The 144179-nt window shown below is 35.6% G+C and overlaps 3 protein-coding genes and 1 pseudogene across 20 annotated transcripts in view; 2 read left to right on the top strand and 2 right to left on the bottom strand.

Annotated features, from left to right (window-relative positions):
* AQP7 (aquaporin 7) overlaps positions 1-18894 on the top strand; it is a 24424-nt gene extending 5530 nt beyond the window's left edge. For 4 of the 12 annotated variants that reach the window (XM_074281612.1, XM_074281610.1, XM_074281611.1 and 1 more), the window contains exons 3-9: positions 2807-2863; positions 7193-7325; positions 11662-11788; positions 12346-12483; positions 13917-14035; positions 16983-17200; positions 18335-18894. In XM_074281612.1, the coding sequence (XP_074137713.1) occupies positions 2807-2863; positions 7193-7325; positions 11662-11788; positions 12346-12483; positions 13917-14035; positions 16983-17200; positions 18335-18686 (1144 nt within the window). In that variant the 3' untranslated portion in view covers positions 18687-18894. Of the gene's footprint in view, positions 1-2806; positions 2864-6966; positions 7023-7192; positions 7326-11661; positions 11789-12345; positions 12484-13916; positions 14036-16982; positions 17201-18334 lie in introns of those variants that run through there. The other 8 variants (XM_074281616.1, XM_074281614.1, XM_074281615.1 and 5 more) reach the window with 4 other exon arrangements.
* Positions 153-1575, top strand: LOC141552242 (large ribosomal subunit protein uL6 pseudogene; annotated as a pseudogene).
* Positions 10038-54560, bottom strand: LOC141550701 (tubulin polyglutamylase complex subunit 2-like). Of its 4 annotated transcripts, XM_074281625.1 has the most exons (8): positions 54243-54379; positions 48524-48644; positions 43678-43757; positions 39036-39123; positions 32236-32364; positions 30741-30854; positions 29981-30138; positions 26093-27012 (listed from the first exon to the last, which is right to left on the bottom strand). In XM_074281625.1, exons 3-8 carry the CDS (start codon positions 43696-43698, stop codon positions 26782-26784), a joined length of 741 nt encoding a protein of 246 aa, XP_074137726.1. In that variant the 5' UTR covers positions 43699-43757; positions 48524-48644; positions 54243-54379; the 3' UTR covers positions 26093-26781. The 4 variants fall into 4 exon arrangements, with proteins under 4 accessions (XP_074137727.1, XP_074137726.1, XP_074137723.1 ...); XM_074281626.1 differs by lacking the exons at positions 26093-27012; positions 48524-48644; positions 54243-54379 and adding exons at positions 10038-10189; positions 54434-54560; XM_074281622.1 differs by lacking the exons at positions 48524-48644; positions 54243-54379 and adding an exon at positions 54434-54553.
* A 6762-nt stretch (positions 54561-61322) lies between these two features.
* Positions 61323-141628, bottom strand: NFX1 (nuclear transcription factor, X-box binding 1). 4 transcript variants are annotated; one of them, XM_074281606.1, is made up of 24 exons: positions 141391-141620; positions 136204-137332; positions 134151-134312; positions 127920-127997; positions 123914-124019; positions 120025-120096; positions 115900-116039; positions 114704-114803; positions 114401-114618; positions 113172-113269; positions 109372-109402; positions 102819-102901; positions 97037-97145; positions 92124-92243; positions 90007-90086; positions 85592-85822; positions 82540-82613; positions 78239-78340; positions 76548-76589; positions 75344-75439; positions 68634-68700; positions 67938-68083; positions 65677-65781; positions 61323-61898 (listed from the first exon to the last, which is right to left on the bottom strand). In XM_074281606.1, the coding sequence occupies exons 1-24, from the start codon at positions 141601-141603 to the stop codon at positions 61826-61828; spliced, it is 3675 nt and encodes a 1224-aa protein (XP_074137707.1). In that variant the 5' UTR covers positions 141604-141620; the 3' UTR covers positions 61323-61825. The 4 variants fall into 4 exon arrangements, with proteins under 4 accessions (XP_074137707.1, XP_074137708.1, XP_074137709.1 ...); XM_074281607.1 differs by having other exon boundaries at positions 136204-137214; positions 141391-141483; XM_074281608.1 differs by lacking the exons at positions 61323-61898; positions 65677-65781; positions 67938-68083; ... (2 more) ...; positions 76548-76589; positions 78239-78340 and adding an exon at positions 79052-79210 and having other exon boundaries at positions 141391-141628.
* Positions 141629-144179: the final 2551 nt, after the last annotated feature.

Here is a 144179-nt window from a genome sequence, read left to right as displayed (position 1 = left end):
TTGGAGAAAGAAGTTTTGTTGGATGATGAAGTCAGAAGCTGACTTGTAAAAGCTTAAGAAGTGAGTGAGAGGATATGCATTAGCACAGTTCCAGGTAAGCAGGCATCCTTCAGCTGCCAGACCATTAAGTGTCTCAGTGTAGCTCTAGGGCAATGTGGAAATATCCCATTAAGTCCCTGCACACTCTAGTCACCAGTACTAGGACCCCAGCTCAGCGCCAAGTAAGCTGTGAGATCCCTACAACCTCTAACCATGGCCAACCCCACCCCATCCCTCTGCACAGGATCAGACATGAGGGCTCCCTGGGGCTTCAGGGTAACATCAGTATTAGATAAACAATCAGGATTGCATCCACTAGCACAAGAAGTCTGAGAACAGTACTCCTTCCACATTGAGAGCAGAGCTCAAATTTAAAAGAAAGAAAAAAGTCCCCCAACCCTACTTCAAAAATAAGAACAACAACAACAAAAAAATAGAATCTTTCCATAGAAAGTTATGGTGATAGGGAAGACAAAGACACAACTAGAAAAAGGGCAAGAATGTCAAAATGCCTATGGGCAAAACCTCAAAGAAAACTGGAAAGTGATTTCAAGACCAGAGAGAACTCATGTAAGAGTTCAAAAAGAAGCTTAAAATTATATAAGGGAGGTAGAAGAAAAATTGAGAGAGAGGACTGTGGGAACTGAATGTGGATCACAACCTATCATTCTCACTCTTTTTGCTGCTGTTCACTTGCATTTTGTTTTCTTATTTATTTTCTTTTCCTTTTTAATCTGATTTTTCTTGTGCAGCAAGATAATTGTATAAATATATATACATATGTTGGATATAAATATATATATATATATATATATATATATATATATATATATATACACATATATTTTAACATGTATAACATATATTGGATTGCTTGCCATCTAGGGGAGAAGATGGGGGGAAAAGGGGGAAAATTTGGAACACAAAGCTATGCAAAGGTCAATATTAAAAATTATTCATGCATATGTTTTGAAAATAAAACATTTTAATAAAAAAATAAATTAAATTTTAAAAAGAGAGAGAGAGAGAGAGGGAAGAGGATCAGAGGAATCCTCCAGAGGAATTTCAATTGTATCATTGTGGAACTCAGTCTTCTTGGGGAGAAGAAAAAGACTCCAGGTAGGTAGATAAGTAGCAGGGAAATCAAAAAGAACTTTCAGTCATGTGTACACTCTATAGTTATGTACAAAATATAACCAAAGGTGTTACCTTGGGTTTTCATTACAAGATATGAGATCTGTGAATGCTCATTTCCCCATTAAAGTCGTTATTCACAAGAATGGCTTGCTTTGTAGAAATCAGAAATCTTTTTGGTGAAAAATATAGTCAAAGTGAGTGCACATGAGACTAGGTGATACTTGTGCTATTTCCCAAGCCTAAAAAGATGAGTTAATTTTTGAAGGAAATGATTTTGAATTTGCATCAGATTTAGCTGTCATGATCCAACAGGCCACCACAGTCAAAAACAAGGATATCAGAAAATGTTGGATGGTATTTATATTTCTGAGAGACACAGTGCAACAAGCTGATGAATAAGTTGGAAAAGATGCCAAAGGCTGAGTCCTAAGGAGTCAACACTTATTCAGATGTCAAAATAAAAATCCTTTTTTGTCCAAAGAAAAAAGAAAAGGAAAAAAGAGACAACAGCTTGGGAAACTTCTTAAAAAGTAAAATTGGCCAAATAGAGAAGAAGATACAAAAAACTTCACTGAAGAAAATAACTGCTTAAAGAATACAATTGGCTAAATAGAAAAGAAAGTACAAAGGCTAATGGAAGAAAAACATCTTATAAGTTAGAATTGGACAAATAGAAACTAATGACTATGAAAAATCAAAAAGCAATCAAACAAGTTCAAGAGAATTTTAAAAAAGGAAGAAAATGTAAAGTACCTCCTCATAAAAAACTCACTTAGAAAATAAATTCAGGAGAAACAATATCAGAATCATTGAATTAGTTGAAAATCATAATAAGGAGGATTTAAATAGTATCTTTCAAGAAATTATCAAGGAAAACTGTTCTGATATCTTGGAATCAAAGGGCAAAATAGGAATTGAAAGAATCCATAGATAACCCCAGGAAAGAGATACAAAATAAAAACTCTTGAGGAACATTATAGCCAAATTCCAAAACTATCAGGTCAAGTAAAAAAATACTACAAGTGGATAGAAAATCAGGAAGTCACAATCAAGATTACACAGGAGTTGGCAACTGCAACATTAAAGGATTGAAGGTCATGGAACATGATATTCCAGAAAGCAAAGGAGCTAGAACTACAACCAAGAATAACTTAGTTGGCAAAATGCATAATAAGGGGCTGGGGAGGGAGGAAATGTCATTTAATGAAGTATAAGGATTTCAAATTTTCATGAGGAAAAAACCAGAACTTAAAAAAAAAAATGACCTCCAAAATCAAAACTCAAGAGAAGCATACACAGGTAAAAAGGAAAAAGAAAACATAAGGGATTCAATAGAGCTAAACTGTTTACATTCCTACACAAGAAGGTGATATTTGCTGGTGATTCAAAGCAATTCCAATAGACTTGGGTTAGAAAGAACCATCCACATTCAGAGAGAGAACTATGGAAACTGAATGTGGATCAAAGCATAGTATTTTCAACTTTGTTGTTGTTTGCTTCTTTTTTTTTTTTTCTTTTTCATGTTTTCTTCTCCTTTTGATCTGATTTTTCTTGTATAGCATGATGAATATGGAAATGTGTTTAGAAGAATTGCACAAATTTGACATATATTGAATTGCTTGTTGTCTAGGGAAAGGGAGAATGAGAAGAAAGGAAGAAAAAATCGGAGCACAAGTTTTTGGAAAAGGTGAATGTTGAAAACTGTCTTTGCATATATTCAGAAAAACAAAGAGCTATTATAAAAAAGATGACATTTGTAATTAAAAATTGTATCACTAATGGTACACTTAGAAGAAATATATATATAGTCAGGGGGCATGGGCATAAAGCGAATTTGAGGCAAAGATTTTTTTAAAATTAAGGAATGAGAAAGAAGGAATACTGTGGGTATAGAAAGAAGAGGTAGACTGGTGTAAATTATTGCACCTGAAGGAGGTGAGGAAGGCAAACCTATTGGAGTGGATGGGGAGATGGGATGGTAGGTGATGAATATCCCTTGAACTCTACTCTCATCTATATTAACTTAAAGGAGGAGTAATATACCCAATCAGTTGAATATAGAAATCTAAACTGATAGGGAAGATAGAAAGAAGGAGTGAGGAGATTAAGTAAAAGATGGCAAGAATGGAAGAGACTGGCAGAGGGGACGGTAGATCAAAGGACGTGGTTAGATAGGAAAAAAATATTGGTGAGAGGAGGGAAGAAGTGAAAGAAAAGAGAAGACAAACAGGAGGAAGCATAGGATGAAGGGAAATGCTTTAGTAATGAAAACTGTGAATGTGAATGGAATGAACTCTTCCATAAAACAGAACTGAATAACAGAGTTGATCAAAAACCAAAATCATACAAAATGTTGACAAGAAACAGACTTGAAGCAGATAGATACACACAGAGTAAAGGCAAGGGGATGAAGTAGTATGCATTATGCTTCAGCTGAAAGTAAAACAAAACAAAAAACAGGGGTAAAAATCCAAATCCACAGACAAAGTAATAGCAAAAATAGACCTAATTAAGAGATAAGGAAGGAAACTACATCTTCATAGACAATGAAGCAATGTCTGTATGTACCATATATGTACCAAGGTGGTGTAGCACCCAAATTATTCTTTCCCCCTTTTATGTTTAAAATTAAATTAAATTTTTTGAAAGATAATATTTATCATACTTTTAAAAAACAATTTGAATAGCTTTTCATTTTTCCAAATATATGCAAAGATAGTTTCCAATATTCATCTTTGCAGAACCTTATGTTTCAATTTTTTCTCTCTCCCTCCCACTCACCTTTGGACAGTAAGAAATCCAATATAAGTTAAACACATGCAATTCTTCTAAGCATATTTCTGTACTTATTCATTCTGTACAATCAAAGAGAAAAAAACTAAGCAAACAAACAAAAACTAACAACAATAAAGGGTGAAAATACTGCTTTGATCCATAGTCAATCTCCATAGTTCTCTCTCTCTCTGGATGCAGATGGATGTCTCCATCCTGAATCTATTGGAATTGCCTTGAAATACATTTCAACATTCAACTTTACAAACCTTATGATCCAAATTTTCTCTTTCTCTCCCTCCCCCCTCCTTTAGATAGCAAGCAATCCAATAGTTTAAACATGTGCGATTCTTCTATACATATTTCTACCTATCATCATACCATTCAAATTCTTTTTTTTTAAATAATAGCTTTCTATTTTCAAAATATATTCAAAAATAGTTTTCAACATTCATCCTTGTAAAACCTTGTGTCCAAATTTTTTCTCCCTTTCTTTCTCTCACCCCTTCCCCTAGAAGCAAATAATTTATTATATGTTAAATATGCAATTCTTCTATACCTATTTCCACAATTATCATGCTGCATAAGAAATATCAAATCAAAAAGGAAAAAAAAAATAAGAAAACAAAAAGCAAGCAAACAGAACCAAAAAAGGTGAAAGTAGCATGTTGTGATCCATGTTCAGTCCCCACAGTCTTATAGCATCCAAATTCCCTTTTTTTAAGCTTTTTATTTATTTTGCTGATGTAATTGGGGTTAAGTGACTTGCCCAGGGTCACAAAGCTAGGAAATGTTAAGTGTCTGAGGCCAGATTTGAATTCAGGTCCTCCTGAGTTCAGGGCTGGTGCTCTATCCACTGTGCCACCTAGCATGCCCCAAGCTTTTTATTTTCAAAACATATGCATGGATAATTTTTCAGCATTGACCTTTGCATAGCCCATTTCAGATTTTCCCCTCCTTCCCTCCATCCCCTCCCTAGATGGCAAGCAATCTAATATATGTTATACATGTTAAGTCCAATATATGTAAACACATTTATACAATTCTCTTGCTGCACAAGAAAAATCAGCTCCAAAAGGAAAGAAAATGAGTAAGAAAACAAAATGCAAGTGAAAATGCAACCATGATTAGAGGAAAAGAAAAAAGCTGGGAAATAATCTTTTTAGCAAATGTCTCTGATTAAGGCCTCATTTCTCAAATATATAGAGAACTGAGTCAAATTCATAAGTATACAAACTATTTTTCAAATTGATAAATGGTCAAAGGATATGAATAGGCAGTTTTCAGATGAAGAAATCTATAGGCATATAAAGAAGTGCTCTAAAACACTTTTGATTAGAGAAATGCAAATTCAACAACTCTGAGATATTACCTCATGCCTCATGGTCAATATGACAAAAAGGGAAACTGATAGGAGAGGATGTGGAAAAATTGGGACACCAATGCATTATTGGTGAAGTTGTGAATTGATCCAATCATTCTGAAGGGCAAAGGGCCACCCATACTGTGCTTTGAACTAGCAATGCCACTACTAAAGTCTGTATCTCAAAGAGATCATAAGGGTAGGACCTACATGTGCAAAATATTTATAACAGCTCTTTTTTTGATGACAAAATATTGGAAACCGAGGGGTTGCCCTTCAGTTGGGGAATGGCTGAACAAGCTGAGTTTTACATTATTATAATGGAATACTATTTTACAATAAGAAATTATGAAAAGGCAGATTTCAGAAAAACCTGGAAAGATTTGTATGAACTGACACAAAATGAAATGAATAGCACCAGGAAAACATTGTACACAATACCAGCAACATTGTGTGATGATCAACTATGACTGATTCAGTTCTCCTCAGCAAATATAATGAACCAAGACAAGTACAAAGGCATCTGAGTAATTTGAGAAAGGGGGAGAAGGAAAGAGCTTATAGTGAATGGCCTATTATTCTTTTTTTCTGTCAAATATGAAACAAAGTTCTCAACTGAGAGGGTGGGGTAAGAGAAACAATGAGAAAAGATGAAAAGGTTTAGAACAACCATAGTAGAAGGTGTCCTTAGAGAGGAATCAGGTTTCAATGATTGCTAGAAGATGAAAAGATTTAGAATGAAGGGAAATGTGTTGCTTATGGAACAGGCATTCCAGAGGGCATAGTATGGATGGAATGGATGGCATTTGGGTTGGGACTTTGAGGTGTGGTAGAGTTGATGTGAATATGAATAAAGAATTGTGTGGTGAGGAATGGGGAATGGAGTTTAGAGGATATTAGATTTGATCAGGGGTGAGAAAATTCATCATTGAGCAGAAATCAATACTCTTCAGAGAGGAGGCTGAAGAATCAGGCAAGATTATTTTTAAGGGTTTGCATAGTGTTGTGAAAAGTTTTTTTAATGTATTTACTTTTATTAAATATTACACAATATTTTTTTTATTAAACTATAGGGTAAAGCTATAGTTTATGTCATGCTAAGTACAGCATGACATGTAAGCCACTCAGTCAGGTGGTCAGACAATCAGATAGGAGACCCTATTTCACTACTTCTACCCACTACCTCTTCTTCCCTCTAGGTCTCCCACATATCTTTTGAGATTTTTCTTATTTTTCTTAGCTGACTCCAGACTTTCTGCCCAGTCTTATACTGTCTGACTCTGTGACCCCATTTGGGGTTTTCTAAGGATACTGGAGTGATTTGCCATTTCCTTTTCCAGCTCATTTTACAGATGAGGAAACTGAGACAAATGGGATTAGGTATGCCCAGAGTCACATAATTTAGAAAGTGCCTGAAGTTGGATTGAACTCAGAAGATAAGTCTTCCTAACTTTAGGCCTGGCACACTATCCACTGTACTACCTATCTACCCTCCATCTTATCCTTCCCCTCTGCCAAATGGTTGTGGCTAAAACTTTTCTTTATTCTAGCATCATACTATGTAAACAGGAGGGAGGTAAATCTAGACTAAGTCCCAGGAACTGTCTGTCCTTAACTTTTTTCTGTGAACTCTCTATTGTTCTTTCCAGAGACTGTGCTGGACACAGAGCTGGACATACTCTAGCTTGTCTGTTGCACAAGAGAGTCCCAGGCATACATGGGGGGGGGAGTGACTCTGGAAGTGGGTGTGGGTGGGGAAGGTTAAGCTTTAACTGGATGGGTGTAAAGCAGGAAAAAGAACTTAAAAGAGAGTCTGAGAGGGCAAAGAACATTAATACAGGGATTTGCACTTAATTCCTCTTTCTCTCTCTGCTTCTTCAGAATTCAACCCAGAAACCAACCCTTAAGAAGAGTACAAACATCTAGTGATATGATGCAGCGCATGCAAGATGCTTTGCGGGGAGACATGATGCGAGAATTTTTGGCTGAATTCATAAGTACATATGTCATGATGGTGAGAGACCAATGCTGAGGGAGGGAACCATTCTTCCTTCTTTCTTTCTGCCTGAGGGGGGGGAAGCCATCTTGGTCACAGGAAAGGGGGGGGGCAGTGGTAATATTTTGACTTTATAGGGAATAGCCATTCTCTTATCTCCAATGAAAGAGAGAGGGCTAAGAGCTGTGGGTACTATCCCTGTAGCTTCAGATGGGGAAAGCTACGGCAGGGGAGCAATGGTACCTTTGAAAACAGAGTTCACAATGCTGAGAAAAAGGAGACACAAGTTTGGTCTAATGAAGAGTGGAACAGGACATAACATAGTCCAAGGGAAGCTCACAGCCTGATAGGGAGACAAGACTCACTCATTTGAAATTTAGAGTACACCACAAGCTAATATGTGAACAAAGGCTAGAATGTGAATCCCTGCTTTAAGAGTTCTGATAATAGAAGGGTCAGTATGAGTTGGGTATAGTAATAGAGAGCTTCCCTGAGGAATTAACACTGAGCTTAGGCTTGAATGAATAGAATGTATAGCATTTATTTATTTTTTAAGGGTTTGCATAGAATGTTGAAAAGTTTATTTTATATATTTTTTTAATTAAATATTATGCAATATATTTTAAGTCATAGTGTAAATTTGTATAAATTGTCAAATCATAATCCAGTATATTTTTTAAAGCTTAGTTTCTGAACACTTAGCAAGATTCTTTTTTTTTCTGAAGCATTATTGATAATGCATATGAACAAACAGTATATTATTAATTCTAGTCCATTCCAACAAAGCAAAAATCATTCAATGTCAAATGAATAAAACCCCTCCAACAATTATTTCAACAAGTTATCCTAAGTGATAGTGCAGAATTGTACTTGAACCTGTAGTGTACACAAAATATATAGCATTTATATGAACAAATAGAGGAGGAGTGATCATGCCTCCAGAAGGGAAAAGTGAGGCGGGTAACTTTGCATAGCCCTCCATCATTAAATTCAATTTACTTGTATATCATGGCATCACCTCCTGAGGTGATCTTTAAGAAGGAAGGACAACAGTAACTATAGACTCATGAGGTGAATTGGAGTCCTTGTTCTTATACTCTGTGACTTAGGATAAGTCTCAGTTTCTTTAGCTATAAAATGCTTATACAAATGTAAGGCATTAATTATGTAGTGCTTTAATAGATCTCGTTACTCAATGGATAAATTCTATGACCCACTTTATATAAATCATATTTTTTTATAGTAAAGGATATGGGAAATTATTGGAATGGGAAGAGAGGAGGTAGGTAGGGATATTGGAGATGCATCACATCCAGTCCCTAGGTGAGCAGTGAAGGAATAGTAATTTCTTTAGTTTCTCAACAAGAGTAGAGGCAGTCAGAGAACAGAATGAAAAAAAAAATGAAGTGACTTGGGGCAGAGGTAGAAAGGAGTCTTGGGAAGAAGGGAGGGGGAAGGTAACGGTGGTAAGAGTGGGGCCTTATAATGAATTTGGAGTGGGGAGATTTTGCTTATTAGAAGACTATTTTCTTGGAGAGAAAGATTTTTCCCTTCTAGGAGTGTATCCCATTCTAGGAGAAAGATTTTTGAGTCCTCAAAAATAGTCAGCATCCATAGGGTAGGCAAAAAATTAAAAATAGTAAAAACTGACTTTTGGAGTGGAGATCTAGATTTAGAAATTTTCATGAATTGGAACACAAAATAGTTCACAATACCTGGCAGTGCTTCCAAGAAGCAATGCTTCCTTTCTGAACATGGTAGGCAAGGGAAGGAAAAAAGGGAAGAACAACAATAAACATATTTCTTCAAAAAGGTTTTCTCATCTCATCATCTCATCAGAGCTTCAATAATCCTGTAAAGTAGACAGGACATTTATTTCCTTTTAACAGAGGAGGAAACAGAGGCAGAGAGGAAAAAAAAATTGACATGACCCAGAACGCATAGGTAGGAAGTAACATTTCAAACCCACATCTTTGGACACCAAATCATTGTTCTTGCAAACCTTGTACACAGAATCAGTGAAGGGGGAAGAGGGAGGACCTACTGTCCCTAGACAATTCACAGATCTAATGGTCAGCAGGCATTGATTAAAATAATGGTAAGCAGCTGCTATATTTCCTTGAGATTTTTCCAAATAGGAGAAAATAATCCCTTTATTTCCTCTTCCTCTTTGTTGTTGTTGTTGTTGAGCTGTGTCCAACTCTTTGTGATGAGTCCACAGGATAGTAAGCATCTGCATTTGGATTTGAACTTCCTGAATTCAAACCTATGGCTCAATTCACTATATCACCTAGCTGCTCCCTCTTGTTATATTTAAGGCTAAGAAAAGAGAGGGGAGCTAGATTAGATAACCAGTCATCTCCACTCATTTTTTTTAATTAAATATTTTTATTTACAACACCACATGCATGGGTAATTTTTCAACATTGACCCTTGCAAAACCTTCTGTTCCAAATCATCCCCTCCTTCCCCTCACCCTCTCCCCTAGATGGCAGGTAGTCCAATACATGTTAAATATGTTAAAATATATGTTAAATCCAATATATATATATACAGATTTATACAGTTATCTTGCTGCACAAGAAAAATAGAATCAAAAAGGAAAAAAAAACTGTGAAAGAAAACAAAATGCAAGCAAACAACAACAGAAAGAGTGAGAATGCTATGTTGTGATCCACATTCAGTTCCCATAGTCCTCTCTTTGGGTGTAGATGGCTCTCTTCATCACTGAACATTTGGAGCTGGTTTGAATCATCTCATTGTTGAAGAAAGCCATGTTCATCAGAATTGATCGTTGTATAGTCTTGTTGTTGCTGTGTATGATGATCTCCTGGTTCTACTCATTTCACTTAGCATCAGTTCATGTAAGTCTCCACAAGCCTCTGTGAAATCATCCTGTTGGTCATTTCTTACAGAACAATAATATTCCATAATATTCATATACCACAATTTATTCAGCCATTCTCCAATTGATGAGCACTGGATCCAATCTTATCCCCACTTTCTCTCTCTCAGATTTAAATCCTCTCTACCATTTCCACATCAAGGGGGAGTTACTCATTGATACTAAAGAATTCCAGTCCCATGGGGGCTGTTAACCTTGGAACCTAAGGTACAGAATATGCCTTTCAGATCTGCCTTTTTCTATTGCTCTTTGGGAAAAAAAATAGTTCTTCTCCCTTCTGTTTTCTCATCTCAGCGTCATAAGAATTATATTAGATTCTGTGATTTTCTAACTACTTTAGCCTACTTTTTTTCCACTTAATTTGAAAACCTGCACGTTCATCAAATTTATAGCTGTTGTAAAATTGGGAAAGAGAATTATTACGTTGAAGGACTGAATTACAATCCCTCCAAAAAAAGTTCTTTATATGGGATTTGATGATGAGTTGAACCTAAGTAAATGAAATTAAATTAGGGATAAATGTCAATGGGAAAAAAGTCTACTCTTTGGCAAAGGCATATATATATTTCATGATAAGTGCATGTATACATATGCACAGTGAAGATGCAAATTCTCTTGTGAATTATTATACCTATTTGAGGCAAATTTTCAAACCCTATATAGATCACTTTCTCCCTTATTTCCTCCCAACTTGGTTTCATTGTGTCCATGCCTTGGTCAGAGGAGGTCTGATCTACTGTGTTTTGATTAAGTTTAGAAATGAATCTAAGGCCCATTCAGATGAAGGAGCTTTGGTTGGGTTAGTAAAATGGAAGCTATTGTCTTGTTTCTTTTTCCTCACCAACTAGTTTCTTTTATGTCTGATTTTTCATTAGAAAGACAATTCCCCTTAGACTTATGGGGATTCTGAGCAGAAGGTATAAAAGGATTCAGGCCTGATGGCTGTTTTCTATGGAAGCGAATGACCTTTTCCAGTTCCTAGCTTTTTTCCTCTTTTCAATAACAAATACATATTTATTCATCATCTCCTATGTGCTTTCCCTGAAAAGCTTTTCCCTATCTTGATACTTTGGTAGTGGGAAGAAGAGAGAAGGCATGGTGGCCTTAAAGGGGTCACCACTGGAAAAAAGGAATTGGATTTGAGGTGGGATTGTTGAGATCACAATCAAAATCTAAGTATTTAGACACTGCTAAGGGCATGGCAAGGTGCTGGCAGCGAAAACCCTTTTGAGAGATGTTGGAATATAGGTGGGATGAAGATGGATGAAGAGGGACATGAGTCCCATTCTCCTAAAGCTCTCTGGATTATCCTTTTTGGGCCACTCAATCTCGGAGCTCCTTAAGGGGGATAGGGGTGGAACCTGTAAATAGCATAATCTTGGGACTGGTGACTGCCTGACAATAGGATGAAGAGGCCTTAAGTTTTTCCTCTTCTCTTTTTTCAACCAGGTGTTTGGTTTGGGGTCTGTGGCCCAAAAAGTTCTTGGGGAGAATAATTACGGGACATACCTCAGCATCAACTTGGGATTTGGCTTTGGTGTTGTAATGGGGGTCCATGTGGCTGGGGGAATCTCTGGTAAGTATCTGGGACATCAGACTCTGCTCCTAAAACACCTCTCTCTCTCTCTCTCTCTCTCTCTCTCTCTCTCTCTCTCTCTCTCTCTCTCTCTCTCTCTCTCCCCCCCCTCTCAAACATACACACACACACACACACACACACACACACACACACACCACCCCTCGCCTTAGTTGTCTACATAAACTTCCCTTTTCTTTCCTTCAGGTCCAAAGTAAGAATTTTAAGGACCTCTCAGCCCACCCAAAAAACCTATATCTCCTCACTACTGCCAGTTATTCCAGGTAGCCCACCATCACCTTCCTTCCTAAATTCTCCTTCCCCTTTCCCCTCACCAATTTCTCTGAAGGTTTTACCCCTAGGTCTATTTCCTAAATTTCCTCCTCAGTTTTCTGCCCCTCCTTTTCCCCCTTCCCCCAGGCTGGGACCTGTATCACATGACCCTTTTGGAAAAGTGTTCCAACCCACTCATCAATCTGGATTGGTTGACATTAGGGAGGTATTTCAGACAAGCTCCCCTTTTCCTCAAGCCCTATTGCTTATTCTCTTTTCTCTAGGTGCCCATATGAACAGTGCTCTTACCTTCACAAGCTGTGTCCTGGGTCAGATGCCCTGGAAGAAGTTTCCTGTCTACACAGTGGCACAGTGCTTTGGATCCTTTTTAGCAGCAGCTACCATATATGGTCTTTTCTATCGTAAGTGACACACTAGTAAAATCTAGAAGTCCTATGGATGGAGCACTAGGGTCTTAGTCTGGTGTATATTTCTGTATGACTTTTTGCAGATGTGAGCCAGGCTAGAAGATTTGGGATCTATTGGGGGGGTTTGTGTGTTTTTTTTAGAAGTTTGGTGGGGGGTTTTAATTTAATTTGTTTAATATTTTCCCCAGTTATATTAAAAATTTTTTACATTTAAAAATTTGTTTTGAGTTCTAGGTTCTTTTATCCCCACCCACAATTAAGAAGCTACATGTGAAGTTATGCAAAACACTTTCATAAAAGTCATATTGTGAAAGAAGAATTCTAGAGAAAAATAAAGGGGGGGGAGAGAGGGGGAGAGAGAGAGAGAGAGAGAGAGAGAGAGAGAGAGAGAGAGAGAGAGAGAGAGAGAGAGAGAGAGAGAAAGAATGTATATGTGAGTGAGAAAGAAAGGGAGAGAGAGAGAATTCTTCAATCTATTCAGACACAATCAGTTCCTTCTCTGGTTATGGATAGGATTTTTCAACATAAGTCCTTCATAATAAGAGTAGTTGTGAATCATTGTATTGCTGAGAATAGCAAAGTCATTTATAGCTGGTCATACCAGAACGTTGCTATTATTTTGTATATGGAACATTTCATTTTGCTTGAGTTCATAGAGGACTTTCCAAATCCTTTTCTGAGAACTTATCATTTCCCATAGAACAATAATATTCCATCACAAACACATACCGTAATTTATTGATCCATTTCCCAATTGATGGGCATCCTCTCAATTTCCAATTTTTTTTGCCCTGAGAAGAGAAGTGCTATGAAGTCATATTGTGAAGGACTTTAAAAACCAGACAGAAAAGTTTGTGTTTTATTCCTAAAAGTAATAGGGAAGTGACTAAAGGTTTTTGAGCAATATGTACTTTAGGAATATCAATTTGGTTAACTAATGACTAGTACTTGAGCTAGATCAAGAAAATCATGGGCACGATCTGTGTAATAAGAGAAGGGTCGATCTATGTCCCACTCTCTAACTCTAAATTCTCTTCAACTTCTGATATTCAAGAATTCTAAATCAATTCTTTTCCCTTCACCTCTGTGTCTCCATCTTGAAATGGATTGTATCAGACTGTCCTGATTTAAAGAGAGAATTCACTTCCTAAAAGATTCTATTTGCTTCCTTCACTCCCAGATAGATGATTCTTATAAGATATTCTACATTTCTTAAATTGGATGCCCCCAATATTATGGGGGTAACATAGAAAAGAAAATGACTCAGGTTACCCACTGTCTTATTTCCTTCTGGCTCCTAAACCCTAGTTTCTTAGCTGACTTTGGGGGAAGGGGAAGGTGGTGTTGCTAGGGGAAAGGTCATGGGTCTTAGGGTTCTTAGTTGCTATGGGTCAATAACGGGTTTGATTTTTACTCTCCCTTCCCAGAGGCACTCATACGGTACACAGATGGGAATCTGACAGTAACCGGACCCCGGGCAACTGCAGGCATCTTTGCTACTTACCCTGCCTCCTATATGACTCTGTGGAGAGGATTCATAGATGAGGTCAGTGGTGAGTGAGGGGTTTGGAATCTAGTTGGGAGAAGTGACAGAATGGGGTGGGAATTAAGGAGCATGCCGGGAATCTTCAAGTGCGAATGGGAGAGGTTTAAGGTTTAATTTCACACATATAATAGTGGGGTCTTCTGGACACAAGAGCTTGGCTTGTTGTATTCTCTACTATGTTATGTGTCCAATGGTAATGAGGTTGGAGTCTGGGAAGAGGGGGGGGAGTATTTAAAGAAGTATTTAAAATAAAAATAAACAACTTCAATTCCCCTCAAAACCAAATCTGCCCATTTGAAAGTTCAACTCTAATCCTCTTCTGAACATGTGCACAGAGGGGCAACACTACTGTCCACTGAATAAAATTGTCTCTATGTAAAGGCAGAGAAGTATGTCATTCAGGAAGTCCCAAGAAGCCCTCTGACCCTGAAATATCTATTCATTTACTTGTTTATCACAGTAACTGAAATTCTTTCATTAATTTCATAAATTTTCACACGGCTCAGTCCTCTAAGATACAAATAAGTAAACTGAGCCCTTCCGGGTTTTGGGCAGATGAGAAGGAGCTTGGAGGTCATGTGGTCTTGATCCATATTTAGAGTATGGAAGGGGGAGACAGGATTTACATCCTCAGAACAAAGAGCACTGCATACTGGCATATCATTAAGAATCAGAGTTTGGGAGCTTGGAAGAAATTAGAGAAAGTGACAATGAGGAGGAGACTGTTTCTAGAGTAACTAAAGACTAGCACTGAGTTAGATCAAGAAAATTATGAGTAGTATCTGGGTAGTAAGAGAAGGGTCATCTATGTTCCACTGTAGTGTTCTCCAAGAGTCTGGCCCAGGAAGGAAAGAAAGAAGGATACAAATATTTATTAAACACGTACTATGTGCCAGGCACTGTGCTAAATGCTTTAAATATTATGTCATTTGATCCTAACAACCATACCTTGGGAAGTAGGTGCTGTTATTACCTCTATTTTACAATTTAGGAAACTGAGATTAAGTGATTTGCCAAGATCACACAGCTAATAGAAGTGTGTCTGATGTCTAATTAGCATCCCCTTAATTTCCAATTCTTTGCCATTAGAAGAGAATTGCTATAAATATTTTGTGTACATATGTTTCTTCCCCCTATCTCCCCTTTTAAAATCAATCTCTTATGGATACAAACCTAGTTGGGGCATTGCCGGTTAAAGGATATGCATGATTTTATAGTCCTTTGGGTATAGTTCTGAATTGCCCTACAGAATGGTTGAATCAGTTCACAACTCTACCAGCCATGTATTAATGTCTCACCAAATTGATATTCCTAAACACAAGTTGCTCAAAATCCTTTAGTCACTTCCCTATGACTTTTAGGAATAAAATACAAACTTTTCTGTCTGGTTTTTAAAGTCCTTCACAATCTGGCTTCAGCCTGTCTTTCTAAGTTTAATTCATATAGACAATCTCTAGTTCAAGCTTGCTGTCCTTTACTTTCCCCTAAACTTACTATTCCATCTCTTTTCTCTGTGCCCCATCCCTGGAATTAACTTTCTCCTCACTTGTGCTTCTGTATATCATGCATCACATTCTCCAGGAAGACTTCCCGATTCCCCTAGTAGTTAGTGTTCTCTCCTTCAAATAAATATTTACATAGTATATCTCAAGTAGAATGTAAATGCTGGGACTATTTAATTTGGTTTCTATATCCCTTGCCCCTAGTGCCATACCTTGTATATGGCAGGTACATGTATTAAATACCCACATAAATAGTGCTCTTATCTTGGAATGGGATCAGATTGGATCAGATTGGATTGATTTGGATTATTGTATTGATCAGAATAATAGCTAAGTCATTCACAGTTGATTATTGTACAGTATTGCTGTTTCTGTGTACAATGTTCTCTGGTTTTTGTTTACTTCATTTTGTATCAGTTCATACAGGTCTTTCCAGGTTTTTCTGAAACCATTTTCCTTTATTTTGAGATATGTCACCTCACAGAAGTCTTCCCTAATATCCTCACTGGGAAGGGATCCCTTCTTTCTTGAATCTTTCATCGCACACTGTGTGTGTGTGTGTGTGTGTGTGTGTGTGTGTGTGTGTGTGTGTGTGAGAATGTGTCCTGAAATTCCCCCTCCTAATGCAAATCTGTAAGTGTTCTACAACTTATCTTCTTAGACTGTTGTTTGAAGTCCATGTCAAAGGTGGAACCTGAATCCCAGGTCTTTATGTACCTGGGTTAATAATCATAACAATACATCTCTCTATATATTCTCTTGGTGAAGCTATTTCTCATAGTAATATAGTAATGTTAATAGCTGAAATTTACATAATGATTTATAATTTGCAAAGCACTTACACATACCTTATCTCATTCAATTCTTAGAAATATCTTATGGGCTGTCAGGGCAGATATTATTATCCCCATTTTACAAATTGGAAAACTGAGGTTCTGAGAAATAAAATAATATAATACAATTCAGGACTAGCAGCAGGGACTTCAAAGATCATTTTGCTCAATCCTCAAAGAGCCTGAATTTGAACACAGATCTTCTGACCCCAAATTTAGTGTTCTTTCTACTAAACCACAGCTTTCTTCTAGGAACTAATCATACTCAAATTTGAAAAATGTTTATATATACTGTGCCATCTCTTATACTAGATTATAAGCTCCTAGTGTCTCATTTATTTTCTTTATCCTTAGCATGGGCCTTCTATCTATACCTAGTAAGTGTTTAACAAATGTTTGCTGAATGAATGAACAAATAAAAAATGAAGAAATGAATGAATGAAATTTGTGCTGAGATTCCATTTGTGAGCTCTTAACCCATTACTAAATTCTCGTTCAGCACTACATGTGGAAATGGTAGTCCCAAGTTTGCTATGCTGCTTCTCTGAAGTCAGGTTCTTTTCCCAAAAGTACTCCCTGAAGTGAAGTTTTCTCTTTTTTTGTTTTCCATAGATATTCTTAACTGGGATACTCCAGGTATGCCTGTTGGCCATCAATGACAAGAAGAACTGCCCGGCTCTGCAAGGGACTCATCCTTTGGTCATAGGTGTCCTTGTGGTCACAATAGGATTGTCATTGGGCATGAACACTGGTTATGCCATCAATCCATCCAGAGACCTGCCACCAAGGATCTTTACAAGCATAGCAGGCTGGGGAAATGAAGTCTTTACGTAATTAAATTTCATTCAATTCAGTTCAATGTAATAAACATTTTCTGAGCAGCCTCCCCTACCCAGCCAATGCCTCAGCTGCAAAACTTGCCTAGGTTTCTGGGAGTTTAAATGATTTTCTCGTGGCTACATAGCTCACACGTGTCAGAAACAGGATCAATTCTTCCTTACTACAAGACTGGCTCTCTCTATTCATTTAGATATAGTCTTAGTTTCCCTCAGCCAGACTCTGTATCCCACAATGACTTGGTCCATGAAGCTCCTGTCACAAGGGACAGGGTAGAATATATTATATAACAGATCAAGGGCCAATCTTAAGGTCAGGAAAACCAAATGTCAACTTTCAGGTCCTGAGGACTGGGAGGCCAAGGGATGTCTGGCATTGTCTAGATATTCTGACATGGAAGGGAGAATTTCAGATGTTTGGAATTGTATTAACATGGAATATTGCTTAGAAGCAGACTGATGGAGGAGTTACTAGATTGTTCATTCTTGCAGACATGTGGCATTAGGAAGTTGCGTGTGAAGATACATGAGGAAGTATTTAATGTGCAGATTTTCTTAGATAAAGCATTATATGAAAACTAGCCTGAGAGGTATAAGAAATACAGCTCTTGGTTATCCACATTGAAATTATACAGCAACAAATAAATGTTTTCCTCCAGTGTGGTGGGGAACATTTTTCTCCTCCTCTGATTTCTGCATTTGTATGCTCAAGTAAGGCAGACTCCCCACATGTTCCCATCCTAGTGTAATGCACCTAAAAATTACTACTAAGTTAGACATTGGAGTAATTAACCATATAACAATAGGCAGGTGCTTTTTTGCTCTCTCTCATCCTCAATTCTCCTATCTGTTAAAAAAAAAAAAGAGAGAGAACACACAAGACTTAATTTCTAAGGTCCTTCCCAGCTGTGATAGATTTCTCTTTTCTTCTCACCCTATGGGATTATTCCATGTTTAGAGAATGGCCACTTATGTTGCATATAAAATTGAGGACTCTGACCTGCAATGTGTTAGGTGTGTGTGTGTGTGGGGGGGGGGGGGGGGGTTAAACGTGATCTGGATTTTGAGGACCCTGGGACCCTCTCACCTGTCTCAATCTCATTCTTGACTTTTCTGTCTCCTTTGCAGAGCAGCAGAGAGCTGGTGGTGGGTCCCTGTGGTTGCCCCACCATTAGGGGCCCTCATGGGAGCCATTGTCTACCTACTCCTTATTGGATCCAGTCATCAACATCACAGGGACCGAAATGCAGAGATTGAAACAACACCTAAGCCTCGAGTCCTGCAGTCCCTGCAGCCCCTGCAGCAGAAGGTGATTGTGCCCTCGTCTCATCATTCACCTATGTCTCCCCTGTCTTCTCACTCAGACATGGATGATCCCCCATCTCCTCGTGTTGGCCATATCCCTCCGGCTCCCTCTCTTACTGTTTTACATAAGAATATTTCTCACAAAGTCCAAGAGGAAGATGAGACATTTATGTGACAAGGAGACAAATAAAGTCATCCTATGGAAGCTTCTCTTCCTTGAGTGTTGTTGGACTAGAACACTCTTTCCCCAAAGAGCGATCCCTAAAACTGCTTTCTTTTTTCTGTATCCCTCAGACCCTTCAGTCTTCCACCTAGGAGTCCCAATCTTGCAACCTTTTGGCCTGGAGAAAAAGTGTCTAATAAAATTCATACATCTTGAGGTACTGGAGACTGAAGGTTGGTTTTTCTTCCAGGGAACTTTGCAGTTTAGAAGAGGATACTTAAGAAATCAAAGTCTCAAACCAAAGGACTTAATCATAGTTTTAGATTTCTTTTTAAAGGGATCACAGGAATCATCCCTGCAAAGGGTCAGCCAGGCTCTGTATAAATGCCTCCATTAACTCTCCAATGGTGGAATTTGGAGCACTGTGGGAATTCAATGGGAGATCAGGGGATTCTAGCATCACAGATATAGAGTTTGATTGTGTAAGGGTCACCTAGGTCAACCCTCTCATTTTTATAGATGAAACTAAGACTAAGACCCAGAGAGTTTAAATCACCTAGCCAGGGTGATTAAAGTGGAAAATGGTTGAACCCAAGTTGTCAATATCCAAATGATATTTTGTACATGACATGGGAGAACTTCCTGGCCCAACGTATTTAAAATAATATTTTATTTTTTACAAATAAATGAAAAGAATAATTTTTTCAACATTCACCGTTGTAAAACTTTGCATTCCAGATTTTTCTCCCTCCCCTTCCCCCCCTCCCCAAGACAGTGTGCAATCTGATATAGATTAAACATGTGCAATTCTTCTAAACACATTTCCATATTTGTCAAGCTATATAAGAAAAATCAGATCAAAAGGGAAAAAATGCAGGAGAGGAAACAACAAAAAAAGGTTGAAAATACTATATTTTGATCCACATTCAGTCTCCATAGTTCTCTCTCTGGATGCAGAAGGCATTTTCTATCTCAAGTTTTTTGGAATTGCCTTGAATCAATCTTTTGTTGAAAAGAGCCAGGTCTATCACAAAATGATCTTCTGGTTCTGCTCACTTCACTCAGCATCCATTCCTGTAAGTTTTTCCAAGTTTCCCTGAAATCAGCCTGCCTTCCTCACTTTTTTAAAGAACAGTAATATTCTCATTACATTCATATAGCATAACTTATTCAGCCATTCCCCAACGGGTGGGCATCCATAAAGTAGGTTAACAAAAACAAAAAAACCATTGTTAATGTGATGTATGAATGAGGTCACCTCTGGAATTCTGGGCTCACAGAAACTGGGTACGATCCTGGAGATAGATAGACCTTTCCCCCCCACTCCAACCCCTGTCCCCCCCCCCCCCCCCACCGGGGTCTGTCTTGCCCATCTGTCCACATGTAGTAATTCCAGGATAATCTCCAGAATAACGTTCATAGTTTTTACCTTTTGTTCAAGTTTTCCCCAAATGTAGGAAACCCCCTCTCCTCCTAAATGTAAAGCACAAATATTGTGTATGGGACAGCTTTTATTTAATTCCCCTGAAAATAAAATGATTTTGGCTTTCCAACCAGGGTACTATACAACTACTGTGCCCAAATTATTCTTTCACCACCAAAAAATGCTGTCTTTTCTTTCCGTCTTTTGTCTCTTTCCTCCTACTCTCCAAAGTCTCTCACTGTCTCTGTCTCTCTCTTCTCCCTCTTTATGTCTGTTTCTCTTTCTATTTCTCCTCCTCTTCTCCCTGATCCCACTACATCTCTTTGTCTCTGTCTCTCTCCTCTTCTCCTTCTTTGTCTCTCTTATTATCTTTCTACCACCCCCAAACTCCACTTGAAGGTCCTGACTTCCCAAACTTGGGATCTCAGGTTACTGAAGAGCTAACTCCCAGAAAAGCTCTCTTCCACAGATAAAAGGCTACATAGATACTACTTATCTATCACTTGACCACTAAACCAAATTACCTCTCCACTAACCTTTCCTGCTTCAATCCCTGCCCTCCTCCCCATTCCCCACTCCCACCACTATCAAATATTTTCTTTTCTCTGTTCCTTGTTCAAGACTCTCCTCTCCTGATTTAGGACATCTGGTACATATTTGCTAAGTTCTCCCTCCTTATCTCTGCCTTCTGGCTTCCCTGGCTTTCTTGGAAGTCTCAGCTAAAATTTCAACCTTTATAGAAAGCCTTTCCTGGTCCCCCTTAATGCTAATGCTTTGTTTCTGTGAGGATCCCTAATTCTGTATAATTGTGGTTTGCATACCACCTTCCTTGTTGGATTGTGAATTCCTTTGGGGGCAGGGACCATTTTTGTCTTTCTTTGTATCCCCACAGTTTAGTATAATTCTTGGTACGTTGTAGAAACTTAAATGACTATTGACAAAAAAAAAGCACAAAGCAAAAGGCAAAAATAGGAAATCTCCTAGTAAATTAAAGACTGGTTTCCCATTTTAGGTGTTACAGACAAGGGGATGCTGGGGACAATTATAAAATATGAAAGTTTTCAGAAAAGAAGGGATTTTAAGTAGGAAGATAAGGTAGATCCAGACTGCAACAAATAAGACTAGGCTCCCCAAATCAGAGAAGATTTTTGGATTATCCTAGTAATTCAAAGAACTTTCCACTTCAGATACTAGTGTGGGGAGGATAGGGAGGGAAAAGAAGGGTATAGTCAGGGAAGCATGGGACCATGGGTGCTGCTCCTTAGTTAATCTGTATAATAATAATGACATTAATGATTTGGATTTTTAAAGTATTATTTGTAAGCTAGGCAATTCAAGAATTATTCTTCTCATTTTACAGATGAAGAAACAAAAATTTGGGTTCAATTGACTTGCCCAAAATCACATGGCAAGTATATGTGTTGGGATTTGAGTCCAAGTTGCTTGATTTCAAATCAAAGGGTGTTAGGGATAGAGGGGTGAAGGTGGAGAAGAGGAGGGAGGGTTATTCCATAAATTTTTAAACACAATGCTTTAAGCTTCTTAATTTAAAAAGGACTTGGTAAACAGTCTTCCCTACCTTCTCCCCACACCTTTGCTCAAGAGGAAAAATTGAATAAATTTAAACTCATTGGTCAACAGAGCAAAAATCTCAAGGAAATCAGCTGATGCTTAGATTCCTGGCTTTGGGCCACAGGGGAGGGTTTAGGCTGAGACAATGCTTCTTTTTGTAGAAGGGATGAAGCTGAGTTAGTTGCTCAGCCAGCTGCTCTATTAATGAAAATGGAGGAAGGAAGCTAAGAGAGGAAGAAGGAGAATTCACACAATTGTCATTAAGTGATTAACCATTTTAACATGCTCTGTTTGGCGCCACATGAACTTTACTCCTCAATCTTGCAACTCACTTGGTCTTTCTCTGTGAAATTCCACGCCTTGGGGTAAAGGGGCCAATGCCTAGCTCTAGACAGCTAGAACTCTGGGTTCCAGTTCTGTGCTCTATAAAAAATTACACATTTACTTGTAGTGGATAAAGAGAAAACATTTCTTTAGAATCTGGTTTAAGAACCCTATAAAAAGAGCAGTGAGCTTGGATACCCAGTCTCCACAAGTCACTTCATTTTTCTGAACCTGTTTCCTTATATCTAAGATGGGAATAATATGAACTGGAGAAATGACAACCCAATCTAATATTTTTGCCAAGAAAATCCTAAATGGGGTCAGAAAGAGTCGGACATGACTGAACAATAGCTTTCTGTAAGAATAGGTATATGTGAGTGTGTATATACATATAGATATACCTGCATTTTGTCTCCCCCGTTGGTCTGTAAGTTCCCTGAAGGGACTGTCTGTCTTTTTTTGTGTGTGCTTAGTGTAGTGCTTTAGCAAAAATGCTATAATGGTTTCTTATTTCCTTCTTTAACTCATTTTACTAATGAGGAAACAGAGGCAAACAAGATTTCGTGACTTGCCCAAGGTCACAGTTTTAGTAGTTTTTTGAGGCCAGATCTGAATTCAGAAAGACGAATTTTCCTGTTTTCCTGGCCTAGCATTCTTTGTCCACTGTACCACCTATCTGCCCTAAGCAAGCTATATACAGTTTAAATAAAAAATAATTTAAAAAGGGAAAGCTAGTTGATATAGTGGATAGAACACCAACCCTGAAGTCAGGAGGACTGGAGTTCAAATCTGACCTCAGATACTTAGCACTTCCTAGCTATGTGACCCTGGGTAAGTCACTTATCCCCAAATACCTCAGCAAAAACAAAAAACAAAAACAAAAACAAAAACAAAAAAGGGAAAGCCCTAGAATTAAGAGGAAAGGCTTCCTGTAGAAAATGGGCTATTAGTTGGGACTTAAAGGAAGCTCTGCTTACGGTAAAAATTCCAGAAAGTGAAGAACCAAATTAAAATATAATTGGGGAAATGCTTAATAAAATACATAAAAATACAATAAAACATGTTAACTTGTGGTTTTTTAAATCAATATGTGGTCCTCCATTTCTTTTTAAGTTTGATCCTCACTGGCCCTAGAGATTAAGTCACCAGGTCAAGGTGATTCAGTCATAATGCATTAAAGGCAGAACTAGAATGCTAGTCTTCTTGGTTCCAAGACCAACTTGCTAGACATAATGCCAAGCAGTTTCTTATGTAAAAAAGGGATATCAACTCAACCTAATTCACAGAATTGTGAGGAAAATGCTTTGTAAACTTTTAATGTAAAGTTGGAATAAAATCAAATCTCAACATTTTGGAGTAGATTACACACTAACTAGTAATCTTCAGCCACTTTTTAACTCTAGGTGGGTTTTAAATGAAAACGTGTAAATGTGAAGGAATATTGTTGTGCCATAAGCAACGATGCTAAAGGGATAGGTTCAGAGAAATCTAAAAACACTTGTATGAACTGAGGCAGATAAAGTAAGTGAAACCAGGAGAACAATTTATACAGTCACTAAGTTATCATTGTGAAGAAAAACTTTTTTTTTTTTTTTGCTAGATACAAAAGATACTAGTGTTTTTCATTTTCCCTCTTTTTTTTTTTTTTTTTTTATCACTTTGAATTTCTCCTCCTTGCAAGGTGGAAATTCTTTGCAACATTCTCCATATCAGCCTTCCTCAACCAGGAGGAAAGGTCATAACCGCTGAAGGATGTGACTTGTTTTGGAAACTCTTCAGGTCTCTGGCAGACAACTTGCAAAACTGATTGGGGGAGGGGGAATCCTCTGTAGGGAGCCAGGTGATGGCTGATAATTAGAGATAACTGACGAGGTAGACTGATTCTAGCTTGTGGCCCATCCATGGTCAAGAAAAATAACCTTTGAAAGCCTTAAGAACTCTGATCAGAGTGGTTATTCATTCAGTTGTGTCCAACTGTATGTGATTTTCTTGGCAAAGACACTGGAGTGATTTGTCATTTCCTTTTCCAGTGGATTAAAGCAGAGATTAAGTGATATACCCAGTTTCACACAGCTAGTGAGCGTTTAGGGCAGAATTTGATCTCTGCATTGACCAACCATAACTCAAGAGGACTGAAATGAAGCAGGCTTACCTAATTCCTGACAAAATAATATGTGCATGACACACTTTTTGGGGAACTTTTTTTTTTTCTTGACTAAACTTGTTAAAAAGTTGCATTTTTTATTTCCTTTTAAATTGAGAGAAGATGAAAGGAAGAGAAAACAAATACTTATTTGTTGAAAAAAATTTTAAACTAAAATTTTAAGGGCTTTTTTTTTTAAAGCCTTTTCAAGTAGTGCTTTTTTTTTCTCCTACACACACCCTTATCCTCCTAATGAACACAGTAGGCTAGAAAACTAAAAAATGCTCTGAAAAATTGGCTGAGCCAAACAAGTAGGGAAATAGTTGTTACCCAAAATACCACCCAACTGCTGGAACTGTGTCTTCCCAGAAATCAGCTGGAGTCAGGATCAGTAAACGTGTTTATTCTTGATCTTTTACAATCAAGGTCAGAGGGTTAGGCCTAGCAACCTCACACACCCGTCCTCCTTCAAACACAGGAGAGACTGAGTCAGCTTCTGTGTCTCAATTCCTTTTCCTCCTACTCCTACTCCTCCCACACACATCACTTCCCCCCTCTTTGCCCACCAATCAAGTCAGCACAGAACAGCTGGGGAGGGTCAACCTTCAAACAAGTTAATAGGGAATTGTCCAATTGGTAATTGCGTGCTTCATTATCCAAGTGCATTGCTCAGTTCTAGCCCTTTACACCCAACCACATCCAAGATTGAGATAGGACAACCTGGAACAGGACTGGATTCGGACCTGAGAACCTAGATTAAAATCTTGGCTTTTCAGTTTGGAATTATGCCCAAAGGGCTATACAATTACATACTCTTTGACATAGCAATAACACTATTAGGTCTATATCCCAAAGAGAAAAAAAACAGTGTACAAAAATATTTCTAGCAGCTCTTTTTTTTTTTTTTTTTTTTTGGTGACAAAGAACTGGAAATTAAGGGGATGCCCATTAATTGGGGAATGGTTAAACAAACTGTGGCATATGATTATGATGGAACACTATTGTGCTATAAAAAATGACAAGCACGATGCTCTCAGAAAAACCTGGAAAGGCTTACATAAACTGATGCAAAGTGAAGTGAGCAGAACCAGGAGTAACAGCAATTTTGTATGATAAAACAATTGTGAATAATAGACAGCTATTGTCAGCAATGTAATGATCCAAGACAATTCTGAAAGACTCATGATGAAAGATGCTGTTCATATCCAGAGAAAGAACTGTTAAAGCCTAAATTCAGATTAAACATACTTTTTATTTTTTTTTTTTTTGGGGGGGAAGTTTCTGTGTTTTCTTTCACAGAATGACATACATGGAAATGCATTTTGCCTGTATTATCCATATTAAATTGCTTGATTTCTCAATGTGGAGGAGGGGAAAGGAAAGAGAGAGGAAGAGAATTTGGAACTCAAAATTAGAAAAAGAGAATATTAAAGTTGTTTTTACATGTAATGGGGGGAAATAAAGGATATGGGGGAAAATAATTAAATTTTAATAAAAGAAAAAGAATCCTGGCTCTTGTCATTTGATCCCCTCTCTGGGCTAAATGTAAAATGGGATGGCTTAGTAGATAGAGAGCTAGATTTATGGTCAATAAGATTTGAGTTCAAATAATGTCTTAGATATTTACTATTGTTTGACCTTGTCAGACTATTTACCTCATATGTAAAATGGGGATAGCACCTAACTAGCAATACTGTTGTGGGGATCAAATAAGATAAAATATATGTTTTGAAAACTTTTAACAGAGCATAAGTACTATATTACTATATTTTACTATCTGGGAGATGAGTCCATCCTACCTTCTGCCACAAAAACACCTATGATGGACTGTTCTCTAAACTCAGATGGCCATCCCTTATCCTGATATAAATCTGCTTCAGGTCCAGGGATTATTAACTCAGTGCAATAAAGAAGTTACAATCCAGAGAGTTCTCCCAAGCAATCAAAGAGAGGCAGTTAAAAATGGCCAGGAAAGTTAATTTTTATTCTGAAACAATTTTCTGGAGGTAAACATTTCATATTTAGCAATAAACCACAGAAAAATTAAATCCTTTGAGACACTAGAGGTAGAAACACCTCCAGACGAGGGAAGAATATACTTTCTTGGTTTGGCTCCATTGATAATGAAAAACAATCAGGGCATTAGATGCAGAGGTTTTTTCTTTTTTGGTTTTCCAATGATTCTGGCAATTCTAGAAGAAAAGATCTGGGGTTTTTCAGCAGTTGTCAAAGCTTTTACCCAGCAATACTTCAGTTAAGTTACATGTTATTTAATGGATGTTCCTCTGTGCTAGATCCACTTCCATGCAGGGAAAAAAGCAGAGATGGTAGAATGTAAATGAGTATAGTCTGCTATTGTGGAGGATGATAGATCATTATTAACACTTTAGCGTGATTTAGGATGGATTTTAATGAGTGCTGGAGGAAAAGGAACATGGGGGACTTCTCTGATCAGTGCCCTAAGTTTCATCAGACACTTTGCAAGGTTGGGGGAACAATGTAACGCCAGCACTAGCTAAGTTGCAGAGTTCTGGGTCTTCAGGAGGGACCCAGGCTCTTAGAATTGGGTCCCTGTAGAGAAGAGCAAGGCAAGAGCCTTTGAGCTCTCCCAATGCAGAGGGAAGAGCCCATTTGGCTGGGGCTGTTCACTTCCTGACAGGGTTTCCAGAGGCAGAGGAAGACTTGTTGGAAGAGGAACCTGACGATCCTTTCTGGGAGCCTGGAGGCTGCGGTGTCCCTCCTCTCTTGGTGGGGGCCAAGGTTTTGGTCTTATTCTTGAACACTTTGCTGGGATCTAGTTTGTTTATAAAGTAGTCAGTATCTTCTGTGAGTACTTGGGTATTGTAGGTGATGGGTTTATACATGTTGAACCATTGCTGCATGGAAGGAGGACAGAGAGAGACACACATCGATCAGAGTTTGAGAAACTGCCCTCTGCTGGCTCAACAAGGGAGAAGGAGGGGCTGGGGGCCCAGAGGCAGAGAGGGGAGGATGAAAACCAGCAGTGCAGGACCCATTCCTCTCTGTTCGAAGGCATAAGGACAAGCCCCATCTGTCCTCAGCATTGCCCGGCGCCTTGGCCGTGCCCCAGGGCACTGATGGAGACAAACAGGAGCTCTGCTCCTTGGCCCCTAGCACAGCTCTGTATCCTGAGATCTCCACCTCAGCACCCACTCCTTTGCCATTCACAAGGACTCTCTGCAGAAAGTTGCTCTGGGGAGCTGGGGGCTTAACTGCCTGCCTCTTCTTGAAGAGCACCTGTGACTCTTTAAAAAGCTTTCATTTCTTTTGCCCATTATCCACCAGGTAAGTCACTTATCTTCTCTGGGGCTCAGATTTCTCATCTGTAAAGATGAAGGATCCAGACCATCTCTCACTAGGACTATTGGAAGAGCCTCCTGATTGGCCACCCTACATCCCAAAGCTGCAAAGTGGCAGTTCTAAAGTACAGGCATGACGATGAATCCTTTTGCTCAAGAAGCATCAGTGGCTCCCGACTGCCTTTAGAATAAAGGACAAACTCCTCTATTTGGCTTTTAAAGACTGTTACAATCGATTTCCAGTCTAGACTGCCTGCCTCCTTGCCTTTGTCCAGTCTGGCCTACATTCCTGGAATGTTGTTCTTATTGACCTCTGCTTCTTGGAATCCTTTTTGTTGTTTAATCATTCAGTTGTGTCCAACTCTGTGACCTTGGTAGTGGTTTGCCATTTCTTTCTCTTAACTCATTTTACAGATGAGGAACTGAGACAAACACGCTTAAGTGACTTATCCAGGGTCACACAGCTAGTGCCTTGAAAGCTTAATCTTCCTGACTCCAGATTTGACACATTATCCACTATACCACCCTATTGCTCTTCTTGTTACTCTACTTCCTTTCAAAGCTTAGCTCAGATGTCACCTCCTCTAAGAGTCAGTTGTGCCCCTACCAACCACTGTGTATTTTTTATATATTCTTTATTACTCATCTGTGAACATACTGTATCCCCCTCTCTTGAAGGCAAGGACTCTCTCCTTTTTGCATTTATATCCCCAAGCTCTAGGATAGTGTATCTGGTATACAATAAATGCTTGTTGATTTTTTTTAAAAATGAAGGTTGATAATCATTTCTAAGGCCCCTCCTAGCTTGAGATTTCCTTGATTTTATTATTCAAATACCATTTCACAAAATCAGAGTTAGAAATGACCCTGAGAGCGTCTGTCTAGTCCAATTCCTACCCAATGTACTAATACTCTTCATTATATCACTGATACATGGTTGGTTCCTGCTGAACCTATTATGGAATTAGGGTACTTATAGAGCAGCTTTCAGATTTTACTGTTCTTACTTCCACATTTGCTGCCTTACTGTGATTCTATTTCAGTCCCTCTTTATTGTTCACCTAATCAGTTGTAACTATCTCCTAAATGGGCATTTCTGCTTTCAGTATTGCCCACTACATTATCCATATGGTTGCCAAAATAATATGACTAAGTCATTCTCTTCAAAAATCTCAATGGCTCCATATGATCTCTAAAATAAAACTCATAAAACTGGCTCCCAGACTTGTTTCATTTTAGAGCCACAATATACTATTAGCTTTCCCTGAAGTTGGCATTCAATCTCTTGCCTCTGTAAGTTTTCAAAAGACTCTTCCAAGATTAAAATTCCCTTTCTCTCCTCATCTCTGCCTCTCGAAATCCTTATCTTCCTTTAAGGCTTGGGAGGCAGATATCTCATCGATGAAGCCTTCTTTGATACCATCACTTGTTATTGCTCTCTATTTTTCTCAGATTATCTTATATTGTTATGCTTATTGATATACATATTATATTCACCCCAGAACATCTTCTCATTGAGGGCAAGGATTATTCATTTAAAAAATTTCTATCCCACTGCCAAGGACATTGTCTTATAGATAAAAGTCACTTAGTAAATATTTATTGAAATGAACTAAGGTTCTGAAGTACTGGAGATGTGAGTAGTCATGTATTATTTACATGTGTGCCTTTCACTACTGTTATCTAACTTTATGTCTGTACTGTAGTATTTCACCTTGCACTATTTCATCTTAGCAAATGTCTTTGCTAAAAACTATTTACTGTCAGTCTGTTAATAGGAAGTACACTGGTGGGGCTTGCTTATAAGCTAGACTGTCCTGCCTCACAAGGCACACTATTACCTGGGGTAGCAACCACCTTCTGGAGATCAAACCCATGAGTGTGAGAGCAAGTTAGAGGGGACCTACACAGAACTTGAATAATTCAATTTATTTTCTTTCTCTCTTGTGTCACATACTTTCATATGCCAACTTTTTGATCCTAGTTCCAATTTCTCTGTCACCTCTCAATATTTTATCTCTTGGATCATTTCTTCCATATTATTAAATAACTCTTTAATCCATCCTAACAAGCATGGTGCTAGAGAGACATTCCTTAAATCTAGATCACTTCTCTTAAATTAGAGATACTCATGTATATATAATTCTTTTTACCTTTGTAGGAAAACAAACACTATACAACTCCTAAAAGTCAATGGGATATATCAAATTAATAATTGGTAGCTACTTCCCCTGTAAATTCTCATAGCAGATTGCTTGACTGAATGGCTACTCACTGCCATAACTGGGATCCTCACAAGATGTGAACATAAGGATAGGAATAGCAGGAATTATTAATGGAGAGATGAGGAAAGTGAAACCTGGAGAAGTCAAGTGAATTGCTTAAAGTTTTTTCAGCAAGTAAGTATAGGGCAAAGTCAGAAATAATTTCTCCAAGTCTAGTACATTTCTTAGAAGACTAGAAATGGCTTAAGATAAGATAAGAACTAGAAAAGCCTGAGGCACTTTAAATCTTCTTCTCCTACCTTGGCCTGTGGGCTAATACCATAGCTGGTGAAGGCGTACTGCCACTGGGGAAGGCCCAAGTGGGTGATCAGCAGGCGGTAGTAGGCAGTGAAACTGTCTGTCAGAAAGTGCCAATATAAAGCTCTGTCCAGGAACCAGATCTTGCTTTCTTTGGCCACTGATAGAATAGGAAAAAAAAAACAGCTTCTAAGGAAAGTCCATTTTTTATACACTGATACATATATATCTACTCTAGCTATCTATCTGGAGAGTACACACACACACATACACACATACATATAAAAGATTTAAACTAAACGTACAAGAAATACACTTTGCCTTCTAAGAATAATCCTGTAGGAGCTCTTAACTCGAGGTATACAAACTTGTTTTTTAAAATATTTCAATCACTATATTTTAATATAGTGAACTGCAAGCTGCTGTTCTTCCACAGGGAGCCCAGACAATGCATCAAGTTTAACTTGTTCAAGTCAATGCCTTTGGGATTCCTATAGTGCCTGGAACATAATAGGCATTTAATAAATGTTTATTGAGCGTCTACTGTATGAAATCAGATATTTTTAGAGTCATGTTAATATTATTTTAGACAAAATCATAAATTGGTCTAAAGATTGTTCTTAGGGAAGGCCTACCAAGGGACTTAACAAATTCAGAGAAGGAAACAAAAGATACTGATGAAAGAGAGGTAGTGGAGAAGTAACATTTGTTAGGGGCTCCAGAATCTCAACCTCTACTGTATCCTTCTCCCTTGTATTTTACCTGGTGAAGTCCTTTTATAGACAAGACATACTTTGCCATTCCCACTGCAGGAATCCAGCTCAAATATTATACTACGAGAGTCAAAGTGAGGTTTTTCTGGCTGATCTTCATTACCTGCAAATCCAGAAATTAATAACATTGAAACATCAGCCAACATATGATTAAACTTAAGGACAGGGTCTGGATACTAACACATAACTTTAATGGGATGATGCCAGAGGAATGGAGTAGAGAATAGCATGCTTCCTAAGCAGCTTAGAAATATTTTGCCTCATCCTTCCTGACGCCTTTGCAGGATCTGTCACATTTTGATGTCTACTTCTTCCTTTCTGGGTTTCCCTCTGAGCTATCTGACTGCTCCTTCTCAGTCCTTCTGTGCTAGACCATCATTCATAGTCATGCTCTATAATGGGGAGCATGACCCTAAAATCTGTCCCAGGCTCTTCCTTTCTTTATGTACATTCCTTAATTTGGCGACTTCATCAGTTCCCATGGTTTTAATGACCACATTCATAAATTTCAAATTCTTTATATTCAGTCTTTGTTTCTCCTGAGGTCCAGACTTATCTCATTAAATACTTCTTAAATATTCACAACTTGAATCTCAAATTCAATTGGTTCAAAAAAGAACTCAATACTCCTCATTCAAAAAAAGCCCCAACAAAAAACAAAATTATCCCTCTAAAATAAATAAATCCACACATATCGAGTAAGCATTCTGAAAAAAAATTTTTACTGAACCGGATTAAAAAAAGTTTAGAGGTACAATTAGGACAACTATGTGGCACAATGGATAGAGCACAAGAGTCAGGAGTACTTGCATTCAAATCTGGCTTCAGATATTTACAAGTTGTGTGATCCTGGGCAAATCACTTAATCTCCCTAAAAAAAAAAAAAGTTTGGAGTCTATTGGTCTAAAACAGTTAAGTGCCGTGGGAATTTGGAGAAGGGTTTTGTGGAAGAAGTGAAACAAATTCGGTTTGGAAGGAATGTAAAGAAAGTGGTAATATTCCAATATGGGAGAGAGAAGGGTGAGAGTGGTAAATTTGCTGAAATGGCTTTGTTGGAGTGGGAGATGTGCACACTGTCTAGGCTGAAGAGAGGAAAATTATGGAGAACCTTGAAAGTTACCTTGAGGTGCTTATGTTTTCTTCTGGAGGCATGTAGAGGCCATTTGAGGCTCCAGAGTAGGAGTTACTTGATATCTGGGTAGTCTTACGAAAACCTGACCTGGGGGTTTTTATGTGATGGTTTGAAAGGGAAGACCAGTTGAAGGGAGCCAGTTGGATGTTGGAAGTGAGAGTGAAATGGGAAAAGTAAATGGTAAGGATATTTTTCCAAGGCTTAGAAGAAAAGAAAGGTGAAAAAGATCTCCAAGGTTCTACAGATGAATTAAAAGTGAAATGCTGCAAGAATACCCTGTGTTTTCGGTACTGTCTATAGGAAGGAACCAGTTTGTATTCAGACAACAAACCCCTGCGAGCACTCACAATACCTTCATCCTCCTCGTCATCTAGATCCTCTAGAGTTGGTGAATTGGGAAGTGTGTACACAGCCGACTGGGTGAGTTGAGTCAAGTTTGCGATGCTGTTAATCACCAGGCAGCCCAAAGGCACAGGCTGATCTGCAAGAGAATTGAGAGAAGGGGCAAGATGTTAGCAATCATCCTCAAAGGAGAAGGATGGATGCACTTTGGTGGGTAAAGCCACTTGCCTTCTGAGGACTGTCCTAGCAATTTCCTTTGAGCACCAGAATGCCATCGACAAACGGCAACTAGAGCCACTATCATTACCATTACTAATTTGCTTTAAGGCTCATCTGAACCTCAAAACAACTCTATGAGTCTTATTCACCAATGAAGATGTAAGCGTTCACAGTCAGAGGTGAAACTTGAACTCAGGTTTTTCCTGACTCCAATTATCACTCTCTTCCCATTACACCATAGAGTCCTAAGGAACTGTCTCTCGGTGACTGTCCCCATATATACATAGGATAGTGGCTCTATGCTACATTCCTCCAGCTGCCTTTTGTGTGATCTGGATAAAGAATGTCATAGTCAAAATGAATATGGGTTAAGAGGCAATGGATAAACAAGAGATGCCTCTGGTACTGACAGCAAAAACTGGAGGACTCTGGGTCCCAAACTGAATGGCAGATCAAAAGGAAAACAAGGCAAAGAACTATTAATGAAAAAAATTGTTTCTTTTAGGACTGAGAAACAAGTTATATCTACTTTGGAGACTAAGGGTACCTTGTTCAGAAATAACCTTGAGGTTAGGAAGAGATCAGATGATATACTGTTTTCTCAGGGGACAGAAAGGTCAGAGATAGGTCAGCCTGAATAGTGTAGAAGCAGGGAAGGGGAACAGACATAATAGAGACTTTTCAGGGACTTGGGAAAAGAGAAAGATATGGTCCAGAAAGGGATTGGATTCTGATAACTTAATTAAAATATTTAGAAAAGAGTTCTCACTAAGATTTGCTACCTAAGCAGGATAAAACTGAACTCCTTGTACATAGGAGCACTTTATGTGAAAAAGACCTATGGGCTTTGATATCACTTTAGTGAGCCAAGAGTGTGACAAGGCTACCAAAAAAAGTAACGTCATCTCAGGTTGCATTAACAGAAGTCAAATGCCCAGGACAAAGAAAGCACATCGTTTGTACAGGCTCAAAAGTTAAAATTTTAGTATGAGTATATTCACTTCTGAAACTTGCAAACCCTACAAATCACAGCTTGATCTATTATTTTGTTAATTTTCAAAAATTTGGAAAGTGACAAAGAAAATTTTAATAATGCAAATTAAACTTAAAAGTGTATGTACATATATGTCTCCTTCCTTACCCTCTCCAGTTGGAAACCTTGTTGTTAAACATTTATCAGCACACTTCTGACTCTACTCTATGCTGGTCAGACTAGATCTTCAGTATCATAGGTATCATATTTTCAAAAGGATGAACTTGATAAACCGAGGTGAATGCAAAGATAAACTGGGATGATGGGGGAAAAGCTGAAAACCAGTGAAAAGGATCATGGATTTATAGTTGAAGGATCTAAATCTTGGGTTAATCAGTTACTATCTCTGTGATTTTGGACAAATCCCCACCTTGGGCTTCTGAGGTCATCTGGATTATTAGGAGTTTGGACAAAATGGCCTCCAAGAACTTTTCCAAGCAGACAGTTCTATTATTCCTTGAGTTATTGTCTCCCAGGTAGCTTATTTTTGGTCCAAAAGTATGATTTTGACATTACTGAAAACTCTTAAGTGTAAAAATTCCCTTCACTGAAGTAGATCAGCAATTCATCTGTAATTTACAAATCATCTGTTGCCAAGGACCCCTTAGAAACAACTTAACCTAGTATATTCTAGGACCTGAATTTTCTTGACTCCCAAGCCAGCCATCTACAAAACAGGAAGCTGTCTTTTATCTGTAGATTGAGAAAAATCATCATGTCTGTAATAGAATGACTTGTTTCACTCAAGTTCATTAGGCTAAGAGTGTATTGCTATTGAGGATATATTATGAGTTGTGAAACAACATGTGAAAATGTTGGTAATGAAAAAGGGGAGTCTGATATGAGATCAGTCATATACTAGGGAAGGCTGGCAACTTGGTTAAATCTTAAAAATGTGACAATATCTTTTTAATTGCATTTCCTGGGAATTTTCTTCCCAGGCAAACAGAATTTTTCAGAGAGGCAAATTTGCTTGAAGGATTTAAAACTGTAACTGTAACATAATTTAATGTTTGTGTATGGGAAATTGCTTCAGACAAAATTATGGTTAATACACTTGTTGGATTCTTTTTGCAAAAGTCTCAGAGTTCAACTTTAATTGTGTCATTTCTATAATTACAGAAGGAGTAGGAAGATACTTTCATTAAATTTAGTTCACTAAAAATCCTATTTCCATGTTTCCCTAGTGTGTGGAAGTGACAGTGAATTCTACAGAGCCACACTAAGCCATTTCTGTGAAGCTGAAAATGTTCTAAGACAGGCTTAGTGATAGACTATTGGTATGCAAAGCCCAGCTTTGCTAAATTTGAAGAGGCCCATCAATTGAAGCTTATTCATTCTTTTGGCCATAGCAATGCATGGCATGGTCTACTGTATCATGGAAGGCTTATGATTGATCTGCATTAATAAAGAGTATTCATGTGGGTGAAATTTCAGATCTTTTAAGAATTTAAGTTACACTGGCTAAAGAATAATGAAGTAGAGAAAGGGACTGAGGGCTACCCAACTAGAATTAAAAAAGGAAGGCCCATTAGACACTAGCTTCCTGAGTCAGGACCCTTTGAAAATAAGATGGTTTGGCTTTGTTTCTTCTTATTTGGAGTAATAAAACTCAAACACTTACAAACACTATTTCTACCTGTAAAGAGTCAAAACAAAATGATTTAGAAGCCTTAGGAAACCAAGAGGAAATTTGGAGGAAGCACAGTCCCATAATAACTGACTATTCATAAGAAATATGGAAATATGTTTAGAAGAACTGTTTGCTGTCTTGGGAAGAGTGAAGGAAGGGAAAGAGGGAGAAAAATTTGGAACATAAGGTTCTGCAAAGGTTAATGTGAAAACTACCTTTGCATGTATTTAGAAAAATAGAATACTATTAAAAATAACTGGATGTCACTGAAAATGAGTCTTAACATCATCCTGAATAATTGGTTTTTTTATTTTAAATTTTCTGCAGGACTACAAGAGGGTGTTATAACAGCTTGGTGTTATAACAGCTTGTCATGCAGAGTCATCTTATGTTTCCAACTTAGAAACCCAAATGGATCTGAGATGTCACGAAGAGGGAAGTTTCCTCCAACAATGCTGATCACAACATTTGTGCCTGTTTGCCCAGTGATACTCCTATTCACATCTTTCTAGAAGTTCACCATAGAGAACTGACTTCACATGCAAGAGGTTTTCTTGATTTTATTTATGTCTTTCCTTTGACACTATGAGGATAGTTGTGATACACCATGAAACCATACAAGATGGCTCACCATCACTGACGCACCTCTCAGTTGGCTCCAGGCATCCAAACTTGGGACTTAACTAAGGGTAAATACTTAACAAATGAACACTTTTTCATCCATCCATTCATCTCTTATCATTTAAATATCTTTTTCTATCATACAATTCTTTACTGACTTCTTTTACTTTCATCCTCCTTAAAGTTCCTCATTGGTTATATGTGATAGACTGCTCATATTCACACAGATCTCTGTGCTATGTTACTTTTTAATTTTTCAGAGCCTGTTGTATTCCATGTTTCACTGTCATATAGCAATACTAGTAAAATGTTAATATCAAAAAGATGGACCTATATTTTCATGTAAAGCTTGAATTCATCAAAGGAACTTTAAAATTTCCTAAAAATAATGTAGCCTAATCTTCTCTTCCTATTCAACTCTAGGCTCAACTTGTCCATCTCAGATAAACATTATCAATGGAAAAGTTCTGTAAGTTTTCCATTCATAAGCCTACTGTAATTTGGACAATCTTCATCCACTAGTTTTTTGATAATGCCTAATTCCTTTGACTGATTAGAGACCTTTTCCAAAAGATTCTGCAATGTCTTTGGCTTTGATGTGATCACTACAAAGTCATCTCCAAGGAGCAGATGGAAGCAAGAGCATCTGGAATACCACACTAACTACATGTAATCCTTTTTCAACTTGAATTATGCTAGATCTTTCCCAGATTTCACAAGAGGCATATCTTAGGTTTACATATAGTTCCTATTTTATGCCTTACTTGATGTTCATCATCTGATATTATAGCTTTCAATAAATCTTCAGTGAATTTGCTGTATAGATGAGAGATATCTTGTCAAATAAGAGTCTAATAAATACTTATTGAGTGACTTTACCAAATCAAATACCTTTTCATACCCAAGCAACCAACAATACAGTGGGATTTTACATTCTTTAAATTTTTCAGTCAATTGTTCACTATTATTTGAAAAAGCCTTCTTTGTTCCCTGCTAAGGCCTTTGTTGAGAATGCTCTTGATTTGCATATAGATGACTTTCATTAAGATTTTGCATAGAAGGGAGAGTAAGCATATGGGTAGGCAGTCATAGTATAGTTTTTTAGTATAGTTTTAGATTCCCTTCCCTTCCCCCTCAGTCTTTGGTATCTTCTCTTTCTTTAGATAACTTGCATATTTGCTACCTCAAAGACTTCATAATAATTTTGTCTTTTGCATAGATCTCTTCTAGAGCACTTGGTACAATTTTGCTGGTTTTTTTTTTTTGGGGGGGGATCTTTCTTTTAAGGACCATTTCTTCTGCTCCTATATCCACATCCAGGACTGTGACATTACAGTCCAATTGTGCAAATTCCATTGTCCTTGATAGAAAAGTTTGTAATCATAATTTTTATAAATTTTATTTATAAATTTTATAAATATTGTCAATTTTCTTTTGTTTATATTCTCAAATGCTATTGGAATGATTGCTTAGTTGGATATCTGTTTGGTTTTTTTCCCCTCTGAGGCTGGGGTTAAGTGACTTGCTCAGGGTGACACAGCTAGGAAGCATTAAGTGTCTGAGATCAAATTTGAACTCTGGTCCTCCTGAATTCAGGGCTGGTGCTCTATCCACTGCGCCACCTAGCTGCCCCTTAGTTGGACATCTTACCAAACTTTTTAAAACTGATTTTTGCCTTTCAATTGTTTTTGTTTTATAAAACAATACTGCTAATAATTGTTCATCATCTTTTTTTGGTAAGATTTTATAAACAAGTTTATATTTTAATTTGGTGTTGCCTTTGGCAGTTATCTTTCTGTTTGGCAAGTAAATCAGATATTTGTGTATTAGGCTACTTTCTGGACTTTCTTGTTCTTTATTGTGCCATTTTTAATCATTATGATTATTTTTTCTTGCTTTTTTTCCCCCATAAACATTTCTGATCTTAATTCTGATAACCAGTCTGTAGACTGATTTTACAAAGACAGCTGATTTAGAGATTAGTAAAAAATGTTGTCCTTTTATAATACAATCCATTTCATTTTTGCAATGTTATTTGCTTCTCAGCATGTCTAGTGCAGACCAATTTGTTTCTCAAAGAAAATGATCTTGATACTTGATTTTGTGTGAGACCTTTAGCTTCTCTCAATCCTTCCTCCTGTACTCTGCTTCACCATGTTTTTCTCCAAACTAATCTTTTCCTCCTCTGTACTGAAGTCACCAAGTATCAAAATATATGTTGATTTAATTTGAAGGGTTTTATCAACTTCTTCAAAGAATTTCTATCTCTCATTATTAGCAAAAGATTTTAGTGTAGAAAATACAATTAGTTAATGGTAAGTTTTTTCCTGCAAATACTTATAATTAGTGTTATAATATGGGATAACCCAATATCCCGTAAAATTATATTTCTTGGGAAATTTACTTTTTCAAATGCTTTCTTTATCACTATAACAGCTATCCTTCCATTTGGATGCAATTTCTTTCTTCTGGTTTCATTTATAATAGGAATGTCAAGACTATAGGATTCAGCTGCTTCAACAATATGTCCCTTCAGCAATAATCTCATATTTGGAGTACTAATAGTCAAATTAAAATAGTATCATTCTTAGTAACTTCTGCCTTCGTCCTCACCACTGACACAGTTACTATAGAAGCAAAAAGGGGCCCACAAGACTGGGTGCCATTTTATATTTTTCTTTGTTTCATAGGCGGCCATGGACAAAAATTCATCACTAAATGACTAGCCTACTGGTGATAATTCCCTTCAAATTTAGGTAGGTTCATCCTCTGAAAACAGATTTGGTCTGTTGCCAGGTCTGCACTATATATTTGTCTAACATGGTAGAACCTATCCAGAGCTTACAGGCCTTTTAAAAAAACCTAAGTCACCTTCAACTTTTGGTGAGGTACTATAGTAAGACTTGGTGGGAAAATTTTGAAATTATGGATTATGATTGAAAAAAAGGGGGCAGCTAGGTGGCACAGTGGATAGAGCATCAACCTTGAATTCAGGAGGACCCAAGTTCAAATCTGGTCTCACACTTAACACTTCCTAGCTGTGTGACCCTGGGCAAGTCACTTAACCCCAGCCTCGGGGGGAGGGGGGAAATCTTTGGACTTTTCTGGGTAGTTCTATCTTGTGATTTACTCTGAATAAGGTCAGAAACCACTAAAATCAATGCTGCAATTTCTGTGCAGGCAGAGGGAGGCTCAAGTTAAACACTGATTAGTTTCAGGGAAAGTACATTTCTGCTATGAGATATTTCAGAGGGGGGGCACAGTGTAGTCAAGGCAAGTGACAATGGACAAAAGGCCAACTTACCATCAAGTTTCACACTCCACACCATGTGGAAACCATTTGTCATCAGGTAAAAATTCTTCAAATCCTCTGGCATTACACAGTCATTTTTCTGTATTCACAAAACAGGAAAGCATAAGGATGGGGTAGGTAAAGGATGAGTCTGTGTCTCAAACCAGAAGATGAGTGAGCAACAGAGATACTTCCTATCTCCTAAACCCAGGCACCAATTGGTCATTGCTCAAATTACTCCAAAGGGTATTTTTGAAGATAAACTCCCAACTATTATGGACTTGTAACTGGATAATTAAATTTGTGACTTCATCTAGACTAAGTTCTGGAAAACTCTTGGGCTGAACACCCAAGGATATTTAGAAAGCATTTTCTTCCCTAAAACATTTCTCCTACTGATTATAATCTCCTACTATGTCCTTCAAATTCTTATTGTGGAAAAATATTTGTGGCAGCTTTTTTCGTAGTGACTAGAAACTGGAAATTGAATGGATGCCCATCAATTGGAGAATGGTTGGGTAAATTGTGGTATATGAATATTATGGAATATTATTGTTCTGTAAGAAATGACCAGTAGGATGAATACCGAGGAGCTTGGAGCGACTTACATGAACTGATGCTGAGTGAAATGAGCAGAACCAGGAGATCATTATACACTTCAACAACAATACATGTATGAGACTGCCTGCCATCTAGGGGAGAGGGTGGAGGGAAGGAAGGGAAAAATTGGAACAGAAGTGATTGTAAGGGACAATGCTGAAAAATTACCCATGCATATGTTTTGTCAATAAAAAGTTATAATAAAAAAATTCTTATTGTGGAGTAAGGCAGTTAGAGCTAAAGTGCCACTTCCTATCTTAGTCTTGATAGAAGATATAATATGTTATGTCAGCAGCAAATCAGATATTGGTATATCTTTCTCAATTTCCTAGGCCTTGTTTTTTTAAATTCTTCCAATTCCTCTATATCATTCCAAATATGCAATTTCTACTCTGTAATTTTCCCATCTCTGGTCAGGGGTAGCTTTTCATCATTTGAACTCCTAATACTTCATACTTTTCTTAAGCATTTTTTGTATTCTAATCTAATTGTAATTCTAATCAGTAGTTAGTAGTGTGTTTTTCTCATTTCCTGTATTAGACTGTAAGTTCCTTGTGGATAGAGATGGCAATATATTCATCTTTGGACCAAAAATAAGCTACCTGGGAGACAATAACTCAAGGAATAATAGATGTTCTTCATATCTCACCCTTCCCCAATTAATCTTAGCACTTCACACAGCATCTCCTCACTTGTGCATAGGAGGCTCTTAATAAATATTTAAGGAATGGATGAATGGTAGATGGATGTGAAATAGTTTATAAAGGAGAGAGCAACAATGACATAGTTGAAAAAATGACTCTTCTCCCATGGAAAACTCCTTCTGCTATATAAACTCAGGCCTTTAGCACCAGCAGAGGGAATTAATCAGCTCTTCTCATGGTTTCATTCATATGGAGGGCATAGAGAAAAAAAAAACCTCAAAAAAGAATTAAATGGAAAAGAAACTAAACAGGACACGATGAAAAAGAAATAGATAAATGATAAAGAACAGGCTCTACATAAGGCCTGACATGTATGGTAAAAACAGATAATGCCAATAATTTCAGTTCCATGTTCATTCCAGGGAACCACACCACTAGAGAAATGATAAGATTTTTTTTTTTTTAAGAAATTTAGAATGCTAATAACGAAAGTGCTTAAACTATTTTAAACATATTAAGTCTGTACTGGAAGTGACTAGAAAGCACAAGGCAGGGAATTAACAGACATTTAACAAAGATAAAGAAATCCATAAATCCATAAAGGAAAGCAGATAAAAAAACATGGGATGCATCTGAAGTTAAGCCACATGTCTTAACCAATTCTTCCAACCAAACATTAAAGGATTTCAATCGCTGGTATGAACAGAGGAAGGAGTTCTTTGTTTGCCTTTCTTTTGAGGGCTACTATGATGGGGAGGACACTAAGAAATAAAAGTACCAGAATATAGATGAGCTCAAGATTAAACACCTCTTGCTGAATCTTCTAGATATGAGATAATGGTTGCTTCTTAAGTGCAAGTTTGTCAAAGGTCTGTCAGTCAACACTGAACCTGGACATTCCAATTCTAAAATTGAACTGAGACTGGCTTGATTCAGTTCTGGCTGATGGTAATAATCCAGGACCAAAGAAAGATAGTGAGAGACAGAAGCAGAATTAAGATATTTCTGGGATTGCATCAATCAAAGATCTTGTCTACTTGAAAATGGGCACAGGAGATGCTTCAAGCAACGGCTCCTCTGCTTTGCTTTATTAGTGGCTACTAAAAAAAGCATCTTTATATTGATGAAGATTGTTCTACTTTGTAAGTCAAGATAGGGAATAGCTCACATTTTATAATTCCTTAAAGTTTTAAATAAAATACTTACATGCAAATGTTATCTCACTGATTTACTCCTCACAATAGCCTGGAAAGGTGAATAGTGAAGGGGAGTATTTTAGAGATATATTTGCTTAGGTTACTTTTAATTAAATCAGGAAGATATGAGTCAAATCCAGCCTCAGACACTTATTAGCTATGTGACTGGGCAAATCATCAAACTTCTTTGAGCTTCAGTTGTCTCATCTTCAAAATGGAGATAATAATAATTCTTCCAATTCCAATTCTTTTTTTTTTTCCCCCAAGACAATTGAGGTTAAGTTATTTGCCCAGGGTCATGCAGCTATTAACTGTTAAGTGTCTGAGGAACAAGTTGAACTCAGGTTCTCTTGATTCCAGGGATGGTGTTCTATTCACCATACCATTTAGCTGCTCAGAATGATAATAATTCCTAATTCACAGGGTTATTGAATAGCACTCTGTAACACTGAAGGTATTCTGAGGCCCCAAGTAGACATTTCCACTGGCACCTTAAACTTCTTGGCTTTCTTGTTATCCTTCCCCTTAAACCAGCTCCTTTCTGTTTCTATTAATTTTCTAATACTGTCAGAGGCACCACTGGGCACCTTGTTTGAAACTCTGACATCACTTCTCCTTTTTCCTATTCAGTCATTAACCAAGCTACCATTTTTTTTTACACAGCCTCCTCTCTGTTCTTAATGCCCTACAATGGCCCTGGCCTATCACAGTAGCACCAAAGCTGCTGGTAATCTACTCTTTCAGATTTCTTACTTCTTTACAAACTCTGCTCCAGCCAAAGTGGACCATCTTCTAGGCCCCATTCTAGTCTCTATTCTTTTGTTTTGCACCATCCTTTTTATCTAAAATGTCCTTCCTCACCTTTTCACATAATGAATTAATATTTATTCTTTAAAGCCCAATTCTAGTTCCATTTTTCCTATGGTGTCTTTTTGCTAAGGATGTCACACCTCTCACACACATTTGCTTTGTTTGACTATATATGTGGTTTTATGAGGGTTTTTTCTTTCTTTCTTTCCTTATTATCTTTTCTTTTTCTTCCATTGAGGGGAGAGGGGGAAAAACAAAATGCTTATTAATTGAAAAAAAAAATTTAGATCAGTACATTTCTAATGTACTAATAGTGTATTACTAATTATTTTTGGTTGTGTTTTGTCACTTGCTCTAATATAAGTGCACAAGGGCAGTGATTGCTTCTTATTTATCTATTCAATAGAATGTAAACTTTTAGGGGCAAAAATTATTTTGTCCTTGTAGTCTCAGCCCCTACCTCTTCACTTCTCCCCCAACACCATGTCTTATAAATATAGATACTTGTTAATATTTTCTGCATTAGCTAAACTTCATACCTCTGCTAGAATGTAATGCAAAATTATTTAACAAGTATTTAGAGGTAAAATAACAGCTTATTTGGGCAGATCACGAAGAGTAGTGAGTCTAAGAGTTAGAACTTCAGAGTTCTAATCTAGTAGTTCTGGACCTTATTGTGTGTGATCTTTAACAAGTCATAAACAATTTAATTTTTCTGAGCTTCACTTTATAGCAAAATGAAGGGATTGACTGAACAATCTTTAAGGTCTCAGTTCTAATATTCTATGTTTCTATTGATATTTTGTATGGGTAGTTTGGCAAACAAGCATTCCTTAGGGGTAATAACTCCTTGATGGTGCTGGATGGTAGGAATGAGAGGGGGGAGGGAAATTAAAGAAAAATGATAGGAAGTAATGACTTGCCAGCTCAGATAAGGCATTCCTTCCCTTCCTACTCTTCTGTTTTCATGGGCCTGCCGGCATTTGTAAGAATATATTCTGTTTCTCCCAGTCACTGAAGATAAGATTCAACCCCTTTACAAGGCTAGTCTCAAACCAGTACTCCCCACAATATCCTCTCTGGGCCATAAAGGATCATGAGTGATCTAAATTTTTTTTTTTTCATCTCTACAATCTTTATCATAAATCCTGGATACTATACACAAGACTAATACAGCAATTCTCAAACTAGACCTGGATAGATCAGAAGGGAATTTCAAAGATAAGATACTTCCCTAGAAAACTCTGAAGTTTGAAAATTCCTATTACAGGGTGAGACTTAAGTCCCCTGTGAATTAATGGGGAGGGACAAGGGTGTATTCTGGATGACTGATTGCCTTTTTCTTGCTGAAGTTATTCTTTCTTTGGGACAGGGAGGTAATAATCTTGAAGATCAGATACCTACTAGTTCCCATGAAGCAATCATATGGCGCTCAGCAGGCTCCTTTTCAATGATCTTCACTTTTGTCACTCCTGGAGATGTTTCTGGAAAAGAAAGAGGGAATTTTGTTACAGTAATAAATAGTTGTCTCTGGGATTATATGGCTACTTATTGCTCAGGGACATTTCCAAATTAGAGATTACTCCTAAAAAAATAAATCTAATAAGTAATTCATTGATCCTTCCAAAAGAAGTGTGATGTAAGGGAAAGTACCCAGTTTTGGAGTTAAGAATCCAGGGATTTTTTTTCTCATTTGTAAAATGAGAGGATTAGGCTTATCAGTTCCCTATCTTGGATATTAAGTTTTATCAGATATATTTGATTAAACATTTTCCCCAGTTGATAGCTCTATTTATCCTAGCTGCATAGATTTTGTTTCTGCAAAAGATCTTACATTTTCCTTATGTATTCCCATTACATTTTCCAGCTTGGTAAAAAAAGGTCCTTTATCCCAGTGTCTTCTAGGTTTTTACATGATCTTTTATATTTAAGTTGCTATCTACCTAGAACATAGTTGTTATTGTTTCAGCCATGTCTGACTTTTTGTGACTACATTTAGGGTTTTCTTGGCAAAGATAATAGCATGGTTTGCCATTTTCTTCTCCAGCTCATTTATAGGGCTTGTCCAGTGAGTTGACACACAGCTAGTAAATGTCTGAGGCTGTTTTTGAGCCTGATCAGGAAGATAAATCTTCCTGAGACTAGGTCCAGTACTTTATTCTACTGTGTCACCTAGCTGGCCTCAGAAATATAGTCTGAGATTTGTTTTATATCCTCTTCATTTCTGCTTCCCCCCCTTTTCATTATTTTCCTGAAGATTCAAAACTTTCTGGTTTTCCCAAGTGAATCTTCTTGTTATTTAGTCTATACCCTGATTTAGGTAACAGACTCAAATAGATTTGTGATTTCTTCAGTGTAGGTGTTCCCTCTAATAATGCAGATGGCACCCCATCTATGTGTACTTATTTTGTCTGACTCTTTTCAATGTATTTTCATTAAGATGACACAGGGGCCACCCACTGAGCTGGGAGTGAAGGCTCATTTTTATATTTGTGAAGCCAAATCATTAATAAAAAATATCTCAACATTATTTAAATTTTTTCTAAAAAAAAGGTTTTATAGTTGAATTTTATGTCTTGAATATAAATAGGTTAATTAATTCCCAGTTATATTGATATATAATATATCAGTTATATTGAGTGAAATTTCTCTTTCTAGCATTTTTTTTTTTTTTTCTGACAACACGGAAATTTTCCCAGACTGCTCTACAGAAGTCATAGTATTCTGTAAATTTCAGTCCTTGCAATTAAATTATAAGGATAAAAGATTAGGGAGATGTTAAAGGCCATCTAATCATATGATCATAGATTTATTATTGGAAGGGACAGATGAGACCATCTAGTTATAAATATTGCATTTTGCAGATGAGGAACTGAGGCACAGTGAGGCTAAGTATGAGTGTCTAAAGTACACAGTGGCCTAAAGTACAGGTAATAAGTAGATGGGAATCAAATCCAGTCCTCTTTTTCTTGCCTCCATTAGTGTGGCAAAAGTCATTGGTCATGCACTAGCCTGCTGGGCTCAGTACTCAGTGACATTAACATGTCAGATGTACCACATTTTCTAGAAAAAGAAGTGAGAGCTATGTAGCTACTTAGTGGCTGGGACCACTGCCCAGTGTGCTACTGAATATTTTGCTACTTAAAAAAAAAATACTGCCTCCCAAGATTTCAGGAAAGAAAGTAATTTGCTTAACATATCTTCTATTTTTACTTTTCTTCCTAAATTTTATTTATATATTTTGTTTTGGACAATAGGCACATCTCAATAATTGCTTTGCTTCATAGATTGCCAGGGAAGAAACATCAAGTGGTAGCAATCTATTTTTAATGCGCATCTCTATATTTAACCATGCTGGTTCTCAAAAAGTCAACATGCTTTGTTGCCAGGACCATATTTGAAGTCTTGCCAGCAGGATATAACTTAGCAGAGTTCTTCTCTGCTGCCATAACATTTGAATACTGTGTCAGGGTCACCCCTGGACACTTTGGGGCATAAGAGTTGTACTTTGAGGAGTTTCTTCACGCCACTAGAATCTACATATATCATTCTGATTGAGGCAGCTAGATGGTGTGGTAGTTGTAGTACCAGGCCTCAGGAAGACTCATTAGTGAGTTCAAATTTGGTCTCAGACATTTATTAGCTAGTGATCATGGGAAGTCATTTAATCTCCATTTACCTTGCTGTTCATTCTTCACTTTGAAAAGGACCATTGCACATGACTTGGACATGACTTGCACGTGAATTGGACTTAAGTGAGGCAGAGTTGTACAAACGTTGTAAAGATCACTGTCTCTTCCAGAATCACTAAAGTCCAATAGCAAGACAAAAGTCAGGACAACTGGTGATAGCCTGGGATGCAGTGGATGACCTTAGCATCTTCAATGAGTGACTAAACCCAAAGTGCTCCACCTGTTTCAGCTGCTTTCATACCACAAATTGTTCTCATCTGCCCATGTCACCAGGGGAAGTCTTTACATGCTTGGGGTAGACATCCCCCCTTGTTGGTCACTCTAAACTTAGTTTAACTCTTCTGCCAAAACTATTTTACCAAGGTGTGGTCACTGTACATGGTATAGCTTTTTGAAGTCAGAGATGAGAGTTGGATGAAAGGTGAACGCCAAAGGGGAATGAGCAGTCCTAAAAAGGCCTCTGTGAGCTACCACACCACTAGATGCTAGTTCTTCCTGAATACCCTAAACACTTGTCAGTATTTGCCTTAATCCACTGGAGAAGGAAACAGCAAACCCCTCCAGTATTTTTGCCAAGAGAATACCATAGTGGAATCAGGAAGAATTGGACACAATTGAACCACAAAATGTTCCTATTTGCATCAATGTAACTATGGTGTCTATTTTCCTGATTCTGCTTACTTGCTTGCTTCAGTTTTTATGTTTTTTAGCTTGTCTGAATTTTTCATGTTCTTAGAGAGCAATGATATTCTTCTACACTCTTGTGCTACAATTTGTTTAACTACTCTCTAGTCAAAGACTCCAGTTCTTGGCTATCACAAAAAGTGCTACTATTGATACATATGTATCAATGTGTAGTAATCAATGTGGAACCTTTCTGTTTTTGACCTCCCTGGGGTATATTTCTAGTACCGAGATCTTGGAATCAAAGATATACTCTAGTTACTTTCTTAGCATAATGCCAAATTGTTTTCCAGAGTCCACCAATTTACAGCTCCAACAACATGCGTTGGAGCAATCATCTTTCCACAATCCCTCCAACACTGATAGATTCCTTCTTCAATCACATTTACTAATTTGCTGGGGGTAAGTGAAGTCCAGACTTTTAAAAGAATTTATATTTCTCTTAATAATGTTTTGGTTTGATTTTTCATTTAGTTGTTAATTCATAATTCTTTTGAAATTTATTTGTTCATATCCTTTGAATAGTCTTTGACTTTGCTGAAAAGCAAACATTTTTCTCTTTTTTGTATCAAAATTATTTGTTTTATCTTTTGTTATCTGCTCAGCCCCTAGTTTGATTAAGAATTATTTTCCTAGACATACTTGGAAAAGATACCTAAATTTGTTCTCTTATAATTTTCTTTTATTACAGAACCTTTTACATTTAGGTTGCATATCGATTTTGAATTTATTGAGGAACATATTGTCTACTTATATCTTTTTTTTTGTATCTTTTACATAAATGTATGTATATGTACATATAGATGTTCTAGATGTACATACATATATGTGTGTTTTCTCCACATTCAAATATAAGCTCCATGAGAGATTTTTTTTTTTTAATTCTTTGTAACTAGTACTTAAGACAGTGGTTGGAATATAGTAAGTACTTAGCAAATAAAATCTGTCAATTGATCTCCATGAAGAATATCTTTCACCATGATTGTGAAAGATAGTGCATGTCAATTTGTACTTGTGTTGTATTAATAAATAATTATTAACAAAAAGGTTGCATGTTCTAACTTTAATAGTATGGTAAAAATACTTGTTCATACTATGCCCAAAGGGCTATAAAACTGTACATATCATTTGATCCAGGAATACCACTGTAAGATCTGTGTCCCAAAGAGATCTTTTTTAAAAAAGGAAAAGGACCTACAACTATAAAAATATTTATGGCAGCTCTTTTTGTGGTGGCAAAGAATTGGAAATTGAGGAGGATGTCCATCAATCGGGAATGGCAGAATAAGTTGTGGTATATAACTGTAATGGAATACTACTGTACTATAAGAAATGACAAGCAGGATAATTTTAGAAAAATCTGGAAAGAATGACATGAACTGATGCAAAGTGAAATGAGGAGAATAAAGAGAACATTGTATATAGTAACAGCAATACTGTATGATGATCAACTGTGAAAATAACAGCTATTCTTAGCAATACAATGATCCAAGGTTGTGATGAAAAATGCTATCCACCTCTAGAAAAGAATTAATGGAATCTGAATGCAGGTTGATATATACTTTTTAAAACTTTATTTTTCTTGTTTTTTTTTAATAGTCTATTTTCTTTTGTAACATGGCTAACATGGAAATATTTTGCATGACTATACATGTATAATCTACAAAAGATGCCTTTTTAAAGAGGGGAGACAAAAGGGAAGGGGAGAATTTGGAACTCAAAATCTTAAGAAAATTAATATTAAGAACTCTTATTACATGTAATTGGGAAACAAAATATAAATTTTTTAAAAAAAGATCATCCAAAAAAACCCAAATCAAAACAAAACAGTCTATTATATTTGACCCCTATTTCTGTTGTCTCACAGTGCTGACCTTATATACACTGTTGTGGTCATTGTGCCTGTTGTTCTTTTGGATCTCCTCTCTTCATTCTGCATCACTCTACACAAATCTTTCTGCTTTCCTCTGAATTCTTCTTATTTGTCATTTTTTACTGCAAAGTAATATTCTATTACATTCATAGTTTATTCAGTCATTTTCCACTTAGTTTCTTTCATATTTCACCCCATTGTAAAGGTTGGAAAAGTGAATGTGTCAGCTTAGAAGCTAGAAGTGTCAGAAGCAGGATTTGAACTTATATCTCTGCTCACACTCCAAGCCCAGGCCTCTTTCTATTGCACCATGTTTTGTTTTTGTTTTTTTTCATTTCAGCCACGGATTTTCTTTTCTTTTTTTATTTTGAGACTGTGTCTTTCTCCCTATCTTACTTAGACAGGAAGTATAGTGGCCATTCACAGGCTCTATCTTCTTACTAATAACAAGGATGTTGTAATCTGCTTCTTTTTCAAATTGGACTAATTGGTTCCCTTTTGAGTGGCTTTTGGCACTTTTCTCCATACTGGACTTAGTATAGATACTCAATAAGTTCTGGACTTTTGGCAGCTCAAATCACCCTCAGCCTAAACTTTCCACCAGCCTCAGCCTTCCCAGTGTCAAACAGCACAGGCACATGTCACCATTCCCAGAACCATAAATGTTCCTAAATATGAGCTTCTACCTTCTAAGAACAGGAATTTAGAAACAGTATTGTTCCAAAAGTTTGTCTGTTTTACAAATGAATATACTTGAAATCAAAATAAAGAATCGTTCCTATATCCTAGAAGGCAGGAAAGATTCAGGAAATCATCCATTCCTACCCTCTATCTTTACTACCTCAAAGAAGGAATCATGATGTATATAATTTGTTATTGGGAGAGTGTTAAATGAAGTTATTAATTTCCCTTTAAATTTTCTTCTGGTTTACTCTCCTCATGACCTTAACTGCTGTCATATTGGTCTCCTGGCTCTTGCTCACATGATACCTCATGATCTATGTCTGTTATTTGTCTCCCATATCTGTAATGTTCTCCTTCCATTCCTTTGCTTCTCAGAATGCCTAAGACTCAGTTCAAATGCTCACTTCTATATAAAACATTCCCTGATATCACTAGCTCCTGGTGACCTCCTTCCCAAGTTACCGTTGTATATGTTTTCTATATGCTCAGATATATCCGTGCTATTCCGCTCCCCCCCCCCCTTAAATATTAGTTTCTCAAGGAACTAGTTTTTTCACTTTTCTTTGTATCCTCAGTGCTTAAAGCTTTGCCTAGTCTTTATTAGGTGATTTATAAATACTTTGGGATTGCTTAATAGTACTTCAGAAATTTAACACTCAAATAATTCCCCCCACCAGGTGGTGAATTTGGATTCACAGAACCTGACACTTCCCATATGCGTTGCTTTGGGCAGATACCTGGCTGTTTTTTGGAGATGTGATCCCACCTACTGAGTTTCCAAAATGTGTAGATTTTTCAATTCTTTTTTTTTTTTTTTTTTTCCTGAAGCAACTGGGGTTAAGTGACTTGCCCAGGATCACACAGCTAGGAAGTGTTAAGTGTCTGAGACCACATTTGAACTCAAGTCCTCCTGAATTCAAGGCTGGTGCTCTATCTACTGCGCCACCTAGCTGCCCCCGATTTTTAAAATTCTTAATAGAATCAAACTCCAGTGTCTAATCTTCTACTGGTCAGCTATCACTCAACCCAATCTAGTGTCCCTAAACTAGGGTAATCCAGGTGAAACTTTATTTAAATATCCAATCACCCAGCTGATTGGATACCAAGGACTAAAAAGTAGCAATATCTTGCCAAGTATTGTCACCTCCTGCCCCTTACCAACAAGACTGGTATATTCCAGAGAGCCTGCCCCTCAATTAGGGGAAGTGAATCCCCTCAACTCTGGGACTTATCCTGGGACACAGCTGCCCCTCTGTGGACTAAAGTGTATTAAAACCTCACCTGAGCCACTCTATGCCTAGAAGACCCCAAGATGATTGTTGCCTCATCTAGTCATCCCAAAAGGACACGAGCTAAGCTTGGCAACCAACGCTGGCATCTTATCTTGTCAAATGCCTTGAAGATGATTATTATTTTTCTTGTTATCAAGTCGACATCATCATTACACCTAGAAAACATGGCCCTATATTATCCGATGGCTCTCCACAGAATTCCCTGTTATTTTGGGTTAAAGACTAGACCAAAGCTGTTTCCTGGCCACTACTTCCTACCCTCATAAATACCTAAGCCAGCTTAATCCTCTCCAGGCTCCCATTTAATTCTACCCAGGCTGATTACATATTATTTCTAATCTCAAACTTTATACTACAGTCAAACTGGCCTCCACCTTGTGTTCCATACATGATATCCCACCTCCCACCACCAACCTGGAAAGGTTATTCCCATACCTGGAGTGTTCTCCCTCTTCACCTCCACCTAATGAACTCCTAGATCACTTCTAGGCTCAGTTTAGTGTCGCTTCCTTCAAAAGACTCTTTTTTCATTCTTTGGGGTTAGTCCCACTATCCATCAATGTGTGTTGTTTTTGGTGTATATATCCTTTAGTTAATTATTTGTGAACACTTCCCTAGTGTGGGATTTTTGTATGTGTCACTACCCCTTCAGCAGTTTGAGGAAGCCTATGGACCTTTTTCACAGTTTTTTTTTTTTTTTTTTTTTAAAGGAACAAAATATATAGGATTAAAAGAAAACCAATTATAAAAATATTTTTCAAATATAATTTTCAAAATATATTTTTTAAAGTTCATAAGCCTTACATTAGGAGAGTTAAACAGGGACTAGTTTGCTTGCATTTGTAAATCCAAGCTTAGTACACTTAGGCACTTAGCAAATGTTTTTCTCAGTGAAAACAGTAAACCTGGTTGATTGATGTGACTTCCCTAAAGCCCCAGTGTAGAATAGGAGGTAAAGAAGGACTACAAGTCATGTGCTCAGATAATTAATAACATTTTCTTATTTTATAGGCTATTATGAGCTTGAAGCAATTAGGACCATATTGTATAGTTGGGAGTTATTGTATGAGTTTATAGCACTGCTATAAGATTACAGAAGAACTTCATGTTGAGTTGCCTGTTTTAGATAATGATCAACAACATTTTGGCCAGGTAGCAGGGAGCAATTTCAAACAGTGGGACAATGGCATGCTTAGCCACTAGCATCATTCTGATTATTCCTACACTTTGTAAGAAAATGAAAAGCAATGATCTCTAACTGTTTGCAAAGGCCTATACTAAGTATTAGGAAAAGGGGGATGGGGAGGAAAGGAATAAAAAATAGAAGATATATCTGGCAACTTGGAGGCTCTTCTAGGGTAGATGGCTGTGGACTGAGGACACCTAGCTTTTATTGCATTAAATGATTCAATCTAATAAATATGGAAGCATGACTTATATTGAATAAAGTATCTTTTGCAATTTGGTTCTACCTAATAAACATATTTAAGTGCTTATTACATATAAGGCACTGTGCTACAGGTGGCTGGGCATGCATGTATTACTATATTTCAAATATAAGTAAATGTTATTGTAATTACATCATTTAATGAATTGAAAGCTTATTAATATTAATTTCTTAAACCTTACTGAATTAATATCATCAAGCATTTTCTCAATCAGTGATTGAGATCAGTTCACCCATTAGCATAGAAGGTGCATAAAGCTGAAAGACAGCACAATCTAGTCAACAAAATCAGTAATTAGGGAAAACCTGGATTGAATCCTCACGAAGACACTCAAGCTGTGTGACCCTGGATAAGTCACTTCACACCCCCTTGGACTGTTTCTTCATCTGTAAAACCAAGATAATATCTGTAGCACTTATCTCATTAGATTATTGTGAGGATCAAAATGGAATGGGCCACAGAAAAATCAGTCATTAAGAAAAACCTCATAATCTACAAGGTCAGAAGTTTTAAAGACATTCTTAGAACATTTAGAGCATAACAATAATTAAGTGTTATATAACATATAGAAGAGGCAGTATTGCTTAAGTGGATAGAGTGCCAGTTTCTTAATCAGGAAGACATTATGTTCAAGCTCAGGTTCTCATCTCTAACAACTACTGGCTGTGTGCCTGGTTAATTAACTGCTTCTCAGTGCCTCAGGAAACTAACTCAATAAGACTGTAAGTGGTAGAGAAGCTGCAGATATGATTGATAAGAGGGAGTTCCAGGGAGCTCCCTACAACCTGTAAAATGATAGTCTGGTCCAAAAATACATAGTCTGTATATATATATGTGTATGTGCACAGCACATACATGTATATGTATATATACATAATCATATATTTATGTATATATACAGCCATAGGCATACCTTATGTGGAATGTCTCCAGTCTTTGTGCAGTTTAAAGCTTTAATAATTTAAACTGCATGAAGACTTTTGATGTCTTGATGCAAATGTATATATATAATACAAGCATATTATCTATATCTATTTGTACCATGCCTATGACTTCATAGACTGTAGAAAGCTCCTCCAAGGAGGAGTTCCCATAGCTTAAAACTGCAAAAAGACTTTTGGGACACTATGAATAAATGTAATTGTCTATATATGTTAATGTATATGTTATATGCCAACACAGACACATACAACAATATATGCCAACAATATAGCCACACAAACAAGCAGTTAGATGTTGAAGCAGATAGAACACTGGGCCTGCTTTCAGGAATACTGAGTTCACATAATAGTTGTGTGACTTTGGGTAACACTTAAAAAACAACAAAAACCCCACTACAGGCCTTATTTTTCTCATCTGCAAAATGGAGATAATAAAAACACTTTAACTCCCAGGGTGTGGTGAGGATTAAATTAGATAATAATTGTGAAGTACCTGGCATACAATAAGTACTACATAAACGTCAACTATTATTAATAATAATAATTGTAAAGTGCTTAACACTGTCTGGCTCATAGTAAGCACTATAAAAATGTTAACTATTACTATATTGCTCATTGCAAGTTGCATAAAATGCTTAGAATGCTGCCATATTCTAAGTGCTACATGTTAGCTATTATTAGTCATTGTAAAACACTTAACAGTATCTGACACATAGAAAGCGCTCCATAAATGTTAGTCATTATTAGTAACTGTAAAGCGATTAGCAGTGTCTGACACCTAAGTGTTACATGAATGTCAGTTGCTACTATTAATTGTAAGAGATGAGTACAGTGCCCGGCACACCGCAAGCACTATGTAAATGTTAGTTACTAGTATTAGTAGCAATAGTAACATCAGTATCCCTGCCCCGAGAACTTTGCCTCTGCCCCCATCCCCCGCGTTGGTCACGCAGAGAATGGCCCTGGAACAGAGGGCGCAGGAAAGGAAGGACTTGGGATTCGTGCTCATTCTCGGAGTTCCCCTTTCACAGCTCTTAAACACAGGGCCGAGCGCGAGAGCTCCGGGTTCTCTTTCCCTCAGTCCCGGGACAAAGCCTCGGCTGGCTATCTCCCACGGCCGAGAAGGCCGCCTAAAACAAGGCTGGATTTTCCTTTAAGAGCCTGGAACCCCAATATTGCAGCAGCCGGAGATGGGAACCCTAAGGTCCAGGCCTTCTCGGTCACATGCAGGCACAGACACTACCACGTGACTGCTAAGTGCATCTTCCCCAAAGCTTCCGAACCTCCCTCCATCAAACCCATCTCCCCGCACCCCTCGCCCCGCCCGCCCCTCCTCCCTCCTGCTCCCTTCATACCCAAGATACGGGTGATCCCGAGGGTCAGTTTCTCTAGGTGCGGTTTGGTGTTGCCCAAAGAGGGCAGCACCTTCTCCTCCATGGCTCGTACCCACCCCCCACCCACCCCTGGCTCCGCGTCCCACCAGGGAGTTGTGGGGGGGAAGGTGCAGGAGGAACCTCCCCAAACGCCCCGAGCCCAGCCTACAAACCTCGGTGCCCGGTGGTCTGTCGGGAGTCGTAGTTCTTGCAGACTTGCTGACGCTGATTGGAAGAGAGGACTGGAAGTGAGGCGGCCGGTGGCGCATGGGAATTCGAGTTTCCAGTACCCTCCCGCATATGTAAGAGTAACAACAATTCCCAGAAGCCCCTTCTCCCGGGCTCTCAGACCAACCAACCAGGGGATACGGGACTGGGGGGGGGACAACACTTGTGGCCTCGGAGCCAATGAGAGGTGAGCCTGGCGATGGGCGCGTCTCGAGGCTTAGGAAATGGAAATTTGGGGGAGCCTTGAGACGATCTAGTTCCTAGAGCAGGGGTGTCAGCTAGCTCCCGGGCCAGGTAGAGGGCACGAAGGCCTCCTGCTCCGGGCAGAGACGTGGGTGTGCGGCGGCTGCGAAGAGGGTATACTGGGCTGCAAGCCACGGCTCTGCCTTGCAAGAACGGGGTTCTCGCTTGCGTCCTTCACACAAGGACTTCCTCCGAAACAAAAATTCCCGAGACGTTAGCAACCTTAGACTATTGCTGTGTAACTTTAAAAAATAATTGAAAAATTTTCAATTAAAATTTCAACATTTTCAATATACTTAGGTGCGATTTTCTTTTTAATATTTTGATTTTTAAAAAACATTGAGAATCCTTGAATTTGTTGTGTTGGTTTTTTTAACTTGTCCATTCGTTTCAGCCGCGTCCGACACTTTGTGACCCCATTTGGGGTTTTCTTGGCAAAGATAATTATTTGTCGTGGCTTTCTCCACCTCAGGGTCATACAACCATGGTCTAAGGTCGAATTAGAGCTGGTTTTCCTGACTAGGCTGGGCCTTAAACCACTGCACCACCTAGCGGTCCATTTAAAACTACTTCAATATAATTTGTTTCCTTTGTAATTCTTCGTGCTTTATAAAAACATTTGGGAGTGCTTGAACTTTTTGTTTGAAGGTATTTTTAAAGTACTTCAGTATAACTGGTTTCCTTTATAACTCCTTGAACTTTTAAACAAAATTTCAATATCTGATTTTTCCTGCATAGCATGTTAAATATAGAAATGTTTAGAACAACTGTACACTTTTAACCTATATTGGACTACTTACTCACTGTCTAGGAGAGGGGGAAGATGAGAGAGGAAGAAAAATTTGAAACACAAGGTTTTGCAAGGATGGATTTGAAAATATATTTTGAAAAACAAAAAGCTAACAAAATATTTAATAGCTTTGTTTCCTTTTATACTCCTACGCATTTTATATATTAAAAAACATTCTGGAACTCGTTGAATGTTTTAAAAAACATTTTGATAACTTTCAATATAATTTGTTTCCTTTATAATCCTATTGTATTTTATACACTTAAAAACATTTTTCTGAGAAGGGTTGTAGGCTTCACCAAAATAGCCCATGATGACAAAAACATTGAGAATTCCTGCTCAGTTTCTCCTTTAAAATCCTTCATATTCTGGCTCCTTTCCAGACATTTCATATGGCTGGCCTACTAGCTACTTCCTAGAACTTGGTATTCTAGGCCTGGCATAGGCTGCTCCCTATTTTGTGAACTTGCTTTTCCTGCTCCAGCCTCTAGCTTTCTCCATTGCTTTGAACTCAGATGCCAACTCTTTCAAGTCTTGAATCCTCCCCATATCACTCAGGCAAGTGTAAGCAAAGGGTCATTTACTGACCCAATACCAATCCTGATTACTAAGGAAGGTTTAATCTGTTCTCTTTTCTTACCTAGACCTATTTACCCTTCTTAGACAACTCTGGTGATCCTCCTCTCCCAGGAAACTCACCACATTGTTGCTAAGATTAGTGAGGATATTTGATTAGCTTTAACTCTCTTGCTGCTTACAATTCCCAAATCAGCCAACATATCTGATCCTTTAGAGATTTTCAAGCAAGGTGGTGACATGAGGCTAAAACCAAACTATATTAGGTAGTAGTGAAGATGAATGGAATGGGAAAAAGTGCAAGAAACAGAAGTTAGCTTTAGGTGACAAGTGTTTGGATGAAGTAACAGCAAGAATGAATGGTGAAGGGGTGGATGTGATATATTTCAGAGGAACAATTGATAGGACTTGGTGCCTAGATATATAAGATAGCAATTGGGAGAATCCTAGTATTTATTGATAGAAATAGGAAAATTAAGGTTCCAAGGGAAATGGCAATTTCTTTTTGAGGCATTTTAAAATTAAAGTGTTGGTAAAATATGAAGATTTACTGCAAAGGAAGGAAAAGACCAGAACTCTTGTCAGATGTACATCGTCTTTTGCAGAGGTAATGTTGGAAATTATAGAATCAGTTCACTAAGGGAATGCAGAAAAAAGAGAGGGCCAAGTATACCGAGTATTGGGGAATAACCAGATTTGAAGCAGTGAAAAGGCGGCAGAAGGCAGAACAAAAAGAGTGAAAATTTTAAGGGAGAAGGGTTTTAATAAGTGGATGATCAGTTAACATAAATTAACATGTTTACAGTAATAACTACACAGCTAAGGTATAACATCTCCCCCTGAAGCACTAATCAATCTCCAAATTAACAATGGGTCTAGGAACTCGAATCAAATAAGTCACTAAACCAAATCACAATCTACTTGAGAAGTGGTGGGATATGGTGGAAAGAGGACTAGCTTTGAAAGAATTGGGTTCAAATGTAGCCTCTGAGACACTTCCAAAATAAGTGATCTTGGGCAAGCAACTTAAACCTTAGTTAATCCTGACTATTCAGGAATGACTCTTAAGATTCAGAAATTATGGAATTATCTTTGGTGATTTCCCCCATAGACTTTTGAGTTTTCATTGTCCATTTATTTAGTCATATTTACTGCAAGCCAGTATTGGTATAATGATATTTTTACCATATCCTGATTAAGACTCCAAGACGCTGCAGAAGCAGTAACATCAACCACAAAACAAGACCTCCTTCCTTTTCCCCTAGAAACCAGAAAGGGTTTTCTTCATCCTCTTCTCTAATAATTGCTTTAGACTATTTCCTACTTTGCCCTCAAAATGTTGGCTCCTCTAAGGTTGGCCTATCTTAGGCCTCCACAGTCATGCTAGAATAATAATACTTGAGTCTAGTGGTATCTCTCCTGAGTCTGTATCCCAAATATCATAAAAAAGGGAAAAGGATCCACATGTGCAAAAATGTTTGTAGCAGCCCTTTTAATAATTGCAAGAAACTGGAAACTAAGTAAATGTCCATCAGTTGGGGAATGGATGAATAAGTTATGATATATGAATGTTATGGAATATTATTGTTTTATGAGAAATGATTAGCAGATTTCAGAGAGGTCTCTACATGAACTGATGCTAAATGAATGAGTAGAACCAAGAGAACATTGTACATGGCAACAAGAATATATAATAATCAACTGTAATGGACTTGGCTCTTTTCAACAATGAAGTGATTCAGGTCAATTCCAATATACTTTGTGTGATGGAGAGAGCCATTTGCACCCAGAGAGAAGACAATGGGGACTGAAAGTGGTTCACAACATAGTCTTTCCCTGTTTGTTGTTGTTTGCTTGTCTTTTTTCCCAGCTCTGTTTGATCTGATTTTTCTTGTGCAGTATGATAAATGGGGAAATGTTTAGAAGAATTGTATATATTTAATCTATATTGTATCACTTGCTGTCTTAGAGGAGGGAAAGAGAAAAATATGGAACATAAGGTTTTGTTGAAAATTGTCTTTGCATGTATTTTGAAAAATAAAAAGCTATTATTAAAAAAGGAAAAAGCTATTACTACCTCCCTCCAAAATAGGAAAAAAAAAAAAAAAAAGAATAATGCTTGGATCCCTCAGTGATCTTCCCAATTCCCCTTTCAATGGATTTTTTGCTAGCAGCTCTCATTGGGCAATTGACTTAGAATTGGAAGGGATTTTAGAAATTATACAGTTAAGCCCCACTCATCTGAAAAATGAGGAAACTGAGGCAGAGCTAAGATGGCATAGAGTAGACAGGACTTTGCTTTGGTTTTTTCTGACTTCCCTCAGAATCAACATTAAATCAAGCCTTTGAACAAATTTTGGAATGGCAGAACCCACAAATATTTGGAGTGTAACAAATTTCCGGCAGAAGATATTTTGGAAAGACTTCAGAAGTCTGTCTCAATTGGGCAGGGGGGAAGGGATGTTGCCCAGTGCAAGGAGAGCAGAGGCCCTGCATGGGAAAATATAGTAGGAGGCTCTTAGCCAAAATACAGGAGCATTGGCTGCTCTTTCCTTGTTCAGAAGACCAGTGGATCAGCAGACTAGCTGTGAGACCTCCAACATAATTACAGAAGGCAAAGAGCCCCCAAACCCCAGCATAACAGATAGGATTTGTCCAGGCCCACTCAGTGCAGTGGAAAAACCCACAGCACTGGCTACATGAAGCCCTTCTTGCCCTGTAGAGGAAATTCAGGACAATCTCCCCTGTGCCCTACGAGCAGACCTCAACCTTTAAAAGTAAGCAAAAAAGGATAAAGAGCTCTGCCCACAGATAGCCATTACGGAGACGGGGAAGAACAGAACTGAAATCCTGAGGAAACTTAAGGCAAAATGCCTCTAGATGAAATATCAAAGGGAATATGAACTGATCTCCATTTCAAAAGGCTCTCTTGAAAGAATTCAAAAAGGATCTTAGAAGAAAAATCAGGAAAACAAATAAGAATTCAAAAAGGATCTTAGAAGAAAAATCAGGAAAACAAATGAGAGATTTGCAGGAAAAGGAAACAGAAATTAACTGAAGAAAACAAAAATAGAATTAGTGAAATGGAAAAAAAAATTCAATGAACAAAATAACTCCTTTAAAAGTCCAACTGGCCAAATGCAAAAGGAGGTAAAAAAAAGTGAAGAAAATAATTCACAAAAAATTAGGACAAATGGAAATGACTCAATGAGACATCAACAATCAGTCAAATAAAACAAAACAAAAAAAGAAAGAAGATGTAAAATAACCTCATTGGAAAAACAACTGACCTGGAAAATAGAGCCAGGAGAAAAAATCTAAGAATTACTGGACTACCTGAAAACCACAATAAAAAAAGAGTATGAACAACATCTTTCAAGAAATCAAGGAAAACTGCCTTGATGTCCTAGAACCAGAGGATAAAATAGCCATTGAAAGAATCCACAGAGGGGCAGCTTAGGTGGCATAGTGGATAGAGCACCTATCTTGAAGTTAGGAGGACCTGAGTTCAAATCTGGCCTCAGACACTTAATGCTTCCTAGCTGTGTGACACTGGGCAAGTCACTTAACCCCAATCGCCTCAACCAAAAAAGAAAAAATCCACAGATCACCCCCTAAAAGAGACCCCAAAATGAAAACTCCAAGGAATATGTAGCTAAATTCCAGAATTATCAGGAGAAATTAGGAAACAAGGCTTAAAGAGAGGGAAGCTCGGTGGCACTTGAGTTTAAATCTGACCTCAGACACTCACTAGCTGTTTTTGGGCAAGTCCCTATTTTCATCATTTTCTTCATCTATAAAATGACTTGGAGAAGGGAATGGCAAACCATTCCAATATCTTTGCCAAGAAATCCTCAAATGGGGTTTTAACAGCAACAAAAGGTCATAGGGGACAGAACCAGAATTTGAATGCAAGTCTTCTGCCCCAAATCAAGTGCACAACTCAAAGTCATCATTCTACATTGCTGCCGATCACTCCACTATGGAAGGCTGAGGGTGGAAGAAAGTCCATCCCTGTGATTTCATTGTAGTACATACGGATTCACTGATGCAGATCAGCAACTCATCTGTAGAGAACTGTCTGAGACATTGAAGATTTAAACGATATCTCTATAGTCCTTCAGTTCATGTGTCACTTCTCCTATGAAACTTCAGTAATGAGTTATGAGGTCCCACAAGTTTCTGCCTCCACAATTCAAAATTTCTTTATATCCATTTTCTCTCTCTCAAGGTGCAGTCTTTCCTTCTATCATCATTCTCTTTCTTTTTCAATCTCTTTGCCTACATTGGTTCTTTGACTTCTTACTACTATAAAAATGCTTAGTATTTAAGTTTGGGCAAGGAAGGCAATGTAGTTTTTTTAAACAAGAATCTGAGTTCCAAACAGCAGTAAACCAGAAGTAAAAGGCCAGAACCAGAGAGAACCTGAAAGTGGTGAGGGCGAAAATATTGTCTATGTAGTTTAAGCCTAAAACTAAAGAAAAGAATCTTTTCCAAAGGCTCAATGCAGGATTCTGATTTCGGCAAGAAAGGTAGACTAAAGAAATCAAAATGATAATTATAAATAACTAAATAGTACTGCCTGATGCTAATCAATATTGTAAATAAGCTATACCCTTAAACTCATTACCATCAAAGAAAAGTATCCTTTGGTACCCAATAAACTTTTTTTTTTTTTTTCTTGGAAGCTCAAACTGACTGGCAGAAAGTTTACCAGGTGCTTGTTACTCTGGGATATTGTGGGACTCTTTGAAATCCTTTTCTTTCCCCTTAAAATATCTAGTGTTGGCTCTTTTGTTTATGTCTCAGCACCCTTAGAGGATATAGCATAATGACTTAAAAGGGGGCATTTAACAAAGTTTGTGACTGAAATGAATTAAGTGATACAATTAAATTCTATGTAGATAATAGAAAACCAAATTCTAGAATTCTGATGCTTTTTCTGACCAAGATTTATGTAATTATATTAAATGTGTCAGGTGCAGCATCTGTAAATTTGTCAAATTCTTCAGTAAATTTCATGACATTTTAGATGAAGACTCCATCTTTCCCCCATTCCTATCAGATAAAAAATACTAATAATGTCTTATACTATGGACTGAAGAACTCACTATTTTCTAAAAGTTACTAGAAATAGATAACTTATTGAGCTAGATGAATAAACTATAGTGGTGATAATTATTTCCAGATAAATTAGCATTAAAAAAACACAAATTAGAGCTGAATGCAATTTGCAAAGTTGATGTTGCAGTGAAAACTGTAAATCTCATTTTCATCACAAGTAGTTAAGATATTACAATTCCATTAAAATTACAATAATGCAACAAATAATAAAATCAAACGGCAGTTTTGGTTTCTTTAAAAAAAAAAAAAAAATCAAAATCAACACTTTCCCTTCCCTTCCCCTTTCTAATTAGCATTGTGATTGTACAGCAAGTACTAAAGTACAACAAGTTGCCAAAAAAGAAAAAAGAAAAGAAAAGAAAAGGAGGTTGGGGGGAGAATAGTAAGGTACTCAGTTTAAAATACATTGAAACTCTGTACAGGCAGGAATAAAAGTCAACAAATTTCTGAGCACACTCATGCTCTTAGCAGTACAAAACAGTGTGCTAAACACTGATTATATGAGAGTTAAAAACTTGCATGATGATTGTGTCAGTTGGAAAATGAATCAATCTTTGCATAACACCTAAAGACTTCTACACTTCTGACTGGCCCATTATTTTCCTCAGTCTTGAACATCAAAGTAGTCAATCACTGGTTCCTTTGCTACTTTTTGCAATCCGCTGGTAGCAGAATTCCTGAAATAAAAATGATATTATGAGAATTATATTTTAGAGAAAAATAATGTTTTCAAAGATTTGTATATATTCTGGAAGTTTATTAATTTATTATTTGCCAAACTTTGTAAAATGGTTTCAATATATCAGAATCATTACACTATTTAATATATACAAAGGGTGACTATAAAATATTTGTATATGAATTATGAGAATTGTTTCATCAATTTACAACCACACTACATGGCTAATGCATTAATGGTAACAATATTAGCATAATAACAAAGCTCTTTAAAACCTATTATTTCATTTAATTATAAACCACATTGCCAAAGAGCAAGGCCAAGTTACCTTTAAGGAAACTTAATTTCTAAGCTTAACTTACCTAAAGTTGTGGTAGGGGAAGAGGGAAAGACAGGAAGAAAATATAGCTCCCCCTCCATAGTACTTTATTTTTAAAAAATTAATAAAAATTAAATTCAATGTAAACGAAGCACATAAAACATCAATGTTCCAGCATGCAATGTGCATTTAAAAAACTAATAAAACAGCCCCCAAATCTCAAATGAATGCACTTTTTTTTTTTTTTTGAGGCAATTGGGGTTAAGTGACTTGCCCAGGGATACACAGCTAGGAAGTATCTGAGGCTGGATTTGAACTCAAGTACTCCTGTCTTTAACAAATAATACATTTTATCCTTATAACAGCCCTGGGAGTAGAGATTGCTATTAAACTCATTTTGCAGATGAGGAAAATGAGGCAGATGAAGGTTAAATGTTTTGCCCAGAGTTACATGGCTATTAAGAGAGTTGCATTCAGGTCTTAATGACTCCAAGTCCAGTATTCTATTAAGTAACGAACTACCTAATTATTTAGTAACTTAAGTGCAAAAGCAGACATGGGGGAAAACAAAACAATCTTGTAAAACATGGTTTAAGACAGAAATGAGAAAAGCCATAAATTTGTGGACCATACAGGAATCTGAATATTCTTTTCAAGAAAAACACTGGGAGGTATTAGACACAGCAAGTATCAAATTAATATCACAAAAAATAAAATTAGTTATATAATGACAGGAAAATTCTATGTAGGAGTCACTTCTAAAACTGCTCTTTTTGGAGCAAGACTTGATAGAAAAAAATCAGAATCATCTAAAATTAGAAGAAAAATAAAATACAACATGAAAATGAGGCAACTTAAACCTAAGTCACTTTCAAATGGGAGAATGAAAAATGGGAAACTGATTAAAAAAAAAAAAAACACTCAGGACTTAACTTTTTTAAAAATTTATTTTATTTTATTTTTGCTAAGGCAATTGGGGTTAAGTGATTTGCCTAGGGTCACACAACTAGGAAGTGTTAAGTGTCTGAGGCCATATCTGAACTCAGGTGCTCCTGACTTCAGGGCTGGTGCTCTATCCACTGAGCCACCTAACTGCCCTGACTTGATCAATATTAACAGTATTTCCTATGGTTTAACCATCATATATCAGCTGCCAACTAAGAATGGGCAAAAAGAGACTATAATCTTGGTTGAGAACCATTGATATCCTTGCCAACTGGAGAAGATATGGTAGCTAGTGACTATATCAGTTCAAAATATAGACAGAAAATGATTTATAAAAGGCTTATTGATGGACCCAATTAAACTATAAAACTTTAAATCATTAAGGATAAAGACAGAAGAATCTATGAAAAATGGAAAAGATTGTCAAGCTATTTATAACAAATTGTGACAAAAGAACCATTATATATGAAATTTAACATCACAGTCCTGCTATTTGCAAGATGAAGCGGAAATTACATTAAAGAAAGGATGAGAAAAGCTGGACTAGTCTATATATATATATATATATATATAAATTAAATTAGGAGATGTAACATTTTGAGGCCTTTTGAGAGATCATTTCTCCATATCTGGAAGAGGAGATGATACTCCTTCAAAAATAGATATTGTTTGGGGAAAGAGGAGGAGAAAGGGGGCAGAGAAATTATCAGTAACTATACTCTCATTATTCTATTTCTACATGGGAATCTAAAAATTTATATTTAGGACATACTGATGAAGAAATGATACAGAGACTTTTTTTAATGATAGCCTTCAGGAGACAGCATGATCACCATTGCCTGAAAGACATAGAAATTATCAGTTTTCACAGTGCTTATTGTTTGCTGATTATAAAAATATTTGATTTAATACAGGAAAAAGATGCCTGAAAGGTTCTATCAAAATACCTGGTATATATGGTAAAATTACTTAAGATTCCTTTATGACTTTGAAGACTCACTAATTATTAATACCAAGCAAGGAAATCAGAGAAAAGTAAATATACTTGCTAGAGTTGTGGATATTTTCCATTGCTGAGTTCAAATGGAATGGGTTTTCCTATATTTAGTGAGGTAATTCAAGGAAATTTACAGAAATTCCAAAGAAATATACAGCACAGATGGAAGAGTAGTCTAAGAGAAGGCACCATATCAGCAGGTATGTCTGTGTTTGCAGAAAGACACTGGACTGATTATATTAATTCCTGGAACAATAATAAACCTACTAAAGCATAATTAGTTAAGAATGTGGCCTAAAAACCTAACAGAAAACACTAAGTAGATAAAGACTAAGATGTTCAGATAAAAGGAACTTGGGGGGGAAGGGGAGAGAGACCATGAAACTGGTCCATCAGTTGACAGTGGCTGCACATACCCAATGAGCATGGCCCAGAATGGAATAAAAGCAAGAAAAAATGAGTTGCCACTTCCAGTTGATCAATGATGGACAGAAATAACTACACCCAGAGAAGGAACACTGGGAAGTGAATGTAAGTTGTTAGCACTACTGTCTATCTATCCAGGTTACTTATACCTTTGGAATCTAATACTTAATGTGCAACAAGAAAATGGTATTTACACACATATATTGTATCTAGGTTTTATTGTAACACATGTAAAATGTATGGGATTGCCTGTCATCGGGGGGAGGGAGTGGAAGGAGGGGGGAAAAATGAATACAAGGGATAATATTATAAAAAAAAAAATTACTCATGCATATATACTGTGGAAAAAAAATTCTAAATAAAGAAAGAAAGAAGAAAAGAAAAGAAAAAATGAGTTGCGTTACTTTTTGAAATTGTGCAGTTTCTCCATGAAACAAAGGTCCATTTATAAATATGTAATCAATACTCTTTCAGTGAGGCTGTATAGCTTCAAATCACAAAATGCTAATCTCTGAAGAACTGTAGTTCTGGGTCACATAAAGGTTAATGGAGAGTGTGTTATTGCAGTTTTTACCAGTGAGAATTTCTCAGATGTAGTGTAAAGGACATTATCAAGGAGTTATATAGTGAGAGCAAGGGAAAACCAGAGTTCAGAAACTTCATTGGTATCTAAACATTCAGAGATCAAGAAAAAAGCCCCTAGCACATTAAGTAGTTCCTTTCAAAAAGGATGTGGACAGAGGTAGAATGGTCTTTTTTTGAAAGATTTCTAATAATTTTTCTAAAAAAAATTCTAAATATGTTTCTAATAATTAGAATATTCTAATAACATCATAACAAAGTAGACTAGGAATCTAATCTCTATTTTTCTCTTTACCTCTTTAGGCCTCTGTTTCCTTATAAATGAGTCAAAAGATATTTAGGATCTTCTATAGCTTTAACATTCTGTAGTTCTCTGACAATAGCTATTTATGTTGCAGGCATAGTGGGACAAAAACATGTAAGTCATCAGACTTCAAGATTGAAGTGTACCTTTAGAAGGCTTTGGATAATTCTTTACTTCTATTAGCACAAATAAAGAATTCTTACTTATCTGTTTGTTGTTTGTGATGAGGAATTGGTGGTGGTGGGCGTGACTGCATTTCCCTCTCCAGTATATCTGTGAGAGTGGTAGGAGGACAAAGAGACTTCCCCCTAATAAAAGAAAACACAAAATATTAAATAGCAGTTAGTTTATTCAGTACTTAGTATATGAAGGAGCTGCTTCTGCCTTTGAGAAGCATATATTCTAATAGGATATCCCCCTCAACACCACCTGTTTCCTAATGAAGGCATTTCATGATCCTATTAGACTTCACTTTTTGCTTAGCGTGTGTGTGTGTGTGTGTGTGTGTGTGTGTGTGTGTGTGTATATTTTCTATGCAAATCAAGAAAATCTCAGATTGAGTTTTACCTGACACAAATTACCTTGTGTAACTTTGGACAAATCACTCAAGCTTCCAGTGGCCCACTCCCACAAAAAGACTGTAGGAAAAAGGTCTTAATCTTCATTGGTAGAGAAAGTTCTATACTGCTCATTCCCTACACTGATAAAAATCATATGTCTAGTTTTAAAATTTACATATCATGCATGTACATGTACATACATATACACATATGTGCACATGTTTCTCTTGATAGAATTTAAGTTTTCCAGGGGCATTTTTGTCTCCATATTCCCAGGGCCTGGTTCAAAGTAGTTGCCTAGTAAATACACTGTCTGACTATTACACCTAATGTTTATTCACCTGAAAATTTCCATTTTCTTCATTCTAATTACTTAAAAGATTGATAATTTAACTTCAAAATCTAGGCATTCCTTATTTCTGTTTGATTTTTCAACCACTGACTCAGTTTCCTTTTTAGTAAGTTTTGGTTCTCTTTTGGTTTTGACTAATTTCTTGGGAAAATGACAGTAAGAAATGGAATAAGTAGAGAAAACTTTGTTATGGTTCTGCTAATGCCTTGAAATGGCCTGAAATGAATTCTAAGATATCAAAGAGAAGAGTAAGACAGGGAAAGAAGTCTCCAAGAGAATTTGTTTTAAATGCTGAAGGTAGGGCAGATGAGGTAATATCTGTAAAGGTCATTCTGATCTACTGATGATAGGAAGACAGGCTGCTAAAAACAAATCAATCAACCCACAAGAACAAGTACATGATAAAATTGGGATAAAAAGGTGAGCTGGGAGGGGGAAATTCCAAGTTACAATTTTGGAATATGTATTGTAGCAAGATTTTAATGTATCCAATTAAAGATTACTAGGGAATGAGCAATTGTTACCGTTAATGTTTTTGTCCAAGTATCAAATATGTATAGCTATAATTTTAGATTTAAGGGTGAGCAAAAACCGTGTTTATTGCTGATTCTGACTTTTCTATAGACTGGTGACTAAGGAACAATTATTAATTGCATGCCATATAGGCCAGGATATCTTTGAATAGCACCAAACAATAATTTCTTTGCAGAGAGAACGTTTCTATCAGCCATAGCAGAAAGACCATATATCTTCAAGTCAAGAGAAATCTATGAGTCTCTGAGTAGTAAATTCTCCTTTGTTGTTGTTCAGTCATTTTCAATCATGTCCAACTCTTTGTGACCCTTTTTAGGGTTTTTCTGGCAAAATACCAGAGTAATTTCCTATTTCTTTCTCCAGATCACTTTTACAGATAAAGAAACTGAGTCAAACTGGATTAAATAACTTGCTTAGGTTTCCCTACCTAGTTTCTTAGGCCAGATCTGAACTCAGGAATATGAATCTTTCAGATTCAGGTCCAGTGCTCTATCCAGTGTGCTATTTAGCTGTCCCAGTTCTCCACAGGAATAATAAACAATTACTTGCATCTAAACTAAACTTGATAAAGATGTAGGCCTTAGGGAAATATATGCTTATATATAATAAGAATAGTGTTGTTTTACAAAGACTTGTGGAAGACCAGGTAGGAGTAGTCTTTCTATGTTCTCTGTGTTTACAAAATAGCATTCCACTGTGTGGTATTTATGTGAAGTTTGGATTAAAGTTGGGAGGTGCATCCTCCCAACTCTAAATGTGCATTCGCACCTCCAGACAGGAAAGCCCATGTGACACTGAAAAAACATCTGATTAAAACAGAGACTACAGTTTCAAATTGTTACTATTTCTCTAAGAATTCAAACATATTGGGGAATATGTGGAATCAGAATTTAGAATTTTTATATAGTAAGGCTGCCATGCAAAAGCAAATCTTCGATTTCTGAGAGAAATATTCAAAACCTTAAAATTACTATTGGTTTTTCTACAACTCAAAACAGGAAAGCAAAACATAACATACCTCACTGCAGTGATAACAACATTACGCTTTGGTTCACTGTCATAACTCACACTCTCAATACCATAAATTTGGGCCAACTCATAGATGAGCTTTCGATGGTCTCTATTCATAGGAGGGTAACAATGGCTTTTTTTAACATTTTTCCCCTGTGTTGAGAAAGAAAGAGAAATAACTTAAATCACTCAGATATTAAAACTCTTAATATTACTCCTAATGCAAATAAATAACCTTTGACTTAAGATTTCAGGCAATTACTTATATTTCACCAAGAAATCTAGATTACATAACTAACTTTAAAATCAGGAGTTAAATACTACATATACAAAACTATGTTTTGTCTTTTGATCCTCGGGACTACTTATAATTTTTTAAACTGCAACTTCCAGACCATACTTTGGTTGGTACTATAAGACTCCTCAAGAGCAGGACTTGTTTCATTTCTTGAATTTGTGTCCCCAAGGACTAATAGTGCCTGGCACATAGTAGAAACTTAAAAAGTGCTTGCTAGCAATGCAAATGCCGTATTTGTAATTGTCAAGTCTATCTGCAAATGAATCATTCCTTCTCTATTCCCACTTTTTTTTTTTTTTTTTTTTTAAATAAACAAGATTGTTGCATCACCTCCAATGCAGGTAAAATTTATTTTTGTGTTACAAGTTGAAGTTTTGGCATTGGTTCACATCTTTGGCTACCAACCTTATTTACAGCTTCCACCAGGGCTTTCATTTCCTTCTCAACGTCACTGACAAATCTTAAGTCTTTCCTGCAATTAGAAATCATTTTAATTATCTTACCATGAACCTTTTCTAACAAATATGATTTTGTTTACTATACCCTTCCCAACCCTGGCTAACATATATGAAAAGGACAAGAGGAAGGAAAACTAAGAGGGGAAAACTGAGTATTACACTTTCAGATATTTAAGAATTACTGGAGAAAGGATAGAATGAAAGACAAAGGAAAAATGAAAGGGAGGTGCACAGCAAAGAGGGCAAAATGGATAAAGGTTCAGTAAAATGTAGACAGCTGTGTAGGGAAGAATTTGAGGAAAGAACTATCTTTACCATGGTCTTTCTCAGCTTTTTCTCAGACTTGATTGTCTAGGGGACTCCTAGAAAAGCAGAAAGCAGGGGACAGAGCCAAGATGATGGATTCTCAACACTGTCTTTCACCAAACAACTTTAAAATAATCAAATACAATTTTGGAGCAGCAAAGCTAATAAAAAGATAAAGGTAAGACATTCTTCTGGCCTAAGAAAACTTAGGGAATCAGCAGAAGTTTGTGACAACAGAGTGAAAGGATGCCTGGAGCTTACACATGCTGCCACTGCAGCATCTTCAGGAGCTTTCAGCTCAGAGATATTAAGGGGCTCAGAAAATTGGTCAGAAAGAAATTACAATTCTACTAGCACTGGGTTCAGCTGGCACTCTTGGACAACTCTACTGCCTATATGTAGTTTTAGTACTCCAGTAGCCTCAAAAAGACGAAAGTTCAGGATAGTGCCTCTCTACCCCAGGTAAGCAGAGTCCAACTTGAACATAAAGTTCAAAGTTGAGAAACAAATGGGAAAAAAGAGAAAATAATAATAATAAAAAGAACCTAACCATAAGAAGTTATTACAGTGACTGGGAAGATTAAGATATATAAACAGAAGAAGAGAACAATGTGAAAACAGGTACAAATAAAACCTGAAAGAAAAATACTAATTGGATCAACAAGATTTTCTGCAAGAGTTAAATAAAGAGGTAAGACAAAGGTAGAAAAGTGAGAAAAGAAATGAGAGTGATGCAAGAAAATAGAGAAAAGAATTTAGTAAAAGAAGCACAAAAAATGCTGAAGAAAATAACATCTTAAGAAAGAGAATTGGCTTAATGTTTGTAAAAGAGGCACAAAATTTCCCTAAAAACAAGAATTCTTTTTAAAAAAATTGAATTGATTAAGTGGAAAAAAGGTACAAAGGCTCACTAAAGAAAATAATTCCTTAAAATTCAGAATTGGCAAGTGGAAACTATTGACTCTGAAACATTAAGAATTACTGGATACCTGAAAGCCCTAATCAAAGATAGAGCCTAGACATCATATTTCAAGAAATTATAAACAAAACAAAACAAAACTTGTCCTAGAAATGGAAAGAATACACTGTTCACCACCTGAAAAATATTCTCAAATGAAAACTCTTGGGATATAAACCAATTCCAGAGCTACCAGGTTAAAAAGAAAATGACTTCAAGACAGAAAGAAACAATGGAAATATTTTGGAACCACAGTCAAGATCACCCAGATTTAGTGGCTTCCATCTTAAAGGAATAGAAGGCTGGGATTATGATATCCTAGAAGAAAAGGAACTAAGATTACAATCAAGAATAATCTACCTAGTAAAACTTCGAGGGGCATTTTTCCATGGACTTTTAATGACATACAGGACTTTCAAACACTCTTGATGAAAAGACCATAGCTAAATAGAAAATCTGACTTTCAAATACAAGTCTCAAGAATAGTAAAAATAAATAAATTAAAAGAAAATTACACACACACACACACACACACACACACACACACACACACACACACGGGCAATCACAAGGGTTTCAAATGTTTACATTTCTATATGGGAAGATGGTACATAAAGCTCCTAAGAACTTGATCATTATTAGAACAATTAAAAGGACTTTACATAGATAGTAGAATGAATGCACAACAATTATGTTGTAATGATCTCAAAAACAAAGAAAGTTTGACAAAGAGGGACGTACTGGGAAAAGGAGAAAAGGAAAGTAGAATGAGAAAAATTTTCTCACATAAAAGAGATGTGCCAAAGAAGAGCTTTTACAGTGAAGGAGAAAATGTATGGGATGCCAACTCTTGAACTTCACTCTTAGCAGACTTTGTTGACGGACTGAAGAATATATAAATACACTTAGTTTTGAACAGAAATATAACTTATTCCCTAGGGAAAGGAGGAGAAGGGCATAAGAGAAAAGAGGGGAGAGGGCAGGGAAGATGACAAAAGGTAAGAAAGATTAACGAAGGCTGGAGCTGGAACCAAAACACTGTCAAAGAGGGACAAGATAAAAATAAGAAAGTGGAATGGAGAGAAATATACAGTTAGTTGTCATAACTAAGAAAGTGAATGGAGGAACTCATCCATAAACTAGGAGCAGATAGCAAAACAGATTAGAAAATAGAATCTAGTAATATAGTATTTACAAGAGAGACTTGAAATAGAAAGACACACACAAAATAAGGAGGTGGAGCAAAATCTAATATACTTCAGCTGAACTTATTAAAAAAAAAAAAAAAAGGCAGGGGGTAACAATTGCAATCTCTGACAAAGCAAAAACAAAAATCAACCTAACTAAAAAGGATAATCAGAGAAACTACATTTTGCTAAAAGGTACCATAAGCTTTTAAAACTTTTTCCACTAATGACCCTTTTTCACCCAAGAAATTTTAAAGCAACCCCGAGTATATAGGTATATGAAACAGGTATACAAATCAAACATTTACTGATAATAAATCATAATTTTGTGACCTCCACATTCAGTTATGAAACCCCAGATGGGATTACAACCCAGGGTTAAAGAAAGTGGGACAGACAATGAAGTAATATCAAAAATTTTTATAGCAAGTTTTTCAAGGGCTCCTCTTAAATATATACTGAGTATAGAATCAAGTCAAATTTATAAAAGAGCCATTCCCCACCTGATAAATGGTCAAAGGATATAAACAGGCAGTTTTCAGAAGAAATCAAAAATATTCTGGAAAAAAAAATTTATACCCAGTGCTTCTAATAAAGGCATTATTTCTAAAATATATAGAGAACTAACTCAAATTGAGAATACAAATCATTCCTCAACTGATAAACGGTCAAAGAACAATTGGACATGAATAGTTTTCAGTTGAAGAAATTAATTTCTAGTTAAAGGAAAAAAATGCTCTAAATCACTATTGAATGAAGAAATGCAAATTAAGACAACTCTGAAGTACCACCTCACACCTTTCAGATTGGCTAAGATGATAGGAAAAGATAATAAATGCTAGAAGGAATGTAAGGAATTGGGACACTAATGCATTACTGGTAGAGTTGTAAAATGATCAACCATTCTGGAAAGCAATTTGGAACTATGCCCAAATGACTATAAAACTGGGCATAACTTTTGATCTAGCAGTCTCACTACTGGTTCTATATTCCAAAGAGATAATAAAAAAAAGGAAAAAGGACCCAAATGTGCAAAAATTGTTTATAGCACTCTTTTTGTTATGGTAAGGAACTGGAAATTGAATGGACAACCATCAATTGGGAATAGCTCAATAAGTTATAGTATATGAAGGTAATGAAATATGATTGTTCTATTAGAAATGATTAGCACACTGATTTCAGAAAAGCCTGGAAAGACCTATGTGAAGTAATGCTGAATGAAGTGAGCAGAACCAGAAGAACATGATCATGCGATGATTAACTGTGACAGACAATGAAAAGATTCAAGGCAATTCTAACAGATTGGGATGGAAAATGCCAATTGTATCCAGAGAGAGAATTATGGAGACTGAATGTGGATCACATGTTTATTTTCACCTTTTTGTTTGTATTCTTTCTCATGTTTTTTTTCCTCTTTTGGTCTGATTTTTTCTTGTACCACATAAATACAGAAATATTTAAAAGAATTGCACATGTTTAACCTATATCAGATTACTTGCTGTCTTGGGAAAGGGAGAAGAAAAACTTGGAACACAAAGGTTTACAAAAATGAATGTTGAAAACTATCTTTTATGTGTATTTGGAAAAATTAAATACCACTGAAAAAATAAAACTTAAAAAGGAAATCAAAGCTATTTATTCATATCTACCTATGAAAAAACATTCTAAATCACTGTTGATTAATAATAAATCATTATTAATGAATGATTTATCAGCTAATAAAATCATTAGTTGATTAAGGCATTAAATTGCCTTAATTAAGGCAATTTAAAGCACTCTAGGATACCACCTCAAACCTATCAATCTGATTATCATGAGAGAAAAAGAAAATGATGAATGTTGGAAAGGATATAGAAAAATTGGGATACTAATATACTGTTGGTAGAGTAATAAACTGGTCTAACCATTATGGAGAACAATTTGGAACCATGCCCAAAGGATTATAAAAGTGTATATACTTTTTGACTTAGCATTTGTATCCCAAAGAGATCCAAGAAAAGAGAAAAGGACCTATTTGTACAAAATTATTTAAAACAGCTTTTTGTGGTAGTAAAGAACTGAAAACCGACAGGACGTGATTCAGCTAGGGAATGAATAAGTTGTAGTGTATGGGATTGTAATGGAATACTATAGCATAAGAAACACAAGCAGGAACATTTTAGAAAAATGAACTCAGACAAAATGAAATGACAGGAGAATATTGTTCACAATTATAACAATATTGCAAGGATGAATAATTGTGAAAGATTTATCTATTCTGATTAAGACAACTGTCCAATAGAAAACACCATCTGCATTAAGAAAGAGAACTATGGATTTTAAATATAAATAAATATATTCTATGAACCATATGCTATAATTCATTTTGTTTTTGTTTTGCTCTTGTGTTTTTTTCCCTTTTGTTCTGATTTTTCTCTCCTAATGATTCATAAAGAACTGTGTATTAAAAAAGTTACTATACATGTATAACTAGAAAAAAAATCCAATTACTTTTAAAAAAGAACCTAAAAAAAAAAAAAAAAGATAACTGTCCAAGACAATTCCAAAGGACCCATGATGACAAATTCTATTCACTTTCAGAGAAAGATTCTGAATACAGATGGTGTTTTCTATTGGAAAACATATGAAAGTATACTTATTTTTTTACATTATTTTTATAATTTTCTTTTGTGACATGGCTAATATGGCAATAGGGTTTGTATGACTTCACAAGTATAACTGAAATCAAAATGCTTGTCTTCTCAAGGAGAGGAGGAGAAAATTTGGAAGTCAAAATCCCCCCCTCCCCCCCCACCCCTGGCTGGGGTTAAGTGACTTGCCCAGGGTCACAAGCCAGGAAGTATTAAGTGTCTGAGACCAGATTTGAACTCGGGGCCTCCTGAATTCAAAGCTGGTGCTCTATCCACTGCGCCACCTAGCTGCCCCTGGAAGTCAAAATTTAAAAAAGTAATTGTTAAAATGTTTTTACATGAAATTAGGAAATATTTAAAGAAATAAAATAACATTAAAAACAAATAAAAATTTAAAAAAAGAATTTCTCTAGAGATAGTGAGGTTGTCTCAAACATTTTGTTGATTGCACAAGAACTATAATTCTATAGAGATGTCTAAATTAGATCTGAAATCACTATAGAGGGTCAGCCTAATAATCTAAAAAGGGGAAAAAACAATAGATGAATAAACAATGTTTACTGTGTCAACTATACAATGTAGTTGGATGGACAAACACTGAATGGCCCATTAGTATATATCAATTGGACAGACAATGTAGATGGACAAAAAAAGGTTGAATTGTATTTAGGAAATTGCAGAGTGCTTTCAACAATCCCAGGCTTCTCCTTGAAACAAGAAAATTGTCTTTTTAGAATATTCTTCAAATTCCTTGACAACGTCAAAGAATCAAAGTTATGGATTAATCAAAGGATATATATCAGTGTGTATTAACAGGATGCAGCACATTACCTAAGTCGAACTGCTTGCAAAAATCAGCATAAAACATATCTATGATCAATGGAGAGAGAGAGTTTGTACTCACTAATACCCACCTTAATATTAAGAGAAACTAAGAAAAGCAATCTAGCAAACAATGTATTCTTTATAGAAGTTTTATGGACAAGAATAGCATAAAATGAGAAGGTATGATCAGGTTAACAAAATGTATCTTTGAGGGAAATCTCTGTATAGATGAGAAATTATAGATACTAATTTATTTAAGTAAGCAGCTAAAAATTAACTAGGTTATAAACACTATTTGGATTAACTGTCTCTGGGCTTACCTTCAGAATTAGACAAGATCGCAATCATTTTACAGTTATCTTTACAAGATGAGAGAAGACATTCTCTTCATTCAGCTTTTTCTCTGCCATTTTAAAATACCACAATGAAAATTTAAGAATCCTGTTGTGTCTAATACAGCTATATAATCTCTCTATTCTTTAGTTTCTAGAAGTTAAGGATGGCTCCCATAGCTCTTGTAACTTAACTGAGATGAAGTGATAAAATTTAATGAGTTTTAATCTCTTGTTACTTTCCTGAACAATTTTAAGGCAGTGAAAAATATTTTTAAAATAACAGAATTTGTTAGAAAAGAAAATTAAACAGAATTTTTATTAGTACCTTCACAAATAATCATAAACATTAAATGAAATGATCTAATAGTTCTTTTGTTTTGCAAAGTACTTGCCCCAAAGCACCACAAGCCACATACCTAGCATCTTCTTTCAGGCTATCACTGTATCTTGACCCAGAACGTACATTAAAAGGGTCAGAACTTTCACTGATATTAAGAGCCTCTGCTAGACGCCTGAAATTAAGAAAGAAATGGGCAAATTACAGTAACTGGTTTGTTAAATATAAGCAAAAAACAAACAAAAATCAGGAAAGTACAGGACAAATAGCAAATGGGGATTAATTTTTTTTTTTTGCACATATGAATGAAAAACGCAAAGTATATGCTAAAAATGAATTACTTATTAGCTTAAAAGATAAGGCTAAAGAAGTAACAAGGGTTGAATTGTTCGTTTTCATTGAGACCAGTTTAAACTATGCTGAAGTACTTTAATAAAGGTAGTTGTGCAGTGAAGTGTATTAAATCATGTCTAAGGCTGAGAGGAAACTTAGAATAATAATAAATAAGGTGAATTTAAATAGAATAAAAATGGAAATCCAAATGAAATCAATAGTATTTTATCTAGGGCAAATATTCATTCACTAATATTATGTTTATGGTTTCATATGTACTCTCCCTATTGCTTCTCTGAACATGTCCTACTCCTTTTTATAATGTAAAGCTAATAATTTCCAATATTGCTAGCTATTCTATGGGATGACACTGATGCTGAACTTAAAAATTATCATTTTTTTTTTTATTGTGAGGAAGGATTAATCCAAGTGAAATTTATCATAGAACAAGTTTACAATTTAAGAATGATTATTTATCACTACTGCATCCTCTGATTTTTTCCTCTATGGGATATTAAACAATGCTCTGAAAGTACAGTGGAGCAAATAGGCTGGGGAGGTGGATTACACCCAGTGTGAAGGCTGCTGCAAAATTAGCTATCTTCTTTGTATATAACCTTTCAGATGAAATCAAGAGTGTTGGTCTGAAATTATTGTGCTGTGAACAGCTGGACTTCATTGAGGAAATAAATCATGTTTATTGCTTATTTAAATATACAGTTTATCAATGTTTCTCTTGTAGCCTCTATGATGCACACCACAATGTTAAGCACATAATAGTTGTTGAATAAAATACTTGATGATCTGATGGATAACATTTTCTTAAAGAGTTTATAGGATTTAAAATGGGAAAGCATGGTCTATTCTATTCCTTTCCCACATCCCTATTTTACAGACTTAAAAGTTAATTCCATAAAACCTATTTCAAGGAGATAAGATATATAACTTACCTTTTCCTTTCTAGGGCCAAACATTCTTCATCACACTGAAGCCTTGATTGGCATAAGAAAAAAAAAAAAAAAAAAAGAAAAAGAATAAATACTTCTCAGTATACTTTTATCATGAAACCTAAAAACAGTGCAAAGTACAAATAATTTAATATGTAGCTGTTAAATATATTTTTTTAATTTTTTATTTTATTTAATAATTATAACATTTTTTGACAGTACATATGCATGGGTAATTTTTTACAACATTATCCCTTGCACTTACTTCTATTCAGATTTTTTCCCTTCCTCCCCCAACCCCCTCCCCCAGATGGCAAGCAGTCTTATATATGTTAAATATATTACAGTATAATTTAGATACAATATATGTGTGTAGAACCGAATTTTTTGTTGCACAGGAAGAATTGGATTCAGAAGGTAAAAATAACAGTTTACATTCATTTCCCAGTGTTCCTTTTCTGGATGTAGCTGGTTCTGTCCATCATTAGTCAATTGGAATTGGATTAGCTCTTCTCTATGTTGAAGAAATCCACTTCCATCAGCATACATCCTCGTACAGTATCATTGTTGAAGTGTATAATGATCTTCTGGTTCTGCTCGTTTCACTCAGCATCAGTTGATGTAAGTCTCTCCAAGCCTCTCTGTATTTCTCCTGTTGGTCATTTCTTATAGAACAATAATATTCCATAACATTCATATATCATAGTTTACCCAACCATTCTCCAATTGATGGACATCCATTCATCTTCCAGCTTCTAGCCACTATGAAAAGGGCTGCCACAAACATTTTGGCACATACAGGACCCTTTCCCTTCTCTAGTAGTTCCTTGGGGTATAAGCCCAGTAGTAGTATGGCTGGGTCAAAGGGTATGCACATTTTGATAACTTTTTGGGCATAATTCCAGATTGCTCTCCAGAATGGTTGGATTCTTTCACAACTCCACCAACAATGCATCAGTGTCCCAGTTTTCCCACGTAGCTGTTAAATATTGTGAAATATTCACAAAGTTTAGGCTTTCTTTAAGCCATGAAGTGTTTTGATGTAGTATATTTTTAAAAAGTAGAATTCAAGAAATCTGCTCCAAAAGAAGATTTTTCATAAGGGCTAAGTCTTTTAATATAATGACTGATCTGTCACCATCTAAGCATGTCTTAGTATCCTTAGTCATTCTCTGTACAACCTTCCTCTTAATCATGGAATCCAGGGATTCAGATCCTTCATTGAGAAGCAGGCATGTCCCCAGATTAGAGAAACCAATTTATTCTGTCTTCTTGGATAAGTCAAAGTAGTGGAATTCATTTTTCTGGTCCTTAGAAGTCAGCAAACTTGAGAAAAAAATTTATCTGGCTGTCTCCTAGCTTTACTTGCCAATGTCCAAGGTTCAAATGTTATCCAAAGTCTTTAATTGTAGCTTCCCATTAAAACCATTCCTTCCCATTTATTATACCACATGCTTCAAAATTACATTCTTCATCCACCAAAAATAGCAATTTCTTAATGTGATATCAATCTTAGCAGTAATATAGAGAGAAAACAATCTGACTGAAAAGTCAAAAGAAGAAAAAAGCATCTAATACATATATATAGAGATACATCTAATGTATGTTTCACAATTTTTATACCATTAAGCTATTTTCTACTTTTGAAAATTATTCAAGAGTAGCTGTATGTTTATTTCCCTTTAAAAAATTACCTGGTTTGGTGAATTTCTTTTTTAGTAATCAAATTGCTTATTTCCACTGAGTCTCCAAGCTGTAAGTCAGTTATTTTAGTAGCCATAGAAATAGCAGCAATCCTGAGAATAGAAAAAATATTAATGTGATAAGAAAAAAAAAAGGAATTTGACCAAATCTAATGGTTTTAGATAATCTTCCCTAATAGGTACAATATGTTTATTTATTGATTATTTATTTAGGATCAGATCTATTACTTCATTGACACAGGAAACTTCTAATAAGGAAAAGTCCCTCTTTAAATGCAGATCTGCAACTTAATGTCTTAAAAGTGTTATCTGGGGCAAAGAGGTACACCTTGGCACTCTGTGTCAGAGGCAGCATTTGAATGCATGTCTTTCCCACTCCAAGGCCATCTCTCTATTCCTTATGCCACTCTGCTTCTCTTCATAATTTATATAATCCTAAAATGGTTTATTACAGAATAAACATTCTCATATTTATGTGAAACAATATGGCAAAAAGCTGCTAAGTCTGCCAGGTGATATCTCAAAAACAAATATTTCAAACCAGGCCTAAAAAGAGAGACATAATTAAAGGGGGTAAATCTCATTTAAAGGAAAGGAAAATTCAGAGCTCCTATCACCATTCCAACTTTATGATTCTCAGCTCAATAGTCTTTGAATCTCCAGATGCTTAGAAATAAAACCTATTAGAGAATGGCTGAATTAGGTAATGGTATATGAATGTTATGTAATATTATTGTTCTATAAAAAGTGATCAAGAGGAAGATTTTAGAAAGGCCTGGAGAGACTTACATGAACTAATGCTAAGTGAAATGAGCAGAACCAGGAGACCATTGTACACGACAACATCAATATTATACGATTCTGATGAACATGACTCTTTCCAACAATGAGATGATTCATGCCAGTTCCAATAATCTTGTGATGAAGAGAGCCATCTTACACCCAGAGAAAGGACTGTAGGAACTGAATATGGATCACAACATAACATTCTTACTCTTTTTGTTGTTGTTCACTTGCATTTTGTTTTCTTATTCATTTACTTTCTTTTTTGACCTGATTTCTCTTGTGCAGCAAGAGAATTATATAAATGTTTATACATATTGGATTTAACATATATTTTAACATGTTTAACATATAATGAATTGCTTGCCATCTAGGGGAGGGGATGGGGGGATAAGGGGATGGGTGAGAAAATGTAAAACACAAGGCTATGTAAAGGTCAATGTTGTCTAATCATCCATATATATGTTTTGAAAATAAAAAGCTTGACAAATAGATTTGCACTTTTGGAAAATCATTTTGGCTGCTAATATTTATTCTGTTCTATACCACAATTTCCCTTAATATTAAAAACCATTTCCTATTTCCATCCAAAAAAAAGAAAAGAAAGATATCATAAACAAGAACAGAATTTGGTGTGCAATTCTGGGGACTCAAAAGATGAAACATCTAAAAAGCCTGGAGATTTTGATTCTGGCACTGTGTAGCCTGAATGAACTGGACTAAATTATGGGAAATCTTCTGGGATCACATGCCTAATGTAATCTTCATTAACAAAGTCATACCAAATTAACTACATTTCCTATTTTTATAAGATCCTAATCTTTCACTAAAGTGCAACCTTTATGTTTCAAAGGCTATGCCAAATGAGTATAAACTCTGGCAAGTTATGTGCCAAGTTGGGAAAATTTAAGCTATGGCCTTGTAATTAAGCAGAGCGTTATATAGATAAAGCTAAGTGCAGAAAGTTTCAATTCCACAGAGTTATAGACTAGATAATAAATGTCTCTGACATTTATTCACCAAGATCTACTAAGGAAAGAGTACTGGTGGAGACAAAATGGTAGAGTAATGCAGTAGCAATAGGAAATGATGCTGCAAGAAATCCTTCACTGTTAAAAATGCCCCCAAACAAACTAGAAAATACATCAAACTGAATCCTGGCAGAGAAATCCAAGAAAAAGTCACGATGAGTTACTTTCCTGCTCAGGTCAGTATAGGGATTTAGAGAGATTTGAAGACACTGGGAACAGAGTACCAGGACATATGCAACATGCACTAGCACCCAGAAAGATGTTGTGAACCAAGGCAAGGAATGGTCACAGACTTATAACTAAAATAAAAGCACCTATCAATTGGGAAATTGCTGAATAAGTGATGGTATATAAATGTAATGGAATACTATTGTGCTGTAAGAAAGAATAAGAGGGATGGAAAAACTTTGTAAGAATTGATGCAGAGTGAAGTGAACAGAATCATGAGAATGATTCATGCAGAGGCAACAAAATGTAAAGACAAACAACTCTAAACTCTAATCAATGTAATAACCAGCCCACAGTTTTAGAGGAGTAATGATGAAATATGGTTACCTATCTCCAGATGGAGAGGTGAAGGATTCAACTGAGAATACAGAATGAGACATATACTTTCTGGACATGATCAATTTAGAAATTTGTTTTATTTGCCTTTATGTGTTTGTAACAAGGTTTTTGTTTTTTCTTCATTCTCAATGGTGAGAAGAGCAATTAGAAGAGGGGAAGAGAAGATTGATTTTTGTTCATTAAAAAAAAATAAAATAATTTTTTACAAGAATATTCACATTAATGGATCCCTGAAGCACTAAGAGTAAATATTGTTTAGTACATTAAGGAAATGTTGTCTCTCTACTGAATCTTGTTTTAAAAACTTATGTAACATAGTTTTCCAAAATACCTTTGTGAATGAGATGGGGAAAGAACAGATGATAATACAATCAGAGAGATTTTTGATTAACTGAATAACCATAAACAAAGAATGTTGATTAATAACAATATTATTCTAGGGGAAAGGCACTAGGGTATGCTGCTAGGTTCTGTTCTTAATGCTTTCCTGTTCAGCCTTTATTTATTTATTTATTTTTAAAATCACTAACTTGGATGGATCTTAAAGATATATCCATCAAATCTGCATATACCACTAAGTTAAAAAGAATGGCTAATATAATGAATGAAATAATGTTATCTCACTGAATCCTCACAACAATTCTTTGAGGTAAGTGCTATTATTATCCCCATTTTACAAATAAGGAAATTCAGGCCAAGAGGTGATGTGGCTTGTCTAGGACTGCATGACTAGTTAGTGTCTGAATGAAGATCTGAACTCAGGTCTTCCTGTTTTATGCAGTAGTGGAATTAGACATTTTCTAGAAGGCAAAGGAAGAATTAGTAAAAAACAAATTTCTAAAAAGTACAGTTATGAAACAATGAAATTAGCAACTTTGTAAGGTAGTGAGCAAAACATCATTGGAAGTTTTTAAAAGCTGGAGATGATCTGCTAGGGATGTAACAGATCCATGTAACAGCAAGAAAAGTAGACTAGGTTATTTCAAAATCATCTTCTAATACTAAAATTCTCTATCTTTCTAGACTTTCTATGTATCAACAATCAGATAGAGAAGCAAAAAGATTTAGTAATATGTAACTGTGTATTTGTAAAGGACACCTAAAAAAAATGTTGTCGGCTTAAGGAAAATCTTACCATTTCAAGTCAGTCTCATACATAGAGGTCATGATTCATTTTCATTGGAATAACAAAGATAATACACTACAAACTTATATTGCACATTATTTTTAATCTCAACTCTCAAAAATCATCCACAAACCCACTCTGTTCCACACATTCACAATGGAAATATGTTTAAAATTACTGTACATGTATATCCTATAACCAAGCAAGATTACTTATTGTCTTGGGGAAGAGTGAAGGGAAAAAAAAAATTGAAAGTCATAATCTTTCAAAAATAAATGTTGAAAACTATCTTTTCACATAATTAGGAAAATAAAATACTATTAAGTTAAAAAAAATTAGCCAAAAAGACTGGTGTCTATTGTTAGATGTTGAAGCCTCATCCAGCCAATCCCACTCCTGTTTCGTTCATCTCTCCAGCTTTGCTCAAGGACTTCACTTTCATTATATTTATCTTCCTTGCTTAAATTAAGGTTTCTAAAGCCTGAGAGAGAGAATGAAGGCCCCTTCCCCTTCATCCATGGTTGGCTGGGGCTTTAATATGGCAGATAATACTGAATGCGAAGTCCAAAAGCCAAAGTCTTAGTCCCATCTCTGTCACCAAAGAGCAGTGGGATTTTAAAGTCATTACTTTGTCTAGCCTTCACTCTCATTGGTAAAGTGGGATACTATAGACTTTTTCAGTTTTAGGAGAATAAAATGAAATGATAGAAACCACTGTGAAAACTGGAGAAGTATTATTCAGATAGTGAAAATTTGGGGAGAAAGATAAGCTTAATAGCACCAACCTCTGATAGGTACTAGATGCCTCAGAGCAAACCATGGTTTCTTTTCTTCTTCCACATTCACACTGTAGTTCCACCTATAATTATATTACAACTCATCAGTTGTCAGCACAAAGCCACAGTTGACATCAGCATCAGCCTGAACACTTTAATCAGTTTTTGGAGCTTTACCCCCTCTCTAGCTTAATTTACTAGATGCCTCAGAGCAAACCATGGTCTCTTTTCTTCTTCCACATTCACACTGTAGTTCCACCTATAATTATATTACAACTCATCAGTTGTCAGCACAAAGCCACAGTTGACATCAGCATCAGCCTGAACACTTTAATCAATTTTTGGAGCTTTACCCCCTCTCTAGCTTAATTTTAAAGATACTACATTTGTCGTTTTTAACCATGCAAAATCTCCTTGTCCTGGGTCTTCAGTTTCTTCACTTGCAAAATGGGGATGATGATTTTAAGGAAAACTGTACTTCCTATAAGATTTTAAATTGCTTTAAAAATAACTGGATTAAGAAAGTCTCCTTGATATAAAATTTTAACTTTAGTTCATTCCACAACAGTAAATGAAACTCCCATTATACATATATACTGAGTAATTCCCAACATTGTGTAATGAACATGGAAAACACACAAAAGATAGTAACTGACCCCAACTCTCATTTAACTGGTAAGATAAGATGAAAAAATGTAAACAAATCAATCAACAAGCATTAAATTCCTACTATGAGCCAAGGTACAATGCTAGGTATCTGGGGATAGAGAAACAAAAATGAAACTACCCCTGCTCACAAATTGCTTACAATCTAACAAGGAAAACAATGTAGAGAATAGCAAATTCAAAATACAAACAATATAAATGCAACTTAATTTCAGCTTGGGAGGCACTTGTGGCTATATCTTTAGTAGCTTTTAGCAGAATGTAAGCTTGGAAGGGAAATACATATAAATATGAAGCACAAATGTGAGGAAGAAGTACATTAAGGAAGAAGTGCCCTCCAGAAATAATTGAGGGAGGGGAAGGAGAAGAGGGAGGGGAGGGGGAAGGAAAAGGAGAGGGAGAGGGAATGTCTGTGCAACAGTATAAGGATGGGCAATGAAATGCCAGAAATGAAGAACAGCAAGGCCAGTTTTGCTAAAATCTAGACTGTAACAAATGTATAGTTGTAAAAGCTATAAAATATTAAACAATAATTTGTTTTTGATCCTAGAGGCAAGAGGGAGCCACTGAAGTTTACTTCAAAAAGGGAGTGGTATTCTCATGCTTGTACTTTAGAAATATCATTTTGGCAAATATGTAGAGACTAGATTGATGAAAACAGAACCTTAATTGTGTCACAAAAGCGAATACAGAGGAAACAGCAATACTTCAGGAGAGAAGGAGTTGAATGAGATGATGAAGAGGTACAATTGGTGAAAATTAGTAAACGATTAGCTATGTGATGTGAGGGACAGTGATAGGGAGATAACGATGAATCAGAGGATGCAAAAATGAATTAACTGTAAGGATGGTGGTGCTCCTGACAGTTACAAAAAGACCTGGAAGATGCAATAAATAAAATAAAAGGAGGCAGTCTGATGTAGTAGAAAAGACAATGGGAATAAGAAATCTGAAAGCTTGCCACTAACTGGCTGTAAATTCTTGGGAAAATAACTTTACCTCTTGAGTCCTCAGTTACTTCACTTATAAAGTAAAGAAACTGGATTTTATGACACTTAAGGTCTGTTACAAAACTACAAAAACCTGAATGCAAGATAAAGTTAGATAAGTAGGTTATAAAAGACTTTGAAAGTCAGGAAGAACTGGAACTTGATATAGAAGGTCACCCACCATAGGTTCTTAGGCAGAAGAGTAATAAGATGAAAAAAGGAGACACAAGAAGTAGTAAGACTAGCTAGAGATGTTACAGTAGTGAAAGATCTAATCATCAAAGTTTAGATTAGTGTGGTAGTACTGAGAATAAAAGGAAAGGACCAAATCAGAACAACATAAAAAAAGGAAGAGAGATGAGCCCATGGATCAATGATCAGTCTTGGGTCCATGCGTTCTTTTCCATCATCATCCAATCCCTGTCTAAGTTCTTCTCCCAGGCCCAGTAATTTTTTTTGCTTCTCTTCTAGCCCTCTTGACCTTAAAGAAGCAACAATTCTCAATTAAGTTTTCTAAAGGTTTTTACAACTAGAAACTATAAGGGGAAATAGTAAGAATCAGCATTCTTAACCCTGGTTATCTTTGTTCTTCCCTAAAATATGATTTTATTATTTTCCTAAAAAATAATTTACAGTTCAAACCTATTCAGCACTTTCCTCTTTTCTTTTAGAAGGCAGAGATGTTAAAAAATTTCAGAAACTAGATCCTCAGTCTATAAAATACTGATCTTTCCTGTGCCTGCTGAAAGGTCCTAATGATAGTTAATCTAGTCCCTCCATCAAATCCGAAGTGAAATTTATTTATAATCGGAAAAAAATTTAGACTGGTTAACTGGATGGATCATCCATTTGTTTTAGATATAGCAAGTTTTCCTAGATGATGTTCTAACAACAGAATGGTCCACAATTCTGGAAGAGATGAGTCAAATGTTTGGTTTGCGAGACTGAAATAGTAGTATCACGGACAGAAAGTGGTTTAGCAGAAAAAAATAAAAATCCTATGATGAGGAGAATTTTTCCCCATAGTTTTTCTAACTTATCTTTTGACATTCACCAAAGCATCCTTTTCATTTTATTCATTTTAGTGTCTTTTCCCATATAACCTGCTCATTCCCATCTCCATGCCTATCAAGTATAAAGAAAAGATCTTCATTCAGGTATACAGAGAAAAAGACAGGAAGACATTGAAATTTGACAGAAAACAGTTCGGGAAAATTACACACTAGAAGAGGAAGAGAAGAATCTAAATAAGAATGTGCTGATGGAAGTAGGCAAACAGAAGCAAATTTCAAATGGTCAGGAGAACATCTCCACAACAAGTAGTGTTATGGTAGATAACTAATTTAGGATAATAAAGTAGTAGTGCAACTGTTAACAAAGTTTTTTCTATTAATTGGCTTACCTACCTTTGCTTTACAAGAATTCATAGGGCAAGGTGATGACGGATGGCACAAAGCCATACAAGGATGATTACAGTCGATTCTAGCGATTGTACAAGGCTGTTTGCAGACTTCATCTATAAGACATTCTCCTTTGTGACAAATCCTTTTACATTTATGCATTCCACATTTTAACATTTGATTGCAGAGAAGTCCACAAGAGATTTCAGTTAGATGACAAGGAATGTTGTAGCGTATCTAAAAAGGACACAAAAATTATGCTGAAATAGAAAATTTACTTAAAAAAGAAAAGCCCATGTAATTTGGGTCATAATCTTTCAAAAGTAGACCAGTTATCAATACTGAATGAAGAAATTATTTTTTGAGACCTAAGAACTGTCATTACCAAAGCAAATCTCCCATTTTAATATAAACCTAGACAAACAACAGGTTAATGTTTTCTTTCTTTTCTATTTGCCAAGACAGATCAACAGCTCCAATACTCAGAAAGGCCAACTTTATGGTATTTAAAGTTAGTACAGATATCCATCTCCAAGACTACCTATAACATTATTATGTGACGTGCCTATCCTTCCATTACTTATATATAAACAAACTGATACCTATAAACCATCTTTCAATATAGTATAGCACACTGAAATAAATCAATCTGTTTTGATCAGGAAAAGAAAAGACAGTGGAATCATAGTTTAAAATAAAGGAATAATGAGTTCAAGGAGGGGAACGCATCTAATAACTTTTGCTTCGAGTCTGACAAAAATAAACGAAGGTACTTTAAAAAACTGAAAAGGGAGAATAAAGGAGAAAACTGATTAGAAATATCTACCAAGCTATAGGGAACAATTAAAATGTACAACGAGAGATGCTCAGTAATTCATAGAAGACAAAATCTAAGAAGCCATCAATAAAACCCAAAGGATGAACAAGCAAGCTTGCCTTAAAAATGTCCTTCATACTTCTGGATCTGATTCTCACATTCAAGGAAGATCTAGTTGTTGAAAAATAAATGATTGGAATCTTAAAAAAAAGTTACTATGCCATTTTAGAAATTGTGATAGGAGGAAGGAAATCTGGGCATTCTTGATTTTAAGAAAGCAAATTTTAAAAGGTTCGGCAGAAGAACAAGAAGCTAAGAACTAAAATTCTATAAGAAAAAAAAATCAGATCAGGAGGAATAGAAACCTCTCAAATATAAAATTACAAAGACACAAAGATGAAGAGATTTGTCTAGAAAGACTGCTTTTGATGCACTCTAAATTTTGCCTTACACTTTAAAAGGACATGTAAAGAAAACAGAAGCATGTGTGGGTAGTAGGTAGTAGCGGAAGATTAACAGAGAAGTATGGCAGTGTTCTATAAGAAGAGTGTCAGAAAGCTAAAGCCAAAATTAAGCTTAGTAAGTCCCTGGATGCCCTTAGCTGAGCATATCCTCTTAATATTTATTGTTCAGTCATGTCCGCTTCTTTGTGACCCCATTTAGGGTTTTCTTGGCAAAAATATGGGAATAGTTTGCCATTTTTTTTTTTTTTAATAACTCATTTTAAAGATGAGGAAACTGAGGCAAACAGAGTTAAGTGACTTGCACAGATTCACACAGCTAGAGCCTAAGGCTGAATTAGACTTGACTTTGGATCTGGCACTCTATCCACTGCTGCCACTGCCACTACCCTAGTTGTCCTCTTAATAAATTATAATGCTGCTCTATCACTCCCCTTTTAGGAACAGCTATTCCTTTTCAATGGATAAATTAAAAAAAAAATTATTAAAATTTTCATATGTGCAAGTAATAAAAGAAATCAAAAGAAAAAACAAGATAGTTTCTTCCTCACAATGGAAAGACAATATGTAATAGAGGCTTCAGCTTCAGGGTAAATGGAAAGGTCTTTAAGGGACACTGGCAAAGCATGAGATAATGCATCTTCATAGGTATCATTACTTACTACTGATAAAAACCATATCAGTTTCTGATGCTGAAAAGCTTGACGATGTTAAAAGAATTTTGTGGGGGGGTTTTTCCAGGTCCCCCAAAGCTGTGGCTGCTGAGAGGGCAGATACCAAGGTCACACTTCCACAAGAGCAGTTCCCTTGAATGAAAGCTGTAGACATAAGATTGAAACATAGACATTTGCTGGGGGAGAGCTGCTATTTACAGGGCTCTTAGATACAGTATCCAAGGTAATACCACTAAGGTCTTGAGGGATGTGGTGGTGGTAGTCTGATCCATATGGTTGTAGCAGAAGTGACCAGCAGTGAAGCATTATTTAGAATGCTTTTTTAAAAATTTTGTCACCAAAAGCAAGGGCCGAACATTTTAGAATGCTCTCTCTTCTAGATCAAGACTGCTATGACAAGACTTTATGGGAATTCTAAGTTTGAAAAGAAACTGGTAAATTCAAAAAGAGTAAGTATGGCTTCATCAAGAAAATACCAAAACATTTCCAAAATATATAGAGAACTGACCCTAATTTATAAGAAATCAAACCATTCTCCAATTGATAAGTGATCAAAGGAGATGAACAGAGAATTCTCAGATGAAGAAATTGAAACTATATCCACTCATATGAAAGAGTGTTCCAAATCACTATTGATCAGAGAAATGCAAATTAAGATAACTCTGAGATACCACTACACACCTGTCAGATTGGCTAAGATGACAGGAACAAATAATGATGAATGTTGGAGGGGATGTGGGAAAACTGGGACACTAATACATTGTTAGTGGAGTTGTGAAAGAATCCGGTCATTCTGGAGAGCAATTTGGAACTATGCCCAAAAAGTTATCAAATTGTGCATACCCTTTGATCCAGCAGTGCTACTACTGGGCTTATACCCCAAAGAAATAAAGAGGGGAAAGGGACCTGCATGTGCCAAAATGTTTGTGGCAGCTCTTTTCGTAGTGGCTAGAAACTAGAAGATGAATGGATGTCCATCAACTGGAGAATGGTTGGGTATATTATGGTATATGAAGGTTATGGAATATTATTGCTCTGTAAGAAATGACCAGTAGGAAGATTTCAGAAAAGTTTGGAGAGACTTACATGAACTGATGCTGAGTGAAATGAGCAGAACCAGAAGATCATTATACACTTCAACAACAATACTGTATGAGGACATGTTCTGATGGAAGTGGTTATCTTCAACATAATGAAGATCAATGATGGACAGAAACAACTACACCCAGAGAAGGAACACTGGGAATTGAATGTAAACTGTTAGCACTACTGCCTATCTACCCAGGTTACTTATACCTTCGGAATCCAATACTTAACGTGCAACAAGAAAATTGGATTTACACACACATATTGTATCTAGATTATACTGTAACACATGTAAAATGTATGGGATTAAGAGAAGGAACACTGGGAAGTGAATGTAAATTGTTAGAACTACTATATATCTACCCAGGTTACTTATACCTTCGGAATCTAATACTTAATGTGCATACAACAAGAAAATGGCATTTGCACACATATATTGTATCTAGGTTATATTGTAACACATGTAAAATATATGGGATTGCCTGTCATCAAGGGGAGAGAGGGAGGGGATAATTTGGAAAAATGAATACAAGGGATAATGTTATTAAAAAAAAAAAAAAGTACTCATGCATATATACTGTCAAAAAATTTATAATTATAAAAATTAATAATAATAAAAAAGGAATATACCAAAACAACCTCGTAACTTTTTTTGGAAAGGTTACGAATAGTGATAATTTATAAAGCATTTTAAGGTTTGCTAAATGCTTTACATGTTATTTTTATTTGATCTTCCAACAACCCGAGGTAGGTGCTACTCTTACTCTCACTTTGGAGTTGAAGAAACCAAGGCTAAGAGAGGTTAAGTGACTTGTCAAGATTCACACACCTAAGAAGTGTGTTAGGCAGTATTTGAACTTAGATCTTCCTGACTCCCAATTCAGCACTAGACCTAAGGTGCTTAGGAATAATATACTTTTTTCTTATGCTTTGCACCAACAATAGAAAGACACCTATATGTCTTTAGCCATGAGTTACATTACCATTTTGTTGCTGACTTAGGAAAAAAATCACAGATGGTGGCATGTTTATCAAATTTGCAGATGACATAAGCTAGAAGGAACAGCAAACATTATGAAGAGAGAACCTAAAAGCAGCCATAACACTGAACTATCAGAAGATAAATACAGAATATGAATAAATCAAAGAATCATAGATTTATAGCTGAAAAGAACCTCAGAAGTCATGCTTTTTTAAAATTAAAAAACAAAAACAAAAACAAAAATAAAAACAAAAAACAAAAACCGAAGCCCATAAAAATGAATTGTTCAAAACCACACAGTTTTAAGTAGTTGAGCTAGAACAAATAATTGGACTTTAGATCAGTGTTTCTGGCAACGACCATTATTAACTACTATTAACAACAGGGAATATAAAACTTACCTCATGTTTGCCCATGCACCACTTCTGAGTAAGATAAGTACAAGGGGGGCATTTCACCTCATTGTGACAAGAATGGAAAACTGTAGTAAAATAAAGATAAAATAAGGAAAGATTTTTATAAAAAGAATTACACATATAAATCCTGTACATAGTTTTATAGCTTTTAAAAACAGGTCTTAAGTTATTTTCTCATAAAAGAATAATTATATAAAGCTACCAATAAATATCACATAAGTAATAAAAAAGCTTACTTTAAGGGGGAAAGGAGTACAGAGAAAAACAACATCCCACCCTAATTTCTCTGTAAAGATGAAGAAATAAGGAAATGAAGGATATTCCAACTCTCTATTGGGTTACTAAACAGAGAATAATAAAAAGCCTGAAAAGATAGTATGAAATCAGATTAGGAAGGGTTTTGAAAACCACACAGATTTTATTCTGAGGATATAATAGGGAGCCATTAGAATTTACCAAATAGGAGAGGCAAGAGGGCCAACCCAGCATTTTAGGAAGATCAATCTGACAGGCCAGTTGGATGGATTAGAGTGGGGGAAGATCTGAGGCAAGGAGACCAGCCAGAGAATACTGCAATAATCTAGGCATGAAGTGACAAGGGCTTGTCTATACAAAGGTGGTGGCAGATTCAAAGGAGTGAAGGAGGCTATGTGAGAGATCTTATGAAGGTAAAATAATAGGGCTTAACCAATGGGCTACACTGGCAAGGTAAGAGAGAGTGGTGAGTGAGAATGACTTGTTGGTTGAGAGACTCAACAGTAACAGGGAATTTAGTTGGTGATGGTTTCCAGGATATGGGGAGTAAAGGAAGGGAAAGGAAACGATATTTTTATGTCCACAGTGCTTAATATACAGTGGGCACTTAATAAATGTTTGCTGTTTGCTTGAGTATTCTTATTAGCTTTGCCCCATGAATTCTCAGCTACATATAGATTGTCTTAATGTATTCAAAAAATCATATATTCAGATCTGGAAGGGACCTCAGAGTTCAAATGCCTCATTTTATAGGTGAGGAAAGGAAAGTGTCCTCTTATTCAAAATCAAATAGGTCAGTATGGAGATAAATTCCAAAATGAACTCCTAACTCCATATCTGTTATTCTTCTTTACTGTACCATGCTATTATATCTTGTCATATGATATGTATATATTTTGTACCCCTCTACCCAAGGAAGACTGACCTGGCTTCAGGGGAAGGGCCATAGTATCTTTTTAAGTTTTCCAATTCAATGCCCATCATAAGTCTAGGTATGCACTAAGTACACCTACTATAAGATTAGGTATTTCACTCAATATCTTATTGAATGGTTGAAGAAAAAAGAGTAAATCAAAACAAATCACAAAGTATTCTTCTCTTACCATGTAAATTAACTAGGAAGATTAATGTGGAAAATTAATGTGGAAAAAAAAATTAATGTGAACCTATGAGCAGGGCTGTATGTTCAAGGTTTAGAAATGCATCTTATATAAATGTTTCTCAAGGGTAGCTTTGAGGGACAAGAACAGATAATAGTAGCTCATCATTACTAAGCATATTCTTCTCTACAAAGTAGGTAGTTTAAGTATTATCAACTCTATTTTACAGATGAGGAAACTGAGGATAAAGAGAGGCTACATGACTATTTAGAGTAACTAAAAAACTAGCTAGGATCTGAAACAGGTGTTTTCACTCCCAAACCAGTATCACTGATATACCAAATGCTGCTCTATAAATTTACCTGAAAGAAGTTAAGTATTGTTAGAGATAACAAAAACGTTTTAAAGGTGACCATCTTTTAAAAACATCATAGCAAAGGAACAGTCCATTGAGAAACTATAGCAGCATAGACCAACTTGTAATGTTGCATTTTAAGGACTGACAATTTTTTTTCCAGTAGAACTCAAGACAGCCTAAGAGTTAGAGAAATAAATTGCAATATATTCCAATAACAAAATTTTAGAGTTCTAAAGTAAACAACGTTTAAATATGTCTAATGTGGAATAGACTACACAATCTGTCATTCTATGGTAAGTGGCAATTGTCAAGAGCAATTAATACATAAAGGCAATAGGGAAAAATGTAATTCATAAAGTTCAAATAAAAATAAATTTACAGGAACTCACCAGGATGATCACATTCATGTAGTCTTGTACATGTGTTTTTACACTCTGGGGGCTTAGTACCACAAGGAACTGGAGGGAAAATCACAGACTCTCCACAATAGCATGTTAATTCATCAAAACCTGAAGCAGCAGAAAAATAAAACAACTATTATGACAGTGTAATTCATATAGTTTGTGGTAATTTTTTTTAAAAGGGCGTTCTGAATGTTAAGGGAGTAAATCAACCAGCAGACTGAGTTAAAAAATGTGTTCTATCATAAATTTTTCCAGGTAATTTAATCATTCTTTCCAATGTAATTGGCAAAAATAAATGTATGCCTAAAGTATTTCATAAATACAATAAAACAAGGCCTCCACAAAAATGGATGAGTAATTAATTAAAATCATACTACAGAAGCATTTTTAAAAACTTCCTTTGTTTAACTGAAAACATTAAGAAATAAGTCTTTTCCAGTGAAAGTATATAGAGTTTACAAAACTGTAGATCAAGAATGAAAAAACAAATGAAATCTTTAGAAAAATGGATTTTAGGAGGTAACCAAACTTGGAACCAAAAGTATTATTTTGTTTATTAAGATTAATACCTTTTATTTACACACATATATTGTATCTAGGTTATATTGTAACACATGTAAAATGTATGGGATTACCTGCCATCGGGGGGAGGGAGTGGAGGGGATAATTTGGAAAAATGAATAAAAAAAATAAAAATTAAAAAAATAAAAAAAATAAAAAAGATTAATACCTTTATCATCCCTTTGGGAATATACTTATAACCTACCTAAGGGCAATACTCTTCCATATTCAGAAATGATTAGAATATGGTTCACAAAGAGGAAGTTCTATTAAATACAAAGGAAATTCAGTAGGTAGAATTATTTTAGTAGGAGATTAAATGAATATTATTCAAGAATGATGATCCCAAAACTGTATTTTAATATATTGTGACCTTTTCCTTGTTTAAGATTTCTCTAAGTGTTATCTCAAATTGTCTTGGGGTAGAGAGATGTTTGAGGGCATCAGGAAAGACTATGCCAGCTTGGATATTTTCTCTCTAAGATTTAGAATGTTAAGTAAAAAAATTTGTTCTTGGAAAACTTTTGCCTGGAGTACATGAATTAATATTGTTGTCTTTGACAAGTAGTTAATAAAGGAGTCATACATTTGAGATTGGACTTTTGTATCAATTTAAATTTTGAAATATAAAAGATACTTTTATATAACAGAAATGAGAAGTATAACCATATTTCTCAGTTTTAATGACATTTTAATTTAGTATATTCCATATCAAAATACACATATGTTTCAAGAAGCATTATTGCCAAATTGTAAAGCTGTTATCTGCCTGTAACAGCACCCACTTAAGCCTTTTCTTCTTTTGAAGAGTTATAGAATGAATGGGGTTTCTCAACTTAGGGAAGGTCAGTTCTCTAATTCATGGCCTCAGTAAAGTCTTTAATTAAATTGGTAGGAGAACCTACTAGAGCTACAGAAGCAAGGACCCATGCCAAAATTATTCTACCACATAATACTACAAAAGTTGAATACAATATTTTATAAATATAACCTGTTCGTGTTTTAGCCCAACTCATGGAACTTTACAAAACAGGAAAATGTGATCTACCTTAAATTGACGTGCTTTGGATCAAAAACTTAATATTTGACATTAAAAATGGCAAAAAATTTAAACAATCCATGCATGATATTGTCTAGGAAAAATCAAATTAGAAGCACATGCAGGAAAAAGAAGATATATCAGCACAACATTAAAACTGCTCCTTCTTCATACAGCCTTCTTTTACTATTCTAACTCAATGTAATCACTGTCCTCTCTAATCATGTACTTCTCTCTATACCATTCATCTGTAAATTAATTAAGCATTTATAAGCTTTGTGAAATTTCTTATATTCATTCATCCAAATTTTTCTTGAGATACAGTTAAAAATAGATAAAAGAGTTCTTAGCATAGAAGAGCATATTATCTAATAGGAATGATAAATAAGATACACATAAATAGCAAAAGCACAAAATAAAAGACATCATGAGAGGTATGAACAAAATGCTATGAAAATACAGAGAAAAATATCCAGCTGGAAGATCTACGAAGAAGAAACATGGCATAGCAGGAAGAACTTGAAGCTTCACATGAGAAGATCCAGAGCCTTTCTCTGTGACTTTGATCAAGCCACTCCACTACTATAGACTACAATTTCCTCCACATAATGAGGTTGGACTAGATGATCATGAAATCTCTTTTTACTCTCAATCCTCCATGATTTCAACAGCAGCAATGAAGGCACAGGGCTATAGTTCCTGGGCTGCACAATGAGATGTTCTAGAGACAGCTTAAATTTTGGGAGGAAGTAGTGACACTCAACATCAGTAAAATGCCTAGAGAATCACCAGGTTTAGGGAGTTAACAAAATCGACATTAGCTTCCACTGTATGCTTTTGAAGGATACCCTTGAATATGAGTAACACTCTGGTTTAAGTTCTCTCATAATACTGCAAACCTGGGTTTTCAATTGTTGCTGTGATGATAAAAAAAAAAGCAGTGCCCAAAAGATAGACATATTTTATGCATAAATAACTGATTGATAATGAAATAAAAATCTTTTTCTTCCTTTTCAATTTATATTATTTTTAAAGTGGATACTAAATTGTTGGCAGCTAAGTGGCACAAAGATAGTATGCCTGGCCTATAATCATGAAGACCTGAGTTCAAATCAAAACTCAAGACATTTGCTAGCTATGTAACCCTGGATAAGTCACTTATTTCTATTTGCCTCAGTTTTCTCATTTGTAAATAAGCTTGAGAAGGAAATGACCCTACTATTATTGCCAAGAAAACCCCAAAGGGGTCAATAAGAACTGGACAAGATTGAAACAACTGAACAACAACACTAAGTTTTTAAGACATAAATATTTATTAAGTATTTTGACCTAACTATTTAAAATAAGTGGAATAAAAAATTAGAGACATGAAGAACTCTGTAAATAGAGCAAGTATGGATATTCCAAAGCCTGGCTTTGAGTGCCAGACTAAGACATATGGACTTTATTTAGTGAGCTACTGAAAGTTTTTGAACAAAACAGTCACAATCAACTGTCTTAGAAAAATTACTAGTATTAGATATACAGGCAAGTATAAGACCATAGGTAAAGAGAATAATGAAATGGCTCATAAAAAAGAAAAAGATGGTCTGAATTGGGATAGTGGAGGAAAGAAGGAGACCAGATACATTTACTAGATAGAAATTGAGAGGTCTTGGCAACTGAATGAATGTAGGGGACAAGAGGAAGAAAAAAGTCAAGGATGACCGAGAATCAAAGAATGATGGTATTATTAACAATAAATATAGAATGTTTGATATAGTACAGTGACATGAAAAGTCCTAGAGAAGCCCAACTCTCTAACAAAAGTCCCTGCAAAGATCTAAAAGAGTCTCAGATGGAGCAATGATTGAGAAGATCAAAGAGAAAAACAGCAGTAAGCTCCTCTACTTAGCTAAGGGGCAGCTAGTTGGTGCAATGGATAGAGCACCAGTCCTGAAGTCCAAAGGACCTGAGTTCAAATGTGACCTCAGACACTTAACATGTCTTGGCTCTGTGACCCAGGGCAAGTCACTTAACTCCAATTATCCCAGAGTAGGGGGTAGGCGGGAGAAAAAGATGATGGTCAAAACCCTGCAGAGCAGGAATTCTCAAACTACAGCCCAAGGGCCAGATGCGTCCCACTAAGGATGTTTATGTGGCCTGCCAGGTTATGGCAAATGGGCTGAGAGGTGGAGACAGAGTGTGAGTTTTTGTTTTTACTATAGTCCGGCCCTCAAACAGTCTGAGGGACAGTAAACTGGCCCCCTATTTAAAAAGTTTGAGGACCACTGCTGTAGAGATTTGGAGAAAGTTCATGCTAGGGAAGGTCAAAGACAGGTGATATCTAATAAATGGGATCTAACAACTACGGAAACTCTGAACAGGAAGACACCAAAGAAACATGAAACTAGTCCAAAGTGACTTACATTCAGAACCCAGGTCTCTGGCCAACAGAGCCAAGGAAATACCAGAATTAGAATTAAGGGAAGTCAGAGCCAGAGCAAAGAATGGAATCAACTGTGACTGGGGATCATGCAAGAAGAAGCAGATGGAAATAAGGCCCAGGCCAACAAACAAGTCAGGTTACCGGAAGAGGAAGTCAAAAATCAGGAATGGTATCAGCGGGTAGGCAGTCCTTAATACCAGCCACCTCATTCAATAATGCTATTCAGAAACTTTTAGACTAAGGAGGACAGGACTGCAAAGAACATGTATACTCCTCTACGAAAAGATAGAATATAACCCTGGCACAAAATTCCTATTTAGGAATTAAGGCTGGAGATAAATGAAATAATATTTATAAAGCAATTAGCACAATAACTGATACATAGTAGGGACTTAATAAGTGTTTTTCTTCTTCCTCCTAACCCTGAAGAAATTAATAAGAGATACAAAAATAAAGTTAGAGTACTCAAAGAAAGAATCAGAGAGAGCCTAGAACAAAAGATGAAACTTTCACCAAGTTGGGGATTCATTGAAAAACAGTAAGGTACAATTGGAGCTCAATGATTCCATGAGACAATAAGAAACAATTGAACAAAAAAACCCCCAAAAAACCCTGAAATATTTTAAAGACAAGTTATTTGTTATTAAAAAAGCAGCTTACCTTGAAAAGTGAAAATAAACACATGTACACACATACACACACACACACACACACACACTCACACACACACACACAGTAGCAGCAGCAAGATTCAATCTAATGGAATGGGAACTAAATAAATATGTAAGTCAAAAATCAAATTTCCAATGTCTACATGCAAGTAAACTACTTATAAAGATGGTGTATTAGAAATGTTAGTGCAGCACTCACTTGTTTGCCAGCATGTCTGACAGTTTCCTCGGTGACAAGGCTCTTCACATCTATGAAGGCCACAGTTAAGTTTTCGTCCACAAATTAAGGAACACCTATGCTCTTTGTCCTAGGAAAGACAGAATTAGGTCTAATGAACAAAATTAACCAACTGATACTTTCCACAGGGCAATCAACAAGCTTTTATTATATACCTAATCTGTGGAAATACTATGCTAAGTACTAAGGATATGAAGACAAAAATGAGACAATACTTGTCTTAAAGTGGTTTACATTTTCCTAGAGCATAAAACAGATACCCAGAGGGAAAACTGGGACACTGATACATTGTTGGGGGAATTGTGAATGGATCCAATCATTCTGGAGAGCAATTGGAACTATGCCCAAAGAGTTATCAAACTATGCATACCCTTTGATCTAGCAGTGTTACTACTGGGATCTTAAAATAGGAAAAGAGAACCACATATGAAAAAATGTTTGTAGCAGCCCTTTTTGTAGTGGCTAGAAATGGAAACTGAGTGGATACCCATCAGTTGGAGAATGGTTAAATAAGTTATGGTATATGAAACCATACGGAATATTGTTCTATAAGAAATGATCAAGAGGATGATTTCAGAGAGGCCTGGAGAGACTTGCATAAACTGGTGCTGAGTGAAATGAGCAGGACCAAGAGATCATTGCATACAGCAACAAGACTATATGACAATCAATTGTGATGGACATGGCTCTCTTCAACAATGAGATGATACAGACCATTTCCAATAGTCTTGTGATCAAAAGAGCCATTTATACCCAGAGAGAGGACTGTGGGAACTGAGTGTGGTTCACAACATAGCATTCTCACTCTTTTTATTGTTGTTTGCTTGCACTTTATTTTCTTCATGTCTTCTTTTCTGGTTTGATTTGATTTTTCTTGTACATAAGATAATTGTATAAATATGTATGCATATATTAGATTTAGCATTTATTTCTACCATATTTAACATATATTGGACTACTTACCATCTAGGGGAGAGGGGTGGGAGAAAGGGGGGCAAAACTGAAACACAAGGTTTTACAAGGGCTAATGTTACAGAATTATGTATGCATATGTTTTGAAAAATAAAAACCTTTAATAAAAATAATAGATAAGCCAATTCTAGATACATACAAAATAAATACATACTGATAGGAAGGAGGGAATATTTGAACTGAGCCTTGAGGGGGGAAAAAGAAAGGAAGGAAAGTATTTCAGGCACATGCCAAGGCATAGGGCAAAAATGTGAAACATTAAATATGGGAACAATAGGCCAATTTGGCTCTTGGAGTTCACAGCATGTGATATGGAATAACCTAAATCAGTCTAGAAAAATAGGCTAGAGAATGATTGTAAAGGGCTTTAAGTGCACAAAAAGAAATGAGAAAATTCTATTTCTTATATAAAATTATTGAAGAACTTTAAGAAATACTATATATTGTGGGGTACAAATTTACTGTTTATATGAATTGGCATTGGTACTTAGAATTGAGATTGGCATGGCCAAAGCACAGACAGCCATGAGATTGAGAAGCACCTCGTTAACTCAATATACTTAAAAAAGCAATAAAGCAGAGCTACAGAAATTGTCAGGTGAGAAAATACACAATAAAGGTAAAAGTAAATAAGCAGTAATTAGTAAATTTCTACTTAAAGATATTTACCAAAATAAAAATAAAAAATAAGAGGTTTGTTGTCTTCTGAGTTCATATATTCAAGATATAACAGAGAACTCCCAAGACTTATAAAAACAAAAGACTACTACTTACACTCTGTAACTAACAGTGGATGGTATCAGAAGGAACCTAGAAAGTAGTTCTCAAGATTACAAAGCCTTATGTAAGGAACCACAAGTGCACAAGTAGTATTTTTCTCACTGTTGGTTATTGAAAGTTAAGGGATACAGAAGGAAATAAACAAAGGTATCTGAGACTGAGACTTTTTTTTAGGCATCAGAGTAATAAAATGCTCCTAACCATAGATGGAGTGCACATAGCAAAAATCAGTAATACCTGTTGCATTGTATCCTTAATCAAGGAACACTTAAAGAGGATGGGAGAAGGAAAAAACTGCTTAAATTAGATACAATAGAGGGTAATTAAAACAAAGGGGAAAAAAAAGTGAACAGACCAGAAAACACAAAAAATAAATTCCAATAAAAAATAAATAGTAAAATCCATGGCAAATAAAAAGCATAAAAAGCAACATAAACCTTTAGAGTCCTAATATGCAAGGAAGCAAATTTGATCTTGAGAGATAAGTAATGCAGTGGATGGAGCACCAGGCCTGGAATTAAGAAAACTCATCTTCCGGAGTTCAAATATGGCCTGAGATACTTCTAGTTATATGACCTGGGAAAAGTCACTTAACCCTTTCTGCCTCAGTTCTTTATTTATAAAATAAACTGGAGAAGGAAACTGCAATGTTTTGGGCAATACCAGACAAACACAGTTAAATCTGGTTCTACATTAAGTTTATGTAAAACAAGAATAAAGTAAAAACACTTACTTGCACAAAAATATCAAAGAAAATGGCAAGAAAAAGATTTTATAAGTTCTTTTGAAAATGAGGGTATATCAACAGGATGAATAGAGAGAGGCTTGGAGAGACTTACATCAACTGATGCTGAGTGAAATGAGCAGAACTAGGAGATCATTATTCACTTCAACAATGATACTGTATGAGGATGTATTCTGATGGAAGTGGATATCTTTAACATAGAGAAGAGCTAATCCAATTCCAATTGATCAATGATGGACAGTATCAGCTATACCCAGAAAAGGAACACTGGGAAATGAGTGTAAACTATTAGTATTTTTTTGTTTTTCTCCCCAGGTTATTTTTTACCTTCCAAATCCAATTCTTCCTTTGCAACAACAATAACAACAACAACAAAATTCGGTTCTGCACATATATATTGTACCTAGGATATACTATAACATATTTAATATGTAAGGGAATGCCTGCCATCTAGGGGAGGGGGTGGAGGGAAGTAGGGGAAAATTTGGAACAGAAGGGAGTACAAGGAATAATGTTGTAAAAAATGTTATAATTATAAAATTAATAAAAAAAAAAAAAAGAAAAGAAAAAAGAAAATGAGGGTACATGCATGTGCTTGACCACCCATTAGGAAATGTTTTATACTCAAATACTAAATCCTGGGTGATAGCTTATAAACATTTGATGGAACAGCAAGAACATGTTGCAATTAATAAAAAGGTAGTTCAATGTCTTTGCCAAGAATACCCCAAATGGGGTCATAAAGAGTCAGACAAAACAAGAAATGATTCAACCAGACAAAACAGAAATGATTCAACTACAAAAACAAAATTTGATCTTAGAGGTTTCACTAAGACTTGGTGGGATTAAAACTATGCTTGGAATGTGACTCTAGATGGGTACATCTTATACAAAAGATTTTTTTTTAAAAAAGGAGGGGGAATAGACTTGCAAAGATATGATTTTTTAAAAATAATAATAGCTTTTTATTTTTCAAAAATACCTGCAAAGATAATTTTCAACATTTACCCTTTTATAACCTTGTGTTCAAAACTTTTTCCCTTTTTCCCTTCTCCCTTCTCCCCTAGACAGCAAGTAATCCAATGTAGATCAGACATGTGCAATTCAAAGCAAAGATTTAACTGTAATGGTGGACTTTAATTATTCAGATGTCTGCTAGAGCTCTCTCTTTGCCTAAAAGAGAATTGTTAGTATCTTCCTGACTTACATTAGCAAAAATTTCATTCTTAAAATGGGAAAAGGACCAAAAAGAATTTCTATTTTGCTTCTAGTTCTCACTAACAGAGAACTTGTTGTTACAGGGTTAATGATAGTGATAGAACAGACAACCATAACAGCCATGGGGAAAACAGGTTGAAGATATCACATATTTAAAGAGAAAAGCAAGCTGTTCATAATACAGGTAAGTGGCTTCACATAAAATTCTTTCTTTTATTCTGCTTTGTATGAAAATGCTCCATCTTATTTGGTCTTGGGCTAAGATCAGAAATTTTTTTTAAAAGGAAAAAAAAAATCATTTTTCCTTTGCCATTCTCTCAATCTATCCTCTTAAATTCTTCTTTTCCTTGCCAAATACCTTGAAAAATTTATCTACACTAGTTGCCTCCACTTTTCCCTAACTCACATTTCAGCCCTCTGCAGTCTGATTATATCACTTAACTTAATGGTGGGATTCCACTAAAAATTCTTTACTGGCACCTTAAGAAAAAAAAAAAAGTTGCCTAGATATAAATATTTTTAAAGCACATACATGATTGAAAAACTGCAAGTTTGTTTCTGCAGCAATTCAAGACAGCCATGATCATATGCATAATTCTGATGTTCATGCAGAAATTATAACCAATTAACCACTTTTTTAGTAATTGTAACATTTGTGTAGTTTCTCAACCTATCATCAAATGTTTACAAACTAAAACCAAAAGTTCAATATTTGAGTACAAAGCATTTCTCAATGGATGATCAGACATACACATATATCCTCATTCTCAAAAGAATTTACAAAATACTATTTTCTATGACATATTTGTGCAAATGAGCATTTTTGCTTTATTCTTGTTTTACATAAGCTTGATACAGAACCAGATTTAATGATATTTGGTGATTGCACCATAAATTATAAATCTTGATTCAAATGAACATTTATTCAAATTTGGATACAGACTATCCAAAATAAAATTTCAAAGGTATTTATCATTGGTTTTATAATTTTATACTTAGAATTTTCATAATTATCAAAAGAATAAAATGTAATTTATAATTATATAATGTAAATTTTAATTTATAGATCTTTTTGAGCAAAAGTTGTCATTGTTATTATAAATGTTTAATGAACAAACCTAATTTTATTATAAATAATCTAGATCTTTTTAAAAAAAAACTAGAAACCAATTGTCAATTAATAGAAGAACTAAACAAATTGTGGTATCTAATAAATGTAACCTCAGAAAAATAGATAAATATGAAGAATTTTTAAAAATATGGGCAAATTTCTGTAAATTTATCAAATAGAAGTAGAACAAAAACATTTTACACAGAGTCTGTAATAAGGGAAAACACTAAAAACTTCAGAATTTTGCTTAATGCAGCAATCATTATCACTGTCCATTGTGGGTAAAATACAGTTTCTATTTATTGACAAAGAAGCATAGATGAAAAATAAGAGTGAAGACAGGTCTTCAAAAAAAGGCCAATGTATCAATTACTTTATCTGCTCATTCCAGTCTGCATCTGCTGCTGATTCTGGTTTCAACTACAAAGAAGATAGCACTTCACCTCTAATCTTACCACCATACTGCTGAACTAAGCTTTGACTGACAGCATCACTTTCACCACCACTTCCCTTCAGATTAGAGGGCTATAGGGTAAAGTACTAAATTACTCCCAATGTCTTCCTTTATAAAGGGGGAAAAACTAAATTCTCAGCTCGTTCTACTTTGCATCTGTTGCCTTGTTTCAACTCCAAGGAAGATGAGGCCTCCATCCAGGGTACCTCCTAGTCACTCCTTCCCTCCATCTAGTTTCCTGCCTCCTTTTGTGTGTTATCTTCCACCCACCCCTTAGATTCTAAGCTGTTTGAGGACAGGGACTGTTGTTATTTTTAACTGGATTCCCAGCACTTAGCACAGTGCCTAACATATAGAAGGTGCAATGTTTATTGGAATGGATAATAATTAATACAGCATAGAACATTAAGTCTATGACCTCCTAGTAAAATGTTTATCATACTTTACAATTATGTAAACTTACCACACAACATATTTCATTACACTTGTGTCTTCCACACAATCGTTTCTTATTACATCGCTTGTCACACAAAAATGTAGCGTCAGCTATTGTCAAATTAAAAAGAAAAAAGAAATCACTTATTAATACTTAAAATGCTACATTTAGATAGTGATTAACATTAAGTTATATATACAAATAAACAGGATAGCACTATAGCATTTGATTAGATGCAGAGTGGAGTAGTAAAGAGCTCTGGAAGACGTGTGCTTAAATCCATTCTCTGATTCTTATTAGCTATTGTGACACTGGACAAGTCAGTTAGTTGTCCTGAGCCTCATCTGTAAAATGAGGGTGTTGGACCAGATGGTCTGAAATTTCTGATCTAGCGATTATCTCCTCTGTGTCCTTTTCCTGCAATTTTAGTGGCTACCACCAAGCATTTAAAAATTATAGCTAGCACTTATTTATGGACCAGACACTGTGGGAAGTACTTTGCAATTATTATTCTGTTTGATTCTCACAACCACCCTGGGAGATAAGTGCTTTATTATTTCCATTTTACATATGAGGAAACTGAGGCAAATAGCTGTTAAATGACTTGTCCAGGATCACATAGATAATACCCGTCTGGGGCCAGGTCTTCTTTACTCTAAGACTGGTGCTCTATCTAGCAAACTCATGAACAGATATATGTTTATGTAATGTCCAGAAAACGGCTTCTCCTAAGTTAGAGAAGTTAACATAAAAGTCTATTATGCTCTTTATATAAAACATACATTTATTTATTAATATTATTATTAAATTATTTCTTTATGTGGTTTATAATAATGTTCTATTATGACAAATACCCCTTACCCCACAAAATCTTACTCTAATGTCTCACTGTAGTTGGAAATGACCCTGGATGCCAGAACAGAGGCCTTGGCAGGTTTGTCATTATGGAAAGCTATGTATGGGTCCTGGAGACCAGTCTTGTTAAATACAAAGAATCTTATTACCAGTAACTTCTCAGTGGCTAATTCATTAAAAATCTCTTCTACCCCAGGACAACACAAGAGGTCAGCCAAAAACTCAAAGGCCATAGCAAAAGTAACTTGCTAAAAAAGAAAGGGCTTATCTTGCCTCTAGCAAACAAGCCCAGACTATCAGAATGACCAGAAACTGATAGGAGACATGCATAATCTGTAAGGTTAAGTGTCCTGAGGAAGTAAAAACAAAGAGTCTAAGAGAAAGTCCTAGGATGAGTATCTTGTAAGTGCAGCCAGGCAAGCAAGGTCACAATGATTAACTAGTTTTCAGTGATGAGACCAGAGCACCCCAGAGCACTTCAAGGACCCTTAACACTCTGTCCTAAGAAACCAGAAAGGGTCCTGAAAAGCCCTCGGAACTTCAAAAATCCAGGAGGGGCCTAATTTGGCATGTGGGAAGCCAGAACAAAAATCTAAGTGATCCAAGGAGAGAAAAGTAGGACAGTTCACCTAACTCAAAATTATAGTAGGAGGTAAAACCTGGCCCTCACAGAAAGCTCCACTTTGGGACATAAATAAATTGAAGAAAACACAAACTCACAAACTAGTATCAAAAATTACTGCAAATCTAGAGATCCCCAAAAGGAAAATATAACTGTCAGAACTACAAGCAGTGACTCAAAAGAAAAAAAAAAAAATGGATTTTCCATAATAACTGCATAAACCTAGAAGAAATGGAACAAGAGATTAAAAAATAAAACCTCTTTTAAAAAATCTATATAGGGAAGAATTGGAAGAATAGTTTGTAAGTGAGTAAGTGGCAAACTTTACCCAAGTGATGGAATCCCTATTAAATAGAACAGACTAAATAGAAATCAATTTTCTCTAGGAGACAGCAACAAGTATTAGAATAGGATCAAAAGGGCGGGGGGGGGGGGCAGTTGGTGGCACAGTGGATAGAGCACCAGCCTTGAATTCAGGAGTTCAAATCTGGTCTCAGACACTTAACACTTCCTAGCTGTGAAACCCTGGGCAAGTCACTTAACCCCAGCCTCAGGGGGGAAAAAAAAGAAAAGAATAAGATCAAAAGACTGAAAAAAAAATAATAAACTTGATATTTTAAAAATTGATGTGGAAAAGAGGTGAAGAATAGATAATTAAAAGAATTGTCAGATTCCTGAAAACCATGGTTTAAAAAAAATAAAAAGCCTGGACACTATATTTTACAAAATTAGAAATTAAAACTGCCCAAATCAATAAGAACCAGAGAACAAAGTGAAGACAGACTACCAATTACATCCTCAAAGAAATTCCAAATTGCAAAAAAAGAAAAAAAAAAAAATCTTAGGAAATTAATAGCCAAAAACTAGAGTTCCCAAGTTTGGGGTGGGGGTACTACTAAACATCCAGAAAGAACCAGAAACTGAAGCAGTATGTAACTGAAACTTTCTACTAAGAATGAGAAGCAACTGTGGAAGACAATATCCTAAAAGGCAAAAGAAATAGATTTATAATCACTCTCACCTTGCAAGGCTTAGTATAATGTTCTAGGAGAAAAACAGAATGAAACAGAGAACTTTCAAGCCATTGTAATGAAAAGATCAGAACTCAGTGGGGAATTTGAAAAATATAAGAGGTCCAGGGAAAATCAGAAAACTAAATTATTTCAGCAATGGGAAGGAGCTGTGAAATGATATAAAATTAGTATTCTAATAAGAAGAGAAGAAACAAGGATCCTTTCAGAACCCAATGTCTTCAAAGGGTACTGAGGAAATTAAGAAAAACCAAGGTCCTGCAGGTGGATTGGTTCTGTTTTGAGAGTGTGAATACAAGAAAAAGAAAGACAAAAATGAAAGGAAGAGAAGGGAAAGTTATGTATAAGTATAGACAGTATATGGAATTTGGTATTTTTCATAATTTCCCACCATATATATTGATTTACTTCATATTTTTCATAATCAGAATGTGCAAAAAAAGCATGCAGACATTAAGAAAGGAATAGGGAAGGGATATCAAACAACTCGCTCTTATTTGAAATGAACAAAGAAGGATCAAACACAAGCAACACAGTTTGATGTTAAAATACATAAAAATTCAATAGATAAGTAATAGGGTAAAGAAGGGAAATAAAGAAAGAAAATAATTACAAGCAAAAAAAACTTCCCAATACTGAAGAGTAAAAAGGGAATAAAAGAAATTAACAAATCTCTAAACAGGAAGCCTTGGATTGATTTTAAACCTCAAGACAACCAGGAAATGGATGAATAAACTGTGACTTTTGTAATATTATTATGCAGCAAGAAATTAGAAGATGACTTGGAAGATCTCTGGCACTATGAAGAAATGTAAATTGAAGTGAGTAAAACCAGGATATCAATTTAAGGATAGCAACACATGAAAAAAAACACAACAACTTTGAAACACTTGAGAACTCAGAACATAATGACCAATTAACCATGACTTCTTACAATGAATTATGTTACTTACACCTGATAAAAAATAGTGGACAGAAGGTGCAACAAGTGACATATATTGTCATTAATGTATATATTCATTCTGTTTGACTATTCTTATTTGTTTAAAAAAACCCAAAAAACATTTCCCTTGGTTTTCAGTGGGAGGTAGGGATGTTTAGAAAGAGATTTTATAACAGTGATGCCAAAAATAAAAAGGCAATTGAAACACTTCTAAAAAATGATCATAAGTTAAGAATTCACTATTTGATGAAAACTTCTGAGAAAACTGGAAAATAGTATGGGGGAACTAGGCAAAGACCAACATCTCACAGCCTATAGCAAGATAAGGTCAAAATGTATACATGATTTAGACATAAATACTGATACCATAAGCAAATTAAATAGTTTACCTATCTGATCTATTGAGAAGAGAATTTATGACCAAACATGAAATAGAGAACATCATGAAATGCAAAATGGGTAATTTTGATTACATTAAATTAAAAAGGTTTTGCACCAACAAAACCAATGACAACCAAAATTAGAAGGAAAGTAAAAAGATATAAAAGTGTTTCTGATAAAGATCTCATTTCCAAAATATTTAGAAAACGGAGTCAAATTTATAAGAATACAAGACATTCCCCAATTGATATGAAAAAAGTTTTCAGATGAAGAAAATAAAGCTACCTATAGAAATGTGAAAAATGCTCTAAATTGCTATTAGAGAAATGCAAATTAAAGCAACTCTGATTCATACCTATCCAAATTGGCTAAAATGACTGAAAATTAACTGTATAATCAGATCACTGACTTGAGAAGGCAAAGTAATAATCAGAAAAAGACAGGTAGCACAAGTGAAATTCATTCTTAAACTATTTAACAAACTAACTTTATTAAAACAAATGGAAAATGGACACAAGAAATGAAATGAACCTGATTTGTTACAAATTGTATTCACAAGCTCAACTGAAATAAATCCACAAAAATGCCTGAAAGACACTTTAGTCAGCCTATGACTTATTTGCCAAGCTGAGAAAGATGAAAACCAAAGGCAACACCAATTTAAAATATGTAAAATCATACAGAAAATGATAATATATATGACTATAAGCAGTATTATCTGATAAACCAGAGAGAAGCAATGAAGGGCAAGGGCAAAATCACAGATAGGGAAAGTCTGGTATGACTTTTGTCCAACTAGAACAATCAAATAAAAGACACATGGAAAAGATTTGCAGCAATTATTTAAATAAAATTTTTCTCAGCATCAAGAACAGTAGAACTAACATGTTTGCATCTTAATCTTACTGGTTTAGACTTGCTTATAGGGGAGGCAGAAATGGCACTAGTGTGACACATTTAAAAAAAAAAAAACTAGACTGGATTACTCTTAAGTGTATAATCGTGCTAGAGGTGACAACAACAAAGATGCTCAGACAACAATACATAAGATAGCTACAAGAAGGGAGGATACCCCCCTAAACATCAAGAGAGCTAAAAAACAAAAGGTATTCACTACTGTGATGGAGATCTAACACAAAGAAAAACTCCTTTTGGCTGGAGAAGTATTCAATACACCCTGTTTGCAAATAGCAGTATGCTGGTGTGTAAGTCCCAGAACACTACAGAGTTTCCAGAAAGAAGTTCATACCTACTCAAAAGAGATGGATCTGACAATCCACACAGGAAATGAATGTGGTCAGGTGGATGAAGAACATATATTGTCTAGTTCTTTTTGTGGTAGGAAATTGAAGAGATGGCCATCAATTGGGGAATGGCTAAAGAAGTTGTGATAGATGAATGTAATAGAAAACTATTGTGTTATAAGAAATGATGAACATGAAGAACACAAGGATTTCAGAAGAACTTAGACCTAAATGAACTGATGCAAAGTGAAATAAGCAGAACCAGTAAGACACTGAATACAGTAACAGCAACATTGTTTGATGATTAATTGTGAATAATGTAGTACTTCTAAGTAATACAATGATTCAAGAGAATTCCAAAGGATTCATGATGGAAAATGCTATCCATATCCAGAGAAAGAACCAATGGGACTCTGAATGAAGATTGAAGCAAATTATTTTCACTTTATAATTCCAAATTATTTCACTATTTTTTTTCCTTTTTTGCTATTTCTTCTTTCACAACATGACTAACATGGAAATGTTTTACATGACTGTATATATATGTAATCTATTAAACTGTATGAACATGATATATATAAAATCTATATTAAACTGCTTACTGTTTTAGAGGGGGAAAAAATCTGAAACTCAAAAATTTTTAAAAAGAAAATTATCTATGTAATTAGAAAAAAATACTGTATATTGCCCAGATTACAACATGCATTTGGATGTAACCTATACATCATCTCTTCATAAGTATGTTAATGTAGGACAAAAACAGCAGATTGACCATTTTAGCAAACTGGAAAGCTCTCTTAATGACTCAAATTCTCAAGAAAACAAAGGCCCATCTATTAAATACTAACAATCTATCTATGTTGCAATAAAAGATATTCTAGAAGATTTAGTGAGCTCCTCTATCACGGTGAAACATAACATAGTTATGTAGTCTTTGAAGAATTTAAGATGAGTATCACACATAGGACAATGGAGAGGCACAAGATGGCTATGAGTGAAATGAAACATAACCAATGAAGAACTTTGGAGAACAACATATCAAAGGAAGAAAAGACAAGTTGGTCATATATCTCAAATGGTAAACTGTCACATACAGAGCAGCCATCACATTTTCTTGTACCTTCAGAATGGCAGTAGAAAGTGAGAAAGGATTCTGTCATGTTGGATGATCTTAAAGGACAACTTAAACAACAGCTGAACAAGATAAGGATAGTTTATGTATTTATGTATTGTATCAATGAAAAGAACTTGAAAAGAAGATAAATTCATTTTAGAATCTAACTACAAACTTTTCTTAGAAATGTGTTAGTAAAAGACAATTTAAAACAAGATTGCAAGAAATCCAAACACCTAGGTACAGAATTTTTAGTTCACTTTAAATTTTAATTATTATTGATATTGATCAGATTGATTAATGACACAATCTAAATAGAATAGCCTCTAAATCTAAAGAGAATTTTCCTGCTCATTCAGGTAGTAAAAAGTGTTTCAATATATTATTTACCTTCTGTTTTGAGACTAGCACACGGCAGCTCCTAAAAAATAAAGATAATAATTATTGGTAGTCATATTTGAAACAAGGTAACTATAATACTAAACATGTTATCTATATGTGAACTTTCAATAAATAAGAACATAGGTAAAAACCAGAAAATAAGCTCCCCCCAAAACCTTCTAAAATGGCCAGAGTAGACATTACAAAATTCATGTACTTTATTAACCATCAGTTATAATTCATACAGTATTTCAAAGCTTAAAAAATGCTTTTTGTACAATATTTTATTTTGGTCAAGGCTCTCTTGTAAGGAAGGAGGTATTATCACCATTTATGCATATCATATAAAAACTGAGGTTAACTGACTTGTTTACAATCTCACAGAGCTGTTAAATGTCAGAGACAGGATCCAAACCCAAGTCTTTTTGACTTTGCACCCTAGCTACTAATGAGACTCCTCCATAGATTCAACTGATCATACTTTACATATGCTCCGAAAGTTTGTTTTTCTGATATGTTAGCTTACCACAAATTTTAAAATAGAGTAAAAAGTGGCTGAAAGCTATTGTAAGTATTTGACTCCAAGATAGATCTCTTAAGAGAAAATTATAAATGTTTGAGAGCTGTGGGGAAAATAGTATATTATTAATGCAAGGTTAATAAGATTGCTGAATCAGTCCAGACAGTCTAGAAAACAATTTAGAACTTTGCCCCAAAGGTCATTAAACTGTGTACTCTTTGATCCAACAATACCAGTACAAGATCAAAAAAAGAAAAGGATTCACATAAATATCTATAGCAACTTTTTTCTTGGTGGCAGTCAGCAAGTATTTGTTAAGAACATAGTATGTGCCAAGTTCTGTGCTAGATTGATGGAGATACAAAGACAAAAAAGGAGAGTCTCTCCCTTCAAAAAGCTTACACTGAGTAAAATGAGGGAGGCCCCAGGAGGTCCAGAGAAGGCAAGTTTTTAAAAATTTAATTTAAGTTTTTCTTCAGTTCCATGTTCCTTCCACCCCCTCTCCTATCCACTGAGAAGACAAGAAATGGTATTCAATATACATATGAAGTCATGCAAACAGATTTCTACATTAGCCATGGTCCATAATATAAGAAAAGAAAAAAACAAAGAAAATATTAAAAAGGGAAAAAGTGTGCTTCAATTGTTACTTTGAGACTTATAAATCCTTTAGAGTTAAATGGATCACTATGATGATCACAATTAATTATCCTAACAATATTACTGCTACTACGTACAATGTTCTCCTGGTTCTGCTCACTTTACTCTTTGTATCAGTTCATGTCTTTTTTTGAAAGCATCACCCTCATCAGTACTTACTCATTACAATACAGTATTCTATCACATTCATATACCATTAACTTGTTTAGTCATTCTCCAATTGACGGACATTCCCTCAAGTTTTCATTTCTTTTACACCATAAAAAGAACTGTTAAAATATTTTTTTACATAGGAATCCTTTTCCTTTTTCTTTCATCTCCTTGAACTATAAATCTAAATGCAGTTTATTAGATCTGTAGGCACAGTTTCATATTTTTCTTCAGAGGGATTGGACCTGTACATAACTTCACTAACAGTGCATTAGTGTTCCTATTTTCTCACATCCCAGAAAATTTATAAGCATACAGGATATGGGAGAAACTGAGAGCTGGCAGAATCGAGGAGGGTGATCAGGAAAACATCTCATATAGGAAATGACATCAGCAATGAATTTTGTGGGAAATTAGGAATTCTATGGGAGAGAAGTAAGGAAGCAGTGCTCCCCACACATGGAGACAATCTAAACAAAAACAATGGATTCTCATGGTATCAAGTATGTGAAAGGGAAGAATATAAAAAAAGGCTAGAAAAACAAGCTATAGCCAGGTCAGGAAGAGCCTTAAATGAAAAGAGATTTTGCATTTAAGTCAGAGGAAAAAAGAGAATCACAGAAGCTTCCTGAGCAGGAGTGACATGGACAAAGGTGGATTTCAAAAATGTGAAAGATGAAATTCCATGAAGAAGAGATGTAAGACAGGGAGGTTAATTAGAAGATAATTATAATACACAGCCAGTCAGAAAACAATAATTAAGCATCTACTATACATTAGGCAATGTCAAACAATAGAGACACAAAGAAAGGCAAGTCAGTCCCTGCCTACAAGAACAGTCTAATGATAAAGAATGTTGACTCACAAAGATGTATAGAGGTGCCTGGAGAAAGGAAACAAGCAGTTATTAAGCATCTATTACATCAACTATATTATATTATATTAATCATGTGTTATTGCTATTCAGTCATTCAGTCATCCAAATGTGTCCAATTTTTGGACCCTAGCAGGCCAATACTATCCATGGGGTTTTCTTGGCAATACCAGTGGGGCTTGTCATTTCCTTCTCCAGTGCATTAAGGCAAACAAAGGATAAGTGACTTGCCAAGGGTGACACAGGGTGACAGCTAATGTTTGAGACTGGATTTGAATTCAGTTTCTCTTGATTCTAGGCCAGTGTTCTATCCTTTGAGTCACCTAAGCTACCTCTCGACTACATACCAGGTGCTTTACAAATGCTAAGTGCTTTATAAATATGATCTCATTTGACCATTACAATAATTCTGGGAGGTAGGTGCTATTATATTCCTATTATTATGCCCATAACTGAAGACAGCTGAATTTGAACTCACATCTTCCAGGTTTAGTATTCTAAGCTCCGTGCCATCTTGTTTTGAGAGGTAGTAAGGGCCCCAGTTAGGGTGGTGACAACATAAGTGGAGGAAAGGAGTAAACAGGAGACATCATAGGAATAGAATACAATATTTATGGACTGAATGATAATGGGGAAAAAAGGGAAGAAACATTGAGGATTTACACAAAGGTTTTGAACCTTGGTAATTGCAAGGACAATATAATGCAAATGTTCCCAGTTGATTCTCTAAGATTATAAATTATAGATGAACTGCCAGTCTGCATCACTGCAGAGAATTTCCACAGGAACAAAAAGTACTTTATTGATGTGGTCCAGACAGCAATAAAAACAAAGATCTGGACATTAAAAAAAAAAAAAAAAAAAAAAGTACTTAGTGATGGTAACAAGGAATAACTCAGGGCTGCTAAAAAGCTGGAACAGAGAGAGGGTCTAAATGTAAATCCTGATTTTGCCATCTCTGACATTCCAATAAACTATTTGATCTCTTCGGTCCTTATTTCCTTATGTAATGTGAGTTTCTGAGGTTCTTCTCTTCAATTCTAAATCTATGATCTTATAAGCCTAGACTTTTAGTATCAACTAGTAATTTTTTAATTAATAGTTCCACCTGCAGAAATCTTTTGAACAAGACAAAGTCAACAGATTTAAATTGTGTCTTCACCTCTGTAAGTCTGATAGTAAGTAGCAGGAAGAACTTAAGAGGCCTGCCCAAACTGGATAGAGCATCTCCTATAATAATTCACCATATCTGAGATGTCCCACATATTTTGACCATATAGCAAAATGAGAAAACAACCTTTACCTTCTTTTCTATATACAAAATAAAAACTACTATATTTCCCTTGGAAAAGAACACTAAAAAGTAAAAATTCAATAATAAAGAACACTGACTTGATTATCTGAAAATTCTGACAGGACTTTTCAAAACCTATTCCTTTTTGATATAGTTAAAAAACAAAAGATAATAAATTTTGCTGATAAGATATCTTAAAAACTCTATTTTAAAATGACATTTTAAAAAATAATAAATAATTCACTACCTTGGGTTCAAAGACTGAAAACAAACCTGCAGCAATAATCTGAAATTAGTGCTTTTGAATTTACCTTTGTTCTGAAAGTACATCTGCAGGAAATAATGGATGTGCGAGAACAAGGTCCACATTCTCCTTCATGGCAAAGATTTTCACATGTATGAATGAAATCTAATAAAAATTAAAATCCCACATTAAAATTTTTTAAACTATTAGTTTAGTCATCTAAGTGCTATGTATAGAAGTCAAACTGTTTTTTCAAAAAAAAAAAAGAGAAAAAATGCTTATTCCTTCATAGTGATAAGAGGGATTATTAGAAAATGATACTGTCTTCATTGGTAGATACAATCACTGCATTTTTTTTTTTTTTTTGCTTATCTTTTTCTTTACCAAGAAAAAGGTTCTTATGGAAGAGATACAACATGTAGACATAGGAAATAAATAAGACATTAGGAATAAAATAAATCTTATGCGCGTGAACCTAAGACAATCACTTTCTCTCATTGGGTTTCAGTTTTCATATCTGAAAATCAAAGTAGGACTACAAGATTTCTTCTAGCTCAAAATCTATAATTTTATAATCCTATAGGATACAGTAATTCCCCAAATCCTTACCCTATAATTAAAAATAAATCCTATTCACACACCCACAAATTTACTTACCTATAGCCATCCCAAACCTGTTCTATTTCCCTATGAGGATGACACGTAAACAAGAGTTGGGATAACACTTCAGTTATTTCTCCCAATTCAGTTTCTTTCACCTCCCTTGGAAATGCCCAAAAAACATGTGGTTCTTTGCTGAAATCTAAGGCTATGAGACTCTGTATCTCTTATCTATCTTTTCTATGATTTACAGAACACAAACTATATCAACCTTGACTTTGAGAATCTTTTTACAATGTCTTTGCTGGAAGCAGACTGTTTCTGGGATTTACAATTGTTCACAAGATGTCCAGAGCCATCCTGCCCACAATTCAATTATCTTTAATCTTCTAAAACACTAATTATCCAAGGAAACTTGAGGTCTTGTAATCAGAAGAACTTATAACAATGTAGTTTGCTGAGAGAAATTTTGGTTCCACCTGGAACATTATCATACCATAAGTACTCAATTTTATAGGTAAAACATTTATGAATAAAAAAGTAAATGGGATACAACTTAGAAAAGTGTGTTTGGAAAGAAAATGATACCTTGACTATTTCTTTCAAATACTTATAGAAACATCTATCTACTAAAATGTGTTATCTCCCCTGGATATTTCATATTGCCATATATTTAAATAAATTTCATTTAGTTACCAAAGGAGCCACAAGACAGAGGTTTGCCACATATTTTTCCACACGATGGTATAGGATCCAAACATGTTTTGCGTTCAACACATCCAAGTTCTAGTAATTTGCTAAGTGGAGTCTGACCACAAGGGCAAGTTTGCACTAACTGTGGAAGTCGTGGACATAACTGGCAGGCCTGGGGGTGGCATAATTGTGAACATGTATGGTTCCCACATTTCAATTTCCTGTTAAGAAAAAGAACAAAATGTTACAAGACTATTAATAAGATATATTCCTACTACTTACATATAAGATGAAATAAAGCCTTACTTGCCACATATCTTTAAACAGCTGAAGTCTCCGAATCCATCAGACTGTCCTACATCAGTTCCACATAATACATCTTGAGAAGTGGCCCCACAGTAGCACACTAATAAAATGATTTCAAAAATAAGTTCCAATATAACAAATAGAACAAGAAAAAAACATTTTTAAAGCAGATGCAGAAAATCTCGTTACCCAGAAAAACACATTAAAAAAAATTGTTTTTTTCTTTTTTACAGTAGAACTATAAAGAGTTATCTTAGACCCTGTGTTCACAACTAGAAATACAATTTAAGTTGCACAGAAGGTACTTTGTAGAGAAAGTTACTTTTTAGTAACTTCCTACAATGTATACTCACTGGCCTAGTTTAAGAACAAAATTACTAGCATATTAAATTGGCCATGCTAAATAATACTTTCATCAATAAAAGAGTTCTCAAGGACAGCAATACAGTAAAAGGCTAACATATCACTCATGATAATATTGTTCTAATCATCTTATCATGGTAATAAATATACTAAACCCTGATATAAAATCTCATTCATTTCTACTTTACTAAATCATAATTTCATATAGTCACATGTGAGTTTCCAATGAATTAAAAAAAATTAAAAATGCTCCTACTTGCATATAATATGAATCCAGTTTAAAATTATTTTTAATGCTAAAGGCTCAAGAAATTAAAGTTCAGTTTCCTGAATCTAGCAATTAATTTTTTCATGTTAAAGGACTTATACTCCTGATATTATACATAGTGACATGATATAAAGCTATGTGATTCTACTGGGAATTATCTGTTCCATCAACTTATCTACCTTTTCAATCTAGCTGTCTCAACAAAAAGTACATGAACCTGAAAAGTTCTGATCCTAAATATTAATATTTTTAAAATTTAATATACTAGTTTATAATAACAGCTTATATGTCTTTTTAAAGAAATGTGGCTATTAGGACTTTAAGAACTAAAAATACTTTTAATTTCATTCTTTGGGTTTAATAAAAAGTACAGATGCTATTCGATATGATAAAAATAAAAAGAAATCACAAATAGCATTTTCTGGATAAACAGAATTCATTCTATTTTGTAATCCTTACAAATTTTTGAGAGAAAGTAATGGAAAAACCTTAACAGAACAATGATAATGTGGCATTTTCAGAAAATTATGTGCTATTAAGATAAGAAGAGAATAAAAATACTTACCCTGACGTACTATAAGATGGCATGGCTGGCATTCACCTGCATGGCAAAGTTCGGCACAGTTGTGCTTACCACAATTCAAAATATTGCCACACACATTAGAACAGTGAATTGAGTTAGATTGACCACAACGAACTGAATGACTGTGGATATATAACAAACATCACATTAGCAGACACTCATATCTGATTGATACCACTTAAGAATTACAAAGTGAACAAGATGTAGCATTTATCAAAAATCTTTGCAGCTCCCTTCCTAATCCTGTCTTTAGGGTCCTGCCACGTCTGCATTTTCTCTCCTTACCATCTTACCTTAACTATCATCTCATAATTCAACATAAAAGATCAATACACCACAGATAGAGAACTCAAAGGAACCTGAGAGTTCATCAATTTTAAGACCAAGAGACTTTAGTGATATGCCAGAAACACAAGGTTATTAAATAATAGAACTGGATCAAAGCCTCTGACAACAAACATGGTACTTTCCCCATAGCACCAACTATCTCTTGGTGAACTTGGAATTTACATAATATATACTTCTTTAAATTGTATTTTTTTTTGTTTTGTTTTTACACTAAATACTAATTGCACCTACAAAAGTATACCTTTTCCATGCTTGTAACCATGGTAGCATAGCATTCCCAAGGAGGGAAGCAACTAGTATGTAATGGCCAGCACATAACCTAAGTAAACATTTGCTGCCTTAGTTTTCAAGGAAAGCTATATGAACTTGAATGATGGAAAATGAGGCTCTAGAGCCTAACAGTTGCGGGTGAACCAAGAGTTACTAGAAGAAAGGTCAGTCCATCATGGGGGAAAGCAGGCAGCAGACTGTTCTAACAAGAATATGTGTTTTAAAAGTGGCCTAAGTCAAGAACATGTATGATTAGAAAAGGAGGCTAGTTGGTTGCATGGTACCAAATAGATAGCCTGAGGGGTTTTCCTAAGATGTTAACAGAACCAGGATGATAGATGGTTCCCATTTGGAAGAAGATACAACAATAGAGATGAAAAGCTTAGAAAAGATATAAAGGATGTGATTTGTTCTGGTTAAGGGAAGTCTACCCTGCCCAAAGCAGGTCCATCCTTAAGTTCTAAGCTAGATGATAATCAGGGTGAGCATCCCACATGCTTATAATGCCTGTATTGGAGCAAAGCATCTGACAAGTCTTTTATATCTTCATGGGCACAGGTAAGAAAAGTGAGTGAAAATGATTGATTTGTACTTATTAGAAAACTGATGTCCATCTGGACAGAGATTTCTAGTAACCATGATATAAGATGCTGGTTTTGACCCTATTAAATGTTCAGTTTAATAAATGAAGGTACTGACTACATACTTCCCAATTAAATAGTCCTGGTTTGGTCCTGCTAGAAAGTATAACTGTTAAGATACAGAATATCTCTAAACTTAAAAAAAAAAAAAAAAAAAAAAAAAAAAAAAAGTTTCCTTAGATTTAAAAAAAAAAAAAACTAAATAAAGCACAGGGAAGGGGAGATATAACTAGAAAGCTATTTATATAGAAAAGGTTGTATGTGTGTTGTTGACTTGATAGCAATCTTAAAAAGTCAGCAGTATGAAGTAGCTGCTAAAAAGGGATAATGAGGCCACATTAAATGACATACTATCCACACCAAAAGGAAAGTAATAATACCATTATATTGTATAATATATATTATTTTTCAGTTCTGTAAGTGTTATCTGGGAGGCCCATCAGAATAGTAAGGAGCTTAAAACCATATCATATAAGGAATAGTTAGAGGAAATAGGGATGTTAAGCTTTAAAAAAAAAAAAAAAAAGTCTTACAGGAAATTTAATAGTTGACTTCCAATATATGAAGAAATATTATTTAGAAGAGTAACAATATCTTTAGTTCCTAGAAGTAGGAACAATGGGTAAAAATTACAAAGCAGATTTCAGCTTAGTATAAGATAGAAATTAGAGTTGTCATAAAAAGATACACATTTCTTCATTAATATATACCCCCATCAATGAAAGTGTTTAAGTAGAAGCTGGACAATTTGGCAAAGATACTGAAGTGTAGAGTTGCTAAGAGACAGATCCAAATGCCCTTTCCAATTCTGGGATTTTCTGATTCTTCAGAGAAATAAATAATTCTTTTAAAGTAATAACTCCCTAATCAATCTATCTCATGTTTGGATTTTTGTGTATCAATTTTGCTTAAATTAAGCCACATGTATTTAAAATATCTTGTGTGAAGGTGAAGAGGCAGTGTGGTGCAGTAAAAGGAGAAATGCCAGAGAAGAGCTGGGTTCAAGTCTGACCTCTGACATAATACTGGCTGACTGACCCTAGGCAAGTCAATTAACCTCTCAGTGAACAATTATCTTAAAACTATAAGTTGTAGAGAAAGTGCTGACCTGTATTACTACAGGAGATTTCCATATACAAAAATTCTCTATATCAATGGAATCACAAGTCAAGCCTGGATTCCTAGGAAGGATGTCTTATAGCAAACTGTTCCTTTAGCCAGTCCAAATTCTTCAGGCTCAAAGAATGCAGATGCTTGTGGCAGCTCCTCTATATTATTTACATTGATGATACCTTGTCCTTACTCAATTCTGAGTCACAGTTTCTTTGTGATATATAATCTTTGAGAAAATTGAAGCAATAAAAGAGACAGGATTGTGAGTACCAATTATCTGAATGCTGTTTGTATGAAATACTCTATAGAGACTGCAGATACTTTAGCTCTTATTTATTTTCAATTCCTGGAATTCCATCTTCACATTATTATCTAACCTCCCTGGTGAACTATTTGTTATTACCCTTTTGTAAAGAAATCCCTTTATAACATATCATGTAAGGATGTTACATTGTATAAGGCTTACATAATGCTTATATAACAGGACATAACATATAAATCTCAGGATGTGTGAAGCCCACAGAGATTTAATGACTCACCTAGCTTCAAAGAGCTAAAAAAGTAAGTGCTCATTCAAAGATTTAATTATTCTTCTAAATTTGAATGATATGTACTCACTCTCAACAAAGTTATAAAGAATACATATCCTTATAGATCTCGAAGATACCCTCAATTAAATCTGTTATAGATGTTGCTGGATTAAACTTATGCAGACCAGGATCATAGGGATGTATCCTTTTACTGAATAAAGAGTAAACTGGCATTTAATGTCCTTCAGGCCTCCACATCATTTAATGTGTCTTATAGCAAATATCTGTCAACTACTTAATGTCTATTGATAAAGGGGGAAAAAAAAAAAAAACCCTCAGCAAACCATACTTGTGTCCATGGTTTTTGTTAAAATCAAATAATAGTTATTAGAGATAACATAGTTTCATGGGAAAAAAACTTTTCCTTTGATTTGAACTTGGAATACCTGAGATTGAGACCAAGTCCTGCCATTTACCTAGACAAGTCTCTTATCTGAGCCTATTTTTTCATCTGTAAAATGTAGATAAAAATTGTACCACTCACCCACAAGAGTACTGAGTCAGATAATACAACCAGAAAATGTCATATAAATGTGAGTTATATGCATAGGAAAATGATCTATCATTCTGGCAACATATTATATTCAAAAATCAACTATTACTGGTTTTTAACACTGGGGACATTTTAAAAAGTACTACACATGAATGGTTTATAGTATGGTCTTGGAAGAAAAGTGTAGTACATGAAGTCAGAAAGCTCTGGTTTCAAATACTCCTCTACCACTTAACAGTTACAGATAAGCCACTTAAAATCTCCAAGCCTTTAGTGAGTTATTCTCATGGTTAAAGGTGTAATATTGGAGACAATTACCTAACCAAAAGTTCCTGTAACTATAAAATCACAGACCCTAAACATACTCAAGTGATTTGTGAACAAGAGTGTAAAGAGATAAAAATAGACCAACTTACTGACTACATATGAATATGTATATTTGTCCACATATTTTTGCTGGCTTACTGAACCAGTGCTCAAAAACATCCAAAGTATGTTTTGCTGCTATAAAAATTAAGAGTGAAACAAATAAGCAATTTACTCTTTATAAGCAGACTGCCCTTATTACCTATTAATAGCCATTTTAGGCTATATAGTGTGATTTTGCACAAGTAATAATTTTTTTCCCCATAAAGCAAAGTTCTAATCTTACCTTGTTCGGCCACATTCACACGTCTTAGTCATAAAGGCAGGGCATGATGGACAAGGTCCTGGATGGCAAAGACTTAAACAGAAATACTACAATGAATAAAGGATTATATACATATAATTAATTCAATTAACAATTCTCTCTCCCCCAATATATTTTACTATAAAATAGTGATACAGCAAATCACACAAATCAATCAGAATTTGTCTATTGTGGATTTCTGTTTAAGCAAGAAATGCACTGTCAATATCACAGAGGTCCATGATCATAAAAATAAGATTCTCTCAGCTTTCTGGGTGATCAATGAAGCATTTTAGGCCTGCTCAAAATTGGGGATACTTTATACAACATAAAACCTCTTACTGGTCATTTACTCAATCAGGAAGTGAAGGGAAGACTTAACAGATGAGTTGTTACCACAGATGTTAAGACCAAAAAAAAGGGATTATAGTTGAGGTGACAACAGTGGTCAATAACAGGTGGGTCATAGTGGTAAAAAAGCTCAAGGAAAGAAGTACTATTATAATATCAAAATTTTGACCTCTAGTTTAATTATTTTATATATGAGATATGATACTAAATGAGAATGATTTTTTAAATTAATATGCTCAAGGATATGCTTTCTTCTTATAAATAGGAACCAGCAAGATTATAATTATTCAAAACACATTTTTTGGAATTGGTCTTGGAATATTTATTCTGCATATCCTCCAAATAGGAGGATCTTTGTCCTCTGAAGGTGACTTTGATTTTTATAAACAGGCCATAAGAACTGAATCTGCCTAATAGTCTTTTTTTTGCTTAAAAATATGATGTTCAACTAAAAATTAATTCACTATTGTCACACAAAGTCTAAAGTTCAAAATATAAACGCAAATTTGGGAACTGAACAGCTTAGTTTAGAAACTGATGTCTGGGTGTGGAGCTTGTCCTGGAACAGGGATTCTTAAGCATTTTTATGTCATGGATTTTTTGCATAATCTGGTGATGCCTATGGAACCCTTCTCAGAATAGTGTTTGTAAATGCATAATATGAAATAAATAGGATTACAGAAAAAATTGATTATACTGAAATACAGCCATTAAAATACCCCCCCCCCCAAAGTTTAGAGGCCCTAGGTTAAGAACTCCTATTCTAGACAAATATAGAAATGGCAGGCTTCTGGGTAAAGATGAAGTATATCTAAAAATATATTTGCCTGATATCTTGAAAAACTAATTAAAAGAGCTTTAAACTAAAAAGGAAGGAGGAGAGAAAAAGCTTCCCACATATATCCAAGTCAGTCAGATACCATAGAGACTAGCTACAATGTAAGAAGAATACCAATATAGATCCCCAGAAGTTCATAGGAAACAAATCCAAGAAATAAAAATAAAACTCATGTCAATGTACAAAATGCACAAAGTATGAATGACAAACAAGATAAACTAAGCATCCTGATAATGGGAAGCAAATTTGATTTTATAGTTACCTGAGGCTTTCTGGGATAGGACATATTACTGCAGGATATTTCTTTATCAACAGAAGAGGTTAAAAAAGGAGGAGTAAGTAGCATTAATGTGAGGAAGACAGAAATCAAAATGAGGTAAACAAGATAAATTATATGTGACAGATAAAAGCTGTAGAAAGAAGAGAGCATACTATTGACCACTGATACAGAATCATAGCAAAACAGAAATAGGGACTTTTATTATCTAGAAGAAATGCTGGTGCTTTGCTAAAACACAAAAGTAAATAATCATTTTGCTAATACTTCCCTCCTTCAAAAGGCAAAGAAACAACTGAAGTGGACTTCCAAATTAAATTCTCATCAACAAGGATAAATCAGATGTTATGTTGGAAATGGTGAGAAGTCAGAATGATAGTGGCTACACATTTTGAAATTAATGAAAATGGAATAAGCTAATGATAGACATGCTGCCTAAATGTTAGGAAAACAAATTTCAAAGGCATAGTATGATGCAATGGAGTAGGATGCAATGAAAAAAATTCTATTAGGGAGATCACATCAGGAAGGAAGGGAAATTCTCAAGAATGACATTATGAAAACAAAAAGAAAAATAATTTCCATGAGAAAAAAAGGGCAACTCTTTTAAAAAGAATAAAGTCTATACATAGGAAACTAACCAACCAATTTAGATTTTTGAAAGATACAAAAGGTGGGAGTCAGGAGGATAAAGACCTTAGGGTGGCACTATCCCATAATAAGCAATTCTTGAACGCTAAAGACCTAAATGACATGGAGCTGGAGAGGAAAGATAAAGAAAAAAAATTTATTTTTCAAAAAAGTTTCTTGAGGGGAAAAAAGAAGAATTGAAATCCCTGGAGAAGATGGAATGGAAAAAATGGATGGAATGGAAAAAGAGAGGAGCTGTCCAATTCTTATACTGCTTCTGTTTTATCTATCAAGAATGATATTTACATTAGAAAGAGAAAGAGAACAAAAGAGACTACTAAGAAGTTGATAATCCATAATGGGTAAGGAGAAAAACAGAAAACAGCCTTGATGAATTCACAATCCCAGGACCAGAAAATGACATCTTTGGTTTCTGAAAATCGTCATAGATGTGACTACTAAGCAAATGTAATCACGGTGCCACTCAGGGTGAAATCTTCAGCCTGAAGGATGAAAGCAGACTTCCAATAAAGATGAAGATAGGAAGGGTTATAAAAGTCAAGTCCATTTCTTTTAAGAATCAAAACATTACACTATAAATTTTAAAGAGTGCCAGACCAAACAATGATCAATAAAATGGAGGAACTAAGAAGTTCCTCCATTTGTATATCCATCCAGAGTTGTACAAGATAGTTAAATGATAATTGGTCCAAAACCAAGGCAATCACTAGTAAAGAGTCTGAAGCCAACAAGAGTTTAATGCCCATCTGTCAAAAATCCAGAAGGAGACAAAAATCAGTTCTTAACAGGAGTCTGAAAAAGAAACAGGGCACAAGTACTTAATCAACAATATTAAAGGCCTATTTGTCAAGCACTATGCTAGACCCTGGGGATATAAAGAAAAGGAAATAATCCATTCTCAAAAGCAGCTCATGCTATGATAGGAGCATTTGTCTGAAGGCAGGGCCATTTGTGATATTTGACTAAAGCAAAGGATCAAGAAGACAAGTGAGCCAGATATGCCCAGCAGTCCTCCAAGAGACCTGAAACCATCTAGCTGTTCAGTATCCAGTCCTATACCTGTCAGGAGACAAAGGAGAAAAGGCAAATTCTAAGTTGGGGACAGCTGAGAGAAAGAAAGATAGGGCAGGGCCTAGCAGCTTTGTTAAGACAAAAGAACATGGAAGCAGAAGACAGGTAGGGATGTAGGTGGTCCATTGATTTCTAGAACCAGCCAGTCCCTTCCAAAATTATAGTCATAGAAGCATCTAGACTGCAGAAGAAATAAGATCAAGGCCTAGCAACTTCAACCTCCATGTGTAGAAGAGAAGACATAACCTAGTCCTAGGACAAAATCCTAATTCAAGAACCAAGACTAGAAATATAAGTTGAGTGGAGAAAAGTTCAACTACAAAAAAAGAAAACTGTGTTAAATAAAATCCAAGAGGTAAATACAGAAGAGAATAACACTACAATAAATACAAATATAGCTTAAAAAAAAAAAAAAAAAGAATATCCTGGCTCGAAGGTTTATGAGTTGCTGGAAGGAATACAGCAAAATAATGAGAGTGGTACTGCTAGAAAAGGACAAATGCCTTCATTTAAAAACAAAAACAAAAACACCAATAGCATCTGCAAATCAAAAGTTAAAAGCTTGATTTTACTTAATAGAAGACTTCTATTTCCTCCACCAATTTCAATAAGACACAAGGATCTAAGATTAACAACCACAAATACTCCTTAATATTCTTTGGAATTCTGTAATTTAAACTTACAGATTACATGAATGTGGACAGTCCTGGCCAGGTTGCTTCCTTCTACAAACCTCACCACAACTATGTGGTATTTCATTTCTGTTCCATTCAGGATTCTTTACTTTACCTATAAATCAAAGATCATAAAATAAATTACAGAAATTAAACATTTTCATTTTTAACATCACAAAGCAGTTATGGAAACAATGAGAAGCATTAGCATTGCTTTCATTGATTAAAAACTTTTGCATCTAAGATTCAAAAGTAGATTAATGCAATTATATTCATGAAATAAAGTCCCTTGACTAGGACAATATATTTATTCAGGCAACAGTCATCTTTGAATAACGATTATTTGATTTAAAAACTTAAAACAGTATTTAATTTAATACATCCCACAACTTTTTCCTACATAATTCACCACCAATTTTATTTATCCTAAGACCCTAAGATCCTCTGAAGCCACTGAGCCTACTCCTTCCTCAGAATTTAACAGATAAAGAAAGTGAGGCCCATTAACTTGGCCAAAAACATACAGGCTTGAGGAGGGATCTACATTAAAGTGGTTCAATGCTCCTTCCATTGCAACTGCTTCCAAGAAAAAAAAAGACATGAGTCAAAGAAGGAAGGAAGGTACAAATTTATAGGAAAGGAAATATTTGAATAAGGGAGAAAAAAAAGGAATACTTGGAAAAGGATATGTCCTCCTTGAAACTCAGATCATTATTTGGGGACTGAAAAACTGGAAACAAAAAAGTTTTCTTGCATGAAAGAAATACAGAAGAGATATGCAAGAAAGAAAAGTATGCCAATGAAGTATTTTAAAAATACAGAGAAGAAAATTCAGAAAAGGACACAGACAAGCAAAACAGTATTGGTATTATCATGTCCAATTTATTAAATACTTTAAACAAAACTAGCTATCATAGAGACTCACCATTTTGTATGCCATTCCTTTTGGCTTATTTTATTTGTATAAAGAAATATTTGTGTTTATTAAAGTCGTAAGAAAATAAATTTCAAAATGGAATTCAACTTTTGAGAAGTGATCCAATGAAAAATATTTTATGAGGAAGATCAATGTGATAGCAGCAGGCATGAAAAGAAGTGGCATAATGGGAAATTAAAAGATGGTGGTTTGGTAGGAATAGTAAGAGAGAGCACAAAGAAGACAACAAATTTGGTTTTAAATACACTGAGGTTGAATTTCTAGTGGGGAATCTCAATGAAGCAGTCTAGTATACAGATTAAAAATATGTACCTGGTACTTGAGTGAGAGATTAGAAATGGAGTTAAATAGAGGCAGCTAGATGGTTCAGCGGATAAAGCACCAGCCCTAGAGTCAGGAGGACCTCAATTCAAATCTATCCTCAGACACTTAACATGTCTTAGCTGTGTGACCCTGGGCAAGTCACTTAACTCTAACACACACACACACACACACACACACACACACACACACACACACACACACACACACACAGGAAAGAAATGGAGTTGTTAATAATAAAAATAACTAGAAGTACTCTTCTTGGACTCAATAGTCAATGCCATGATAGCTAATGAGATTAAAGAGCACAGATAAAGAAAGGAACAGAGAACTTTGGCAAATAGCAATATTTAGTAGCAGCAAAAAGAGCTAACAGAGGAGCCAGTCTGAAGCAAGTTGAGAACAAGGTTGAGTGGGGCAGCTCTGTGGCACCCTGAACACCAGCCCAGAAGTCAGGAGGACCTGAGTTCAAATTTGATCTCAGACATTTAACACAGTCTAGCTGTGTGACCCTGAGCAATTGTCTCAGGGAAAAAGAGAGAGAGAGAGAACAAGGTTGAGTAATAGGCTGGAAAGTCAAGGAGAGAGATTTTTATAAAGTGGTCTCTAAATATCAAGTGTTATAGAAAGGTCAAGGTTAAAACTGGAAACAGAGGCCAAATACACTGACAATTACATGAACTATGAAAAAGCAGTTTCAAAAGAATGAGCAAGGAAGAAGCCAAATTTATAAGCAGTTGAAATGATATGGAAGAATCAATGTTCTAGAAATTTAATTGTGAAATGGTATGGTGGCTCAAGGTGCTGGGAAGTTTTTAGGAATGAAACAAAGCTGTGGGTGAACAAAAATCAAAGATCTTTTAAAATAAAAAGAAAAAAGAAAAAAAGGAGCTTTGTTCTCTTAGGAAAATCCAGGCAAGTGATAGAGTCCCAAAGCACTGCCCAGTGGCAAAGAGACTTTGGGGAAGATCCTAAAAATGATAATCATATCTCCTAAACACAGCTTACAAATTAGAGATTCATTTGGATTGAGGAATTTCTCTTTTTAAATTTCTAGGAACCTATTACCTATTCATAGCTGTGAATTTTAATAGTCAATTAATTAGATTGCTATTATAAAAAGTCAACACATCTTCACCCTAATGTATACTAGGTATTAGTTTATTATATAGACTAGGTTTCTTGAGTTACCTGTACTTCTCTACCTGGACCATAACCTGACATAAAACAAATTCAAAATGAATCTTCTTTCCTGAACCAGTTCCTCCTTTCCACTCTGCCATGAGTCACCAGGGCACTCCCATTTCTTTCTTTTAAACTTTTTAAAGTTTCATTCTATCCCTCCATTCTCCCAACCCTAGTACCATCTCATGCCAAGATTACCTTAGCAGCTTTTAACACTCTCCCTGCCTGTCATTTCATTTGGACAACACAGCTAAATTAATCTTTTTTAAAAGGCAAAGGTGTTATGATGTCCTTTTGCTGTTTGAAGTACTCTTCTTTCCAAGTACATTCAGTATTGGATCTGGTAAGCAAGGCCCTCAACATCTATGGCCCGTATATCTTTCTAATTTTTTCTCCTACTGTAGCCTTAACTTATATTACAAACACTCCAATCACATTAAGCTTCTTGCTAATTCCCCAAGCATGCCTCAAATTTTCCTACCTCTGTACTTTGTTCATGTTCTCTCTTCCTCATCTCCCAAATTTATACCTGTTCTTCAAAGTCTTACTCAAGTGTTAGCTCCTCCACAAAGCATTCCCTGACCATCCCAGGTGGAAGTAATATTCTATGTTTAGTACTTTTTTTAATCACTTACAAACAATACAAGGTTTCCTATATTACAGGTAGGTTCCTTGAGGCTATAATTTTATACCCCAAGCCCAATGCTTACTACATAGTAGTTGCTCAGTTAACTTTTCTTAATTTCTCAGGAAAAAAGAAAGTAAGGTGAACTGTAAGTAAAACAGTAAAGTACTTCCTTTGCTTCCAAATATGGTTTATATTTAAAAAGCTACATCAAGATGATGGCTGAAACCATGGGAGGGAATGAGATTGTTTAAGGAGAAAAGATGATTATGTATAAGAATAGCCATATTAGATCAGGAAGTAGACAATAGACTAGAGAAGAAGCAGTTGGAAGAGAATCAATGAGTTTGATACTGCTGAAGAAAAAGAAGATGGAACTATTAAGATGGAGAGAGTAGACAATGCCAATTAAGTAACTGGTCACCTTTGAAAGTTTTGATTTTTTTAAAAAGAAAATAAAGTTTTGGTTTTGTAGCATCAAAGTAGGTATAATTTTTCTTCATTACAATGGCTAATTAATCATTCCTGAATTTTCAAGGCAGTCTATCATTAGTCCTAAATATTGATGAGTTGAAGAACTATGACAACAACCAGAATTCTTTAATTTCAGGATATAGGCTAGCACTGTGGGTAAACAAACCTGATCACCCTCTAGAACCCAGTTCAGAACTGGGCCAATGATTAGAAATAAAAATAGTAACTAAGAGGCAAGAAGTTGCATGTGTTTAATAACCAGAACAAAATCTAGGTTGGCCCACTGGGACCACTTCCTCATACTTCAGGTCTATCTTGAAAAGAACTGTAGGGATCCCAAAGACCAAAAAAGTTTAAGTCCATAAACTTCCTTTGATTGGATAATGTGAGGATATTGTTCAATAGTCTGGGCTACAAAATTGGCTTAGCTATAACTTATTCAAAGGCTTGTATTATATATAATCAATACTCACCACAGAAGCAAGTATATGTACTAGGAACTTGTGCTGAAACATTCTGACAAGCTGGACATCGCCAGCCTCTATGAGCATCTGTCAAAGAAAGTATTAAGTAAAATTAATTTCTTTTCTTTCAAAAGTATATAATAAATCACAAAATTGAACTGTGACTAATTAAAACATTTTCCCCATTAAATGTGTTTTATTTTAAATATTCATAAAATATAATATACAAATATTTGGAGAGGATATATTTATCTTTTCAGATGAACAGTAAAAATGCAAAGTAAGCATCAATTTCTATCTTACTTTTACTATCAAAGTAAAAAAACAAGAACAATCTATGGATACCATGGAAATAGAAAGAATGCAATTGAATAATTAGCTAGAAAAGTTAAAATTCGTGGTTGGAGACATACAGTTCAAACACCAACAATATTTGCTTTATGCACAAAAGTGAACAAACTTTGAGAAAATATTTTATAACTTTTTTTTTTTTTTTTGAGGCTGGGGTTAAGTGACTTGCCCAGGGTCACACAGCTAGGAAGTTTAAGAGTCTGAGACCAGATTTGAACTCGGGTCCTCCTGAATTCAAGGCTGGTGCTCTATCCACTGCGCCACCTAGCTGCCCCCTATATTTTATAACTTTTAATTACAATAAAGCATTCTAATAAAACAAGGGAATTCCAAAATTCCAGTAGTTAAGCTCACTTCTGTTGTACATCTAGAGAGCTTTGACATTTACAGAAAAAGTTTATGGTTAGAATTTCCTAAGTGTTGTGGCCCTGAAGTCAGAAGGACCTGAATTCAAATTCTGTCTCAGATACTTGACACAGTTGACACGTACTAGCTGTGTGATTCTGGACAACTCACTTAACCCTGAGTACCTCATCAAACCTTTTCCCTTTCCTACCAAAAAATCCAATAACAAGTCCATGATTAGATTTGAGTATTGTTCACCTGAAGAACCTATGGAAAATCTTTTCACTTTAATGTAGAAAAATGAAAGCCTTGTGATACTGCTTTAGATGTTTTTTTTAAAAAAAAGTTATCAATATTTTTCCTTTCTCTGAATATGCTGGAAAAGTCTGCTAAAAATCTCACTGATTCATATATAGTTCTACAGATTCACCAATCTTCCATAATTCCAGTACTTTTCCTTTTTTGTACTATATCTATCATTTGATTCTGTTTCTCCAAGAATATAAAAAATTCTACTTTACAGCATTTATTAAGAGAGTTCTATACAGATAAGATTTGGCTATACTGCATAGAGCCCTGGATCTGGAGTCAAAAAGACTGAAATCCAAATCCAACTACAGACACTAGCTATGTGACCCTAGATAAGTCACTTAACTGTTGTTTGCCTCAATCTCTATAACTGTAAATTGGGGATAATAATACCTATTCCACAGGATTGGAGAATCAAGTGACCTGGCATATAGTAGGAACTATGTAAATGCTAAGCCTCCCATTCCCCAACTTCAGTGGGTCTCTCTCCTATATAACTAATATAACCAATAAAAGAAACATTACCTGCCCTAGCTATGTGGATTCTTTCTTTGACAACAGCATCTCCTGATCTGGTTATAATGAATCCTTTATACAGAATATCACAGTACTTCAAGGAACAATAATTTCCTTAGTATGAATACAACTTCCACTAGTAACAACTGCACCCCTTCTGTACTCAGTAAATGATTTTTGAGAATTGCTGTAATCCAGAGAGGGGACTGTGGGGACTGAATATGTATCACAATATAGTACTTTGACCTTTTTTTGTTGTTTGCTTGTTTTTTGTTCTTTCTCATTTTTTCTTTTTGATTTGATTTTTCTTTTCTTTTTTTTCAGCTTTTTGTTTTCAAAACATATGTAGGTAAAATTTTTCAACATTGACCTTTGCAAAACCTTGTGTTCCAATTTTCCTCCTCTTCCCCTCACATATGTAAATAGAATATAGGCATCTATATGTATATAATTATCTTGCTGCACAAGAAATATCAGGTGAAAAAAGGAAGAAAAATAAGAAAATAAAATTCAAGCAAAAAACAACAAAAAAAGTGAAAATGCTTATGTTGTAATCCACTCAGTCCCCAGTCCTTGCTCTGGGTATAGATGGCTCTCTCCATCACAAGTCTATTAAGATTGACCTGAATAATCTCATTTTTGAGAAGAACTACGTCCATCAGAATTGATCATCATATAATCTTGCTGTTGCCATATATAATGATCTCCTGGTTCTGCTCATTTCATTTAGCATCAGTTCATGTAAGTCTTTCCAGGCCTCTCTGAAATCATGCTGCTGATCATTTCTTATAGAATAATATTTTATAACATTCATATACCATAACTTATTCAGCCATTCTCCAACTGATGAGCATCTACTCATCTTCCAATTTCTTGCCACTACAAAAAGGGCTGCCCCAAACATTTTTGCACATGTGGGTCCTTTTCCCTCTTTTATGATCTCTTTGGGGTAGAAACACTGGTGGGTCAAAGGGAATGCACAGTTAATTGCCTTTTGGACACAGTTCCATATTGCTTTCCAGAATGGTTGGATCAATTCACAATTCCACCAACAACGCAGTAGCGTCCCAGTTTTCCCACATCCCTTTCAACATTCATAATTATCTTTTCCTGTCGTCTTAGTCAATCTCAGAGATTTCTACTAGTATCTCAGAGTTGTCTTAAATTTGCAATTCTCTGATCAATAGTGATTCAGAGCACCTTTTTGTATAACTAGAGATGGTTTCAATTTCTTCATCTGAAAAGTCTGTTCATATTCTTTGACCAATTGGAGAATGACTTGAATTTTTATAAATTTAAGTCAATTCTCTATATATTTTAGAAATGAGGCTTTTATCAGAATCCTTGAATGTAAAAATGTTTTCCCAATTTACTGCTTCCCTTCTAATCTTGTCTGTATGTTTTGTTTGTACAAAAACTTTTTAACTTAATATAATCAAAATTATCTATTTTGTGTTCAATAATGAGCTTCAGTACTTCTTTGGTTACAAATTCCTTTCTTCTCCACAGATCTGAGAGATTAAAACTATCCTATGTTTTTCTAATTTGCTTATATCATCACTCTTTATAATCATGAACCCATTTCAACCTTATCTTGGTATATGGTGTTAGTTGTGGTTCAATGCCTAGTTTTTGCCATACTAGCTTCCAATTTTCCCAACAGATTTGTCAAATAGTCAGTTCTTATCCCTGTCCTGTGAACCCAATCTATTCCATTGGATTGACTACTCTTTCTTAGCTAGTATCAGTTGATGAATGCTGCTTTATAATATAGTTTTAGGTCTGGTACAGTTAGGCCATCTTCATTGGCATTTTTTTTTTTCATTAATTCCCTTGAAATTCTTGGCCTTTTGTACTTCCAGATGAACTTTGTTATTATTTTTTTCTAGATCTGTAAAATAATTTCTTGGAAGTTTGATTGGTATGGCACTAAATAAATAGATTAATTTAGGTAGTTTTGTCTTTTTTATATTTGCTCACCTACCCATGAGCACTTGATATTTTCCCAATTAATTAGATCTGACTTTTGGTCTGTTTTTTCTTGTGCAGCATAATTGGAAATATGAATAGAAGAATTATACATGTTTAACATATTTTGGATTACTTGCTACCTAAGGGAGGGAGTGGAGAAAGAGAGGGAGAAAAAATTTGGAACACAAGGTTTTGGCAAGGGTGAGTGTCGAAAACTATCTATGCATATATTTTGAAAATAATAAGCTAAAAAAAAAAAAAAAAAGACAATCTTCTTGTAGTCAACCTCAAAATAAAACCCTCCTAACTAAATTGGTTCTTAGAAAATGAACAGATATTCTAGGTCCTTACTTGAAGCTTCTTCTGACTAAGAGAACTTCCACTCTGATAATTTAGGCTTTAGAAATCCAGGGTTACCTCCTGACTATGAGGCACTGAAGTAGTACTTTAAGCCCATGAGAAATAATCTGCTTCCTTCTAGTTCTGGCTCATGTAAGTCACCCTCCATGATGAAATACCAAGTAAATATATTACTTCTGAGGTGAGTAAAATTTTGCACAAACTGTATTATCCCTTGTTTTCTTTCTTGAAGAGGCTCATGACACCAAGGAGGTGATGCAAATGAATTGGAATTAAGTGAGGGAAGACTGTGCAAGGTCACCTGTCTCACTTTTCCCTCCCGAACCATCTAGGTCTAGTGGCCAGATGAAGATCAAGATGACTGGAGATTCATTGGAAACTGGAAGGGGAACCCAGATGTAGGAATGGGTTTTGTTGCATGCATCCAGTCCTTGAGTTCAATATGCAGTCTACTGATAGCCTGGGAGGCTAGGGATTTGGGTGCTAAGTGAATTCAGGATAAATTGAGTGTTAATTCATGGGTTTGGGGACTTGTTTTTTAAACCTTTTTTGGATTCTGGCTGTCCAGACATCTAAAGTAGTTTCGGTGCATAATTTCTGTTTCTGGTTTGTGAGGTTATAGAGATCAGAGAAAATATTTAACTTCCATTTTGTTGTTCATATGACTCAAAAGTCCCCCACCTAGTTTGTTATAAAAGCATGATAACTCTTTCCTAAATGTTATACACCATGTTTGTCCAGTACCCTAACCTTGAGGCACAATCCATGGGTGAATTAAGTTTGCTTTTAAGATTGAATATATATTCTCATATCTCTGACCCTAACTTGTCACTTAAGATTGGGTTTAGCACTAAAAACTGTTAGCCCTCTTAGTGTGAAACTAAGAGAAGGTAAAAAGTGGCACTGGGTAATTTATAAGCACACATGTATGTGTGTATGTATATGTGTATGCATGCATATCTACATCTTTTTTATTTCATTCAATGGCAAGGGACATTTCAAAGCACTGATGTTTTTGTCTATTCTTTCCATTTACAAACACATCACAAAATCTCATATACATATTCAGAAAAAAAGGATCTGTGTCCCTTTGTAGTTAAGACTGTAGGGGGAAAATCTTTCTTATTTTTTAAATGACAATGTACTAAATAAAATCATAAACAAAATACAATCTTTAAAATATTGATTATAAAAAAAAAGCAATAATCTAAGTAAATATGTTCTCTACCTGGTCTTGATTGTTTTTCCTGAAAGTATGGAAAAATAATCATCTTTTAAAGGCCTTTTCTAATTAAAAAGCCAGGTTCTATAATAATCATCTGCTATAGGGATAATTCAATTCTATATGACTGAAAATCAACTTTTTTTCTTCTAAGAATAATTAAATTTAATTTCCTATAGATGTGATCCATGTCATAAAACCATTTGAAATCTGTTCAAGTATATCTGGAAATTTTGTAAAAGAAAGCAGATTCTGAATCAGGTTTGTAAGTTTAAATTACCACCAATTTAAATTTAAACAAGTGCTAAATACAACTGGAAAGATGTTTGGAGGAGTTTCTCAATTTGTTAATAAACAACAGAAAAGACTTCTGTTGGAAGACATTTATGCGTATTTCATACTGCTGAAATGGAGATCTGACTACAAGAATTGCAGATCTCTCTCTTCAGCATTTGGAAGAAAAACAACTTTATTCAATATGAAAATTAGAAGGCTATCCCTTTAATTCTAACAATCTAACAACCATTTCAGCTGCTACCAGAAATAGGAAAAACACTAGCAGTTAATAAAGCTCAAGAGCTTTTGAAACCTAAAACTTTGGTAGCTTTTGCTAAGTCCCAGAAGGAATCTAACTTCAAAATAAAGATTTGAAGTGAATTATAAAGAAGTATCTAATCAGTTCTGGGAACAGGACCAGGGATTACATTAAAATGGAATTTTCCAATTGTGGATCAATCAGAAAGGTACCAAATACCTAGGCAAGACTTTAGTTTCCTTAAATCTCCTTCTATTAGTCTCATCTTTTAATAAAATACTTGCTAATGTTACTATGTTTAACCATTTTAATCAAAATTTATATCAATACTTCAGAAGAAACGCAAGATGTGCAAATGAAGAGACTCTACACCAAACATTTATGATGACTATTTGGGTGCGACCTGTGGCACAGTATTCCAAGCTCATATTGATCTGATGAGCCAAGTTGGGCAACTGTAAATTGACTCTAACATAGTGATGTCATTTTGGTCCTCTCGGAGAATGAAGGACAACCACCAGGTATACTCTTATTTGCAAGTAAAATACCTAAGAGGAAATAAAGTAGTTTGAATTTCAGACTTGCAAATATAAACAAAGTGGTGAAATCAATGTTATAGTAGAAAACAGACCTTCTGCTTGTGAAGCTGGTGATCTTGCCCATTTCTTAATGCAGTTCAAATGAAATACATGATAACAGCTCTGACAACTCCAAACTGGTGCCATCATTCGAACAACTTCACAACATACCATACATTCGTATTTCTCTGTCGTTAACTGTTCTATTAAAGACCCTTAAAAAACATATAGGGAGCAAGTTATTAAATGTATCTTAGTTGCAAACATTAAGTTACATAAAATTCAATCTGAAGGTATTAACAGATAAATTTAAGGTATTTTGAAAATGAAATGATTCCAAATTTGGGGGCAAGAATATGAAGCCAAGGAATATTTTGAAATGGAGCTTTTAGAAAAAGGACACTCACAGGTATATATTTTCATGGCTAAATGAACATTGCCTAGAGGTTGCCTAGTAACCAATCACTTTTTATATTTAGTGGCAAGGCTAAAGCGGTAAATGCATGATTCCTGCAGCAAAAGAACATTTATTATAACTTACTTTAGGGATTCCCCGCCCCCATCTCAGGAGAATACCCTAAAATTATAGGTCCTCAGAGCCCAGCTTCTTAAACTATGGGTCATGACCTCATATGAGGTCTTGTAACTGAATGTGGGGGGTTGTAAAATTATGATTATCAGTAAATATTTGACTTGTATACCTATTTTATATACATGGGATCATATAAAAATTTCTCAGGTAGAAAAGGGTGGGGATTAGAAAAAGTTTTAAGGAGTCCTGCTCTAGAAGAGATTGGCTTGGTGGACTTCAAGAGGCCTTCTCAGCCAGACATCTAGAGCACCTCTAGAAGGGTAAGAAAGATTTACTTTCTGAGCTGGGGAATTTTTTTTTCTTTGGTATTCCTAGCACCTAGCACTAGTGCCTTGTACATAGAAAGCACTTTATATTTACTAAAAAGAACTTAGCAGTCAGGAATGCCAAAGTCAAAATTTGTTACATATAACAATAAAATTAGAAAATGGAAGACTTTGGGTTACAATGAATGGCAATTTTTTATTGTGAGAACTATCAGGTGTGAGGAGTTACTGAACATCTTATCTTTCAAGCTAAGGGCTAGTCATACCTTTGAAAGCCTCTCACTGATTTTAATTATAGGGAGGAGAGTATAAAGGTCAATCAGAGGTTACAAAGAAGTCAATTTAGGCTCAGTTTAAGGATAAATCTACTGATAAACAGAACTGTACAAAGAGAGTGAGCTGTCTCTGGAAATATAAAGTTCTCTACCAGTGAAAACGAAGGGACTACTTCTCACATTGGAAATACTCTTTTTTCCTTATTACCTCTCCCTCTGATTGATTTCTTTTAAAACCTCCATTACAGAGGCTCAGGCCAAACACATCTTCAATCTTCTTCATGCTGCACTGCCCTCTACCATGCCCAGAGGTAGATACCTTCTCTTTCCCTTCTTGTGTTATCTTGCCCCAATAGTAACTAAGTTCATTGAAGGTAAACCTCTTAGTTCTATTTATATTTGTATTTCCAGCTCTTAGTACTGTGGCAATAACTGTAGTAAGTGCTTAATAAATGCTTGTTCACTTGACTGGGAAGGGCTATTGGACAGAGATACTCTATAAGGAATTTTTGTTTAGGCAAATGATGGACTAGATGACCTCTGAGGACTTTCCAATCTCAAGAGATTTTAGGTTTCTGTTTGAGTTCTAGTTCTTCCATTTGTCAGTCATGTTACCTTGTATAAATAACTTTCTCTGAGGCTGTTTCATTGCCTATGAAATGAGACTAATAATAATTTCATGTTAAGTGTTTTATAAATACTATGTAAATGTAAGAATATAATGATTCACCCATTTCCCTGTCCCCCCTCCCTTTTGTTGCCTTTACATCTCCTGATGGACTTATCTGCTTGTCCTGTTCCTCTATGGCCACTATAATTCAGGTCCTATAAAGACTGTAGGCCAAATGTCTAAACTGATCTTTTGTTCTATTTGGGAAGGATGGAAAAAGGATTAAATAGACTTTTTAAATTGGAAAAAATAAAATTTAATTAAAAAAAAAAACATAAAAAACACTTCCTTTATTTGAATTACCTGTATGTGTTTCTTTATTTTTTGGCACATCATTCTGCTTGTTCCAAATGACTGGAGAGGCTGCTTTAGATTCTTTCTGGAGCCGTCTTCCAGAGCATTTCTCCATTTCAAACCTTTTATGAGATTTGCTTGTGCTTGCCAAGTTCCGATCATCACCACCAGATTTTTTAGGTCTTTCATTAAGCTTGTCTTTTGCAATATAGGAAAGAGAATTTCTAAGTCTTGTATTTTTATTCTTCTGACTCTCATGTATTTTCTGATTCTCTCTGTCTGGCTGTGGCTTATTCCATACAGTCTCCCAGGGATAACTTCTATTTATATATCTTTTATGTTCATTGTTTCTAGATACATCAAAGGCCAATTTTTCTGTGACTGTTTCTGAAGAGTCAGCCTGGATAGCACCTACAGGTCTCATGTTCTCAGATACCCTATCTTTCTGTTTAGGTGTCATTCTGTTAGTACCTTCATACCTTGGTTTCCCTCCCTTTGATTTTGGGCCCCGTCCTGAAACAGATGTCATATATGCCATTTTCTTTGGCTTTGCACCTTTGTGATCCATACTAGCTACTTCTTTCTCACTCTCTGAAGAGTATACATTGCTGGGTTCACTAGGATTTGCTTCGCATTCTGACCCTGCTGTTTCTAAGACTCCTCTTCCTATTCCTTGGTCAGAGGAGACCTGGACTGCCTGGGCTCTGGTATAATTCCTGTCACTTCTCCATTTATGCCACTGTTGGTTTTGAAAGCCATGGTTCTTTGGTGTTTTACTAGAAGTCTGAAAAGAATTTTGCTTGCTCTTATACTTGTTTCCTTGATTATTGTAATTATGTTGATTTGGTGAATCATCATGGTGAAGATCTTGACTAGAAAGCTGACAAAAAGGTGATGAATTATTACTTCTACTGTGAATTCTACTAGATTCCAGTCTTCTTTGAATTCTGCAATTTAGCTCAGGATTTTGTCTTTCATGTGGAATGAAATCAGCTGTGTCTGTACTGACACTTAAAGTACCTATTAGATGAAAAATTGACATGTCAGTCACTAAATTAGTTACCAGTGAAGGTCCAGGAGAATCTGAGCCAGGCCATACTGGTCTGAATATAGGCCATACCCCTAAAATGAGATGTCTCTGAAAGGAAAAAATATATATATATATGTATAAACTGAAAAATAATTACACAATATTACTGTATGATTCTTCCCACCAAAAAATAAATAAATGCTAAACAATAATGTAGGGCATTAGAATGAATTAAAGGGAACTATGAAAGTAAGAAATTTTAGAATAACTAATCAATTAAATCCTTCCCCCAAGGATAGGGAATAGATTAACAACTTCCATTTACCCCCCTACCTCTTTCTCTCAATCAATTTCTAGGCAGCTCCTCACAGGATGATTGTTTGGAAAAACATCTTACTGCTAGGATTTATCAGATTAGTCTCTTTTTCTGCTGCCTTTTTTCCTCCATGACATCAAGCTCTAAGAAGCTGGCTATTTAAAAGTGTACACCAGACCCTGAGCTCAAAGACAAAGTACACACTTTTTCCAGATGAAGATTCCTGGGGATACCTTCTCAGCTATTACCTTTTTCCATTCTGGAGAGAGGGTGGAGGGTAGAGTAGGGAAAAATGGGAGAGCTGATGGGCAAACATTAGGTTTTGGGGCAGAGATGGGAGGTAGGACTTGCCTCACTCCCTTGGCAACAAGAGCAGCAGGTCACTGGAAAGGATTAAGATACATTTGTTGAATTTAAGAGCATGGTAACAGGCTATACTTGTACACAAGTCATATTTTGAGTACAAAATCTCTGTGAACTAATAAGGCAGGTATTTTTTTTGAGGTCCTAATAAATGAATGCACATGTATATACTATTATTCAGTATTTCTTAAGAACTGCCACAACATTCTCTGAATATCCAGTCTGATGGATGGTACCTTGTCTGCCTTGTCAACAAATCAAAAATCAGACTATTATTCTCCTCTCTATTATGTTATCAAAAGTCCTCAGTGGTTTCCAAATGCCTTTCCATAGTTTCTATGCATTCTATATTCCAAGACCTCCATTATGCAAATGTCTACATGCTTCTAACCCTAAGATTTAGACTGTATTCTATGTCTGAAATATCCTTCCTCAACACCTCTGCTTGCTTAATACTCACCTCTTTAAAGTCTACCTCTTCTAGGAAGTCATTTTGTAGTCCCTCAACTATATTTATCATGTAATAGTGCCTCAGTGCCATTTGTAGCTTATCCCATTCTTGTCTGTTCTAACCTTTTAGTCTCTCCTGTTGCCAAATAGTGGTGAATCAAGGAAATGTCAGGAACATGATAAACCTAAATTTCAGAATAGTATCTAGCAAAAACTCCTCATAAAGAAGATGAAGAAATACAAAATGGATGATAATGCAATAAAGTTATTTTGAAATAGTTGAACCTCTAACTCTAAGATTATTGATCAATTAATAGATGTCATGAGGAGAGAGGCCTTTCATTGAATTCCAAAGGCTTGTTTTTGGTCCTGTTGGATCAAATTAAAAGCTTCTTCTTGTCCCAACTATAAAATACAAATTCTTCAGTCTAAAATTTAAAGTCATCCACAAACTGGCTCCAGATACCTTTCCCAATTTATTTTGGGTAAATCCTCTTTACACATATTACCTTTGTACCAAAATGAATAATGAGCTGTTTATTCCTTGAACTTAGGATTCAATTTCTTGGCTCTTTGTTTTATATAAGAATACTTTCCATTCTGGAATACACTTCTTCCTCAACTCCACCTCTCATAATTCTCATTTTACTCAGTCATCAGTGCTTTCTTCCTATAAGAGAGGTAATCTAAGTATAAGTAATTAGAGTGCTGGACTTCAAATAAGGAAAACCTGCTCCAGTCCTCAGGCATTTATTAGCTTGTGAGCCTGGGCAAGATATTTAACCTCTCTGAGGTTCTGTTTCCTCATGTGAAAATTAGAGAGTTGGATTCAATGGCCATCTCTAAATCAAAACCCTATGACTTCTCCTTAAATTATTTTATATTTATTCATCTATGTGCATGGTAAATCTTCCAGTAGAATGCAAATTCCTCAATAGGAAGGACTGTTTTTCTTTGTATCTGCCTTTGTATCTCCATTCTAATGTCTTCCACTTGGTAAGCATTTAATAAAAATTACTGACTTGGATAAAGACATCTGACTGAAGAAGGAAATGTCAGGTAACACAAAGCTGAATTAGATGGCATGCCAGAATTAGGCTTCCAAAAGATCCTAACAGGTTAGAATAGTGAACTGAAGCAAATATGATCAAATTTATAGGGATAGCTAGCATACAAGTAAAAAAACCTCACTGCACAATATGAAGACATCTAGAAAGCAGTTCACATTAAAGAAATACAGGAGTTTTAGTATATTGCCAATTGAATGAATCATCAGGGAAATGCAGCAGCCAGAGACCTATTGAAATCTTGGGCAGCCTTATGACTAGTATCCCAAACAAGAAAAGCAATGGTCTTGCTGCACTCAATCCTCAAAATGATCAAGTCTCTAGTTCCATGCCCAATTCTGGACATCACAATTGAGAAAGAGATTAACATAGTGGAGTACAGATTGGGGAGTGGGGATAAAGAAAGGTGACATGGGAATGAGAAACTCAGAATTATGTTATGTAGGGAACATATAAATTATTAGCCTGGAGAAGAGACAGCTTACTGGGGGACATGAAAGCTATTTCCTAATATCTGAAGGTCTGTCAAATAGAAAGGTATCAAATCCCTTCTGTGTGATTCCAAAGAAAAATGCCAGATAATAATAATAATAAAAGCTACTCCATGGAGGAAGATTTTTACTCAAGAGTTTGTTCCAATGGGCTGCCTTGAGAGGTAATGAAAGATTTTACAAGGGTAGATTCCAGGAGCTGCCAGAACAAGACCCGGGATGCAGCCAAAGAATGATGTCAAGTTTAGCCTGAGACAGAAATGGGCTGACAAAATCCATGAGTGTTTTGGGTCAAAGGGTATTGAACAGAATTACCTGATTAAGGGAAAATCAGGTAGAAGGACATAATTTTGTAAAGTGATCCAACAACAAAATCATCCTCACTGGAGAGGATGTTCATGGTCTGCCTCAAAGCGCAGATTCAGAAAAAGAAATACTCATTAGGATTCAATTCAATTAAATATTTAGTAAGGGCTAGTGACGCATACAAGGCCTTGCTTTCAAAGTGCTTCTACTCTGATGGGGATGAGGACAAGGGTTAAGACATAGACAAAATTTGGAGGCAACTGAAGTGAAAGACGCAAAGGTCTGGGCTTTAGAAAGAGATCCCTTTCAGGTAGGAGAAAAGAAAGATCAGAAAAAGTTGTCATGGAGAAAGCATCCACACTGGGGAATTTAAGGGAGGGAATTCAGATTCGATTCCACAAATATTAAGCAGCTACACGAAAGGCAATGAAAACAAAAGGTACCGTAAGGGAAGGGACCTTATCTGCTCTCCGGGAGCTGGGATGGGATTGAATGGGGACGTCTATTCTAGGCAAAGGGGCATTAATTTAAAAAGCACACACGTATCATGTACACGCCGTATCTCTGCAGGATATTACTGACTAAGTATCTCTCCTTTCCTCCACCCGCTAAGTCTAAGCTGGTGACGAGCACAGTAGTTACTAAAAGAATAAGACAGCCTCTGCACTCTGGCTAACGCTAATAGAAACAAAGCTGTACCGCGCGAAAATTCCAAAAGGGCTCAGAGAACGGGAAAGAGCATTCGGGGGTGGGGGGTGGGGTGAGGAAAGGAAACATCTGCGAGGGCTCCGTGGAGGAGGCAGCATTAGGAGTTGGGGCTGAGAAGCTTGAGCTGTGACAGAAGTCCCGGATTTGCAGGTAGGGAGAGGAGGACACTAAGGAAAGCCCACCCTCGCTCTGCTTCCCGACTCGAGCCTCCGCCCCCAGCCCCCAGCCCCCACCCCAGTCCAGCGCGAGCTGCCCCCGGGACCCAGCCAGCCCCTCTCGCGACATTAACCGCTGGAGCCAGCGCGAGCGGAGCGAGAAATTCGGTCAGGTTCTGCGACCCAACTTGCGCTCTCGGGAGAGAAGCACAAACAGGGCAGCCCCACGCTCTCGAGGTCAGCCTGAGGCGGGGGGAGGGAGGAATAAGAGTGGGAAAGGAAAAGTTCGCGGACCCGGGCAGAACTCTACCTGAAACAGGCGGTGCCTCCGCCATTCCCTCTCGCGAGCGGACACGACGACGGCGGAGCGAGGCAGTGTCCCGTCACGTGGCTCCAAGTTTCCGGAGCGGGGCGGGCTTAGCGAACGGAAGGGAGGCAGGGAAGGAGGCTGCCGACCAATGAGGACGAAGCGTGGTATGACGTCATACCTCTCCCGGCCCTTTCTGCCCCTGTCTGGTTCCATTCAGAGATTTAGGGATACGAAATTGATTTGGAATTCCCAGGCTCGGAACGAAGTGGCGCTTGGCCGTCTCTGCCCTTGGGGCTCATAGATTCCTGAATAAAGCTGGATTAAAAAAAAAACAAAAACAAAAACAAAAACCTAACTAATACACTTCGGGGGGAACGAAGCATTTATTAAACGCCTGCTCCTTGGAAGGCGCCGGACAGAAATGAACAATTCCTGTTCTTAATGTAGCTACATTCCGTTCGGGTGAGACCGATTTTATATAGAAGCATGTACAAAATCAATTAATAGCGATTCGCGAAAGAGTACCATGTAGAAGCTCGTCGTTAAGGATTTATTAAACGCGGATGATTTGTCAGGCATTGCTAGAGATGCAAAAAAAGGGGAAAAAAACCCAGCCTCAGTGACTCAGAGTTTAATGGAGAGACAACATGCAAACACCTAGGTAACATGGTATAAACTGAAGAGTATGTTAAAACAAAGACATTAAGGTTAAATAGATTGGGAAAGCCTTCTTAGGAGGTGAGACTTAGCTGAAATTGAAGGAAGCTGGAAAAGATGAGGTAATGTTGGGGCTGAGATCGGAAAGAAACTGAATGGTGGAAGTGACGAAGAAGTTCCTACCAACCAACCACGGCGGGGGAGGAGGGAGGAACAGCTTGGGCAAAGGCACGGAGGCAAGAGATAAAACGTTACGTGTGAGGAATGAGTGGCCAGGACAGAGTCCGTGACTTGTAGTGAGGTGACCAGAAAGAGAGGTTGAGGTAGATTATGAAGAGCCATAAATAACAAAGAGGAATTTCTACTTAACCTGCAGGTAATAAAGGGAGCTGCTTGTGTAAGATAATGATAGGGTCAGATGTGTGCTTTAGGAGTACCACTAGCAGCTTGTGAAGGATGGATGAGGAAGGGAAAAAAGAAAGGATAACAAAGAGCAGGCCCTTACACTAGTCCAGGTAAGTGATGGCGGGGGCTTGAACTAGGGTAGTAACTGCGGGAGAGGAGAAAAGGAGATGCTGTAAAGATAAAACCAAAAGTCGGAAATTGCCTGGACACGTAGGAGGAGAGAATATGGAGAGTCTAGGGGAAGACTGGAAAGATGAGAAGTTTGGAAGTGGGATAGATCTGAAGGGAAAGATAATGCCGCTGTTTTGTACATGGTTAAGTTTGAGTGGTTTACAGGACACAGTTTGAAATATCCAATAAAGCACTTGGTGATCTGTAACCGGAGGTCAGGAGCGAGACTAACGCTGAATATTCCAGGAATTATCGTTGCAGAAGTGATTATTAGAGTAGAATTTCCTCTACATCTCCAACAAATGCAGCACCGTCCTCAGCCTTTTTGTGAAGACCTCAACCCTAGGGTATCTCACTTTTTGCAGGATAGCCCATTGTATCCTCTATAACACACTCTTTCTCAGTATTTGTGGGAATATGTATAGAGGAACTGCACATGTTCAACATATATTGGATCACTTGTGGACTGGGTGAGAGAAGGGAGGGAAAAAATTGAACACAGTTTTTGTAGGGATGAATGTCAAAAATTATCTATGTATATAGTTTGAAAATAAAAGGCTTTAATATTAAAAAAAAAAAAAAAAAGAACACTAATCTTTATCAATTACATCAAATCTAATCTATCTCTTTGCCCTTACTACCTACTGTTCTAAGTTTTATTCCCTGGAACTAAGAGAATCAACATGCTCAATAAAATACAAATTCCACATAAGACTCTTTTACACAGAGGAGAAAACAAATTTAAAGGAGTAAAATGAGTTGCCCAGGTTCATCTAATTAGCAGGTAGCCTTCCACAATCTAGCTCCAAATATTTACTTTTCTTGCTTCCTTTCTCCTCACATAGATATTTGTGCAGACTGTTCCCTGTCTCTTCACCTTTTAAGGCAAATCCTTCACTTCCTTTAAGGCAAAAGCTTCCATGAAGCCATCTTTGATTCCCTTTCCTGAGAAGGGACCCCATCTTTCTTGAATCTCATATAATTCCCTTTGACTGTGCCTTTGCAAGTCTATACTTGTATAATATAGTAGAGCAAGTATAATGTTAACGTTTTTGTATGTGCAAGAATAGTGTAGTTTTATATAAAACACATCAATCATTGAATCATAGGATCATAGATCTAGAGCTGGAAGAGATCTTAAAGAACAAAGAATGCAGCCCTTCCATTTTACATTTGAGGAATCTGAGGCTCAGAAAGGTTAAATTGCTTGCCCAGGTGCAGAACTTCCTAATTTGTATTAAGTCCAATGCCCTGCTCAGCATTCCATGATGAACTTCAACAGTTGGAAGACCAAAGATTTAACTAGTCTGTTGACCAGGGACAAATTACTTTCAGAGATTGTGGCCTTTTCTCTGACATGGGAATAGTAATATTGCACTACTGACCTCACAAAATGCCGTGAAAGACTTACTTTGTAAGATGTTACTATATATACACAAACTAGTCTCATTGTTATATCTAATACTCCCAATAAATTTTAGGCTCTTTTAGAAGAGGGCTCTATATAATTTTTCATCTTCTTAATTCCAGCATTTTACCCCAGTGTCTTGAATTTG

The sequence above is a fragment of the Sminthopsis crassicaudata genome, chromosome 1 (assembly GCF_048593235.1).
Source record: "Sminthopsis crassicaudata isolate SCR6 chromosome 1, ASM4859323v1, whole genome shotgun sequence".
Lineage (NCBI taxonomy): Eukaryota > Metazoa > Chordata > Mammalia > Dasyuromorphia > Dasyuridae > Sminthopsis > Sminthopsis crassicaudata.
The sequence above is the reverse complement of the archived record's forward strand: the minus strand, read 5'-3'. Positions and strand labels throughout refer to the sequence as shown.

What these genes read in the sequence shown, in the direction of transcription:
- LOC141550701 (XM_074281623.1), bottom strand. Translation starts at nt 54,324, where the DNA reads ATGGAGGAGAAGGTGCTGCCCTCTTTGGGCAACACCAAACCGCACCTA. An exon ending in GTGGAGTGTGAAACTTGATG is followed by an intron (nt 32,365 to 39,035) that starts GTAAGTTGGCCT and finishes ATTCTCTTGCAG; the next exon opens with ATCAGCCTGTGCCTTTGGGC. An exon ending in AGATGACGAGGAGGATGAAG is followed by an intron (nt 30,855 to 32,235) that starts GTATTGTGAGTG and finishes CTGGATTTGCAG; the next exon opens with GTAATGAAGATCAGCCAGAA.
- NFX1 (XM_074281606.1), bottom strand. Translation starts at nt 141,603, where the DNA reads ATGGAACCAGACAGGGGCAGAAAGGGCCGGGAGAGGTATGACGTCATA. An exon ending in ACATGAATGTGATCATCCTG is followed by an intron (nt 90,087 to 92,123) that starts GTGAGTTCCTGT and finishes ATTTTACTACAG; the next exon opens with TTTTCCATTCTTGTCACAAT. An exon ending in TGAATTCTTGTAAAGCAAAG is followed by an intron (nt 82,614 to 85,591) that starts GTAGGTAAGCCA and finishes ATATAATTATAG; the next exon opens with GTGGAACTACAGTGTGAATG.